Source organism: Neovison vison, chromosome 6, assembly GCF_020171115.1.
Source record: "Neovison vison isolate M4711 chromosome 6, ASM_NN_V1, whole genome shotgun sequence".
Lineage (NCBI taxonomy): Eukaryota > Metazoa > Chordata > Mammalia > Carnivora > Mustelidae > Neogale > Neogale vison.
The window spans coordinates 184258347-184383993 of record NC_058096.1 but is presented as its reverse complement, the minus strand read 5'-3'; the positions used below and the strand labels follow the sequence as shown (position 1 = coordinate 184383993).

Genomic DNA, 125647 nt, shown 5'->3' with positions numbered 1-125647 from the left:
CGTTCTGAGTCCACGCCATCCTGCTTTAGACCTTACTGAACCTAACAAATAATAGCCGCTCAATATTGAAAATGAATTGGTGCAAACTTGAAATTAGCGGAGCTCTCAAGAAGTCCCTTGAGATAGGCCTTTGGCTGGATCATTTCAAATTAGCTAGTCTAAAAAGAATCTTTACTTCTATGAGGAGACCTTATTCCTGTAGGTCACAAGCATTAATATTTTAAAATTATTAATACCAAAGAAATAACTGAGACTGGATCTATGCCATCCATGAGGAGACTATAAGTGAAAGCAATTTAAAAGTAGAGCTGTGTACTTCCTAGGTATTTTATTCTGTATTTGACCAAATGCACACACACAGGATTGCATACGGATAAACAGACTATAGGGTTCAATACTGCTGTTATTTGTAAAAAACATATATTGCATCTGCTATTATCACAAAATATTGACTGTTGCAACTGTATAACAGGGCTCTGTTGTTTTACTTCTAGGTGATAGTTCATTTTATTTTTGTTTTCTAATTAGTGGTAAATTACACAAGTTAAATACATTCTCTTTTAAAAAAAACAGAATGTTACAAAAAAGTTTCCCTCTTCTGCAGTCTGACTTTTGTCCCCTCTTCTACTTCCCCAAAGTTAATCCCTCTAGATACACTTGCATACATTTTTATTTAACATATTAATAATAGCTATTGTATCTTTATTTAAATCCAATTAATTATCATATAAGGTATTATTGGTTTCAGCAGAATGTTTTCTCTTTCTTTGTACATTTCTAGGTACCCTGTTACTTTACATCTGTCTGTGCATGGGCACATTATCACACCCTATATGTAAATCTACATTGTTTTATTTTTTTACTTTGATCATTTTTTAGACCTATGTATATTGCCTCAGGGATCATGTTGAGTTGGGTCAGTTGAGTTTCACGTCTAGATAGAGACATTGCTTGAAAATACATTATTTCAACATTTCATATTAACTGTTGTAGGGGGAATTGAACAGGAATTAATTTTTTCATCATTTTTTTATCCATTCAAAGGCTGCCGTATTTGTTTTCATTTTTCTTTTTCCTTCAGGCTTACTTCTGGATCCCCTTTCAGTGTTTTAAAAATAGTTTTTTCCTTGGTCACCTTTATTGAGGACATGTATATAATATGCCATCTCTGATTATATTAAATTAACCTGTCCTCTAACAAACTTGATTGTAATCTGCTAGGTTCAAAATTAAGTATTAAATTTAAAAATATATTTTCAATAAACAGTTCCAATTTCAGCCTTATGACAAAATTCTATTGTTACAGCATTCTTTTAGTGGTGAAATGCTCCTTGTTTCCAGAAGGTGGCATTCATATAGGCTATTAAGACAGTGTTATCACAAAGAACAGTTTTAACTTACATTGGAAATAACTTCCTTAAAAGACTACTTATGGTTTTAGTTCATTATCTGAGCCATTTTGGGGAAGTGGTGGGATCTTACACAGAACTTGCTCCTTAACCCCTGTTAGTATTTTGGTATACCTACTTTCAGAGACTTACCTACCGAGAAAAGTATAGAAAGATTTTTAAACAAAAAATGTATTATACTCTATATTTTTACTTTTTTTCACCTTACATAGCATTACAATATTTCCATTTGGCTACTCTTTTGGTCAAGAATATTGTACCATATTAAACTAACACTCAAAAATATGAACAAAGGGATGATTGGTTTTGAGAAAGGAAAAAAGAGATGAAACCAATAGTAAAATCATAAACATAGATCACAATCCTAGAATAAAAAATGCAAAAGTTGAAATACAAACTAGATAAAACATTTCAAAGTTTGAAAATATATTGTCCTTTTATATAATAGCAGTAAATACAATAAGACTAGACATCCTAAGTTTTGTGATTCCCAGTTATAAACTGCTCCATGAGGGCTTGGACGAGTACTTGGATAATCTACAGATGAATACTGGATTGTAAAAGAGGCTTAAGGGATCGTCCCAACAGGATACAGACAGAGCAGACCATGACCCCTTTAGAGTTAAGCATGACTCTTTCTGGTCCTTGCCCCAATCCTTCAGCCCATTCAAGTTACATTGTTTAAAAGAGCACAGCACTGGCAATAACCTAGCACAGTAATGGTTATTTCAGGTAGGATTTAGTCCAATCCCAATTTCTTACAAGCTCGGTAAAGCTCTGAAGAAAATCTAAAATGGCTGCAGCTGACACCAGTAAACTTCTTGCAACATTTTTGTGCAGTGTGTAGCTAAGGGCTTAGCAACATATATTTCAAGATGCTAGTCCCATCCCATTAGATGAAATGCAGATCACATAGCAATGCTCACCAAACAGCAGTTCAAGCTTCCTTCATTGTTTAACATATATATATAAAAGACATCTACAGAAGGTGTTGTTTTGATGCCCTGCCCAGTTGCCCTTTATGGAAACGGGGCACCCATCTCTCACTAGCAGGCAAGTGTTATTAATGGCTCGCCCTTGACCCCTTCTTCAAAGAATTGCCCTAGTCCAGTGTTTCTCCACCTCAGGTATTTCTGGGAGATAATTCTTTGTTGTGGGGAGCTGTCCTGAGCACTGTAAGATGTTTAGCAGCATCCTGGCCTCCAGCTTTCCAAAGCCAGTACCAGCCCTGCTGTTGTGACAACCACAAATATCTCCCCAGACTTTGCCAAATGTTTCTTCGGGGACAAAATTGCCCACAGTTGAAAATAACTGCCCTCAGTTGATTGGAGGCTCCAGGAAGTCATTACCACCACCATCACCACCCTGCCATCCAGGGCCACAAATGTAAAAACTGATCTGGGGTGCAGAGACTGCCTTAAAGGAGCCGATGGCTACAGCATGTTTATGCTCTAGATTTCCTTATGGGATCAGGTCAAGAGTGCCTTTCCCCAAGCCCACATCTTTGCTCAGCTCTTTCCCTTTCCTTGTCCTTCTTCACTTCCTCCCTTATAGGTTTCTCCTATAAATGCCCCCGGATAAATCATATGCATTCACTTCCTTGTTTCAGGCTCTGCTTCAGGAAATAAATCTAGGGCACCTAACCCATGAACGCATCTTTTTTTTTTTTGGAAGATTTTATTTATTTACTTGACAGACAGAGATCACAAGTAGGCAGAGAGGCAGGCAGAGAGAGAGAGAGAAGGAAGCAGGCTCCCTGCTGAGCACAGAGCCCGATGCGGGGCTCGATCCCAGGACCCTGAGATCATAACCTGAGCTGAAGGCAGAGGCTTTAACCCACTGAGCCACCCAGGCGACCCCACCCCCACCCCATGAACTCATCTTGAGAAACTCCTTCTTTAACATTCTTTACACTTCTGCAGAACTGCTGGAGAAATGTACCTACAGTATCTACCAAAAATACATGACAACTTTTTATGTTATTTTTTTTATTTTTATTTTTTTTTAAAGATTTTATTTATTTATTTGACAGAGAGAGATCACAAGTAAGCAGAGAAGTAGGCAGAGAGAGAGAGAGGAAAGCAGGCTCTCCACCCAGCGGAGAGCCCGATGTGGGACTCGATCCCAGGACCCTGGGATCATGACCTGAGCCGAAGGCAGCGGCTTAACCCACTGAGCCACCCAGGCGCCCCTTTATGTTATTTTTTTCAAGTTCTCATAATCTAGTTATGATTAATCTAATTAATCTTTACTTTGATTCAGAGTGAATGTGTTTTTAGTCCTTTGTGCAGAAATGACCTAAATGTACCTCTTTTGGCATCAGAGGCTGTGGTGAGATTGTATGTAGGCACAACCACCTTTAAAAATTGTTCGGCAATATACTCTGATAAAGTTAAACTTGGGTATGTCTTAACATCGTGCAATTCCTCTCTGATGCATAACAGAAACAAGTGGTAATCACCCATCAATAGACATGTACTGGAATGTTCATAAATGCATTATTCATAATAGCCCAAACTGCATACAATTCAAGTGCCCATCAAGGGTACAATAGACAGACTGTAGTATATTCACTCAGTACTGCTGCACAGCAAAAAGAAAGAATGAACTCCTGCTATACAAAATATGCATGAGTCACACAAGCACATTAAGTCAAAAAGGCCAGATCCAAAAGAGTTCTTAGAATATGTTCACATTTATATGAAGTTCAAAAGGGGAAAAACTACTGTATGGCCATAGATGTGAAAATAGTGATTACCTTGTGAAGGTGGTTATTGACTGGGAGAAGGTATAAGAAAAACATGGGTGATGATATACAAACATAGTTTGTATCTTGACTTGGATGGGAATTACATGAACATACACATATGCAAAAATTCATAGAGCCATATATTTGAGATTTGTGTGCCTTATTGTATGTGATATTTCAATTAAAAGTAGGAAACAATCAGAAGATTTGGATTACCTGTGGATACTGGGAATCTAGGCTTACCACTGTGTCCCTCACAGGGTACTGCCCTTGACTGCAGAGAAGTACCTTGTACAAAATTACCCCTTTCCAGAAGGGTAATACCTGATACAAAGGCCTGTCATCCTGCCTTATATGGGACAAATTTGAAAGCCATCCCCACTACAGGAACTTCCTGTAGAATTGACAGAGTCCTTGGTTATAATTGCATTGTTGGCCTCTGTCCAGTCCCACCTTCTCCTGCCTACAGGTATAGCTCCCAAGACCATTCCCCCAAAACCATCTGCACTCAGCTGTCCTTCTGAAAACTCTGTTTCCTAGAGCCCCAATCTAAGATGTCATCTAAGCTACAGTTCTATCCTTCCAAATAGATTGGAATGGCCACTTTCCTCTCAAAACCGAAATCCCCAACGTGAACTCAATGACCTCTTTCTTGATTTTTCTTCATGGTTGTTTCCAGGCATTTCTTAACCGAGGGGTCTTATGCCTTGATTTTGCTTGTATTTTTTTTGAAAAATGGTTGCTGGGGCTCTCTGTCTTCCTGAATGCCTTTTGATTATTGCAGCTACTCAAAAGAAAACCTGTCTTGTGAAGAAAATGGTCAATAAAACTATGAGCTTTAACCAAGAGAAAAATAGTTTCCCCTGCAACTTGAAACAATTTCTGTTGATTATATGTATTGTAAACTCATTACAAACACTTCTCTATAAAGCTAAAATAGCATAAATGGATTGTTTTATATTGTTTTCCCAGAAGAGTTCACATTAGTCACTTTTTTTTCCTGAATAAGGATAAATCTTTCAGTAAGATGCCCTAGTGTTTAAAATTCCCATAGTAATTATGTTATTGCTATTGTACATAATCAAGACATACCCTTGGATCCTTCTTCCAATCTTCTTTGGCTTTCCCCCATTCTGCTCTCTGATTATATATACTCTCTGTTACGTGTTCCTTCACCCTCAATTATTACACTTCTTTTCCTACATTGACATTTTTTCTGTTTCACATCATTTTTCCCTTTATGGGTTATGTTTATTTATACTTGTTTTTCTTGATCATTTCAATATTTGACGACCATTTATTGTGATTTTTAAAATCATAACTCATAGCCAACTAGATCTATTCTCTCTTTAGATAAGACATAAAGAAACAAAAAGAAAAAAGAAAACTTCAACTTAGGTCTTCATGGCATCAGAAGTCTCCAGCCAATGGTAAGGAATCTGAAGAGACATCATAGAGCCAATTGCCTCCATTATCATAGTTAATGTAATTTTTTTTCATTCTGGAAAATAATGCTTGAGTTCTTATCTGGACAGCACTGTTCCCAATTACCATAAGTGTGTGGTCTACATTTAGTCAACAATAATAGCTGGCACTTATTGATTGCTTATTATATACTCACCATTTTTCCAAGTGATTTCATTCCCTTTATCAATTCTGTGAGGAAGAAAGCTTTTCTGTCACCAACAATATTTTATAAATGAGGAAACTTGGACTTGGAGAGTTGAGTGATTGCCGGAGTCCCATGACGTTGCCCTGCCTCCAGCCCGCTGTCTATAAAACATGTGTTTCTGTTCTTGATGCTCTGAGAAGAGGGAAGAAGTGAGTGGAGATAATAAAAGGTAAAAGATGTGATTTCTAACTTCAATTTAGATTTTAGTAAAGAAAATAAAACACTGAAGATTTAGCAATTGTGGTAGCCAGTTTCCAAAGATGCCTCCTCCCATGATGAGCCACCACTCCTAAGAATCACACCCTCGTTTGGTCCTTTCCAACAGTGAATCATAGTTGGCCCTGGGTAGCCAAGAAAATGCAGCAGAAGTGACACTGCGTGCCTTCTTAAGGCCTTGCCCCTTCTACCATGTGCTCTTGCAGCACATGCTCTGTGGGAAGCTAGCCGCAGTGTATGGATTCCAACTAACCTGAGACCACTAAGCTGCAGGGAATCCCAGCCTAGCCACATGCAAAGGCTGTGTGGCCAGCCCCAGCTGCCTCCTCCATCCCCGCCTAGGCACCATTCACAGGAGTGAAGATGCCATTTTGGACATTGGAGCCCCAGCAGACTTCCACATGGAAGCCAGGGGAATCTTAGCCATGTGCCAGAAACAAGGCACCAGCGTTGTAGCCCCACCCCAGCCATCTCCAATCCTTTGAACAACTCCCGCTGAAGCTCTGGCCCTGTGAGAGAAAAGGTAAGCCATCCCCAGCGTGCCTATCCTCATTTGTAATTCACACAACGGTTAGCATAATAAAATGCATTGCTATTTTAAGTCACTAGGTTTTGGGGAGGTTTGCAACGCAGCGACTGATACATGGAGCAACAGTGAAAGACAACAAAGAGTAAACAGAATAAGACAGGGAGATCCAGAGATAGAGAAATGCTTGGGGTTGGAACAATTAGAAACATCTCATTTCTGATAACAAAGTCTGGGTCCCGAGCAAAGGCTCCAGCAAAAGTGCAGATAAATTCACCGTATCTGATGTGAAGGCTGCAAGAATTGAAGCACTAAGCAGTGGGCTTGGAAAGGAGTCTAGGGCCGATTGGGGAGTGTGCTGATTGCCAAGGAAAATAACTTCCCAGCTGAACAGGGCTACGAAAACCATCTAGTACAACCCAATTCTTTTTTTTTTTTTTTTTTTTTCTTTCTTACAAATCAGGAAACTTAAACCTAGAGAAAGAAGAGATTTCGGGAGGTCACGTAGCTGGTTGGCACAGGAGTTAATACCAAGGCTAGGGTGTGGGCTCTTTCCTCCAGGAACCCACAGTTGGTTAGGGAAATGCGAGCCCTGCTTTGCGGCTGAATCTAGATAAGCTTTCTCCCCTGGCATCAGATATACCACAGGATATCCATCCTAAAGATCCTGAGAGCCAGGGTAGCATTTAAAGCCAGCTGCTTTAATTTGTAGTTGTAAAACATCTAACATTCTTACCTCATTTCCTTCCTTCACATAAGAAACGAACTGGACAGACTCTACACCTTTCCGTCTCTGAGCTCTCACCAAATTCTTCTCAAGGTTTTTTGTTGTTGCTTTTTTTAAAAAAAAAACTTCATAGGGATGTAGTTTACATTTCATAAAATCTTCTCCATTTTAGGTGTACCCTAAAGTACTTTTTAACATAGAGTTTTGCATCCCTCACCATTGTCCAGTGGTGGAATATTTTCATGGTCCCAGTAAAATCTCTCTGCACATTCACAGTTAATCCTTGTTCACACTGGGAGTTGCAAACAAATAATTTGCTTTGTCTTACAAGATTTGCCTTTTGTATACATTTCAGATAAATGGGACCAGGCAATAAGTGGCCTTTCGTGGCCTGTTTTTTTGTGTGGCCTGTCTTTGAGGTTCCTCCATGCTATAACATGCATCAGTCCTCATTCCCTTTTACTGATAAACAGTACCCCGCTGTATGGATGTATTTTGTTCATCCATTTTCCAGTTAGATGACATTTGAGTTGTTTCCACTCTTTGGCTATGATGAATAAGGTTGCTTCTATTAAGTTTTAAAAGAAGCGAGGATTGCTTACTATAGAGATATCACTTATAAGAGTTTTGGGGTTTTGAGGGGATTGCTTATTAAAATAAGAAGACACAGGAAAACATGAAGATGAAAATAAATTCATCATTCAGATACACTCACACTATTAATATTCCACACTTTTTTGTTAAACATGTACATGATTTTTTTCTTTATAATACTAAATCCTACATTTTTTTATAAAATTATTTTCTTTTGGGGGTACCTGGGTAGCTCAGTTCAGCTCAGGTCATGATCCCAGGGTCGTGGGATCTAGACCTGCATTGGGCTCCCTGCTCCCAGTGCTTAAACCACTGAGCCACCCAGATACCTCACAGCAGGGTTAGTCTTTTGTGAACATCATCTTGTTTCATAGTGTCCTGGGAAGTTCAATTTTGTTAATGTCTATGGCCTGGAAATTTTGAAACAATTTCTACATTTTAATAGAGAAATCATCTGGGTTCATCCAGAGAACTCCTGGGTTGAAGGCGCCCTTTGGGTGAGCTATTTGTAATAAAATCACGGTCCTGTCTTTCCCTCCCTCTCTCTCCATCTACCTCCTGGCCCACCTTCCATTTAGACCAGAGCTCTGAACCTCCTTCCCTGTCCCAGTGATGAGATGAACATGCACTGTGAGTCAAGGTATTCTAAAAAGTAGATGATCTTGAAACCATAATGTCTCTAAGTAGCACTATTATGATCTATATTAGGTATGAATTTTCAAAGCACAAGATTCAGGTGTGCAAAAAAAAAAAAAAGTAACTTTGACTTTTTTTTTTAAGATTTTATTTATTTATTTGACAGAGAGAGATCACAAGTAGGCAGAGAGGCAGGCAGAGAGAGAGAGGAGGAAGCAGGCTCCCTGCTGAGCAGAGAGCCCGATGCAGGACTCGATCCCAGAACCCTGAGATCATGACCTGAGCCGAAGGCAGCAGCTTAACCCACTGAGCCACCCAGGCACCCCTAACTTTGACTTTCTATACCAGAACTTAATTTCTCTCTCCAGCTGTGGTTTGCCAATCAGTAAACCTGGTCACTTCAGAGTTTTTCCTCAGTCTCTTTGGGATAAATTAAAGGGGTCAATGTTCTACTTTAGGTTGTATTAGGAAAAATATAAACAATATTTCTATCTTCTTTCTAAACAGAGCAAGGATCTTTTTTTTTTTAAGATTTTATTTATTTATTTGACAGAGAGAAATCACAAATAGATGGAGAGGCAGGCAGAGAGAGAGGGAAGCAGGCTCCCTGCTGAGCAGAGAGCCTGATGCGGGACTCAATCCCAAGATCTTGGGATCATGACCTGAGCCGAAGGCAGCAGCTTAACCCACTGAGCCACCCAGGCGCCCCAGAGCAAGGATCTTAACATTTTAACTTGTCTCTGAACTGTCTGCCTTGATCTTTCATGTTTTTATTTACAAATGTTAGTCACACCCAGATTATAAAACTCCTCCAAAGTACTGTTTTTCTTAAGACTTGTCCATATGTTTTACCTATTTTTTAACTCACTACTGCTTCTTGCATCCCATTCCTTCTTGAATTCAGTTTCCTTTTTCTCAAAATATATGTTTGTCATTCATGCACTGAGAGTCTCCGGGCAGTACACTTTTAGACTTCATGTGCTATATTTTACCCTCTGGATTAAATTCATTTTGCTGCTATAACAAATTACCACAGAGTTATTGGCTTAAAACAACAGAAATTTACTCACAGTTTTGGAAGCCAGGAGTCTAAAATTTGTTTCAGCGGACAAAGGCCAAAATGTCAGAAGAGCTGGTCCCTTCTGGAGGTTCTGGTGGGGGGGGAATCCGTTTCCTTGACTTCTCTAGTGTCTTGAGATTGGCTAAATTCCCCAGTTTATGACCCCTTTCCTGAGTCACTCTAATCTCTTGCTTCATCATTAGAAATCCAACTTCCTCCTTAGATCTTTTTGACTTTCTCTAGTAAGGACTTCTATGATTACATTTAGGGTCCACCTAGATAATTCAGAATAATCTCCCCATTTCAAGATCTGAATCTTAATCATGTCTTCAAGTTCGTCTTACTATGTAAGGCAACAGTGACATGTTCCAAGGACTAGAGCATGTGGACCTCAAGGATCCACTATCGTTCCACATGTAAAATATATCCATTCCATCCCAACACCCATCAAATTCTGAACTCATTACAACTCAAGTCCAAAATCTCATCTAAATATTATCAGCTCAGAAGTTCCAAATCTTAAAATCTAAATAAGGTATGGGTGAGAATCTGGGTATGATTCAGCCTCCAGCAAAATGTCTCTCTATTTAGGTATGTATACAACTAGGAAGCAAGTTATCTATTCCCAAAATACAATGGTAGGATGAGCATAGGACAACAATCATGAACATTCACATTTCAAAAGGGGAAAAATTTCTTTAAAAATTTTTAAAAAAGAAGAAAAGAAAGGCATCATTGGTCCCAAGCAATTTTGAAATCCAACTAGGCAAACTCCATTAGCTGCTTGCAGTGCCCAAGAACAGCCCTGTGTGGCTCTCGACTCTGCCTTCTGGGCCAATAGTTGTGCACTCTGAGTTATCCTTTTCTTTTTCTTAAATAAGACCATGTGTTTGCAGTTGAGTTTTTTTTTTTTATCAGCCTGTTTACTGTGTAGAATTTTTGGGGTCCAACAGCCTTCCTTCATTTAGTCCCATCTGTTCCTTTCTGTCCAAGCTGGCTGTGTTTCTATTGCAATTGTCAAAAACTTTGTTGATCTCTTGTGTGGCCTGAGGATTCACTCTATTAAACCAAATGCTCTCCCATGGGTCTTAACTGGACAATATCATTTCCATTCCCGGCCTCTGCTGAGATAACTAAGGAGATCCATACGTCATATATCTAATCTCTTCAAAGAGCCCTCTCTGGAATTGAATACTCCAAATTTATGATCCTTTCCAGATCCTGGCAACAAGTTGTCCAGACACATCCATGATTTTCTCTCCAGACCATAGTTTCCTTACAGTGAATCCTCTAAATTTTTACATCTTTTACCTTGTGGATAGACTGAGAATTTTTCAAATCATCAAGTCCTTTTTCCCTTCTACCTTTTTTAAAAATAGTTCTTCCTTAAATTTATTTCTTACCTCTCATATTTTACTAAATACTGTAAGAATAAGCCAGTTTGTAACTTCGACACTCTCTGCTAAGTATCTGAGTTCATCCTGTACAAATTCTGCTTTGCACATAACTATAGGAGACAGTTCACCTAAGCTTCTAAGGATCTTTTTTCCTCTAGTTTTCCATAACATGTATCTCATCTCCCTCACCAGCAGCTCCTTTAGCATTTTTATTTCTATCAACATTATGTTTATGATTATTTAAGTCTTCTCTAAGATAGTATATACCTTCTCTACCATGCTCCTCACTTCCTTGTGAACCGTTACCAACAGCATCTTTAACATCTATATTTCTACCAACAGTCTCTTTGAAGAAATCTAGAATCATGTGTCTCAAAATTCTTCCAGCCTCAGTCCATTGCCAAATCCCCCAACCAAGTGAATGCTTTTAGTATTTCTTATTTTTATACCCTCTAAGTTGGATGACAATTTCTCAGGCTACAGAAGTCTAGTCTTTCTTAAGCGCATTGACAATATTATTCCATTGCATTTCATCTATGTTGTGGCTGATGAGAAATCTCATTTTTTTAAAAGATTTTATTTATTTATTTGACACACAGAGATCATAAGTAGGCAGAGAAGCAGGCAGAGAGAGAGGGGGAAGCAGGCTCCCCGCCGAGCAGAGAGCCCGATGCAGGGCTTGATCCCAGGACCCCGAGATCATGACCTGAGCCGAAAGCAGAGGCTCAACTCACTGAGCCACCCAGGCACCCCGAGAAATCTCATTTTTATTTCCTTGCATGTACACAGATTTTTCTTTGTGAATTGAAGGTTTCCTCTTTTTCCTTTATGTTCTGTATATTTGTTTGCATATATCTAGGCCTGTATTTCTTTTCATTTATCCTACTTGCAACTCATTCTTTTTCAGTGTAAGGATTTGTACTTTTTTACAGCTCTTTGAAATTCTCAGCCATTATCATTTTTAATATTGCATCCTCTAGCCCCATTTTTTCCTTCTTGGAAGTCTAATTGGAAGTATATTAAACCATGGGGCTCCTGGGTGGCTCTGTCAGTTGAACATCTGACTCTTGGTTTCTGCTCAGGTCATGATCTTAGGGTTGTAAGATTGAGCCCCACTTCCTGGCTCTGCACTGAGCATGGAGCCTGCTTAAGATTCTCTTTCCCTCCTTCTCCACCCCTCCCCCTCCAAAGATGTATATTAAATACCAAAGGAAACAATCAACAAAACTAAAAGGCAGCCAAAGGAATGGGAGAAGATATTACAAATGATGTATCAGATAAAGGACTAGTATCCAAAATCTGCACATAACTTATCAAACTCAACACCCCCCAAAATAAAAAATCCAGTTAAAAAAATGGACAAAGGACATGAACAGACATTTCTTTACAGAAAACATACAAATGCCTAACACATGAAAAAATGCTCATCATTCATCATCAGGGAAATACAAATCAAAACCATGATAAGATACCAGCTCACACGGGTCAGAATGGCTAAAATTAACAACTCAGGAAACAACAGATGTTGGCAAGGGTGCAGAGAAAGAGGAACCCTCTTACAGTGTTGGTGGGAATGAAAACTGATGCAGGCACTCTGGAAAACAGTGTGGAGGTTCCTCAAAAAGTTGAAACTAGAGCTACGCTACCATGTAGCAGTTGCACTACTGGGTATTTATCCAAAATACAAAAATAGTGATTCGAAGGGGCATGTATACCCCAATGTTTAAAGCAGCAATGTCCACAGTCAGCAAACTATGGGAAGAGCCCAGACATCCATCGATGGATGAATAGATAAAGAAGATGTGGTGTATATGTGCAATGGAATATTATTCAGAGGTCAAAAAGAATGAAATCCAGGGGCGCCTGGGTGGCTCAGTGGGTTAAAGCCTCTGCCTTCGGCTCAGGTCATGATCCCAGGGTTCTGGGATTGAGCCCCACATCGGGCTCTCTGCTCGGCAGGGAGCCTGCTTCCTCCTCTCTCTGACTGCCTCTCTGCCAACTTGTAATCTCTGTCTGTCAAATAAATAAATAAAATCTTTAAAAAAAAAAGAATGAAATCTTTCCACTTGCAATGATGTGGCTAGAAGTAGAGTGTATTATGCTGAGCAAAATAAGTCAGTCAGAGAAAGACAAATACCATATGATTTTACTTATATGTGGAATTTTTTATTTTTACTTTATTTTTTAAGATTTTATTTAGGGGCACTGGGGTGGCACAGTCATTAAGTATCTGCCTTTGGCTCGAGTCATGATCCCAGGGTCCTGGGATGGAGACCCACATCCAGCTCCCTGCTCAGTGAGAGGTGTGCTTCTCCCTCTCCCTCTCCCGCTGCTTGTGTTCCCTCACGTGCTGTCTCGCTCTCTGTCAAATAAATAAGTCAAATATTTTTTTTAAAAGATTTTATTTATTTGTTTGACAGAGAGAAAGAGCATGAGCAAGCAGTGGCGGAGGAGCAGAGGAAGAGGAAAACAAAGGGAGAGGGAGAAGCAGAATCCCAGCTAGCAGAGAGCCCAAAGTGGGGGTCAGTCTCAGGATCCTGAGATCATGACCTGAGCCGAAGGCAGATGCTTAATCAACTGAGCTGCCCAGGCGCCCCTAGAAGTTTTTTTTTTTTTAAGACTGATTGATTGATTTTTAGAGAAAAAGCATGCGCAGGTCAGAGGAGGGACAGAGGGAGAGCAAAACCCAAGCGGATTCCACACGGAGTGCAGAGCCAGACAGAGGGTTTAATCCCAGGGCGTGGCCCCTAGATCATTACCAAGAGTCAGATATTCAACCAACTATGCCACCCAGGTGCCTCCCGTAAGTAAAATTTAAGAAACAAAATAGATGAACATAGGGGAAGGGAAGGAAAAATAAAATAAGATTAAAAAAGAGAGAGGGAGACAAACCATAAGAGACTCTTAACTACAGGGAATGAACAGGGTTGCTGGAGGGGAGAGGGTGGGGATGGGGCAATTGGGGGATGGGCATTAAGGAGGGCACTTATAATGAACACTGGGAGCTATATGCAATGACGAATCACTAAATTCTACCCCTGAAACTAATACTACACTATATGTTAACAAACTTGAAGTTAAATAAAATTTTGAAAGGAAAATAAATACAGTAAAATAAAATTAAAATCCTATAACCAAAAAAGTATATTAAATCCTCTTGTTTTATCCCTTTTTCTTTTAACCTCTTAATTTATTATATTTCTTTATCTCTTTGTGCTACATTTTCATTAACTTCCTTAGCTCTAGCTTCTTTTTGTATTTTTTCTTGAGTTATCTCTTCTGCTAGATTTTATATGCTATTTAACTTTTAAGTTGAGTTTCTAATTTGAATAATTACATATTTTGTATTATTAGAAGTTATGCTTTTTTAATTTTCAAATCTGCCCTATCCCTTTTGGTAGTTCCTTGTGCCTTTTTTTTTTCCTACCATGGTTTATTCTTGTGTGTGTTTTATAGTTTGGAATGATGAAATCAAATTCCTTGGAATTTTTTAAAAAGATTTTATTTATTTATTTGACAGATCACAAGTAGGCAGAGAGACAGGCAGAGAAAGAAGGGGAAGCAGGATCCTTGCTGAGCAGAGAGCCCGATGCTGATGCCAGGGGCTCAATTCCAGGACCCTGGGATCATGACCTGAGCTGAAGGCAGAGGGCAGAGGCTTTAACCCACTGAGCCACCCAGGCGCCCATTTCCTTAGAATTTTATCTGTGTGAATTTCTTGAAACCTAGTGTGTTAGTTTCTTACGGCTGCCACAGCAAATTACCACAAACTGGGCAGCATATACAACAGAAATTTATTCTCTCAGGGTTCAGGATGTCAGGAGTCTGAATTCAAAATGTCCACAGGGCAATGCTTTCGCTGAAGCTCAGGGGAGAATCTTTCCTAGCCTCTTCAAGTTTCTTGTGGCTCATGGCATCTCTTAGCTGTGGCAGTGTGACTTCAGTCTTTGCCTCCATATTCACATGGCTTCTTCTTTTACCTGTGTGCGTTTCCCGGTGTTGTTTCTTCTCCCAAGGATAAGGATACCAGTCATTGGATTGAGGGCCCACTCTGCGTTCAAGATGATTCATCTTGGGATCCTTAATAATATCCACAAAGATCCTATTTCCAAGGAAGTCACATTCTGAGGTTACAAGAGGACATAAATTTTAAGGACTCACTCTTCAACCACCACACCTAAGATTAAATTAATTATGTTCTGTCAATCAAAATTTGCTTTTGCTTTCAGAACCCCAAAGTTCTACCGATTTGGGATCATTTTATCCTAAATTTTGTATTTTTTTTCTTTTTTCTTTTCTTTTTAATTTTGATTGATTGATTGATTGATTGCCCCAGAGAGGCCTATGTGAAAATGGGCCATTAGGAATTCTCAATCAGATCCTTTTCATCCTCTGGGGACCACTGTCCACACAGGCAACATCTCTCCTATCTTTTGTGAGATAGGTTGTTTTCTAGGTTTCTGTTCAGAGTTCCACTCAGGATCTGGTTCATTTTTATGGTATTCTATTTTTTTATTTTACTTTTTAATTGTAGTATAATTGACACATAATATTATATTAGTTTCAAGTGTGTAACAGTGATTTGACAATTCTTTACATTATATAATGCTCACTACAATAAGTGTAGTTACCATCTGTCACCATACAAAGTTATTACAATATTATTAACTATATTCCGTATGCTGTACTTTCATCTCCATCACTTATTTGTTTTATAACTGGAATTTTTTATCTCCCAATCACTTTCACCTATTTCACCCGTCTTCCTCACCCTCTCCCCTCTGGCAACCGCTAGTTTATTCTCTGTTTTTAATGAGTCTATATTTTTTTGTTTGTGTGTTTCTTATTTGTCTGTTTGCTCATTTGTTTTGTATTTTAGGTTCTGTATGTAAGTGAAACCATATGATATTTCTCTTTTTCAGTCTGACTTATTTTTGATTAATAGAATACCTTCTAGATCCGATGAGGGGACCGGGTTTTATTTCAGTGTTCCTGTTCTGACCTCACACCTTGCTTTGGCTCTAAGCTTCATTTCCTAGCCAAAGAAAAGTTTGACTATAATGCTGAATAACCACTCTAGTCTCTTACTTTCTTATAGTTTTGTAGCCTCAGAGATTGTCTTCCCTTTCCCACCAGCTCGGCTGTGCATATCAAAAATTTATGTATCACTGAAGGATACCAAATAAGATGTGAACAAATAAGAGATATGTAATTATGTTAGATTGGAAAAGCAAAATGAGGAACATGTTAATTCTTCTTCAGTTAACTCACAAATTTATTTCAATGCCAGTAATTTTTTTTTAATTTTGAAATGAGACAAACAGTTCTGAGTTCATATGGAAAATAAAAAAGAATAGCCTGGAAAGCTCTAAAACAATAGGGCCCTATAGTAGATATTTAAACACATTATACTGCTAGTAGTTAAAAGTGTATTCTCCCATGGAAGACAGACAAACTGAATAGAAAGCCCAGAAATATTCCAAAATACACAAGGAAATTTAGTACGTGACAAAGGTACTGTCTCCAATTGATATGGGAAAGATGGCCTGTGTAGTATTAGTGTTGAGACAACTGATCCGAAAAAAATAAAGTTGTACTTGTACCTTAATCAGAATAAACTCCAAGTAAAACTAAGTTTTAAATTATAAAATGAAACTATTTTTATTTGTAAGGGTTCTTTATGCATATTCTGGATAATCTTACAAATCAATAAAAGACAAATCGATAAAAAATGATTGAAAGACTTGAGCAGATGCCTCATAAAATAAGATGTCTAATTGGCTAATGAATACATGGAAAAATGCTGACTTTCATTAGTTCTAAGGGAAAGGAAAATTATACCCACAATGAAACACCACTACAAGTCCACTGGAATGGTTCAAATGAAAAAGACCAATAGCACCAACAGTTGGAGATGATGTGTAGCGACCAGGATTGCCATTCTCTGCTGGTGGATGTGTGGGTTGACACCAGCACATGGTAAAACTGTTGGATGGCACCCACTAAAGCTGAACTTTTATCTACTTCGTGACGTAGTAATGTCCCTCTTACATATATACTCAACACACACGAATTTGTGTGCTCACCAAAGACAAATGTAAGAATGTCCACAGTAGGTATAAAGTTAAAAGATTTCCTTCCACTTTGTCCATATGTTCTGGGCTTCTTAAGATATAAGATAAATTTATCTTTATTATTCAATCCTTGCTACTCAGAGTATTGTACTTCCACCAGCAGCAAAAGCAACATCTAAGAACTTATTAGAAAAACAGAATCTCTTGGGGTGCATGGGTAGCTCCGTGGGTTAAACCTCTGCCTTCGGCTCCAGTCATGATCTCAGGGTCCTGGGATCGAGCCCCACATCAGGCTCTCTGCTAAGCAGGGAATTTGAAAAGCCATAGTTTAAGCCATGGTTAGTCAGATATTCTCTTCTGTGTAGCTAAAATCATTCCAACAGATACAGACATAACCCCAAACCTCCTCCCCTTGCTGAATTTTTTATTGGCTGCCATGTTATATATGTCAGTTTGCACACTTCTCTTTGCTCCAGCAAACATCTATACATATATATTTGCAGTACTATCTCATTGTTTTCATTTGCATTACCCTGATTACATTTGTTGTGAAGTATCTTCTCACAATTAACTTCTCATATGTTTATTTGCCATCTTTGGTGAGGTGTCTCTTAAGGTCTTTGGCACATTTTTTAATAGGATTGTTTTTTTTTTTATTGTTGAGTGTTAAATGTTCTTTGTATATTTGGGCTAAGAGTCCACGATATAGTTTGCCTATTCCAAGTATTTTCTTCCAGTCTATAGCTTGTCTTCTAATTCTCTTGAGATTGTCTTTCACAGAGCATAAGTTTTTCATTATAACAATAAAGTCCATTATTTCTTTCACAGATTGTGCCTTTGGTTTTATATCCAAAAAGTCATTGCCATATGCAAGGTCATCAAGGTTTTCTTCTACGTTATCTTCTAGGAGTTTCATTATATTCGGGTCTATGAACCATTTTGAGTTAGCTTTTGTGAAGGTTGTAAGGTTTAGGTATTGTTTTGGGGGAGGTTTTTTGTGGTTTTTTTTTTGGTTTTTGTTTTTTTTTCTTTTTGTTTTTGCCTGTGGATATCCCATTGTTTCAGCACTGTTTGTTGAAGAGATTATTTTTGCTCCATTGTATTGCCTTTTCTCCCTCGACAAATATCAGCTGACTATACTTATCAAGGTCTATTCCTGGAATCTCTGTGCTTTTCCACTGATCTGTTGCCTATTCTTTTACCAACCCCACAATGTCTTGATTACCATAGCTTTAGAGTAAATCTCGAAGCCAGGTAGCATCACTCTTTGCTCCAATTCTGTTCTTTCCCTTCAAAGTTATACCGGCTATTCTGAACCTTTTGCCACTCCATATAAACTATAGAATCAGTTTGCCAATATCTGCAAAATAACTCGCTGATATTCTGATTGGGATTGCATTTAATTTATAAGTAAAATTGGGAAGAACTGACACCTTGACAATATTGAGTGTTCCTAGACATGAACATGGAATCTCTCCATATTTTTAGTTCTCTTTTCCTCTAATTCTGTAGTTTTCCTTATATAGATCTTGCACATATTTTGTCAGATTTATTCTTATATATTCTCAACTATTTCAGTCTGTGGGGTTCTATTATGAACAGTATTGTGTTTATAGATTTCAAATTCCAGTTGTTCAATGCTGGCATATAGGAAAATGATTGACTTTTGTAGTTTAACCTTGTATCTTGCAACCTTGCTCTAATCGCTTTTTAGTTCCAGAAGTTTTTTTTTCCATTCTTTTGAATTTTCTACATAGACAATTTTGTTATCTGTAAACAAATCAGTTTCATTTCTTCCTTCCAAATCTGTATACCTGTATTTCCTTTCCTTGTTTTATTAAAATAGCTAGGACTTCCAGTATGATGTTGCAAGGAATGTTAAGAGGGAACATCTTTGCCTTGTTACTGATCTTAGTAGGAAAACTTCTCATCATTAAGTATGATGTCACCTATAATGACTGTTGATGTTCTTTATTAAGCCGAAGAAGTTCCCTTTATTTCTAGTTTTCTGAGAGTTTTTCTCATGAGTGGGTGTTGAATTTTGTCACGTGCTTTTTCTACATCTCTCAATAAGCTCAAGTGAGCTTTCTTTTACATCCTGTCGAAGTGCTGGATTACATTGGTTGATTTTTGAATGTTGAACCAGCCATGCACACATAGAATAAATCTCACTTTTTATAGTGTATGAATTTTCCTATACATAGTTGGATTTGATTTGCTAATTTTTTGAGGATTTTTATCTATATGTGTCTATGTTCATGAGAGATACTAGATTGTTGTTCTCTTGTATGTCTTTGTCTGAGTCTGGTATTAGGGTAATGCTAACCTCATAGAATAAGGAAACATTCCTCCTGTTTCTGTTTTCTGAAAGAATTTTTAGACAACTGGTGTAATTTATTCCTTCAGTGTTTGTTAGTGTTCACCCATGAACCTATCTGGGCCCAATGTTTTCTATTTTATAAGTTAATTGATGGGTTTTAAACCTATCTCTTTTCTAATATGTACACTAAATGGCATAAATTTGTCTCTAAGCACTGATTTCCCTGAATCCCACAAATTCTGATAAGTTGAATTTCTACTTTCATTTAGTTCAAATGTTTTAGACATTTTCTTGTGGTTTCTTCTTTTACCCAAGTGCTTTGTAAAAGGGTATTGTTTAATTTCTAAGTATTTTAGAGTTTTTCACCTATATTTTATTATTGATTTTAGCTGTGCTCTGAGAACATGCATTGAATAATTTAGATTCTTTTAATTTTGTGGAGGTGTGTTTTATAGCTCAGACTGTGATATCTTGGTGAATGTTCCATGTGAGTCTGAGAAGAACATGTGTTCTGTTTTTATTGGATGAAGTAGTCTGTGGATGTCATTTATATTTGGTAGATCAAAAGTGCTATGTTTTTAATGATATCTTTGTTTGATGAAGCTCTCCATTTCTGATAGACTGCCAATAAAGTCTCCAGCTATAACAATTAATTCACTTATTTCTTGTGGCAGTGCTAGAAGTTTTTGCCTCATGTATTTTGACATTCTTTTGTTAGATGCATACACTTTAAGGATTGTTATGACTTCTTGGAAAATTGACCTCTTTATCAATATGTAATTCCTTACTTTACCCCTGATAATTTTCTTCTTCTGAAGTCTGCTCCTTTGGAAATTAAAGTAGCTACCACAGCTCTCTTTTGATTAACGTTAGTATGGTATAACTTTCTTTACCCCCTTTGCTTTCCCATTCTTTTACTTTTAATCTATATATGTATTTATACTTAAAGTGGGTTTCTTACATATGACATATAGTTGGGTCTTATTTTTAGATTCACACTGAAAATCTCTTATTTGGTGTATTTAAACAATTGATAGAGCAGTTATTGATATAGTTGGATTAAAATTTATTCCATTACTTATTTTGATTTGTTGCCTTTTTCTTTTTTTTTAAAGATTTTATTTATTTATTTGACAGACAGAGATTGCAAGCAGGCAGAGAGGCAGGCAGAGAGAGAGGAAGGGAAGCAGGCTCCCCAACGAGCAGAGAGCCCGATGCGGGGCTCGATCCCAGGACCCTGGGATCATGACCCAAGCCGAAGGCAGAGGCTTTAACCCACTGAGCCATCCAGGCATCCCTATTGCCTTTTTCTTTATTCCAGTTTTTTCTCTTCTACTCTTTTGCTTTTTGTGATTCTAGTTAAGCATATTACATAATTCACTTGTTTCTCTTTTCTTAGCATATGAATTATACTCCTTTTTAAAAATATTTTTAGTGCTTGCCCTACAATTTGCCCTACACATTTACCACTAATCCAGGTCCACTTTTAAATAACCCTATATTGCTTCATAGGTAGTGCAAGTACTTTATAATAATAAACTATTCCTAATGTCGTCCTCCCATTCCTTGTATGATGGCTATCATTTATTTCATTTATACATACCTCTAAGCATCTGATACATTATTCCTATTACTTTATTTATTTATTTTTAAAGATTTTATTTATTTATTTATTTATCTATTTGACAGGGAAAGACACAGTGAGAGAGGGAACACAAGCAGGGGGAGTGGAAGAGGGAGAAGCAGGCTTCCCACTGAGGAGGGTCCCCAGTGTACGCCTCCAGGGCTCTATCCCAGGACTCTGGGATCATGAGGAGCAGAAGGCAGAGATTTAATAACTGAGCACCCCAGGGGCCCCTATTGCTATTATTTTAAACAAACAACTGTTTTTTTTTAGGTCAGTTGAGAATAAGAGAAGTGAAGTTTTTATTTTACCTTATACTTTCTCTGATGCTCCTCCTTTCTTTACGTAGATCTGATTTTTTTCTTACTTGTGTCATTTTCTTTCTCCCTAAAGAAATTCTTTTAACATTTCTTATAGGTCAGATCTACTGGCAACAAATTCTCCAAATTTTTGTTTTTCTGAAAAGGTCTATTTCTTTTCTTTTCTTTTTTTAAAATGATTTTATTTATTGGGGCACCTGTGTGGCTCAGTCATTAAGTGTCTGCCTTCTTCTCAGTCATGATCCCAGAGTCCTGGGATAGAGCCCTGTGTCAGGAAAACTGGTCAGCAGGAAGCTTGCTTCTCCCTCTCCCACTCCCCCTGCTTGTGTTCCCTCTCTCACTGTCTCTCTCTGTCAAATAAATAAATAAAATCTTTTTTTTTTTTTAAGATTTTGTTTATTTGACAGAGAAAGAGAGAGATAGTGAGAGAGGGAACACAACAGAGAATGTGGGAGAGGGAGAAGGAGGCTTCCCACTGAGTAGGGAGCCCTACGTGGGGTATGATCCCAGGACCCTAGGATCATGACCTGAGCCAAAGGCAGACACTTAATGACTGAGCCACCCAGGTGCCCCTCCCCTTCACCTTTGAAAGACAATTTATGGGGTTACAAAATTCTAGATTGGTAAATTTGTTCTCTAAAATCTTGAAGTATCTCCAGAGCCTAGAATCAGCAAAAGGAAACACAAATGCAAAGACACAGAAGCAAGTAAGACCCAGCAGTGGTAGAGGCCCTGATGGAAAGCCAGTAGGGCTGGAGCAAGCCCCAGGATGAATGCAGTTAGACCTGCGGTCAGGGACCACATCATCCTAGAGTTAGATACTATGTATGGTAAGGGGTTCAGACTTACTTAAAGAACCATGAAAAAGGAGCACTTGTGTGGCTCAGTCAGTTAAGCCTCCAACTTTTTTTTTTTAATATTTATTTATTTGACAGAGATCACAAGTAGACAGAGAGGCAGGCTGAAAGAGAGAGAGGAAGAAGCAGGCTCCCTGCCGAGCAGAGAGCCCGATGTGGGACTCGATCCCAGGACCCTGGGATCATGACCCAAGCGGAGGGCAGAGGCTTAACCCACTGAGCCACATAGGTACCCCAAGCCTCCAACTTTTGACCTCAGCTCAGGTCTTGAGCTTGGGCCCCACATTGGGCTCCATGCTGGGTGTGGAGTCTCCTAAACAACCACCACCACAAACACCACCACAACAACAACCACACTAATAAAAACCATGATGACTCACTGAAGAATTTGAAGCAGGGGAGAAATAAGATTCAATTTATGTTTTGTTTTGTTTTGTTTTAAGTTATCCTGCCTTAAAAATTGGAAGAAGGCCTGAGAAGAAATAAGAAGATTAACTAGAAGGTAATTACTATTGCACGTAAGCCGTAGAACAGTCACATCATATAATGGGGGTGGGTGGTGGGTGGTGAGGTTGGCAGAAATTATAGGGAATACAATAGGAATGAGGCTCTGAAGAATTTAGCAAGGTTTGGCCTTGTCAAGCAATCATGACTGGCAATTCAGAAGGAGAGAACTGGACAGATGCCAATCATTTTTGGGAAGCAGCTTTGACAGAATTTGCTAATTCTTTGGAAGCAGCTTTGACAGAATTTGCTAATTCTTTGGATACAGGAGATGAAAAAGACAGCCTACTAAAATGGCTGCCAATAATCCTGGCCTCCTGGTATTCCAGCCCTTATATAATCCTCTTCTCTTGAATATGAATAAGATGTAATGACTTGCTTCTAAGAAGAAGAACAAGATAAACTGACAGAACATCACTTCTGAAATTAGGTTGTAAAAGACTGACTTCCGTATTGCTGTGTCCTCTCTGACTCTTCTTATAGTCTTGTGCTGATAGAGAGGGCCACCTGGCAAGGAACTGGGTATCCTCTGACCAACAAGCAGCAAGGTGACCTGAAAGAAACTGCATTCTTCCAGCAGCCATGTAAGTGAGATTGCAAGAGGATCCTTCCCCAGTTGAGTCTTCAGATGAGATCGCTGCACTGAACCAACAATTCATGGGAGCCCTGTGAAAGCCAACAATTCAGAGGATCCAGCTAAGCTGTTCTGGATTCATGACCCACATAAATGATGAGCTTGTATGTGCATTATCTTATGCTACCGAATTTTGGAATTGTTTGTTGTACACAACAGATAAAAATGGAAAACAGATTAACTCATGTAGGAGGTGAGGGAAATAGGGACATCAAGGATGATTCCCACCTAATTTCTGTCTTGAACAAGTGAGAGACTAGAGCCAGAACTCCAAGACGAGAAAATTATTTCCGGGGTAAAGGGAGCATATAAATAAGCATTTTGGATATTAAACATCCAAGTGAGGAATTGGGTAATGCATAGATATAATATCTGGAACCCATTTTCCATGATGTCAGAAGTTGTACTTTTCCACCAATCAGAGCAGTGAAATCCAAAACTTGGTTTTGGACTCAGGGGAAGGAGGTAAGTCAGTGGAGTTTAAGAAAATGAAGTCCTCTGTTTGGTCAAGCCTAACTGTCCCAAATTCCATTTGGGTGTTTGAGGCTAAAACCCTCAGGTACTACTTCAGTGTTACTTTGCCTTATTTTACCTTTGTTGCATGTATCCTCCTTGAGGAAGAGGAGAGGTGGCCAGAGATAGTTTGGAAATTTCTATTTCACTGGGCCACAAAGCAACACGATTGTGGCCATTTCTAAACCTGAAAGCCTAAGCCCCAAGCCTTAGCATAGCTCAGTGCTTCTCAATGGGCCCCCCGTGTTGGCACTAGGCCCAGGACAATTCTTGTCATGCTAGAATGTCCTGAGGATTGTAAGAGGGTTAGTGCATGTCAGTAGAACCCACCAGTCATTGTGACAACCCAAAACATCCTTCTCACAATTCCAGATGCCTCCTACTGGGATGATACCTTGTCGTTGTTGAGAACCAATGGACTATTGGTGCTCGCTCGACTGCAACATCTCAGCCCACACTTCGACCTTGCACCCTGTTGTTTCTATGTGCCTGCTTGGCAAGAAGTTCCAGGATATTAAACATTCTCATTTCTAGAATTTTAAATACAATAGGTTCCCAAATAATTAAAATGTAATGTTAATATAAGAATGATTTGGAATATAATTGAATTTTAGATGATTTATATGTCAGCATGAAATCTGGTAGAAACTCAGAGACATTGCTATATCTGGTCTTCTTTGTGCTGTGGCCATGCCAAAAAGCAAGTTAATAAAATGCTGGCTGTCGGTTCATAGTGAATAATAACAGCATGTGTCCTAATGCTTCAGATTTGTGACTAGAGATGCCCTGAAAGAATACTTTGAAAATTCAGAACCTTGATCTGGTGATTGTAGCTGCTAGGGTCTCAGAAGACTCTATTCCTACACTGGGTGGTAAAGTTGTTACTCTGTCAAATCCACATCAGAAAGAAAAAAGAAACAACATTTGCATTTATGTATTTGTGATATGCTGCGTTTTATTGTACTGATTATCACAGAGCTTTTATTGGACACCTATTGTGAGCCAGGCACTGTGCTAGTTTCTTTGAATGCATTTTTTAATTTAATGCCTAGAAAAATGCCTCTGTGGAGAGCAGTATCATCATTCCCATTTTGCATGTAAGGACATGAAGGCTCAAATTGTGCAACTTGCTCAGGATCACTAAGCCAGTAGGGGACAGAGTCACATTTGAAACCCAGACTTTGAAATTTATTCTATAACTTCTTTAACCTACATGGATCTGGCGTGATTTTGTCCAACATATATCCACCAAGTGTCAGAGCCTGCATTGGGAAAACAGAACAGAGATGCTCTTGCCTGCTTGGATGTCTAGATGGATGCACGGGTGTGTGGAAAGATGGATAAAAATAAATCATGGGGCCAATGCATAGAAAAATGAGATGAAGAGATGGGTGGAATGGGAGAGTAAGTGAATGAGTGACTGAATGAAGAAGTAACCGAGAAAATGGAGTGGTATGGGAGGGAATGAATGGATGGATGAACAGGTGGGTGGAAGGATGAATGCATGAATGAGGAAGAGGATTTGAAGCTGAGCTCTCTAAAGCCTACGCACCAGTCTCCGGGCGGCTAGCGGGTGGGCGGACGGGCGGCTACTCCACACAGTACGGTAGGCGCGGGCTGCTCCTCCTCGGGCCGGGCTTGCGCCTCCTCCCCTCCCGCCCCCTCCTCCTTCTTCTCCTCCTCCATCGGCCGCCCGCCCGCCGACTGCCGGGACCCCAGTCCCCGGCGGGCGGGCGGAGAAGGCGGCCGTTCGCACTACTGCGCTCGCCCCGCCGCCGCCCGGCGAGCCGCGATGCGCAGAGGGGCCGCGCCGCCCCGGGGCCGCCGCCGCCGCCGCCGCCGCCGCCGCGCCGCACCATGAAGCTCCGCAGCAAGGCGGCGGCGCTGCTCCTGCTCGCGCTGGCAGCGTTGCTGCTCGCGCTGCTGTCCCTGCGCGCCGGCCGCGCCGAGCCCCCCGCGCCCCCCGCGCGCCCCGCGTCCGCCCCGCAGCGCCACCCCGCGCCGGCCCCCGAGCGCCTCCCGGACCCGGGCGCCCTCCCGGGGGCCCGCCCGCGCGCTCGGCGGCGCCGGCCCCCGCGTCCGCGCCCCCGAGCCGGCCGCCGGGGCGCCGCGAGCCTGGAGAAGTTGGCGAGGTGAGTCGTGGCAGCCCCAGAATCCCTGCTGGGGACCCGTGTCTCGCTCCCTCCGCCCGTGTCAAGTCCAGGGGAGGCTTTGGGCTGGAGGGACAGACTCCAGGCTCTCCCGCGGGCCGCCCGGTAGTATTTTTTGCCCCGCCAGAGCTGAAGAACCACCTTTGTGGAGTCCTGTCGACAGCGCAGTGCTGATAATCACGTACATTTTTGAAAGAGAAGTGCCAAGGAGGGTGGTTTCTATATTACATTTTTTTTAACAGAGCAAGACGTGTGTTTGCGTTCTCGCAAACATGAGCCCTTTGTTTAATTTTTCCAAAGCCATCACGGTTCAAGAATGCTTTATCTAATTCTCATGTTTCACAGGAAAATTTTTACCAAAAACTTAGATGTGATTGAGTTGGCAAAGTTAGATGTTTACCAAACACTAGCCGCCTCTCCTGGAACCTTGAATCGCACTGTGCTTAGAACAGAAGGGGCACTCGACCTAGGTTTATTAAAAAAAAGAAGTTTTCTTCCTGGAAGAAGCGATGCGTGGCACGGGAGAGTGACGGTTTCCCTATTTCACGTTGTTTCAGACTCAAGTACGGTCGAAGCGTATTGTACATAGAAACATCTTAACCTTTGACATGGTGTTTGATATTCTCTTTTCTCTGCACGGAGCTTAACCCGCCACAGCTTTTCATCAGAGCGTTTTATCTTTGTCCTCAGGGTTGCTGGACCGCCCCCAGGTTAGGGATTTGCGTTCAATTCCTTTGTTGTGGAGAGCTTTTTAACAATCCCCTTTTCTTGCCGCGGGTCTGTTTCCTCTGCCCTTTGGAAGCTGGTGATGTTTGTAACTGCCCTTGCTGTCTCTGCTGTGCTGGGCTCCTTCATTATTGAAATGAGTTGAAGAATTCCTTTTGGCCCTAATGACTAAATCTGTTTTGGCACTTTTACTGTAACTAAGAGAAAAGACACAAAACCTCAAGAAGTAGTTGTGTCAGCTTTTGGTTCTCTTCTGCCTCATCATAAATGTACAGATGGGTACTGACAAGTTTGAGAGGGAGAAAGAAACCCAGTGATCATCTATAGAGTTACTTTTAAGTATTTAGAACTATTTACAAGCTCTTATGAATGTATACATACTTTAAACTCAGGATATTTCTGTTAGGAGCTGGGGTTTCTTACAATGTGTTGCCCTAAGGTGGAACTGCAAGTTTCCTAGGGTTTCTAAGTAGAAGGGACAACGCCTAAGACAGTGACAACTGACATCATTTAACTTAGCTAACCTTTCGCCAGGCATCCTTCTAACAGCAGTCCACAAAAGTAGTCCTTGTTAACACTTACTGTACACACATTAACCATGTCATCTGCATCATGGCCCTATGATGGGGGTTCCTGAAGTGTAGTCTTTGAAAGAGCTAACGGCAACAGTGTCACCTGAGGCCTTGGTAGAAATGCAGATTCTCGGGCCCCACCCTGGCCCCAGGAAATTAGAAGCCGTGGGGGGTGAGGTCAGTAATCTGTGTCTTAGCAAGCCCTCCCATTGTTTACACACCAGCGTTTGAGAGCCTGTTCTATGAAGTAAGCACTAATTATTATTGTTCCATTTCACAGTTGAGTTAAGTAATGCCTGAGGTTTAGCCATTTGACCAAGGTTCATAGGTCACTTGTGGTCGATAAGGGTAAAGATTCAGGTGGTCTGGGCCCGGTTGACTCTTACCTGCTATGCTGATGTCATAACACTAACTAGTCTTGCATGCTTTTCGTGGTTTTCCTGAGATTTCTCTAAAGAAACATCATAGATTTTTACAACGGTCTCATTCTTCAAGGTGTTGGGAACATAGGGCAGCATCTTCTTGTCTCTATCTGAACAAATTGGCTCTGACTAGGAAGAAATCATGAGCAGAATCCAAATGGATGTTTTAGGGAAGGACTATTCCATGAGCAACAGTACCTCCTGAAGCCATTTTTCTTTTGAACATATCTCTTATATTATCAATGAAGTCGTGGCCAACACCATAGGAATATAGAACAAAATTTTTAAAACTCGGGAAAGAGCGAATAACAAAAAAGCCACAGGAAGTCTGAAGCTTAGATGCAGAAAGATGAAAGTCTAGTGTCCTCTGGAGAAGTTGACATATCCGGAGACTTAATAATGTTGTTTTTTTGCTTTTGTTTGTTTGTTTGTTTTTATACTACCTGGACAGAAATGGTGGCAGAAGATACCGAGACATTGAGGGAACGGGAGGGAAGATCTCTGCATGGACTCCTTTATTGCTCTTCTAACCCTGCTTGGGTTAAATTTTTGTGGTTTAGGAGGCATTTCATTTTAGGGAGGGAAAAGAAAGCCTCGTGTTTTCAGAAACCGGGTGCTTTAATCTCGTTACGTGGCTAGACTCCAGAAAAGATGAAGGTTACGTGATCTCATTTCTCGGCCTGGGGAGTAGTCAGCAGCAAGCGTGGAGTTGGATGGGATACAGTCCACCACCTGCTAACCATCCGGGGCCTGGGCTGCCTTACCTCCCCCGGGGTACTGCTGTTAAGTCAAGTCTTGCCACGTCAGCGCAGGAAACATAGCCCTCTCCTTCCACATCTTGTTTTCATTTTAGAGAAGTTTCCAGGGACTTGCCTAGTTAGCAGACAGACCCTACAATTTTATAACTAGTCATTTGTATGCAATCTGTCCTGTGGTGGCCTCTCCTCTCTATAAATATAAAGCCCAGAGGTAAGGTCGGAGCTTTTAGGTCAAGGGTGGGATCTGGAAATGGACACCACAATCTAAGTAGCCGGTCCAAGTGCACAAGAGAAATGAAATCTTCCTTTATTTTGGTTTATTGGTGATTTACACCTGGCTGACTTCCAGAGAGAATATGAGACGACTTTTAGTAAAAAACATATATAATAAGGCCATTGAAATTATCCTAAAAAATGAGAAGTCATAAAGGAGAGGAGGAAATAAGCACTGTTTGTCAAAAACTGAGCCACTATTGTTATGAGAGTTAAGTATTAAATTTAGCTCCAAGCTTCCTGGCAGCCATGTCAAAAAGGGAATCATGATAGGCTGCCTTATTTTCACTGAATGTTTAGAGGAAAAGCTGATCAGGAAGAGATGATTTGGTTTTCATGGAAATGAATTCTAAAAAGGATTTTACCGGAGAGTAAATTTAAATAGGCTGTATCTCCAAGTTGCTTCTGAAAACCCCTCTTTGAGCCTCTGTATGGAAAGACAGTTGAATATAACTGCTAATCAGTGCAGTGTAGAAAATAATTTGGCATCTGGAGGCCAGAAAATTGGGTTCCAATCCCAAGCCATTTCACCTTAATTTCCTCATCTGTAAACTGAGCAAATCAATCCAAAAGTTTTCCAAGATCTCTTCCAGCTCTGACATTTGATGATCCTGTGTGTGATGAGATCATCCAGTTTAGCTGTAAAATCCCAACAATGAGTATTGCTTAGCCCTTTGTGCTGTCTCTTGCAAAATCAGTTTCTCATTTATTGGCTCTGTCCTAGAACTCCTACTGATTACTCAATCTCAACCCTCTCCTGAACTTTATTCTTTTTCTTTTTGCATTGGCCTGGGTATTGCTGTTTTCTCTTAAAATATGGTTTCTAAGGGAAACTTAGGATACCTCTGAGCTCTGTGGAGGTCCTCTGCTATTTTATTCCACAATCATTCAACAGATGTTTATTGCACATATATTCTGGACCAGGCACTCACTGTACAGTGGTGAAAGGAGTTGTTGCCCTCCCAGAATTTGGGAGAGGTGGGGTTGAAGAGACAATAGAGAAACACGTTTACACTTGGCAGCCTCCCCAGCTGTTCCAGTGAGAGGAAGCGTGTTTACTCGCTCATCAAGAGACATCATTTCCTGCAGTTCCCTTTGGTATCTGAGATAAGTCTGCTCAGACAGTTCAAGCCTGAATAAAGGTCTCCCTTAAGAGGGATGGTGTTATATAGCAAAATGCCAACCCTGCAGTGATCCTATAATTAGCTGGTAGCCCCAGAGCATATTAAAGCTCTCCAGAACTTAGGTACCACCTCTGATATTATGTACTCTGGTTCTTGATTCTTTTCACATTCATTTTTGTTCATTGGTCCATGATTTCATCTTTTATTGATCAGCAAGTCATATTGGTTCTATGTCAACATATATCCCTAGGTACCTGGGAGGCACAGTCAGTTAAGTGTCCGACTCTTGGTTGCAGCTCAGGTCATAATCTCAGGGTCTTCAGATCAAGCCTCACATGAGGCTCCCTGCTCAGCAAGGAATCTGCTTGAGAGTCTCTCTCCCTCTTTCTCTAAAATAAATAAGTAAATCTTAAAAAAAAAAAAATAGGTGTGTGTGTATGTATTTGCATATGTATGTATGCATCCCCATTTCCATGCTTACCCCTGTCTTCTAAACACCACCTTTTAAACGTGGACTCCCTGCAGTAGCCCTAGATCTGGTTTGTATGCCTCCACTCTAGCGCCCTCTACAGTCCATTCCCCATACAGCTGCTGGAGTGATGTAAACTACTTAGACCACACCAGGTCTTTGCTGGTGAAAGCCTCCAATGACCAACATCCTGTCACAGCAAGAAAATTCAGTTTCTTAGTCCAGCCTTCAAGCCTTGTCTGATCGCAACCCCATTTAGGTCTCTGACCTTGTCTCCTACCACTGTGCTTCAGCTACACTAGCCTTTTGGTGTGCTGAATTCATTCCCTCCTCAGCACTTTTTACTTATTCCCTGTGCTAGAATGTTCTTTGCTCATAGCCCTGTGTGGCTAGTTCCCTTCCTTCTTTCAGGACTATGCTTTTAGGTTTTCTTCTCAGAAGGGTCCTCCCAGCTGCTCTAGAAAAAAGGACCCTCCCCATCACACTCTACTCCCTTACCCTGGATAGTGCTTTTTAAAAAATTATTATTATATGAACATTGTATTTTATTTGCTTCTCTCCTCCTGTGTATATTTCAAGTCTTATTCATCACTGTGCACCCAGAACAGAGATGATCTCATAGTAGGTACTCAATGTATATTTGTCAAATCACCTAATGAATGAACACAGCACCCACCTTGTGCCAGCCCTAGGTAAAAATTTTACTTATATGATTAAGTTACATACTATTTAATAATGTTCAAAATAATCTCATAGTGAAGAACAATGAGAAGAATGGTGAGGATCTTTAATTGTAGCATCCTTAATAGAGAGGGCATCTTTTTCTTTATAATAAATGTTACTTTTTAGAATAATTTGGGATTTTAGAAAAAGTGAGAAAGTAGTACAGAGTTTCCCTATACCCAGCACCAAGTTTCCTCCATTATTAAAATCTTGTTAGCTTGATACATTTGTTACAGTTAATGAACTAATAGTATAGTTACTAATTTTTAGTTTATTTATATTTCCTTAGTTTTTACAGAATGTCTCTTTACTATTCCAGGATCCTGGCCAGGATAGCACATGATATTTATTTCCTTTTTTTTTTTTTTTTTTTTAAAGATTTTATTTATTTGAGAGAGAAAGAGCAGGATCGGGGTGAAGGGCAGAGGGAGAAGCAGGCTTTCCGCTGAGCAGGGAGCACAACACGGGGCTTGATTCCGGGACCCTGTGATCATGACCTGAGACAAAGGCAGATTCTTAACTGACTGAGCCACCTAGGCGCCCCACATGTGACATTTAAATGCCACATTTCCTTAGTCTCTTCTTGGCTGTGGCGGTTTCTCAAACCTTCCTTGTTTCTGATGATCTTGGGAGTTTTGAAGAGCCCTGGTCAGATATTTTATAGGATGCCCTACCCCTGGAATGTGTCTCATGCCTCATTCATGATAGTACTGAGTTATGAGTTATTGGGAGGAAAGCCAGTGAGGTGAAGTGCCATTTTCATCATATCATATGGAATCTATATGCTACTGACGTGACTGCTTTGGTCACCTGGAAGAGGTAATGTTTGTTCGGGTTTACTGGCAACTACTCTCCCCTACCCCCCTTCCATGCTATATACCTTATTATTTTTTTAAAGGTTTATTTACTTATTTTGGAGAGGAGCGAGCCGGGGGCAGGGTGGAGAAAGAGAGAGTCTCAAGCAGACTCTCTCTCTCTCCCTGACTGAGAGCAGAACCTGACGCAGGGCTCGATCTCACAACCCTAAAATCACCCCTGAGTGGAAACCTAAGAGTTAGTCGCATAACCAACTGCGCCACCCAGGTGCCTCCATACCATAAACTTTAGAAGGAAGTCACTGCCCAGCCCATACCTGAGGAGTGAGCAGTGATGCTCTCCCTCCTTTGCGGTGGAGTATCTATACAAATTATTCAAAATTGATTGTCCTGCATGGGACAATTTGATTCTTCTCCTCTATTTATTAATGTATTCAGTCATTATATCACTATGGACCTACAGAGAGATATTTATTTTATACTTTGAGTTATAATCCTATACAACTATCATGTTGCTGGAATTGTTTCTTTATTGGCCATGAGGAGCTCTTAGAGTTGGCTTTTATTTTTGACGTACTCCGATCAATGTGTTTTTGGATTTTTTTGTTTTCATTTCTAGTTTTTCAAGCACTTCCTTACCTTCTTGCCCTACAGGATGCTCCAGGCTCACCTTGTATATTTTCTGATTTATTTTTTGAATCAGCCATTTCTTTAAAGAGCCCTGATTCCTCTCACTGGAGAATGGTATTAGAAACCAAGATTTGGGTACGAGATGTGCTTTTTGCTCCTGGGATATCATTTCTTTTAGACACTCACAGCTGACAGAACAAAATATATATGTGTTTATATTAACTTACATGTTTATATATATAATATTTCTGTATGTAACCATGTCTATCTATGTTAAGCTAAGCATTACTATATGGACTATTCTAGATTCCTTCCCTTACTAGGGAGAGAGAATGTTTTTGTCTTCCCAAACCCCAGTTTTCTCCCATTCTTTGGCTTTCATTGGTTTAAATGCCTGTAGTATGGAGAAGGAATTGGGAAGGAGCCGAGGGGTAGGATAGGATTGGCTAATTGACTCAAACCAAGCAAGGCCCAAGCTGTAGTTAGAGATGAGACCGTGACTGCTCATGCCACCTGGGGGAAGGTGATGTGGTACATGTTGTGATTGACTCCTAACCTCTATTCCTCCCACCCCGCTGCAGTTTGTGGGTGGACCAAACTTCTAGAAGATGGTGTAAGCCAGGCATGGTCATCCCACCCCTTTCATGGTGTCAGCTGTGTGCATGCAGGACTAAAACATTCAGTACACTCATCTCTCTGGCAACAGTAATTGGTCCACAGGTGTTACCTGACCCACATTGCTGAACCAGCCAGAAGGGAAGGACATATTTTTTATTTTGGGGCAAAAGACTCCATATGCTAGATATGGACAAGGAAATACAAGTCCCAGTTACTACCGTGATTCTTAGAGGACCAGTTTTAAGATGAGGCCATCACTCTGAGCAGTAGAATAGAGAAAGTAGGAGAATTTGGATCCTTGGTTACTGAACCCAAGAATCAGAACATCCTGATGCCTGCCCTGTCTTGGGCTCTCCGGTTACATGAATTGGAATTGGGATGTCTGATATTTTCCCCCAAAATTATCTTACCCAAACCAGATAGTTCTTTAAATCAGAATCTCACTGGTGTGAATGGAGAGAAAGGGGAAAGGTCATGGGAGGGAGGACCCTTAGGAAAGGCGCATCCACCACACCCTGGAAAGCCCTTATGTACCCTTAACCTTGTCCTAGGTGCCAGATGATTCAAGATAAGTTTTTGGGCCAAATTAGACCCTTTCTTAGGGATTTAAAAATTGGATCAGAAACAGTTTAAGGGCAAGTGGCTAAGATTCAGGTATGAAATTCAGGATTGACAGCCATGTTTCCCGCATATGGAGGAAGCTGGTTTGCATTGAGAGTATATGAATCCACGTGAGAAGCAACACAAAGCAACTGGCAGGGGTGGGAAGGGTAGGGGGTGAGGTGAGGGAGGCAAGTCCTGACGTTGTTCCCAAGGCCAGCGTCTGCCCTTTTCTGGCTGTGCTGCTTCATCCCTCTCGTAGAATCCATGAACTGAGTTTCTTTCACTTACCACCAAGGAGTTCTGACTGATTTGGGTATGTGGTACCTGCTTTTAACATCATCACTAAGTTCAGTAAATAGTAGCCATATTGACACAAATCCCCTGACCAACTCACAGGTGAGAGTCTTTGAAAACAGATTTGTTTTCCTTGGAAATACTTCTCTTCTTGTTATCTCACTGTGAGAAAATAAAAGATAAAATTGTATGAGATAGCCTGCCTTCCCCTCTCTTTCTGCCTATTTGTGATCTCTCTGTCAAGTAAATAAATTAAAAAATCGTTAAAAACAATTGTATGAGATATATGTATGTGTGTGTGTGTGTATAAAATCACTATTTAAAGTCTTTTTTTTTTAAAGGGATTCCTTATTCTTTTTTTAAAGATTTTATTTATTATTTATTTGACAGACAGAGATCACAAGCAGGCAGAGAGGCAGGCAGAGAGGGAGAGGAGGAAGCAGGCTCCCCGCTGAGCAGGGAGCCCGATGTGGGTCTCAATCCCAGGACCCTGAGATCACGACCTGAGCCGAAGGCAGAGGCTTTAACCCACTGAGCCACCCAGGCGCCCCACCATTTAAAGTCTTAAAAAAAAAAAAAGAAAGAAAAGAAAAGAAGAGAAGAGACTTTTGTGGAAGATGGAAATTATTTTGTGTTCTTTTCCAAATCTTCCCCAGCACTTGATTTACTTCAGATTCTAAAATTCTGAAAATTGCCGCTGGAAGGAGGAATCTCTTGACTTGATGCCTTTATTGGGCCTCTGTGATTTGGACCAGCAGGGAGTGACTTTGGTATATATGAAGGTGATGTTTTGATGTTTGCCCATGATCCCTCCCCTCGACGTCTTTTAACAACATGGTGAACTGAAATAGTCTAGGAAAAATTCATCATTTGTACAATTAGAATCCAAGCTTTATGTAAGGGTTAGTGGAGAACACATAATCCAAAATGTGACCCCTTTTCATGGGGGAGGAAACTGAGGTCCGAGGGGATAAGATAGTAATAATGTACTTAAAGCATCTAGCACAGGGATACCTCACGGGGGTTACTCAACAAATGATTCACCGTTCTGAGTACTCTGATCTTGTCCACTGTTGTTTATTAGTTAGGAACTGAATCGTAACTAGACCCAGCTAACGAGCTGAATCAGTCCTCCTCAGCAAATCATGACTTTCTCTTAAGCTCAATGATACAATGAAATAACAGGTAAGATGCTGGCATGGAAGCATGCCAGAAACTCAGCAAACGTGAGCTGGGGCTCAGATGCAGATTAGGGCAGGCTTTTCTTGGATTATGACTTGAGGAAATCAAAACTCAGCTTCCATATATGATAAATAATGCACCAGACCCAGTCTTCTGATCCTCAGTATAAGCTAAGTGAGTAGCTGAGGGAGGACCGTGTTGACTGCCTCTCGGGGACTTGGACTACGGCTCTGGAGAGTGTCAAGACTGGAGCTGTGGCTCTCTCGAGCTCTGATGTCTACTGGAGGGCAGAGAGCTATGGTTTCCCAGCTCTGGAAAGTAGAGAGTGGGCGAAGGGTTCACGGGAATAGGAAGTGTTCTCAGGGAACCCAAATGCAGAATTTTGTCCACAGACACTGCTATTCAGGGCTCTGCGTCTGTGGTTGGGCTTAAAGATGCCCTTTGTTTTCCTCTTCCCAGTTTTGTTAGAATTACAAGAACCTCAGTTGTCTGACCACCAGCCTTAAAGTAACAAGCTTTGATGTTCAGGTATCAGATTTTACCCTTGGGGAGAATGCATTGCTAGAAACTCCATTTTAAAAGAAACACAAGAGAAGTTGGAAACACATTGGCAATTGGCATTTAGAAGAAACTTTTAGTTTAAAAAGTGTACTAAAACTTCAAATCTAGTTTGCAACAAGGGAGAACACTGATACCTAAAGTACCATGTTTTTTGCCGCACTGCCTGTTTTTGTCATGGAATTAAATTTTTAGAGAAAAATGAAGGCTTCTTGTATATTTCAAGTTAGTATTTAATAATAATGGTGGTGGTATCAACTGATATTTAATGATGATTTAAAATGTGCGGTGATATGGTGCATCTTGGTGGCTCAGTTGGTTAAGTGTCTGCCCTCAGCTCAGGTCATGATCCCAGAGTCCTGGGATCTAGCCCAGTGTCAGGCTCCCTGCTCAGTGGGAGAATCTGTTTCTCCTTCTCCCTCTGCCCCCCCCCCAACTTGTACTCTCTCTCTCAAAAAATATAAATAAATAAAATCCTTTAAAAGAAGTTAAGCCACAATACTGTATGAAGCATTTCCGCATATTATCTCGCTTCTTCCCTAACAACCTAAGAGGTAGGTACTATTATTGGATAGGTCAGAACACTTTCAGTTGCAAGAGATAGAGTCTTAGCTCATCACCTTAACACCACTTAGTCATAAGAGGTGATTTACTGGCTCATAAAACTAGAAATTTCAAAAGAGATAAGGATTCCATCACAGGTGTTTCCCAGATTTCTAGCTATCATGCCTCTGCCTTCCATTTCTGCTGCCTTCTGTGTGAGCCACACCCTTGCGTGGGTGTTCTCCACCTGAGAGTCCCAATAGGTCTGGGCTTGCCTTCTCCTCCTTCAGTCACTGCTAAGTGAAAAACTTCATCCAGCAAGAGTGCCAGGGCTACCTCTGTTGACCTGACATGGATCACATCCGTATCCGATCGCTGATGGCCACGCGTGGGGAGAGGATGATTCAGCCCTTCCAAACCTCATGGACTGACAACAGAACAGGAATGGTTTCCCCAAAAGAAAATTGAGGTGTTCTTACCAGAAACTCTTGGAAATGCTGGTAAGAAACACCAAAACCAAAAGCAAATGTCCACTGTAATCAGTACACCCATTTTACAGATGGGGAAATTGAGGGTCAGAAGTGGTTAAAGCATTTGCCCAAGATGGGACAGGTAAGAGGCAGACCTAGAATTTGAAGCCTGGGCCATGTGCTTCGAGAGCCAAATCACTTACCACCACACTGTATTGGGGAACAAATCTCGAAGTTTGAAATATTTGATTGCTTTCTAGAATCCCTTTGAAGAAGATCCTTTGATTAAATCTCTCTTTTATGTGAGAAATTTTTCATATTTATAAGGGAAAAATAGGATATGAATATTACCCCTTTAAAAAAGCTTTTATATATTTACATATTTATAGATACACATCCACATATATTGAGTGTGACTCTGGAAGATTATACCATTATACAAAATGTTAACAGTGGTTATGGAATTGGAATTATGGTACTTGCCTTTGACTTGTCTGTATTTTAAATTTTTTTCTATGAGGAATATATGCATTACCTGTATAATTTTAAGTTAAAGTATATAAATTATCATAAAAATTAAAAATCTCTGTTTGCCTGAGGCCTTGGAGGATGGAAATTAGTTGGAGAGACCATTTTTCCTCCCCTTCATTTGGTCTTTCATGCTCATTTTTGGGCAGTGAGCTAGAAGTGTCCATTTGCAGAATATGTAATCCTCATTCTTTTCCCTCATATGTCACCAGCCGTTTATTTCAAACTAACACTGCTGGTTCATATTTTACAATCTTAGTAACATCTTAATTTGAGAAGAAGAGGGAGATGGAGAAATAGAATCTCCTGTGTGTCAGAAACAATCATGAGGGGAACACATGAAAAGAGAATTAGTCCAGGCAGCAGCACAGAGTTAGAGGGAGAGGAGTATAGATCAATATACTTGTGCATGATGTCAGCTGGTGAATGCATGGATTATGAAGGTGCAGTTGGTAAAGGTACACGCTGAGATTCATGCCTAGGGAAGGGGGTGGGGTAAAATCCCATCCAGGCTCAGATCACTGAGCTGCGAGCCCTGAGTACAGATAAAAGGTTTATCTACCCAGAGCAGACTCCTTTTCTGAATCACTTGTGTGTGGCCCCAAATAGGATTAAAAATACGGGCCCTTAAGTCCAGCTCCCTGAGTTTAAGTCCATGCATTGCCATTTACTAATCATAAAGCAGGTGTGTATGTCCAATAATGTCTCAAAGCAGACACACATACAGATAGACCCATAGACAAAGATTGACAGCTTCAGGTTTGGAACACCTACTATGTATTAGACCTAGACTTTGTTTAGGAACACAGCCATGTTTTAAATATCATGATCCAAACTAAAAATATGCTATTTATAATTGAATGCACTTATCATATAATTGTGTTATGCACTGCCCCCCCAGAGATTTTTGGCACTGTGTTGACACCATTCATATAATACCATGGCTTTAAGGCAAACGTCAGCTTCTCGGCCTATCTTGGAAGATTAATGGTACTTGATTGAACTCCAAACCATGGGTCATTAAAAGTGATTTAACTGTTAGCACAGTCCTGAGCGTCATGTCTGGGTTTCTAAAGCGAAGGCTCTACTCCCAGCTCCTGCAGGGAAATTTTTTTTCAGGGGACGAATGTATTCCCAGACCCGTGGTTCACAGGGAAGTTTTTAGCACCCCTTGCTGCCAGCCCGTAGCATGGATCTAATTACCCATTACCAGACTCGCCTTCTAGAGGCTGAAGCAAGGTGTTTCCATTTCTAAACCGCCACCCTGGCCTCATCTCCTGGCCTTCGGCACGTTCCAGTAGCTATGGTTTCATCTGGTAGGATTCCACGCAGGAGGGAATCTCTTCTTCCCCCGGATGATAGTATTCGATTTCTCGGAATTCATCTTCTACCAACCCCCCCCCCCATTTATGTTTCCTTCCCTATGAAAATGAGTTACCAACAACACTGTTTTAGACTCTATTTTAAAAAACTAGGGTTTTCTCTTCAGCCTCCACTGCCTGCCTGTATCCCAGCATCAGGTTTACCTGCATTAATTCAGCTTGTCAGTTAAGGAGAAGCCCTAGTAAGAGGTAGCAGGAGACGGCTGGAAAGAGGGTCTGAGGAGAACCAATTACTCACTTTAATAATTCAGTGTGTTTTGCAGTAATAGGCTACAGAGTAAATAGCACTACACATAAGTGCCGTATTTCATTATTTATACACTCCAGAAATTGAAGTTTAATTAAGTCGCACTCTTGAGACTTTTAAGCGATTAAGGAGACGCCTCATCTCGGACAGAGTTGGGAGAGCCGCTTCCCTCTGTGAGCCTCCTCTGAATCTCATCTTGTATTTGCACAGGGAAGGGCTTGAGCAGGGATGAATGAGACATACATTTTCCAAACGGCAGTCAATGGCACATCAGAGCCATCATTCTTATGATATGGCCATACTACCAGTGTCTTGAAATGTTAAAAAAAAGTCTTGGTTAAACATATGTGCATTTACTTATTTAATCATAGCTTGGTTGCAATATAATCCAAACACCCTTTCAAGGTGTACAATACAGTGGTTTTTAGTTTATTCACCGAGTTGGACAACCATTACCACACCAAATTTCAGAATGTTTTCACCACCAGAAAGGAAGAAACCCTGTGCCCATCAAGCTGTCACTCCACATTTGCCCCTGGATTCTTCCTATATATGCAATCAGAACTGGATTCTTCCTATATATGGAATCAGAAATAGGTGGTCTTCTATATTTTCACAAGGTTCACAGTTCACTGTTTAAGGTTCATACAGGTTGTGACATACATCAGCACTCCTTTCCTTTAATGGCCAGCTGATTTTTCATTTTATGAGTATGTCACTTTTTATTTATCTATTCACCAGTTGGGGGACATTTGGGTTGGAGTCTGGCTATTTGAATAATTCTGCTCTGAGTGTTTGTGTGTAAATTTATGTGCAGACATATGTTTTCATTTCTCCTGGGCAGATATGTAGGAGCGGAATTGCCAGGTCATATCGTAGTTCTGTGTTTAACCAGATTTTTGGAACTGTTTTCCAAAGTGGCTGCACCATTTTGCCACCCCACCAGCAATAGGTGAGGGTTCTAATTTCTCCACATTCTAAGTATATTTATTTTAAGGGAAACTTTCTATCACCGACACAAATTCTCGGTGGCAACATAAATAGAAGGTAATTACTGAATAAGACACTAAGAAAATGAAACAGTGTTGGTCATTTCTGACTTGGCTGTTGAAGGTTCTGTATCTGAGATCTGCTGTCTTTTTGGTTGAAAGGGAAGATTAGGTAACATTAGAAAGGTGTTTGAAACATGTTAACGCCAAACCAAGACTTTCTTACTGACATTATTGAAAAAAAACTGGAAATGGAATGGCTTTCTCACTCAGAGGCTCAAAGTGATTTGATGCGGTGTCTTAATGATAATTGCAGCTGAGACATCGCCCTTTGGAAAACGCAGAATTTGGGAGGCACAGATGCTGTATGCAAGCCCATCTCATCGTGTTCCAGCAGTCAGCTTCATGGTTATGTCATGCAAGTAACTCGGAGGTGGCAGGGGTCATGTTTGTTGTTTTTTGGGTTTTATTTTTTCTCACAGTATGTGTTTTCTAACAACTCTTGGTAAATTTGCGAAACTGTCAAGGTTACTATATTTTTGGTAGGATAATAGCTATTTCACCCAGTAATGTCATTTCTGGGAATGTAGTTGAAGGCCATAATGAAAAGAAGGGAAAAAAATTCTGTTGGCTCAAAATATTTAGTACCAGACTTTTTTTTTTTAATATGACAGAATAGTTAGTTGGAAACAACCAACAAAAGGGCAATGCTAATAAGCTCTGCTGTTTTTATTGGATGGACTAGTAGATAGCCAGTTACAATGATACGGTTATGAAGACTTAAGAAGTAACAAGAAAAATAAAAGAATCAGATGAAAAATGTGAAATATAAAGTTGTAGGTACACTGTTAGTACAGCTATAAAAATAAGTATTCAGTGGAATTTAGACCAGGACATAACATGCAAAGAAAGTTTTAGAGGACACAACTTTTTTCCACTTACCAATATATATATATTTCAATATATATTATATATACGTATTTGTTTTGAGAGGAAGAGAGAGCACACGTGTGCATGCAGGGGCTAGAGGGAGAGAGAGAGAGAGAATCTCAAGCAGGCTCCATGCCCAGCTTGGAGCCCAAGACAGGGCTCAGTCTCATGACCATGAGATTATGACCTGAGCCAAAATCAAGTCAGACACAAATAACTGAGGCCCCCAGACACCCATGTTTTATTTTTTTAATTGGAAACTTACATTGTGTATTTTATTCTGATCTTATTCTAAAGATAGAGATTTTGCTTATTTACATTGCCTTAGATTGATGGCATATAATGTGTCCTTGATATAAATTACATTGAAAGAATTTATAAACACCAGCTGAGGTAAGTTTTTGGAAGGAAGTAAGCAAAGACCATGACAATAAAAGGGAGGGTGCTCCTTTGATGAGGTGGTCAAGGAAGCTCATTTTGCTGTTTAAAAGAGAAGGAGGTATCTATGCAAAGGGGAGGATATTCCAGGCAGAGGACACAGTAAAAGTCCAGGATGTGAGCACAGGTGTCTCAAGTAGAAAGAAGGAAAGGTGGTGGGTGCAGAAATCCCTAAACTTAAGGGTCAGGGAGTGTCTTCTAAACAGTGGTTGAATGGGACTGGCGCTCAGGGCCCTAGCAGGGAGCAACAGGGAAGAAAGGGATTCAGTGAGCATTTCAAAGGCTGACTAAAGGTGAGAATATTAGGCAGAGCAAGGCAAAGGTGATTGAAAATATTTTTAAGCCCTACATTAGGACTCTTTTGATTGCTAAGCTGTAAGTTTGTTTCCATGTAGCTTCAGTGAAAGGAAATGCACTGGCTTAAAATCTGAACTGTCTTGGGCGCCTGGGTGGCTCATTCACTTAAGTGTCCAACTCTTGATCTCGGCACAGGTCATGATCTCAGGGTTGTGAGCTCAAGCCCCACGCTGCATAAGATTTTCTTTCTCCATCTCCCTCTGCCCCCCTCCTACTTGTGCTCGCTCTCTTTCTCTCTTAAAAAACAAAAAACAAAAACAAAAAACCGTCCTCAGTTATGGTCACGTGCACCTGGATGCAGGTAGGGCCAGCAAAGATGTGACCCACCACCTTTTGGCTCTGCTTTCTCCTGTGTTGACTCCCATTCAGGCTCTACCAGTGTGGTGACCAAGATGGTTACCATCAGTTCCAGCCTTACCTGGAAGCTTCTCAAAATTCTGGAGAGCAAGTGTCCTCCCCAGTCCCCTCTTATAAAGTATAAATAAGAATATAGTTAACCATCAGTCTGAACGATGCTACTACAATTCCCCACTGCCCATTCCCTGCCCAAACTGTGTAATTCAAGGGGTTAAGGAGTTTTAGTTTCATAGACTGGACTTCCCTTGATCTTCGAAGGTTCTCAAGTGACATTTGAGCAGTGCTGGATGACAGGCACACCATTTCAGTGCCCTTAAACTTGATTATTCATTGTGATCACAACATAAATGCTTACTGCCTAAAGCCTGAGGTTTTGAATGTAATGTGAGAGGTAACAGAGGGGGAGCAGCAAAGGTCTCATTAAATCCTAACCACTGATACTTGAACTGCCATCAGGAGAGGCCTTTATTTTTCTTTTTTAATACCTGTCACCAGACACCAAGAAAGACTGCAGTCCCCAGCCCCTGCTTTTTGTACTGTGCAGTCCCAAATCACGGAAGCCTGCAGACAAGTAGCTTGTTAGGCTGCAGAGGAATGCAAGCTTTTTTTAATTAAAAAAAAAAAAAAAGTTGTTGGGGAGCCTGAGTGGCTCAGCCAGTTCAGTGTCTGACTCTTGGTTTTGGCTCAAGTCATGATCTCAGGGTCATGAGATTGAGTCCTGCATCAGCTCTGCTCAGCATAGAGTTTACTTGAGAGTCTCTCTCTCCCTCCCTCCCCATCTGCCTCTCTCCTTGCTTGCTAATGCACACATGTGCACACAACACACTCTCTCTCTCGTATAAAATCTTTTTGAAAAGGGTGTTGTTGGGGCACTTGGGTGCCTCCATCAGTTAAACGTCTGCCTTCAGCTCAGGTCATGATCCCAGTGTCCTGGGATCGAGTCCTGTGTCAGGCTTCTTGCTCAGCGGGAAGCCTGCTTCTCCCTCTCCCTCTGTCTGCTGTACCCCTGCTTATACTTTCTCTCTCTCTATCAAATAAATAAATTTTTTTAAAAAAATCTTAAAAAGAAAGAAAAGTAATTCAAATAGTCTGGGCATACAAAAAATACAGATAACAACATAATGAATTTCTGTGTACCTGGCACTCATCTTAAGAAATAAAAATTTAAATCCCAGAAATAACCATTATCCTGTATTTGATTTTTTTTCATCCTCCTGTATGTTTATTTTTACTATATAAGTCTATGAACAACATACAGTGCTATTTTGCTTGTTTTTAAGCTTTATCTAAGTGGTATCATTCTATGGGGCATCTGGGTGGCTCAGTCGGCTAAGCGTCTGCCTTCATCTCTGGTCATGATCATGATCCCAGGGTACTGTGATCTATCCCTGCATCAGGCTCCCTGTTTAAAATTAGTATTATCCTTAGGTGCCTGGGTGGCTCAGTTGGATAAGCTACTGCTTTCGGCTTAGTTCATGATCCTGGAGTCCAGAATCAAGTCCTTCCTCAGGCTCCCTGCTCAATGCAGAGTCTGCTTCTCCCTCTGACTCTCCCCACTCTCGTGTTCTCATTCTTTCTCTCTCAAATAAATAAATAAATAAGTCTTATTAATAAATAAATAAAATTAGTATTTTCCTGATTGCCAAGGTTAAAGTTTTTTGTTCATGTAGAAGCCCAATAGGTAAAGCTAAACGGGGCCAAGTTATTTGCGATGGGGCAGTGGTTCCTATTTAAGACAGCCGTGCTATTGAGTAGATTGTTTGAGTACCTTTGGATGAGACCAGTGTTCCTAAATATTGAGCATAATTTTAAGCAAACAAGTTTGCATGAAATCTCTTTTGTATCATGTTTTGGCCAGATTTTTGCCCTTTTTTAAAATTGACTGTGATTTTTAGCATTATCTGTGACACATCCTTCCTATCGTTTTACATAAGTTAATTGGGAGCTGGCTTTCATAGTGGGTCTGAAAACTCGCCCACAGAGCTGAGGAAGAGAAGACATCTGAGTCCATTCAGCAGGGGTCCCTGAATTTACCAGGCATGATCCTGATTTAGTACCTTTGCTCTGACTGTCTCCTCTGCCTGGAATGCTCCTCCCGCAGAAATGCTTATGACTCACTTCCTCACCTCCTTCAAGTTGTCATCGGATTTCTCCATCTCCGTGAGGACTTTCCCAACTCTGCACTGTATAAAAATATCTACCAGCCTGTCAGCCACTGCCACATCCCTCTCTGCTCAAGGCTATATTTCCTTCATAGCCCTTATTGCTGGATAAATTTCTATCTAAGTTACTTAGTTACTGCTACTCCCTTCTTTGTCTTTCCCCTGCCACCCTTAGAATATAATTTCTGCAAGGGCAGGCATCTTGTTCTGTTTCCTTCACTGCTGTCCTCGGGTAACTAGAACAGTACCTGGCACATAATCCTCAGTATAGATTTATTGATTAATACATGGTCTGAAGTTAGCAGGAAAAAGAGAGCAGAGGAGAGCATTTCTGAGAAAGAGAGGGAAAGAGAGGGAGAGACAAACAGAATGCGTGTGCCAATACCTGGAGACAACCCACCAGTCTGCTAACCAGAAACTAAGATGGATGGAGAGGATGAGTATGTGTGACTATGACTACCATTATGAATGGCTGTCCCCCCAAAGCTGGGGGTGCTGGAGGCAGTTGCAAGAGATGTATATAGGAGCTATGATCATCAGTTTGGACTCAATCTCAAGGACATCTAGGAGCCCTTACATTTATTTTAATCAAAAGAATAACACATTCTGATTTGCATTTTAGAAGAACATCACTCTGACAGATGCTGGCGAGGATGCAGAGAAAGGGGAACCCTCCTATACTGTTGGTGGGAATGCAAGCTGGTGCAACCACTCTGGAAAACAGCATGGAGGTTCCTCAAAAAGTTGAAAATAGAGCTACCCTATGACCCAGAAATCACACTACTGGGTATTTACCCTAAAGATACAAATGTAGTGATCCAAAGGGGCATGTTCACCCAAATGTTTATAGCAGCAATGTCTACAATAGCCAAACTATGGAAAGAACCTAGATGTCCATCAACAGATGAATGAATAAAGAAGATGTGGTATATATATATTTATACACACACACACACACACACACAATGGAATACTGTGCAGCCATCAAAAGAAATGAAATCTTGCCATTTGTGATGACGTGGATGGAACGAGAGGGTATTATGCTTAGCGAAATAAGTCAATCAGAGAAAGACAATTATCATATGATCTCCCTGATATGAGGAAGTTGAGAGGCCACATGGGGGGGGTTTGGGGGGTAGGAAAAGAATAAATGAAACAAGATGGGATCGGGAGGGAGACAAAACATAAGAGACTCTTAATCTCACAAAACAAACTGAGGGTTTCTGGGGGGAGGGGGGTAGGGAGAGGCTCGTGGGGTGGTGGACATTGGGGAGGGTATGTGCTATGGTGAGTGCTGTGAAGTGTGTAGACCTGGCGATTCACAGACCTGTACCCCTGGGGCTAATAATACATTATATGTTAATTAAAAAAATAAAAAATTAAAAGAAAAAATGAAGAACATCACTCTGGTGCCAATAAGAAGAAATCAGAGGGTGAGAGTTAAAGAATAAGACCGGAGGCAGGTGGCCCATCTAGGGAGCCATCACAGTGGTTGAGGCGAGAGAAGCTGGTGGCCTCATTGGGTAGCAGCAGGGGGATGGAGAGAGTCGGACAACTTCAGGAGATACTTAGGACACCTCTAAGTGTTATTCTGTGATCTGTGAAATCAGCGGAAACCACATACCTCTCGGTGTCTAAGCTTAGCTGAGCTTCCACTAAGCGCGCTCGGAAGTGATCAAATCAGAAAGCTGTCCGACGTGCTCCACCCACCTCTTCACCTACCTCCTGGTGAAAGCACTCGGGAGCAAGACTGCCATTATTCAACAGAGCAGCGGATAATGGAGCAGTGCACTGATTGGACTGGAAAGTTTTGGAAGGAAGGTAACATTCCATGTCCAAGTTTCCCTGGCCTCCAAGTCTTTTGTGCAAGTAAATTAGTTTCATTCGTCTCAGGGCACCTTTTCCAGGCCAACTCCTTCCAACTTGCCTGCAAATGTCTCTCAGTGGTGTGTTTGAGGCTTGGCTGTGTCTCCTTGTCTGGAACAAATCTTTTATTACGAGGAAATAGCTGGATGATGATTCTGGACTCTTGGACCCTATTCCCCTCTCAGCTGTTGACTCAGTATTTGATACCTTGGTCATTTTCAGCTTAACCTGCCTCCTTTCCTGCCTGTTTCTCCTTAACACAACTTACATACTGGAAGCCGAATTTCAAACCTACCACCTCAGCAATTTTGAGTGAGACAGTTAGGATTAACACCTGTTTCTCGAGACTCTCCCAAGATATGATGGAGGCACACATGTTATTTTCTCTGCTCACCTCCCAGACTCGCATGATTTTCCTTTGGTGCAGTGGTCATGCATTCCACCGCAAACTAAAACCATCCAGATGATGGGAATATCATGTTGCTCGTTTCACATGGGAAAGCCACAACCCACCCTCGTCCTGTTCATGTAGCATTCAAATCTAATTTGCGTGGCCCAAGTGAGCGTGAGCAGCACAGCCCCTTTGTCAGCTGTTGGAAGTTTAGCAATACTATTTCCAAACACGGGCCATTCAGCAGCCAGCAGGCGCTGACAGCTGAGTGGGGCAGAAAAAGTCTCAGACACCTATGGCCATCCAAACAGTGACTCATCCTGCTATTGCCAGGATAAATATGGGAATAAATGGTATTTTTCTCCAAGCAGGAAGAATTGTCAAAATGCTTATCACTTTATAAAATATAACAGATTGTGCCTGTTCATGTTTTGAAATGTTCCAACTATTCACTAGCTGGGTGTTTTATTTTGTTTTGTTTTTAATTTTATGAGTTTATTAATAGCTTTAACTGTTTTTGCTTCTTCCTAGGAGGCCTGGAGAACTCAGGAGTTTTCAGGCTGTACTGCCTCCGGAGCTCTGGATCCACTTGGCCGTGGTGGCCTGTGGCAATCGTCTGGAGGAGACCCTGGTCATGCTCAAATCTGCTGTACTCTTTAGCCACAGGAAGATCCAGTTTCACATCTTCACGGAAGACTCTCTGAAGCCCGAGTTTGATAAGCAGGTAAATTTGTGGAAATGGCAGTGCCGTAGTTACTGAGTGCAGTCAGACTGCATTGTGGGAAATGCATATCTCCCTTCGCTAATGGGATTCACTGACCTTCGAGTTGTACTCCGCTGTGTGGCCATACACTCGACACTGAGCCTTACTGTTCTCATGGATCCTTTAGGGATACTTACGCCTACCTTGCAGAGATATTGTAAGGGTTCTTGAGATGACGCACTCGAAGCACTTGACCCAGGGCTTGAGCCCTCTGGTGTAATTAACATGGCTCTCGTGTAGGGGACAGGTAGCCATCTACAAATCCCCTTTATACAGGTTTTTTGAATGAGAAGTGATAAACGTTCATTAAAATAAATTCAAATGATACATATGCTATACATTAAAAGGTAGGTGTCTTTGTCCCACACAAGAAACTATCTGAGTTAGCTATTTTGAGTTATTCTTCCATATTTTTTTATTTGCAGATGTGTGTTTGTGTGTGTAATTATCTGTATGGATGCATGTATATGTGTATTTGTTTGTATAAACATATACCTGTATAACACACAGGTATATATGCCCAGACTAAAATGTATTTCTTTTATTTTTTTTAAAGATTTTTAAAATTTATTTGAGACAGAGAAAGAGAGAGAACATGCATGCGCAGGGGGGAGGAGCAGAGGGAGAGGGAGAAGCAGGCCCCCTCCTGAGTAGGGAGCCCTATGTGGGGCTCGATCCCAGGACCCCAGGATCATGACCCGAGCTGAAGGCAGACGCTTAACTAGCTGAGCCACCCAGGTGCCCCTGTATTTCTTTTATAAAATCAAGCTTGTTCTCTATGTGTCCACCTAAACTTGGTTTTCCTACCTTAAAACCGTATTGTCAGGATTGTTCCAGGTCAGGTCTCAGATGTCCTCACCTCATCTTTTCTGGTGACTGTATAGTATTTTATTATGGGTTGGATGCCTGTTCAGTTGACTATTCCTCTACTGAGGAACAAGGACTGATTTTCTTTTTTTTTTTACCAGTTCCCAAGGAGAGCTTTGGAAATACCTCTTCTCCCCAGTCTCGGGACTGGGGAGTTTGCAGAGTTTTGAGTTTTGAGTTTGTAAACCAAACTTTGCTTTATCTTGGATGTTTGCCCTTGTGGTAAGGCCTGAGTGCTGGCAGAGTGAGACGTGGTTCGTTTCATATCCACTGACTTGTGTCAGCAGGGCCCCCTCCTGTCCCCAGGCTGGCTACACTAATGAGAAAGGCCAAAAGAAGCCTGTTGGGCAGAGAAAGGCTACTAACAGAAAGCTAGAGAATGGGTTGCGTTTTCTGAAGAAAACGGTCCCCTTGACATCTTCACCAGGCGAAGCCAAATAGTCTCAAAGCTTTGAAATTGATTGGAAAATGCCTTGAAAAAGATCTGAGTCAAAGGAAAGGGAAGAGGTTGGCACACACATGATTTGCTTCTCTGCAGCTGTGGTTGAAAGGAGATGGCAATGATAATTACCATTTATCAAGGGCTTCTGATTTATAATTTACCCCTCCTTAACTCTCGCCAGAAGGTAGCAATCATGTCCCTCTTTTGCAGAGTTTTAGTGATTTGTTCATCAGGTGTCAGCTCAAGGTCACAGCGTCAGACCTCCACCTGCTTAACCAATGTGCCATTCTACCTCTGCAGCTAGCAGATAGAAGACTCATCTGAGAAACTCAGCTCCCCTATATGCTTGCTGCTGGATCTCAGGCAAGCCTTGTGGCCTTTCAGAGCTTCGGCTTCCCTGCTGTAACTTGAAGCGAGCAACACTGATAGAAGAGCTAAGGTATCTGGAATCAGGATAGGCTAGGTCAGGCTACCTTAACACCTCCCGAAAACCTCAGACCCTTCCCACGTGCCTGCTGCTTGTCTCACACAAGCTCTTAGATCTGGGACTGAAAATGACAAAGATTATTCATGCTTTTTTTTTTTAAGTGTTTTTGGTAATCTCTACACCCAGCGTGGGGTTTGATCTCACAACCCTGAAGTCAAGAGTGGCATGCCCTCTCAGCTACGCCAGCCATGTGCCCCAAGACTGTTCATGCTTTGAGTTGCACCTGCTGGAACACTTGGCTTCTGAAGTTCTTGGGATGCCATGCAGGAAAGAGAGAGACAAGTGGCTCACGACTGCGCATTTCATTCCCTCAGCTTGACAGTGACACGAGTCTTTTCCATTCGCGTGGAACTGCCCGGAAGCAGTCACAAGGCTCACCCAATGGCAAGAGGCTGAGAAGTGCTCAGTGTGCAGAAAGGGAGGAAACCGGCTGTGGACGAACCTTAGCAATGTGTTGCCCAATAACCATCTAATAAAATTAATTGAGTACCCACTGGGTGCTAGAGGCTGGGACAGGAGGATGGAGCCAAACAAAACAGATCTGAACTTAAAGAAGGTGAGGGGAAGGAAGATGTGTGTGTGTAACTATGTGTATGAGGCAGAATGTATTTTCCAAAGAAGCTCTCAGTGGCCCCACCTGTTATTCACACGCTGGCAAGCTTCCCTCCTTCCGCTGTCTCAAGGGTTGGCCTGTGTGACCAGCAGCATGGGGAAAACGCAATGCTATGTCAGTTCTGTGATTAACGTTTAAAAGGGCACCAAGATTGCTATCTTGCCTGCACTCACTTTCTCTCCTGGATCACCTGCTGTGGGATAAGCCACTTTCATGTCAGAGCGCCCCTTGGAGAGGCCTTCCTGGTAAGGAATCAGGGCTTCTTGTGACACTCATGGAAATTAGCTTGGAGACAGAACCTCCCACCACGCCCAGCCTTCAGAGGACTGTGACCCCAGCCAGTAGTTGGACAACACCCTCGTGAAAGCCACTGAGCCAGAGCAACCCAGCTTACAGATTTTTGACCCTAAGAAAGTACATGAAAGAATACATTTCTGTGGTTTCGAGCCACTACGTTTTGGGGATAATTTGTTAAAAGGTAATAGCCAATACATATGCCTCTATATACATCATCTGTATGTATATATAAAATAGAGTATGCTATATAGACTGTTCATGTGACATTTGAGGCTAGAGAATGGAAAGAACATAGCTTCTACTGGCTTTCATGGAATGCCTGCCCCAGGAACCTGGCCAGGATGAGGTGAGTGAGCCCACACTAGCCCATTTGGAGAGATCGTACGGAGAGACCCACTCAGAGAAGACCTGAGGTCCCTAGACCCTAGCTGGCCTCAATTGACAGACATGTGAACGGACTAGCATTCAGATGATTCCAGCCTTTAGGCTTCAAAGCTTCTAGCCGAGGCCCAGACATCATGCAGCAGTGTAATCCGTCCCCCACCCCGCCGCCTTCTGTGCCTTGTCCGAATTCCTGATCCATGGCACCTGTGAGCTTAATAGATGGTCGTTTTATACTGCTAAGTTTGGGGGTAATTTGCTATAAGCCATGGTAATTGGCACATTATAAATTGGGAACTAAATTGTATGGGAGAATCATTGAATTTGAAAAATCATTTGAATCGCTCTGGTGACTTTATCCCTGTGATGGCTCCTTTCCTCAGGTCTTTGTTAGATCAGTGGAGCTCAACCAACAAAGGAAATTGTAACAGAGTGTTAAAAGACAGGCAGGGCATCTGGCCTCGTCTTTTCCCATGCAGGGATTATAGATAAAAAGTTCAGATACAAAACCTTGTCTCTTATGGAAGTCACAGAACTTTCCTTAGTCTTGGTTGTTTCATCAGTATGGAAGGACAAAATGATCCTTGCTCTGTTACTGCAGAACATACTTGTGAGGCTGAATCCCATGATCTGTTTATTCTTTCATTCCACAGAGATTCTTTGGAACATCTCCTGTACCTTGTTAGTTTGAAAATAGAAGGGCAGGACCAGTTGGTTTTTGTGTAGTCGCAGGAGGTGCTGGTATGGAGAGGCAGGGTCTGCCACCCTTCCCAAGGGTCTTACTTCCAATCCTGAGGCATTGTGGGAATATCAAGTTTCTTTTGACAACTTCCTGCGAAGCTCAAGGCCACGTATCTTTGTTTTGTAAAAACAAAACAAAGTGCCAGCTGACCTCATGATTCCTCTGGAAACTGTTTTGTGGGTGAATTGTACTCTTTTTAAGGAGAATTTTAAAATTTTTAAGCCGTGTAAATACAATATGTCTGGAGCTATTTACCAAGTATAATGTAGATACTTAATATTTTGGAGTCTCATTTATTTTTGTCATCTCTGAATATAGGAGCTGCAAATGCCAGCTGGTTGATTTCCTAGCTGCTCCTGGCAGCTCGGGAATCAGACATGTGCTTGAGGTTTGGCACATCTGTCAGGAAAAAGTGGGACACCAAAGGGGGGTGACCACCAATCCATTCTGGTGATGGGTGGGGCCAGTGGGATGGCAACATCCTGTGTGTGTGTGTGTGTGTGTGTGTGTCCCCTCTGCCATAGGAAGAGGTGTCAAGGAGAACTTGTGGCTGGAGCTGGTATACTATTCAAACACGAGCACTGAAACAAATGTAAATGGACTGAACATTCCAGTTAAAAGACACAGATTGGCAAAGGCAGATAAACCCTTCTGGGAGATCAAAGAGTCAGGGAAACCAGTAGACCTCCGGGACCTTCCCATTCTCCTTCGAGGGCTGATTTTGGGCTGCTGTGGCAAGGCACATTTGGACTGAGTATCTGTCCCTGGTGTCCATTCTGATAGGTCAGTGTAGTCGCTCTCAGTGTGTACAGCCAGTGTCGGTTCTGATGAGTCAGTGCAGGTGTGCCAGTATTGGTGCCTGATGTGGGTTCTGATCGGTCAGTGGGCCTTCATATATTAGTTATCAAATACTTTGTCACTCCTCCTCTTTCTCCTTCTGAGATTGCTCTCTCATATATCCATCTCAAAGTTGCAAATTTTTTTAAAAGATTTTATTTATTTATTTGACAGAGAGAGATCACAAGTAGGCAGAGAGGCAGGCAGAGAGATAGGAAGGGAAGCAGGCTTCCTGCTGAGCAGAGAGCCCGATGAAGGGCACGATCCCAAGACCCTAAGATCATGACCCGAGCCAAAGGCAGAGGCCTAACCCACTGAGCCACCCAGGCGCCCTCAAAGTTGCAAATTTAAAGCATGATTAATGGTATGTTTCTTCAAACATTTTTATGTGACTGTATAAGCAATATATGTACAGTGCAAAAAAATTCATAAATTATAAATTTAAAAAATCAACATCCTAATGGTCAGGGAGAGTAATATTGGTATATTTACTAATATTCCTTTTCTTTTTCACATGAATATCAGAAATAACATCATCTTCTATATTCCCTTTTATATCACTAAGTCTTGTATTACTAAATTTCTTCTAAAACTAGGGTTGTCCAGCTTTTTCTGTAAAAGACCAAATAATAGCTTTGTAGGCTGTGTGGTGTTGTAGCTACCCAATTCTGACATTGAGTGTGAAAGCAGCCGTAGAAATATGTACACAATTAGGTGTGACAGTGTTCCAATAAAACTTTTATGTATGGACACTGAAATTCAAATCTCATGTGACTTATAAATGTCACAAAATATTACCCTTGTTTTTACTTTTTTCAGCTATTTAAAAGTATCTAATCATTCTTGGCTTGTGTGCTTTTCATAGCAGGCTGGATTTAGTTCTTGTCCTACCAACAGTTAGCAAACCCTTCCTGTACGATGTCACATTCTGTTATGTAGACATTCCTTGGAGCTTATTAACCAAATTGCTGTTTAGGTTGTTTCTAACTTTGCTCTGTTACAGACAACATTATGATAAACAACCCTGCCATAAATGTGAGTTGACTTTGGGAATTTTTTTCTTACAAGTAGGACTTTTGTGTCCATGGGGAAACATTAATTCAAAAACATAAGAAGATACACAGATGGCAGATAAGTGTACAGAAGGAGACTCCACATCACACGTTATTGGGGAACTGCAGAGGAAAACCATGAGATACCACTATACACCTATTAGAATGGCTAAAATCCACAACACCGACAACACAACATGCTGCCGAGGGTGGGTGGCAAGAAAAAATCTCACTCATCGCTGGTGGGAATGCAAGATGCTACAGCTACTTTGGAGAGCAGCTTGACACATTTGTAAAAACCTAACTGTAGACCAGCCATACGGTCCAGCTATCTCACTCTTTGGTATTTACCTAGAGGAGCTGAAAAGTTGTCCGCACAAAAACTACACATCAGTGCTTATGCAGCTTTATTTGTCATCACCCCAAACTGAAAGCAACCACAATACCCTTCTATGGGTAAATGTATAAACAAACCATTGTATATCCATACAAGGGAATATTATTCGGTGATAAAAAATAAATGAGGTACACATCCACCAAAATACATGGAGGAGACTTCAGTGCATGTTGCTTGTATAAGAAGCCAATCTGAATAGGCTTTATACTCTCTGATTCCCACTATATGACATTCTGGAAAGGGCAAACTAAGAGACAGTAAAATAATTAGTGGTTGTAAGAATTCAGTGGGAGGGAAGGAGGAAGGGGTGAATAGGTGGAACAGAGGAGATTTCTGGGGTGCTGAAACTACTCTGTAATGGTAGATACCTGACATTATACATCTGTCAAAGTCCCTAGAATGTACAACTCCAAGAATGAAACCTAAGGTAAGCTATGGATTTTACTCACTAATATATTGATATTGGTTCATCAATTTTAACAAACATACCACACTAATGCAAGACATAGGTAATAGGGGAAAGTGCGGGGCTGGGGAGGGTGGATGGGAACCCTGTACTTCCTGCTCAGTTTTCCTGTAAGCATAAACCTGCTCTAAAAAATAAAACTCATTAATTAACATTGTTATTGATATTAACATATGCAAAGTAAATATACTCACTGGAAAATTTTAAAAGAACACAGAAATATAAACTTAGAAAATGACACCACCACCACTTCCACAGGTGCCTACTTTTAATACTTTAGCATCAGGGATGCGTGGATGGCTTAATTGGTTAAGTATCTGCCTTTGGCTTAGGTCATGGTCCTGGGGTCCTGGGAACAAGCCCCACATTGGGCTGCCTGCTCAGTGGGGAGTCTACTTCTTTCCCTCCCTCTGCCTGCCGCTCCCCGTGCTTGTGCTCTCTCTCTTTCAAGCACAAGCTTGAGCTTCTGCTCAAATAAAGTCTTACTTCTCCAATCAAGACATACAAATGGCTATCAGACACATGAAAAAATGTTCATCATCATTAGCCCTCAGGGAGATTCAAATTAAAACCACATTGAGATATCACCTTACACCAGTTAGAATGGCCAAAATTAACAAAACAGGAAACAACATGTGTTGGAGAGGATGTGGAGAAAGGGGAACCCTCTTCCACTGTTGGTGGGAATGCAAGTTGGTGCAGCCTCTTTGGAGAACAGTGTGGAGATTCCTCAAGAAATTAAAAATAGAGCTTCCCTATGACCCTGCAATTGCACTCCTGGGTATTTACCCCAAAGATACAGATGTCGTGAAAAGAAGGGCCATCTGTACCCCAATGTTTATAGCAGCAATGGCCACAGTCACCAAACTATGGAAAGAACCAAGATGCCCTTCAACGGATGAATGGATAAGGAAGATGTGGTCCATATACACTATGGAGTATTATGCCTCCATCAGAAAGGATGAATACCCAACTTTTGTAGCAACATGGACGGGACTGGAAGAGATTATGCTGAGTGAAATAAGTCAAGCAGAGAGAGTCAATTATCATATGGTTTCACTTATTTGTGGAACATAACAAATAGCATGGAGGACAAGGGGTGTTAGAGAGGAGAAGGGAGTTGGGGTAAATTGGAAGGGGAGGTGAACCACGAGAGACTGTGGACTCTGAAAAACAATCTGAGTGGTTTGAAGTGGCGGGGGGGAGGGAGGTTGGGGTACCAGGTGGTGGGTATTATAGAGGGCACGGATTGCATGGAGCACTGGGTGTGGTGAAAAAATAATGAATACTGTCTTTCTGAAAATAAAAATTAAATAAAAATAAATAAATAAAGTCTTTTAAAAAACCCACAAAAATTAGTTTAGTGTCTATCTGTCAAGATTTTTCTCTCCATATAAAATATATGTGCATATATGTTTCCTTTAAGACAGAAACATTATACAATTTTTTGCATTTTATTTTTTATTTTTAATAAGCATCTTTATAACAAATTTTATAACAAAATTCTTAATAAACTTACTTATTTAAACATATAATTTTATAATAAAAGGTTTTTTATAATAAACATTTTTCCTTGTCAGCACATATAGATCTACTTTATTTTAACTATTACAATAGTCTATTATATAGTTCCATCATAATTAATTTTCCCAGTTCCTAACTATAGAGCATTTAGTTTGTTCACAAAGGTGTTTTTTCTTAATTACAAATGAGACTTTGTTGAAAAGCTTGTGCCATTATCTTTTGGGGTTGGTTGTTCCCAATTTCAAATTTCCCTCTTGGAAGTTTATTCTAATTTATACTCCCCTTGTGCTGTTTATGTTCCAGTCTCCCAACATCCTTGACAACTCTGGATGTTATTTTTTTTTAAATTCTAGCCATAGTCTTTCATTCATTGAGCATTAATCATGGTGGTGAAGTTAGACATTCTGTGTAAGGTGCGGGAATAATTTGCACTTGAACATCCAGAAGCTTCAGGTGTTTTCCATATCTCTGGGGCCTAATCACCCTCCCCTTGTCTTCCTTATTTTTTAGTTACGACAGTGGCCTGACACGTATACAAAGAAGTTTGAGCACAGAATCTACCCCATCACGTTTTCTGTTGGAAACCCTCAGGAATGGAAGAAATTATTCAAACCCTGTGCTGCTCAGAGACTCTTCCTTCCGGTAGGAACACGAGCTTTTACTAAGATGCTGCTCGGGAGAGGATTGTTCTTGGAAACATGGTGAAATTAACTGGTGTGTGTCTAAAAACATTTTACTTAGAGCTGAAAATGTGTTTCTCTTGGATTCTGCAGTTGATTCTCTTAGTGTTCTGGTATAGGGGATTCTTGTGTTCAAGAAGTTGTCTGTCCCAAAGATTGAGGGACTGAGAGCATCCAAAGCATGTCTTAGATTATGGGTCTTTGTGACTTTGGTTCCACCTTTATGAGCTGTCTGAACCTTAGTAAACCCCCCACCTTCACTAGTCCTCATGTTCCTCCAGAGGTCTGGCACATAGTTGACCCTCAATAAATGGTAGCTTTGATAATTATTCTCTGGTAACAATAACTATTAACAGATGTAGCCATGTTAGGGGATAATTCAAAAACACTCCAGAGTTCTGGTTCAGACTCTCAGTTTTGAATTTTTTAATTAAACATTTTTGTTACCTTTTAAAAAATCCTAAGTAGAAAAATCACTGAAGATAGATTCTAGGTTCTAGAATAGGTTCTAGGCCCTGGGTTAATGATACCAATATGGCAGCAAACAAGTCAGTCACAGTCTTGCTCCCTTGGAGTTTGAGCCTAGCATTGAATAGGTGATTGGAAGTATGATCTTGTTGAAGTCTCGTGGGCATATGTAATTTGGGGGTCCACGCTGGTGAGTGAGAGGTCATAGAAGGTTCTTTGGGGACATGGCATTTATGCTGAGGCATGAATGTGCCAGTCTTCCAACATCCTTGACAAGAAGGATCCTTCAGAAGAAGCAGGGATCACTTGAGTGATAAGGGCCTGGTTAGTAATGAGAGAGAAGAGAATACCAAGCAGATGGAATAATATGTTCAAAGGCCCTGAGTTGGAAAGGAACATCCTTAAGAAAATAAAAAAAGGTAGAGTAATCAGAAGATAGGGTGATGTGGGATTAAAGAGGTCTTCAGGGGTTGGATTGTCTGGTCTTTGTGTTAAGGGCACTGAGAAGCCATTGACTGATTTCTAACATGCAAGTGGGATGATCTGGCTTGTTTTTAAAGAGGACACCCTATTCATTGCAGTGTGGACAGTGGAATCACTAGGCCAATTACTGATTATATGGGCTATGTTGAGGGCCTTAAAGATGGATTCAGAACCTGCCTGAGAAAGAGAATTTACCAGTCCTCATGACTAGCTTGCTGTAAGAGTTGAAGTAGAGTGAGGTGAGAAGGATTTCCCCCAGGTCTCTGACCTGAACAACTAGTAAGGCTGTTCTGTTTAAAATTGCCAATATTCAGCTATTTATGAGCTATGGAAAAAGGCAGTTTGTTAGGGTTCATCCTACTCAATGGATGGTGATCTTTGGAGAGAAAAAGACTGTTTTCATGGAATGAGATGAGTTTAACTTGGGTCCTATTTTTATTTTGAGGTGCCTGGGAGATGGCCATGTAGAGAAATCTTACCATCTGTTGGTTTCAAACCCTAAATGGCAAATGGCCATTTTATCATTTCCTACCCAGAACCTGTGAGAAGACCTCTGCACAGGCTTACTCACTCATTAAGTGACCTGTCTGTCACACACCACAGACCATCATGTGAGATGGGAGTCATTTCATAAAAGTGTGGCTAAGGACAGACTACCTCAAACTGGAACTAAAAATCTGTAGGTGGAAGATATAAAACTTAATTACCATTTCAGAAGATGAGAAAAAATGTCAGGTTTCTTCTTGTCTCTGTTTTAGAGGGACAAATGTATTCAAAAACCAAAGCTACTATTGCAGAATTTTCTTTCCAGCCTATCCAAAAAATATAAGCAACCCAGTAGAACCACATTTGAATGTTCCCTGACCTTGGGTTGTGACTTTATCACCACTATTAAAAAAACAAACACACCACATGATGGTTTTCATTCATTCACAACTAAGTAAGTGTTCCATTTTGAATGACAAATGATTGCTGGCATTCCTTATCTGCTTTTGATAATGGAAACTAGCCCTCCCTAAAAATAACAAAGAGAGATTGAAGTTGACAGGACATTTACCTTCTCTGAGTCATATATCATAACAGCAGATTATGAACATAGCATTTTTGGGCTTCAGTAGAATATATTGTTCCTCAAGGTAATTTGAAATAAAGTCTAGGTGATGTTTTCCTTGAAATTCATCTCTGTAGAACCAACTCAAATATACTGCTGAGGCAGCAGAGTGAAGATGGAGATCCAAAATGCAAACATTCTAGCAAGTAATAGGTCAGTCGAATGCAGGCCACAATCTCACCCATATTCTCATCTACGCGAAGCCTGTAGGAAAAAAAGAAAAAAGAAAAACCCTTCTCACATAAGATTTTACTATAAGAATAAAATCAGAGTACAAGTCTGCATCTCAAGCATATTAGATTCTCAAGTACAATTAGTGGAACTCAGATCCTACCAATTCATGATTTATGAAGTCCTAGAAACCAGTGGACATTTAATTTTCTATTTCTGTGAATAATGGTCCAAAGAGCAGGACCATTATTAGTGCAAAGTAAACTGCAGATGGCTTGTAAGCTCTCTAAGATGCATACTGCTCTCGGGTAACTCAGAAGCTTAAAGTATTTAAAACAATCTGCTGATTACAAATAGATCAAATCTGTTCATTAAAATTTATTTGGGGACGGGGGTGGGGGGGTGGGGCGCCTGAGTGTCTCAGTGGGTTAAGCCACTGCCATTGGCTCAGGTCATGATCTCAGGGCCCTGGGATCAAGCCCGGCATCAGCTTTCTGCTCAGCAGGGAATCTGCTTCCCTGTCTCTCTCTGCCTGCCTCTCTGCCTGCTTGTGATCTCTGTCAAATAAAAAATAAAATCTTAAAAAAAATTTATTCTGGGGTACTTTTCCCCTTTTCTTTAGTAACAGCCATAAAGCTTTCACTATTGTAAAAATAATTGAGTGTCATGAATTCACCTCACCTCTCTCCCATTTAATTGGAAGTAATGAGATTTTTTTGATGGATCTATACATTTTGTTACACACTTGCCACCTTGATTCCAAAAACCACTAATTGTGGTTTCCTGGAATCCTAGAGATATCCCAAACATGACAGAGATCATGGAATTGGAGAATCTTCAGAGACTTTACTGGCAAGCAGCACCCAGTATAGAAATATACATTAGTTTAAGGTGCTTTGTAAGTCTTACCCAGGAAGAAAGGCCTTTTTATTTTTTTAAAGATTTTATTTATTTATTTGACAGAGAGATCACAAGTAGGCAGAGAGGCAGGCAGACAGAGAGAGAGGAGGAAGCAGGCTCCCTGCTGAGCAGAGACCACTCCCCCCCACCCATGTGGGGCTCAATCCTAGGACTCTGGGATCATGACCTGAGCCAGAGGCAGAGACTTTAACCCACTGAGCCACCCAGGTGCCCTGAGAAAGGCCTTTTTAAACCAAGTTTTGATAAATGCCAATATTATAATAATGTCTGATGTTTTTCCTGTTTCCAACACTTGCCATAAGCATCTATCTCAAAGGAAGGAGTTAGGAAAGAATATTGACCTGAGAGGTAGGATAAAATTGCTTACAGCCTTGACCCATAAATTCTCCCAGACTTCTCTGGATATTTCTGTATTTCTAACAAACTCGACCCATCCTTTACTATTTCAAAGGAATATCCTACCAAGTAAATAAAAATCTTAGATTACCTAGATTTTCTTCATCACATCAAGAATAATAATATATAGGGGTGAGTGGGTGGCGCAGTCAGTTAAGTGCTAACTCTTGGTTTCAGCTCAGGGGGTAATCTCAGGGTCATGAGATTGAGCCCCACATTGGGCTCTGCACTCAGTGTGGGACTATCTCTCCCTCTATTTCTGGCCTCCTTACTTTCCCCCAACCTCAAATAAATAAAATATTTTTTTTAAAAAGAGTAACAAGGGTGCCTGGGTGGCTCAGTCGGTTAAGCCACTGCCTTCGGCTCAGGTCATGATCCCAGGGTCCTGGGATTTTGTCCCACATCGGGCTCCTTGCTCGTCTGGGAGCCTGCTTCTCTCTCTGCCTCTGCCTGCTGTTCTGCCTGCTTGTGCGCTTGCACACTCTTGCTCTCTGAGAAATAAATAAAATCTTTAAAAAAAAATACTTTCTGCAGAGAAGAATGAACACATAGCTCTTTCTTTTAAAAAAAAAAAAAGAGTAACAATATATAATCTTCCCTTTTTCCACTTATAGTTTGTTTAGAGGTTTGTAACTAGCTCCAATATTTGGAAAACGATATGCTTACAAGAGATATTCTAATGAATCAGCTACAGGCTAATGGAAAAGAGAGATTACCTGACTTATAAGAACTTTCTATAATTAAGGTCAGGCCTCTGTACTATTCTTAATATTATAACTCAGCATTAGCAGTCAACATTGAGTCTTCCTTGGAACCAACCCTTTGGATGTCAACAAATATTGACAGATTATAGGAACATATTAAAAATCCTTATTAAGAAGAACATCTACTAGAATCATCATAAATGATGTCTCTATATTTCATTAAGCATCAAGAGGCCATAAATTATTGGGACAAGGTGAGCTATCAAAAAGGTCATATAAAAATGACCCTAGGTACCAATTTTGTTGAACAAGCTTTCCAAAGTCCTTATCATTTACTCACCCATTATTAAAGGTTTGACATTCAGGATATTAGTTACAACTCTTAGTTACATGTAAGAAACTCAATTTCAACTAGCTAAGGAAAGAAGGAAACTGTTTGGCTTATCTGACTCTGAAGTCCAGATGATCCCAAGTGTAGGGCTGATCCAGGGGCTCCCATGATGTCACCCAGGCTCTCTGTGTCTCTCCCTCTGTTCCTTGCAAGGCTCACTCTAGGAAAATAATGATTGCTTGAAGCAGCCTGAGATCCAAATTCTAGAAGCTTAGTTTAGCAGCAAAAATACCAGGAAAGATGGCTACTTACAAATTGGTGGCAGAAGAGCTCTGTGGAAATGCTCCCCAGCAAGACAGGTATAACTTGTGAAAATCATTTTTTTTAAGGATTTTATTTACTCATTCATTCATTCATTCATTTAAGAGAGAGAGAACATGAGTGGAAGGAAGAAGTGGGGGAGGGTGTGGGAGGGAGAAAGAATCTCAAGCAGACTCCACACTGGGCGTGTACCTGACATGTGGCTCAATCTCATGGTCCTGAGATCTTGAGCTGAGCTGAAACCAAGAGTCAAACACTTAACCAACTGAGCCACCCAGGCAACCCTGGTGAAAATTATTTTTAAAACAATTATCTAGACTCTTTGGACATTGTGCTAACGGCCTAAGCAAATGAGGAAACAGATTATTCAAGAAAATGTAATGTAGCCAAGTCTAAGCTTGTTCTACTCAACTGCATGACAAGTCTAGAGGCAAGATGTTGGGGTAAGGAAAGTGACTTTTTCTGGAAATGCAGCATACCAAGGAGATACAGACTATTATCCTAAACAACCTTCTCCCCTTAGCATGAAATTCAACTTTCTTTTGTGTTAGCAAAGCAGGGGAAGCAAAAGGGAGTTGGAGTCAGAAAGTAACTGATGCCTGGTCATAAAACTTGTTTGTCCTTGGTCAGTTGATCTTTGTGTACAGGAATCTGATCATGTCATTCCTATAAACATTAAGCATAGTCAATTCTATATGTGCTTCCTTATCTCCTTGGGTGAGGTAGGTTTTCGGTAGAAAGCAGTTTTTGCAAATATTAGCTGTAATATGAAATACTAGCGGATCATGACCTAAGCAAAATCTCTCTGATGATTAACATGCCTACGTACATGTAGGGCTAAAGCAGAAGTTTCTAAGCTGTAGGTCACAGCTACGTGGAGTCAGACATGCTGGGTTTTTTCCCCTGATACACTAAAACTTGGTAAGAAAGAGGGAGAATCGATTATGTGCTAATAAAATAATTTGAAAAATAAATAAATAAAAAGAGGGAAAATCTGTGACATTTGAACCACATCTTAGTAAGTAACTTAGTAAGTTGTGGCCCTCCTTCTCCCCTTGCAACTCAGCATGATGGAAAGTCAGCTCCAGACAATTCAGTCAAGAATACAGGGATCATTTTCCCCCCAACTCCCAGTTGAGGGATATGGTACTGCCTTAGGAGGGCCAGGTCATCAGCAGTTGTTTTTTTTTTTTTTAAAGATTTTATTTATTTATTTGACAGAGAGAGATCACAAGTAGACGGAGAGAGAGGCAGTCAGAGAGAGAGAGAGAGAGAGAAGGAAGCAGGCTCCCTGCTGAGCAGAGAGCCTGATGCGGGACTCGATCCCAGGACCCTGAGATCATGACCCGAGCCGAAGGCAGCGGCTCAACCCACTGAGCCACCCAGGCACCCCTCATCAGCAGTTTTCATCTCTGCATCACAGAGTTGAAGTTCCAGGCAAATGTGGCCAATGTTCTGCAGGTTCCATAATTAAGAGGAAGATGGTAGCTTCAGGAGAGCAAGAAACTAAAACAGGGTCACCTGGGTGGCTCAGTGGGTTAAAGCCTCTGCCTTCGGCTCAGGTCATGATCTCAGGGTCGTGGGATTGAGCCCTGCATCGGGCTCTCTGCTCGGCCGGGAGCCTGCTTCCTCCTCTCTTTCTGCCTGCCTCTCTGCCTACTTGTGATCTCTCTCTCTCTCTCTGTCAAATAAATAAAATCTTTAAAAAAAAAAAAAAAAAGAGAAACTAAAACAGAGGCTGGCTCATTTATAAAGGAGAACCGGGGAAAGAGACAGATCAAAAAGCACCTTCGTGGTGGCAGAACAATGTTCAAAGACTGGCCTTTAATTTCCTTAAAGTTTAATCCTGCAAATGAGCCTAAATTTAATTGTAGCAGGTGCAGAAGCAATTTGTGCCTCAAAAACAATAAAGCAATCAGCTGGCAATTCATGGAGGCTAATAGCTGGGTGTAATACCAACAGCGACAGACAGTTTAACAGAAAAATTGGAGAAAGTGTCAGTGAAAGATAGGTGATAAAACCACTGTCATTTCAGGGTGACTGTATGCCTGCCCAAAGCTGCACCCACTGAGGAACAACATCAGAGGCTGCATGCAGTGGGTGAAATGGACCTCACTAAAATAGTCCAGACAAGATACTGAACAAATACTTGAGCAAACAACATCAATAAGCCCTATAGGCTGGAGTTGCTTAAATATATGACCTAACATATCCTAGGCTATATTGTCATGCTATCATTTATTAACATGCTAAATATATTATCCAGATTTTTTCATCAAAAAAGTATGAGGTGTTCAAAGAAACAGGAAAGTGTGACTCATTCATGGGGAAAAAATGCAAGCAATAGAAGATGCCTGTGATAGGACCCAGATGTCAGATTTAGTGAAAAATATTTCATCCTTTGCTGGAGTCTTATCCCTGGAGGACAGAGTACAACACTGGGGTCTGCTGGCATGGGCTCAGGACCTGTGGGCACTGGCCTGGTTCCTGAAGGTCTGACGAGGGGGGTAGTGACACCACCACTGCACAGGCCCCACCCCTCCCCAGCTGTCAGTAATTAAAAGTAATCTAACACACATAAACACACACACACATACACACACACACACACACACACAAATAGAAAAAGACTTCAAAGTAGCCACCATAAATACATTCAAGCAACAAGAGGAAACCGTGGTTGAAGAAGTAAATTAATTAAGGAGGCCTCATTATGTGCTGAGCAATAGGTGTTATATGCAACTGATGAATTATTGAACACTACATCTGAAACTAATGATGTACTATATATTGACTAATTGAATTTAAATTTAAAAAAAGTAAAGTAAGATATGATGACAGTGTTCCATGAGATCAAGAATGTCAACAAAGAGTTGAAAATTATTTTTAAAAGGAGCTAATTGGAAATTCTGGAATTAGAAGGTACAATGATTGAAGTGAAAAATCATTAAAGGACCTCACAGCTGATTTGAAATTAAAGTAGAAAGAATTGGTAAGTTTGAAGATAATCAATAAAGTTCACTCAATCCAAGGAATAGGGAAAAATAATGAATAAAGTTGAACAGAGACTGAGAGAAATATGCAACAACATCAGGCACACAGCATATGCACGATGAGAGTGCCAGAAGGAGAACAGGAAGAGAAAGGAATAGGAAAAAGCTATTTGAAGAAATAATGGTTGAAAACTTGCAAATTTGATGAAAAATAATGTATACATCAAAGTTCAAAGAATTCTAAGATAAACTCAAAGAGATCCACATGGAGATAAATCATAATAAAAAATCCTGAAAGACAGAGATAAAGTCTTAAAAGCAGAAATAGAAAAACAACTTGTTACATACAAAGGAACTTCTTTAAGATTAACAGCAAATTTCTCATCAGATACTTGTTGAGGGCAGAAGGCCATGGGATGACATAGTTGAAGTGCCAAAAGGTGGGGGGGGACTGTCTACCCAAAATCTTACATCTAGCAAAATTATTTTTTTTAAGATTTTATTTATTTGAAAAAAAAAGATTTTATTTATTTATCTGTTTGACAGAGAGAAAAAGAACACAAGTAGGCAGAGCGATAGGCAGGAGAGAAGCAGGTTCCCCACTGAGCCTGACACAGGACTTGATCCCAGGACTCTGACATCGTGACCTGAGTCAAAGGCAGACGCTTAAGTGACTGAGCCACCCAGGTGCCTTGTAGCCAAACTATTTTAAAAATGAAGGTGGAATAAAAGGAGTGTACCCAGTGGTTCTGCAGATCTGTGTCTTCCTTCAATGTTTGGATAGAACAGACCCAGGTTGTCACCCTCCAACCTTTTTTCTGGTCTTTCTCTAGAGTCATCTTTTCTGCCACCCTTTGCCCCGGGACCAGCCAATACCCTATTTTGAGCTTCTCTCCTTATTACCAATGAACCGTGAGCTCCCAGGTTTTTCAGAATTATTCTGCAGAGGTGGAGGCTGCTGTCAGCTGCTTGGTCAGCTTGCATCTGCTGGCCTCCTACACTGGTCTCTCTCTGGGCCTCTATTTCTACTGTGAAGACGTGGCTCTGGAGGACATGGGCCCCTTCTTCCACAAGTTAGCTAAGGAGAGGTGAGGGCACTGAGCATCTCTTGAAAATGAAAAACCAGTGTGGCAGCTGTGCCCTCTTCCCAGGCATGCAGAAACCATCCAAAGATGGCTTCTGGTTCTAGAGAAGAACCTGAACCAGGCCCTTTCGGATCTTCATGCCCTGGATTCTGTCCAGGCAGAGCCCCCACCTCTGTGACTTCCTGGAGAACCACTTCCTAGCTGAGGAGGTGAAACTTACCAAGAAGATGGATAATCACCTGCCTAATGTCCGTAGGCTGGTTGGCCCCCACACTGTGCTGGCAATGCATTCTATTTAAAAGGCTCTCCATCAAGCATGACTAAGCCCTCTGAAATCCAGCAGCCTTTGAGGGGCCCCTCTGGCATCGCCTTGGTGCTGGGCTTGTGCCTGGGCCTCTTACTATAATGACTAGGCAGCTTTTTAGCCACCCAGGATCCCTCTCCGAAGCCATGGATGAAATGGAACCAATAAAGCTTTTTTGCAGGAGGAAAAAAAAAAGGTGAAATCAAGTCATTCCTGGTAAAGAAAACTGAGATAATTTGTTGCTAGCACAAATGGTTTACAAGCAATACTAAGGAATTCTTTAGGCTGAAAGGAAATGACTCCAGACAGTAATTCAAAATCATATTTTTAAAAAGAGCATAAGGGGCACCTGGGTGGCTCAGTGGGTTAAGCCTCTGCCTTCAGCTTAGGTCATGATCCCAGGGTCCTGAGATCAAGCCCCACATCAGGCTCTCTGCTCAGCAGGGAGCCTGCTTTCCCCTTTCTCTCTGCCTGCCTCTCTGACTGTTACTCTTTCTGTCTGATCACTCTCTCTCTCAAATAAGTAAATAAAATCTTTTTTAAAAATTTAAAAAAGAGCATAAGTAAAGGCAATTATATACAAAACATTATAATGAATATTTCTTTTTTAAATTTTATTTTATTTTTTAAGACTTTATTTACCTATTTATTATTTATTTATTTAGAGAGCACAAGCAGGGGGAGGGGCAGAGAGAGAGAGGAACAGAGAGTATCTCAAGCATACTCAGCGCTGAGCACAGAGCCTAACATGGGGCTTGATCTCATGACCCTGAGATCATAACCTGAGCCAAAATCAAGAGTCAGACACTCAACTGACTGAGCTACTCAGGCACCCCTTCGGGTTTTATTTTTTAGTAACCTCTACACCCAGTGTGGGGCTTGAACTCTCAACCCTGAGATCAAGAGTCGCATACCCTACCAACTAAGCCAGCCAGGTACCCCTATGGTGAATATTTCTTATCCTTTATTCTCTCAGTTGATTTTAAAAACAATTGTATAAGACAATATTTATATAACTGTATTGTTGGGACTGTAACATAGAAATGTAATATATTTAAGATATATATAATAGCACAAAGGAAGTTGGAGTAGAAGAAAGTTGTGTGAGATAAGACAATGATACCAGATAGTAACTCAAATCCACAGGAACAAATAAAAAAAATAAAAAATGATGTTAATATAACAAACTCCATAAATATATCCTTGCTCTCCTTCCTCTTTCATCTTCTTTAAAACACATAGTTACATGAAGCAGCATTTATAACAATAAATTTTGGGATTTATAGCATGTATAGCTGTAATATGTTCAACAATGACATCAAAAAATGGAGACAAGAGAATAGAGATAAATAGAACGAACATTTGTATAACTCATGGAATTAAGTTAATATAAATCTGAAGGGTTTTTTTGATAAGACATCTATGGTAAGTCCAGGAGCAACCACTGAGGAAAAATATGGTAAAAACAAGTCACTGAATTAAAATGCTATGTTATAAAATATCCACTCAGTGCAAAAGTGAAGGAAGAACAGAAAAACAAAAAAGACATGAGACATAAGGAAAATGACAGACGTAAATTCAACTACATCAGTAACATTGAATAAGAATGGATAAAACAATCAAAAGGCAGAAATTGCCAGAAATAGTTGATAGAAAAATAAAATCCCAAATATGTGCTATCTATGGGAGACATTCCTTAGGTTCCTAATATACAAACAGGTTGGAAGCAAAAAGATGGAAAAAGATGTCAACCAAACAGCAACCACAAGAAAACTGGAGTGGTTATACTAATATCAGACAAAATAGAACAAAAAAAATTATTAGAGGAAAAACAAGCACATTAAATGCTAAAAATGTTAATCCACAAAGGAGATAAAACAGTTATAAATATATATGCACCTAACAAACAGAGCCCCCAAGTACATGAAGCCCAAATTGACAGAATTAGAGGGAGAAATAGGCAATCCACCAATATTAATGGGAGAGTTTAATGTCCCACATATTAGTTAAACAATAGATAGATCATCAACAAGGAAATAGACTTGAACAACAGTTTAAACCAACTGGACCAACAGACATCCATAGAACACTCCACCCCACACCAGTGGAACACACATTCTTTTGAGTGCATATGGAACATTCCTGGGATAGACCATATGTTAGGCCATAAAACAAGCCTCAATGAATTTGAAAGGACTGAAGTCATGCAAAATATGTTCTCTGACCACAGTGGAATGAAATTAGAAGTCAATAACAGAAAGAAATTTGGGCAGCTCACAGAGAAGTGGAAATTAAACAACACACTCCTAGATAACCAGTAGGTCAAAGAAGAAATTACAGAAGACATTAGAAAATATTTTGAGGGCGCCTGGGTGGCTCAGTGGGTTAAGCTGCTGCCTTCGGCTCGGGTCATGATCTCAGGGTCCTGGGATCGAGTCCCGCATCGGGCTCTCTGCTCAGCCGGGAGCCTGCTTCCTTCTCTCTCTCTCTGCCTGCCTCTCTGCCTACTTGTGATCTCTCTCTCTCTCTGTCAAATAAATAAATAAATAAATAAATAAATAAATCCTTTAAAAAAAAATATTTTGAAATATGGGGTGCCTGGCTGGCTCAGTTGGTTGAGTGTCTGACTCTTGATTTCAGTTGTATATATATCCTCAACTATATATATCCTCTATTAGATAGAATCCAGCAACTCAAAATAAGATTTTATACCATTACCAGCTCAGGTCTTGATCTCAGGGTCATGAGTTCAAGCCCTATGTTGGGCTGCATGCAAAAAATCTTTTTAAAGATTTTATTTATTTATTAGAGAGAGAGAGAGAGAGAACACAAGCAGGGGGAAACAGGAGAGGGAGAAGCAGGGTCCCTGCTAAGCAGGGAACCCAGTGCAGGACTCGATCCCAGGACCCTGGGATCATGACCTGAGCAGAAGGCAGACTCTTAACGATTGAGCCACCAGGTGTCCCTGGAGTAGACCTACTTAAAAACAAACAAACAAAACCAGGAACATACTTGGAGATAAGTGAAAATGAAAATATTTATACCAAAACTTACGAGATCAGCTAAAGCAGTACTTACATTGAAATTTATAGTTGTAAACTGCTACCTTACAAATGAGGAAAGATTCTAAATCAGTAACTTAACTTTCTACCTGAGATACTTTAAAAAGAAGACCAAACAAAATCCAAGAAAGAACAAGAAAGGAAATAGTAAAGATTAGAGTAAAAAAATAAGGAAGTAGATAATAGAAAAAGAATAGAGGATAATTACAGACTTGTAAGTTGATTATTTGAAAATATCAACAAAATTGACAGGGACACCTAGGTGACTCAGTTGGTTAAGCATCTGCCATCAGCTCAGGTCATGATCTCAGAGTTCTGGGATAGAGCCTGGAGTTGGGCTCCCTGCTCAATGGGAAGCCTGCTTCTCCCTCTCCCTCTGCCTGCGTCCGCCCCCCACTCTTACTCTCTCTTGCAAATAAATAAATAAAATCTTTTTTTAAAAAAAATTGACAAACCTCTAGCTCGACTGAGCACGAGAGAAAAGACTCAAATTACTGGAGTCAGAAATGAAAGAGGAAGACAAATACTAACATTAGTGATATAAAAAATAATTGTAAAGCAATACTGTAAATAACTGAATGATAATTAGAGGAAATGGACAACTTCGAATTAGTAGTTTTCTTTAAACCCATGAAAAAAAGTTCAGGACTAGATGGCTTCATTGGTGAGTTTTACCAAACATTTAAAGAATTAGTACCGGGGCACCTGGGTGGCTCAGTGGGTTAAAGACTCTGCCTTTGGCTCAGGTCGTGATCCCAGGGTCCTGGGATCGAGCCCTGCATCGGGCTCTCCGCTCATCGGGGAGCCTGCTTCCTCCTCTCTCTCTCTCTCTGCCTGCCTCTCTGCTACTTGTGATGTCTGTCAAATAAATAAATAAAATCTTAAAAAAGAAAAATTAGTGCCAGTTTTTTCCAATCTCTTAAAAACAAACAAACAAACAAGCAGAGGGGTGCCTGGGTGGCTTATTCATCAAGCGTCTGATCCTTAATTTCAGCCCAGGTCATGATCTCAGGGTCATGAGATGAGGTGCTCTGTCAGCCTCTGTATTAGGCGTGGAGTCTGCTTAAGATTCTCTCTTTCCCCCTCCCTTTGCCCATCCCCCCGACTCTCCCTCCCTCTCTTAAAAAGTAATTAATTAATTAATAAAACAGAAAAGAAGTGAATATTTACGAATTATTATATTAGGCCACATGTTAACCTGTTAACAAAACCATATAGTGACATCACAAGAAAAGAAAACTACAGAGCAATTACTCATGAATGTAGATGGAAAAAATCCTCAACAAATATATATATATCCTCAACTATATATCTATCCTCTACTATATAGTATCCAGCAACTCAAAATAAGATTTTACACCATTACCAAGTAGAATTTTTCCCAGGAACACAAAGTTGGTTTAACCTGTTAAAATCAGTTAATGTAATGTAACATGTAAACAGATTAAAGATGTCATGAACATCTCAATAGATTCAGAATCAAATTTGACAAAATCGAATATACTTTTGTGATAAAAACTTTCAACCCTAGGAATAGAAGAGCACTCTCTCAACCTGATGAAGGGCATCTACAAAAACCTTACAATTAGCATTGTATTTAACCGTAAAAGACTGAATACTTTACCTCTAAGATCAGAAAAATAGTTATATCTTGGGACATCTGAGTGGCTCAGTTGGTTAAGCAGCTGCCTTCAGCTCAGGTCATGATCCCAGTGTCCTGGGATCGAGTCCCACATCGGGCTCCTTGCTTGGTGGGGAACCTGTTTCTCCCTCTGCCTCTGCCTGCCACTCTGTCTGCCTGTGCTCGCTCTCTCTCTCTCTCTCTCTCTCTCTGACAAATAAATAAAATCTTAAAAAAAAAAGTTATATGCTCTCAAAATTTCTGTTCATCATTGCATTGGAAGTTTTAGTCAGGGCGTTCAAGCAAGAAAACAGAATAGACTGAACTGTGATTTGAAAGAAAGAAGTAAAACTATCTCTATTTTCAAATGGCATCGTATCATACATAGAAAATCTTAGGGAATCCATTCTAAAAATGAGGAAAACTAATAAAATTTAGTAAGGTTGCCAGATACAAGACCAAGACACAAAAGCAATTTTATTTCTAAATACTTGCAACAAGCAATCCAGAAATAAAATTTTAAAAACAATTTATTATTTATAATAATAAAAATAATAAAATAATAAATTTAACAAATTGAATACAAAAGTTGTACTCTGAAAATTATAAGAGTTGTTGAAAGAAATTAGAGTCCAGTCAGTGGAAAGAAGGCTCATATTAATAGGTCAAAAGACTCAATATTGTTAAGATGGCTTTAGTCCTCACCATTGTCTGTATATTTAGTACAGCCTTTAGCAAAATCCCAGTTGGCTTCCCTGCAGAAAGCGCCCAGCTTATCATAAAATCCATACGGAAATCCAAGGGACTATAACATAAGTAAGCTTCTAGCCAGACTAACTAAATAAAAGCAGAGAGGACACAAATTAATATTAGAAATAAAAGTTATTATAGATTCCTTTTGATGGGCATTAAAAGTATAATTTTAAAAAGTACTAACATCTCCATGACCACAAATGGTAAGTTAAATGAAATGGATCGGTTCCTTGAAAGACACAAACTATCAAAAGTCTCACAAAAAAAATAGATGATCTGAACAGGCTTAAGTCTATTAAAGAAGCTGAATCAGGAATGCCTGGGTAACTCATTCAGTTGAGTGTCTAACTCTTGGTTTCATCTCAGGTCATGATCTCATGTGTTTTGGGATTGGGCCCTCACTGGGGAGTCTGCTTGAAGATTCTCTCCCTCTGCGTCTCTTCCATGTGCATGCATTCTCTCTCTCTCTCTGAAATAAATAAATCTTTAAAAAAGAAATTTTAAAAATTAAATTAATAATTAATGACCTTACAAACAAAGACAGGCTGGTGAATTCTGTCAGACATTTAAGGATGAAGTTATACCAATTCTCTATAATCTCTTCAAAAGGATAGAAGAAGAGGGAATACCTTCTAACCCATTCTGTGAGGCCACCATTCCTCTAATGCAAAACCAGACAGACATATTATGAAAAGAAAGCTACAGACTAGTAGCTCTTACATAGATGTAAAAATACTCAACAAGATATTAGCAAATCAAATTTTTAAAAAGCATACAAAGAATTATACACCATGACCAAGTGGGATTTATCCTAGGTATGCAAGGCTGGTTTGGCATTAAAAAGTCAATTAATGAAGTTCACCACACCATCAGGCTAAGAGGAAAATCATGTCATCTTATCAATAGATGCAGAAAAAAAAATTGACAATATCCAAAATTTATTCACGATAAAAAAATTGTCCATAAACTAGGAATTAAAGGAAACATTACCAACTTGATAAAAACCACACACACACAAAAAAACTCTACAGCTAATATCATACTAAATGGATCTTTAAAAGTAAGCTTTAGGACCTTAATAGGATAGGATTATTCAATATTGTCAAGATATCACTCTTTCCCAAATTGATTTATAGATTCAACACAATCCCAATCAAAATCCCACCAAGTTATCATACGGATAACAACAAACTGATTTTGAATTTCATATGGGCAGTTAAAAGATTCAGAATAGCCCACATAATATTGAAGGAAAAGAACGAAGTTGGGTGGTTCATGCTTCCCAACTTCAAGACTTACTGTAAAGCTATAGTGATCAAAATGGAGTGGAATAGGCAAAAGAATAGACAAATAATCAGTGGAACAGAATAGAAAGCTTATAAATAGACCCCCATAAATATAGTCAACTGATCTTTGACAAAGGAATAATATGGTAGAACAAAGATAGTCTCTTCACCAAATGGTGCTAGAACAACTGGATATCCATAAACAAAATTATAAATATAGATACAAACCTTACACAGTTCACAAAAATAATGGATCATCATTGAAATATAAAGTGCAAAACTATAAAACTCCTGGAAGAGGTGCGCCTGGGTTGCTCAGTGGGTTAAAGCCTCTGCCTTCACCTCAGGTCATGATCTCAGGGTCCTGGGATCGAGCCCCGCATCAGGCTCTCTGCTCAGCAGGGAGCCTGCTTCTTCCTCTTTCTCTGCCTGCCTCTCTGCCTACTTGTGATCTCTGTCTGTCAAATAAATAAATAAAAATATTTTAAAACAAAACAAAACAAAATCCTGGAAGATAACATAGGAGAAAACCTAGATAGCCTTGGGTATGGTGATGGCTTTTTAGATGTAACACCAAAGACATGATCCATGAAAGAAATAATGGGTAAGCTGAACTTCATTAAATTTTAAAACTTCTGCTCTCTGAAAGACAATATCAAGAGAATGAGAAGGCAAGCTGTAAACTTGAAGAAAATATTTGCAAAAGACTTTTCTGATAAAGGACTGTTATCCAAAATATGCAAAGAATTCTTAAAACTCAACCATAAGAGATAAACAACCTGATTTAAAAATGGACCCAAACCCCCTAATCAAGGAATTATACAGTTGGCAAATAAGCACATGAAAAGAGGCTCCATATCATATATCATCAGTGCAAATTAAAACAATAATAAGATTCCACTACACTGACAACACCAAATGCTGATGAGGATGTGGACCAGCAGGAGCTCTCATGCTTTGCTGGTGGGAATGCAAAATGGTGCAGTCACTTTGGGAGATAGTTTGGTGGTTTCTTAAAAAATGAAACACACCCTTACCATGGGAACCAGATGTTGCACTTTTTGGTATTTACCCAAAGTAGCTGAAAAATTTTGTCCACACAGTAACCTCTGCTTGAATGTTTATAGCAGTTTTAGACAGTTGTGAAAACTTAGAAGCAACCAAGATGTCCCACAGCAGAGGAGTGGATAAAGAAACTGTGGCACATCTAGATAATGCGATGTTACTCAGTGCTGAAAAAGAATCAAGCTGTTAAGTTATGAAAAGTCATGGAGGAAACTTAAATGCATATTACTAAGCGAAAGAACCCAATATGAGAAAGCTAAACCTGTATGATTCCAATTATATGACATTCTGGAAAAGGCAAAGCTATGGAGCAATGAAAGTGTTTGCCTGGTGGAAGGATAGCCTGGGAAAGGATGAACAGGGGGTCCACCAAGGATTTTAAGGGTAGTGATAGTACTCTATATGATATTATGATGACTATATGTAACTGTACATTGGTCCAAACCCATAGAATGTACAACACAAAAAGTGAACCCTAATGTACAGTATGGACTCTGGGTGATTATGATGTGTTAATGTAGGTTCATCCTTGCTAAGAAATATAACATTCTGGTAAGTGAGGTTGATAATAGGGGAAACTATGCATGTGTAGAGACGGGGTATAGGAGAAATCTCTGTACCTTCTCTTAATTTTATTGTGTACCTAAAACTGCTTTTAAAAAATAATCTTTATAAGAAAGAAAGAAAGAAAGAAAGAAACAGAGAAAGGGAGAAAGAGAGGACAGGAGGGAGGGAGGGAGGAGGAGAGAGGGGGAAAGAAAAGAAAGGAAGGGATGGAAGGGAGGAAGAAAAAAGAAAAGGAGAGGGGAGGGAGATTGATTCAAGGGACCCAGAATATTCAAAACTATCTTGGGAGAGGTGGGCAAGGTTGGAAGGCTCTAATTTTCTGATTTCAAAATTTACTACAAAGGTACAGTAACCAAGCCAGTGCAGTACTGGCATAAGGATAGATATAGAGACCAATGGAAGAGAATTGAGTCCAGAAAAAAACTGTATGTTACAGAGTAATTCAATGGGGAAAGAGTAATTGTTTCAACAAAGAGTGCCAAAAAAAAAGTGGTTATCCACATGCAAAAGAATGTAGTTGTATTCCCTACCTCAAACCATATTCAAAAATTGATTGAAATGACCAAAGACCTAAATATTAGAGCTAAAAATATAAAAGTCTTAGAAGAAAACATGGGAGTAAATCTTCACGATCTTCTATTAGACAGTGTTTTTCTGTTTTGTTTTTGTTTTTGTTTTTTTAGATATGATACTAAAAACACAAGCAATAAAAGAAAAACTGGGTAATTTGGACTACATTTAAGTTGAAAACTTCTGTGCTTCAAATAATACCATCAGGAAAGTATCCACAGAATGGGAGAAAATATTTGCATATCACATATCCGTAAAGGGACTTGATCTAGAATGTATAAATAACTCTTACAACTCAATAGTTAAAAGATAAATAGCCCAATTAAAAAATGGGCAAAGGATTTGAATGGTCATGTCTCCAAAGAAGATATAAAAAGGAGAAATATACACATGAAAAGATGCTCAACATCATTAACCATCAGGGGAGTGAAATCAAAACCATGCTGAGATGCCACTTCACACCATGAGGATGGCTGAAATCAAAAAGACATTATAGCACATGTTGGCAAGGATGTGGACAAACTGGAAACCTTGTGCACTGCTGGTGAGAACATGAACTGGTACAGCTGCTTTGGAAAACGGTCTGCCATTCCCCCCAAAAGATTAAACCTAGAGTTGCTGGATAACTCAACGACTCCACTTCTAGCTAATGGAGAGAAATGAAAACACATGTACACAAATATTTATAAATAGACCCCCATAAAAGATGGATATAGCCCAAATATCCATCAACTGTTGACTGGATAAATAAAATGTAGTCTGTTCATGAAATGGATTGTACTTGGCAGTAAATAGAGAAGCACTGATACCCATTACAGGATGGGTGTGCTAAGTGAAAGGAGCCATTCACAAACATCACATACGATATGATTCCATTCATATGAAATGTCCTAAATAGGCAAAGCTATTTATAGAGATAAAAAGTAGATTAGTGCTTGCCTAGCTAGGGCTAATCAGGTTGGGGAAAATAGGGACTGACTGCTAATGTGTCCAGAATTTCTTTTTGAGGTGCTGAAAATGTTCTAAAATTAGTTTGTGATGATGTTGCCCAACTCTGTGATATACTAAAAACCATTGAATCATTCACTTTAAATGGATGAATTGATATGTAAATTAGATTTCAGTAAAGCTGCTATAAGAGAAAACAAAAGCATTGTACTTAATAACTGTCATAAAAATCTTGGAGTATATTGTGATTGGCCCTACACAGCTCATGTGCTCATCCCTGAACAATTGTTACAGCCAGAAAGATAAGATACTCTGGGTAGGGACGCCTGGGTGGCTCAGTTGGTTGGACGACTGCCTTCGGCTCAGGGCGTGATCCTGGAGTCCTGGGATCGAGTCCCACATCAGGCTCCCAGCTCCATGGGGAGTCTGCTTCGCTCTCTGACCTTCTCCTCGCTCATGCTCTCTCTCACTGTCTCTCTCTCTCAAATAAATAAATAAAATCTTAAAAAAAAAAAAAAAAGATACTCTGGGTAGCCCAAGTCAAATCACATTCTAATCCATGGGCAAGAGGGGTCCCCACCTTTTCAGAAACTCTGAGGTTTCTGAATGTTCTACCCTCAGAGATTGGGTTTTTTCATAGAAAGGAGTGTTGTTCTTGTCAGAAGATGAAAGAAGATATGCTAGAGAGGACAGACAGTAGATAACTATCTGACTTAAGAATGCATAGTTCTGGCACCTGTGTGGCTCAGTCATTTGAGCAGCTCTTGATTTGGGGTCCAGTTGTGATCTCAGGGTAATGGGATTGAGGCCCAGGCCATGCTCGGTAGTGGGTTCTGTACTCAGTGTGGAGTCCGTGTAGGCTTCTCTTCCTCCCCGCCCACCACCCATCCACCCACCCCGCTGCAACACTCTCTTTCTCAAATAAATAAATAAAATCTTAAAAAAAGTATAGCTAGTTTTGTAACACTTTTTTCTTCAGAAAGTTATTTTACTGTTAAGATGAGGAATACACACGCACACACACACACACACACACACGCACACACACACACACACACGCACACACAGAAATAACAGGGCCTTTAAGAAACTTAATAGCCATGGTACTAGGAAGCACTTAATGGAGATAGAAATTAATTTGAAACATACAGAGACAGTGTGATGTGGTTGTTAAGACCACAGACTGTGGGTGTGCCTGTTTGGCTTAGTCAGTTTAATGTCTGACTCTTGGTTTCAGCTCAGGTCATGATCTCAGAGTCATGAAATCAAGCCTCTCATTGCACTGAGTGTGCAGCCTGCTTAAGATTCTTTCTGTTTTCCTCTGCCCCTTCCCTCCCCTGCTCATGCTTGCTTGCTCTCTCAAAGAAACAAACAAACAAACAAACAAAACCCACAGACTCTAAAACAGCCCACATATGTTCAGATCTGAATTCATGCTTCTATCATTTACCACTTTGTAAACTTGGGAAATTTTATTTGCCTTAATTTATTCATCTGTAAAATGGGAATAAGAATATTACCAAGTGACACAATAGTGTTGTGAAAATTTAAATTAGCTAATATATTTAACACCCTTAAAGATTGTGTCTGGCACATAGTAAGTGTGAGTTGCTATTTTTATTATACTTGCTATTATTATGAGGACTGATATGTGGCATGAAACTACTGAGATTATTAACTTTTTTCCCAAAAGGACCTTATCTTGACTAATAGCAAGAAAATTTTTTTTTGGTCTAGTTAGCCAAGACATAACCAACACAGGACAATTATAACATGTGCCAGCAGAAAACACTACTATTAAAATATCAGACACATTGTAGTTAATTGTCTTTTTGTCCCCAACATGATTACCATCCTAGTAGTTCTGGAATCACCATGTTTGTTATGAAGCACAGTATAAAAATCAACATTAATATTTGTTGATTACCTATTGTAACATGATTCTTTGGTTTCAAGCAATCATAATTTACTCAGGGTGAGTTAATCAGAAGATTTGCTTGAAAGGATGTTAGGGGCTCTGAGAATGGGAGAGAAGTTTAGTCACCTCGGCTTGGGTTTGGTTAGAGATGGCAAGCAAAATATTTGCATTGAAATTCATTCTTTCCTAAAACTATACTTAAATTCATAATTCATTTTTTAAAGTGCATAAACATTCTAGTCAAAGACAAAAGAACAGGAGAGGATGCAATTAAGGCTCAAAATATATTTTGAATGGTCGCAACCAACTTAGCTACTTTGAGGCATCTGTATCTCTAACCAGCAGTGAGGGAAGCCTAGAAGTAATTGAGTTACATGACACAACCCACAAAAGACCAGTGATTTGGTGGCACCAGATATGTCAGAAGTGGCAGTAAAGATGAACCTAAAATCATGGGGTTTGGTTCAAGTGTCTTTAAGGAGCAGTTAGACTCCCAGATTGCATGTTTTATACCATGTAACTGGGAATCTGCTTCACTCCTACCCTGGGCAAAAGACTGGAGGTTTTGTTTCCAGAGAAGGTAAAACAGAATATCTCTGGACTAGGGAAATAAAGGCACAACTGAGGGCATTGTGTTGAAATGAGATTCAATCAAAAACTTAAATATGGGGCAGTGGGTTGGTTCAGTCGGTTGGATATCCGACTCTTGATTTCTACTCAGATCATGATCTTGGGGTTGTGTGATCGGGTCCCATTTCAGGCTCCATGCTCAGTGTGGCATCTGCTTGACATTCTCTCTACCTCTTCCTAAGCGCCTCCCCCAACTCACACGCATGCTCTCTCTCTCTCTAAGATGAATAAATAAATCTTAAAAAAAACCCAACAACTTACATATGAATGTTAAGACTCCAGACACTTTACTCATACATAGTTCCCAGAACCTTGCAAGGAAAATTATACCTTTTAGGCAGGGATTTGAAAGAAATATCTGTGGGAATTTAAGGACACTAATATCAGGGGATTCCCTGTCAGCGCGACACAGCCAGTACTTGCTACACTGAAGCACACAGCTGACAAGTCCCCTCTACATGCTTTCAAGTGACTCTTAAATACTAATGGAAATCCAGAAATCACTAGACATTTGAAGAAGCCCTCTAACAGGAAAGACAGAGGTCAAAACAAGCAAAGAGAAAACATCCACTTAGAGCAAATAATCTATGCAAGATAAATACAGCTTCTAAAGAAATTGTCATTAGTATCCTCAGAGAAATAAAAGAAGATATTACATGGAGAAGCATAGGATTCTAAAAAAAAAAAAGAAAGAAAAAGAAAAAGAAAGAAAGAAACATTTAAAGACTAAAACCAAAATGTTTATGATTCAAATGTGGTAGCAAAAATGAGCAACTCGGGGTGCCTGGGTGGCTCAGTGGGTTAAACCTCTGCCTTCAGCTCAGGTCATGATCTCAGGGTCCTGGGATCGAGCCCCGCATCGGGCTGTCTGCTTAGCGGGGAGCCCCCTTCTCCCTCTCTCTCTGCCTGCCTCTCTGCCTACTTGTGATTTCTCTCTCTGTCAAATAAATAAATAAAATCTTTAAAAAAGAAAGAAAGAAAGAAATGAGCAACTCAATTGAAAAACTGCAGAAAAAGTTGAAGAAATTATTTGGAGTAATAAACAATAAAAATCAATGAGACGGGGAATAGAGAAATGAATAGACAGAGGACAGATTCAACATCTGAACAACAGTAATTCTGGAAAGAGAGAACTGTACACAAAGGGTTGGAATCAGCCTTGAAATTAATTCAAGAAAATTTCTAAGAACAAGAAGATATAGATTTCCAGATTTAGGGAACCCATCAAAAGACTATCACATTAAAAAAAAAAAAAAAAAAAGACAGCATCAGGTAAATTGGCTTCAACTTTCAGGGTTCCAGGCCAAGATGGAAACATAGAAAACTCATGAACTCACCTCCTCTCATGGACACACTGAAGCTACCCCTACACCTGGAACAATTCCCTCTGAAAGAAATTTAGAAACTAACTGAGTGATTCCTACATATTTGGCAAGCAAGAAAATACCCATACCACCTACATTGAAATGGGTCTTAGCACACTGTCAACTACTGGGAACTCCTAACAAAGAAGGTGGCGTGAATCATCACAAAGCCTTGAGGGACAGCTTAGTTTGAGGTTGACTGAAAAGCTTCATCTCCTATACAAGATCACTTTGTCAAGACTGGGAGAGGTGACTGTTTTACCTAATGCACAAAAACCAACACAGAGAGTCAATGAAAATGAGGGAATAGAGGAATATGTTCCAAATTTAAAAAAACAGGATAAAACTCCAGAAACAGACCCTAATGAAATGGAGATAAGTGATTTACCTAATTAAAAAGGTAACAGCAATAAAGATGCTCACCAAAGTCAGAAAACCATGAATTAACGAAGTCAAAATTTTAACAAAAAGATAGAAGAAAGTACCAAACAGAAATCACAGAGCTGAAGAATGCAATAACTGCCTGAAAAATTCAAGGGATTCAACAGCACTCTAGATCAAATGGAAGAAGGGACTTGAACTTTGAGAGCAATAGGGAGAAAAGATCAAGTTAGGTGCCAGTGCGGGGGGGGAGGAGATTTCACATCCAAAGGATCAGAAATCAGAAGGGCTCCAGATTTCTCAACAGCATTATTGGAATTGGTAAAATATTGGATCAATGCCTTATACATCAGAGCATTACCATTTCCAACCTAGAATTCCACACCCAGATAAAATACAAATCAATCATATGGATAAAATCAAGACATTTGCAGATGTGCACAATTTTAATATATTTACTTCCTCTGAGTCTTCTCTCAGGGAGCTACTGATACACTGCTCCATGAATGAAGGAGGTCATCAAAAAAGAGGAAGATGTGGGACCCTGGAAGGCAGGAATCCCACAAAAGAGACATAAAAGAGGTTTCAGGGCAAAGAAGGTGACAGCTGCACTGCAATCTGATGGAAGCCTTTTAGGGAGCTGTGGAATAAACTTTGCTACATATGTATAAAACCAAGCTAAATGTTAACCATAAAAAAGACAAGTCTTAATTCCAGGGAAAATAGAATTGTACGGAGAGGTCAAGGATTGTGGTTCACTCCATGGCTTGATTATAAATAGTGTTTAAATGGCCATGATAAGATAACATTGTATATTGATCCAATCGGTATTTTGATATGCTCTATTGGGGAATGAAATATATGTATTGAGAAGCATGGTGGGGTTGGGAGTTTGTGTTAAAGGGAACCAAATTATTTTCTAGAGTATATAGTCACCAGACAAGGCATGTGTGACGTGGTAAGAAATACATGTTTGGGCTCTGCCTCTGGTTATTGATACACAGCTCCTAAAACTCTTATGATTTTTCTGAGTGATAAGGATGCTAGGAATATATTTCATTCTAGTATTGGGTCTTTGACCTTCTTTCTGATACAGCTCCTAAAAGTCTGTAATTTTCTCAGTAATTGGGGTTTAGGAGCACCTTATACAAAGCTTCTAAATCCCTTGGAATTCCCTGGGTGAGAGGAATGGTTTTTGTTCCAGTGAAGTAATTCTTGGTGGGCTCCTGGATGGGGGCTGGTCATCAGAAAGACCAAGGCATGATTAGAAGCTTGGAAATTTCCACCCTATTCCCCAAACTCTGGGAAGGGGAGGTGGAGATTAGAGATTGAGTTAATAAACTATCATATCCATGTGATGAAGCCTCCATAAAAATCTGTAAAGTATGGGGCTTGAGGAGATTCCAGATTGGCAAACACATATGTGTGCTGGGATGGTGGCATAGCCCATGCTCTGTGAGAATGGAACTCATGCTCTGTGAGAATGGAACTCCTGTTCTCAGGACCCCTCTGGACCTTACCCTTGTACCTCTTCAGCTATATCCTTTATTATATCCTTTATAATAAATCCATAAAAGTGAGTGTTTTTTAAGCTATTCTAGCAAATCATCCAGCCTGAGGAGCAGATCATGGGAACTCTCATGTACTTGTAGCCAAATTAGGCAGAAGTGTGGGTGAGAACCAAGTACTATGATTGGCATCTGAAGTGAGGGGCAGTTTTGGCAGACTGAGTCCTTCCCCTATGAGGTCTGCACCAACCAGTAGTTAGTGTCATAATTGAATCAAAGGACATAAGGCCGTTGCACAGATTGGAGAATTGACACATTTGGTGTCAGAAGTGCTATAGATTAAGAGAAAAAGCTGTTACTAAAGCATATTATTTAGCAACATGAAGGTACAAAGCCAAAAAAAAAAAAAAGCAAGTTAAAGAATTAGAATTGGTGGTTAGTTAGAAAGTAGGAAATGCGGTGGGAGACATGGAAATTTGTCCTCCTGTCTGTCTCTCTGTTTACCTACCTACATTTAGTTATTTACCAAGCCTTTGTTAACTTCAATCCTTGTATTTCTCAAATTGTGGAAAATTACTTACTGGTAACTCTTCAAATTAATTCAGTGGATTATGATCAGATTTTGAAAAAAATTAAAGTAGAAGAGTATAATGAGCATGCGTTGCCTATAGTAAGGGCAAATGCCATTTTTGAAATTTTTGTTTCTGTTTTATATATTTACGTATGCTTGTGCTAGAGTCGTGATGTAAATGCATTTCTTTCTTTGAGGTGCCAGTTGAAAATAGTTTGAGAAAGGGGCTTAAGATACATCTTCAGACCATAGCCCTGAAAGAAGAATGTATGATAGGTGGCCAGAGATCATGCAGTGTCTCCTGCACTTGACACATGCTTTGAGGCTCTTGAGGGTTAGGATTCCATTGACTCTTCACAACTCTGAGAAATGTACTGATTTGTATCCTTTCTGCAAATGAGGTGGTTGAAGTTAGCCCAAGTTTCTTCTATAGTATAATTATTCCACTCTACTTCTTGCTTGAGTTTTCTCCTGTCCATTACCAAAACATGACCCAAGTGTTCCAAAATGCCTCCTCCCCTGAACCTTCCATTCTTCCACTGTTAATGGGGACAACAAAAGTACACATGTCTTTGCTTTGTTGTTTAATATGGCTGTTGTATTTAAAATTGCTCCACCACCCCCCCCCCTTTGCTTTTCCCCTATCTTGTCTTCGAACTGAGAATACTACCTGATGTACTTCTTTGTTCCATTTCTTTACTTCTCCCACTAGCATGTACCTTCAATCAGGAAAAAGATCTTTGGTCTCCAGCACCTGGAGTAGCACACAGTACAGGTTCACAAAAGGCACTCTGTGGCAATTCACAGACCTGTACCCCTGGTTCTAATAATAAGGGAGTTGGGGGAAATTGGAAGGGGAGGTGAACCATGAGAGACTATGGACTCTGAAAAACAATCTGAGGGGTTTGAAGTGGCGGGGGTGTGGGAGGTTGGGGTACCAGGTGGTGGGTATTATAGAGGGCACGGATTGCATGGAGTACTGGGTGTGGTGCAAAAATAATGAATACTGTTATGCTGCAAATAAATAAAAAATAAATTTAAAAATTTTTTAATTAATTAAAAAAATAAATTAAAAAAATTTTAAGGCACTCTGTAAAACTATTTATATGGGTGGACAAAGGGAAGGAAGGAATGAACAAATGAACGAAGGCAGGAAGGAAAGAAGCACATACTTACAACCCGGGCTTGAGCAAGTGCCTTCATAGGCAACATAGAAGATTGAAGCTACCGCACTTCTAAGAGTGTCTAGCCTTGCACCCAGTAAATACTCAGTAAATGTCGGTTAGATTTGATCCTCAAATATAAGGAAAGGGAAAACATTCTTAGAAAACTTCCAATTCTTGTGAAGAGCCACAGTTCCTGGTAACCCAATGATCCTGTTTCCAGCAACTCCCTAGCAGAGGACGAATCCTCTAGGGAGGCACTGTCTGACTAAAAAACTAGCCTGTTCTAAATGACAGTTGCCATGGCCAACAGGATGTCTACAGTCAACAGGGAAAGATAGTGTGTACTTGCTGGCTGGGATTGCAACATCTGATAACAGGAGGAAGAAAGCCAAAAGGGATGGAAGCAGATGGAAGATCTGAGAGAGCCATTATCTCAGAATGCACCAGAGAAAGCAGATACCTTCAGTAACTTCAGTAACGCAAGGCCCGTGGAAAACGTCCTGCATGCTGATACAACAGTTGGCCACACAGCTGAGATGATGAAATCAAAGACCGAATACAAGTTTGATGAGCCAGAATTCTAGGAGAGTCATTCTAAACAAAGCCATCATTGATTTGCCCGGCTCAGAGGCAGGCTGACTTCTGTCTGCATGGAGATCAAAGATTAAACCGATCAGAGGAATCTAGGTTGTTAATGGGGACCACGTGTGGATGTAGTCATGACGTTGGTTACGTTCTGCTCTTTTTTAAAAAAAACTTCACAAAAATGAGCCTGTCAGTTACATGTAATTCCACAAGAGGGCACAATAGTAGCAAAAATAAAAATTGATAGCCGGTCTCCTGTGCCACTGTTTTAAGCTGGTAATTTAAGGACCAATTTTAAATCTCAAAACTGTTAAAATGATAGATCACTACTCAATTAAAAAAAAAACTGGATATTTATTTTTGTTCAAATTCCCAATATAATTTTTAAAAAACAGGGAAAAAACACTACATAGGAACAACACTTTCTAAGTGTTCATGATTCTCCCCCCAACTTAAACTATTTTAACATTATCAAATAGGATATTTGAGAATTCAGCATTGAATAGGAAGTCCTTTGTTCTCTGTGCGTCCAAAATGAGAGGGAAGTACCTCAAAGCAGACGAATAGCAAGTATGTGTAGCAGGATTCCACTGCTGTTAAAAAGAATCCGAAAGCACCTATGTTTATGCATATGTATATGAGCACACAAACATTGATACACACAGCCATTCATTCAATGGTGTTTACGGAGCCCCATCTATGTGGCTGTCCCTCGAAATATGATTGGGGGCAAGACAAATTTCCTGTGCTTACAGAGCTTATATCTCAAACCAACAGAGAAGAACCAAAAAAAAAAAAAAAAAGTTAATTATACATTAACTTCGGGTAGTAATAAGAATTAGGGGAAAAAATTTTATGAGTTTAAAGAGTGATGGGGAGAGGGACCTCTGAGGAGGTAAGAACTGAGTTGAGATCTGAATGCCTAGCCATATTACAGTCGCATATACGAAGAGATAAATGTGTAGAAAGCACCAGGGTGATGTTCACCGAAGTGTTATCATTAGTTCATTCTAATGAAAGGAGAGAGGGTGTCGGGCGTGGGGTAGTGGTGTACATAGGACAGGCAAGAAAAGAGCAACTTAAATTTCTGACACCACAGATTGCTGCCTTATCTGTGTTTTTATAACACACAAGCCTGCATTCATGTATTGTGTAATTTGGAGAATTTTTTTTCCAATTTATTTATTTTCAGAAAAACAGTATTCATTATTTTTTCACCACACCCAGTGCTCCATGCAAGCCGTGCCCTCTATAATACCCACCACCTGGTACCCCAACCTCCTACCCCCCCCGCCACTTCAAACCCCTCAGATTGTTTTTCAGAGTCCATAGTCTCTCATGGTTCACCTCCCCTTCCAATTTACCCAAAAGTACATACCCTCCCCAATGTCCATAACCTTACCCCCCTTCTCCCAACCCCCCTCCCCCCAGCAACCCACAGTTTGTTTCGTGAGATTAATTTGGAGAATTTTTGAAAACGGCGAACCAGTCAGAAAGAGAAGAAAACAAGAACATCAAAGCTTTTCATAGGGTCCCGAAGCTCTCCACTCACATTTGCAAGGACACAGAGACACACCGTGAAAGTACGGGCTTCTTTCTGACCAGGTGTTCTGGGTCTGGCTGTATGTACATTCATACAAAAATAAACACGGCAGTGATAATAGAGAGCAGGATGATTGAATCGCCCTGCTTACTCGTCTCCCTGCCACCTGTGTCCCTTTCCTCCTGCATGCCACTCCTGGGGTTTCGGGTTTTGAATGATACTCTCAGCATGTGAATTCTGAGCTCAGAATGTTCCTGGAGTCCCTGTTCCCATGTAGGATCAAGTCCAAACCCTCAGCCTTTTGTTCAGGGCTCTCCACATTCCAACGGAGTTCCCCTGTTCGTTCTTCAGCATCATTCCAGATCAGGGCTTGCCACTGCAGATGGGCTGCCCTGCTACTGTCCTGAGAGCATATTATCCTCCTCCAAACTATCGCCTGGGGACGATACCCTGGCCACTTCACTCCCCAACATCTAGCCTCACTTATTAAAACCATACCCAATTCTTTAAATCTCAGCCCAACACCCCAATAATCAAAGCTCAAAATTCTCTTTACCTTTAATAAATTATTTCTCCGAGTCACAATCATGCACACAGGCTCTTGAGATCAGGGATCCACGTGGACTCATTTTTTTAAGCGGATAAAGAGACAGATGGACAGATGGATAGATAGATAATTATCGATTTATGTGTATGCAGTGGTTAGTATACATACATGCATTTCCTAGCTCTATCCACTGAAAGAAGCTAGAAGCAGAGTGTATTATGAGGCTGGCAGTTAATGTGCTAAAATAAAAAAATGGAAGGAAGGGAGGGAGGAAGGGGAGGGAAAGGAGAAGGAAGGGGAAGGGAAGGGAATGAAAGGAAAGGAAAGGAAATGGGAGGAGAGGAAAGAAGAGGAGGGGAAGGAGAAAGGAAGGAAGGAATGAAGGGGAAAGAAAAGGAAAAAAGAAAGGAAGGAGGGGGGTCAAATCAAAAGGGCATGGGAACCAATCTGACAGCCCCTTATGACCAGATTTGGAACAGTTTGGGCAGCAAAATAAATAATGACAGTATTGAATTATAACCCCCCAAATAAAATAATTTTCCATAAGCCCAAACATATAAATAAATAATAGAAAAATTGAACGAGTGGGAAGAAATGGCAGCTCTTTCCTATGGAAGATTTCCAATGAATACTTGTAGAAAGTATGAGGAAAATTGAAAATGACACTTAGAACACCATCATACTAATGACTGCAGGTAAGATCTACCAGTGAATGCTAAAAGTACGGGGTAAATGTTTAACCAGAAACAGGACATTTGGCAACTATGACAGGGAAAATAATATGTTTATTGTGGGGAATGTTGGCAGACAGCCCCAGAGCCAAGTGACCCAGGTTCACATCACTACGTATCAGCACCATATATGCCCAGATATGATACACTGAGAAGGGTACCTCACCTCTGCTGTATTCTTCCTGACCATGCATAACCTCGGTCTAATCATGAGAAAACACCAGACATCAAATTGAGTGACTGAGTAACTGACTGTTTAACTGACCTGTACTCTTGGAAGGTGCCAAGATTGTGAAAAGACAAGGAAAGACTGAAGAACTGTCACCTAGTGGAGGAGACAAGGAAGACGTAACAACTCATTGCAATGTGGCATCCTTAATTGGATTTTGGACCAGAAAAGGAGATTAGTGAAAAAGCTGCTAAAATCAGAAGCAAATGTATAGTTTAGTTAATAGTGTTGTACAAGGTTAATTTCTTAGTTCTGACAAAGGCTCAGTGGTTATGTCAGATGATAACACAGGGGAAAGCTCAGAATACTGAGAGCTCTCTGGACTCTTTCTGTAAGTCTTCTGAACGTCTAAAATGGTCTCAAAATAAAACATTTAAAAACACATGCATATGTACCTACAATATGCAGGTTCTAGGGGCCTATGCCAGACCTAATAATTCAGAATTTGGGGTAAGGTCTGGGAATGCTCCCTCTGTTCCTAGATGACTGTCAGGTACATACACAGAAGTTTACGAAACAACTACTCTCGGACCGACCACATCCATTATTCACGTTGTGAACATGTCCAGTGAGCATTAGATGAACATCAGCGTGAGCCCTGGTGTCACAGAGCCTTGGGTTCACCCTGGTGCTGCCATTTTTCTCGTGGTGATGCCATTTCAGCTCATCTGTTAAATGGGGGTACTATTTCCACCCTAGCGAGGTTGTTGAGGCACTAGCAACAATGTATATGAAATGCCCAGAATGAGGTTTAACATACAAAAGGCACTGAGTAAATGAAGGGATTATTATTCCTGTACATTTCTAAATTATTGACAAAAATATCTGCTGATTGAATATTTCGTATAGTTCTGTGACCTTGGGCAAATAACTGAACCTCTCCGTGTCTCGGTTTCCTCATCTATAAAATGGGGATATAGTACTGGCTCATTGGGTTGTTGAAAGGATTAAATGATTTAACATAAGTGTTATATGAGTGGTTTAACTATTATAATTATTTTAGTCAGAACAGCATCTTATCTACCTAATTATTTTACAGGATTATTGTTTGGGTCTTGGGCCATAACCTCTTCTGATCAGTTTTACATTTTTCAGATTCCCACCTCTGTTTACTAGAGGACATCTCAGATTACCCAGACATCCGTAGAAAAGTTGATTTGTATTCAGCTTTCTCTCTTTTCTTAGTAATTATTGTGCCTATAATAACCTGTTTCAATATGGTTCCAGTGTGCATTTTTTCAAAAGAAAAATGAAGAAATGGTGTGGGGAAAGGGTACTTATTTTTACCAGATTGCAGATTTATTTTGATATGTAGAATTTCCTTTCCTTTCTGTTTTTGGTTTGGAGACTGTGGAATTTTGGTCCCAGAGCAGAAAGACCAGATAACCTTAGATGCTCTAGTCCATCCACTTGAATTTTCTGTAGAATGAGAAGGGGCAGGGGTCATTAAATGTTTTCCCAGAGTCTGCCCTCTGAGAGAGGGATCTCTGTTAGAGAAGGAGGCAGGTAGCAGAGGGGAGACTCTCCCTGCTCCTTTCTTGGCCAACTTTGAGAGACATCTTGCCTGGACAAGAGTGTGCTGTAGGACTGATATTTCAAAACAAGAAAAGAAATGAAAAAGGATAGGGACCTGATAGAACTGAGGAAATGAAAGAATGAAAGATGATTTTGGAAAAACTGAAAATTTAGGGAAGGGTTTAGGAAGTAAAAATTCACAAAGGCAGAAATAGGTTAAACAAGAGCACGAAGCACATTGTGTAAAGCAGGTTTTAATTGAAAAAATATAATAACGGTGCCTGTCCTTCATTTTCCCCCATTTTTATTATAAACTGCATACAGTATAAAATGGTTTCCACCATTTGAACCATGTTTCAGTGTATGGTGCTGTGGCACCAAGTACATTCACACTCTTGTGCAACCATCACCACCATCCATCTCCAGAGCCCTTCATCGCGCCACACTGAAACAGTGTGTATTTCTTGTGCCTTTCCATGGGAGCACCATTTCCTTACCCATTTCCATTACACCATTTCCAGTCCCATTTAGTACAGATGGACACTGTGCCTCGCTGATTCTGTGTAGATGGATTGTGGCTATCTTAGTTCTAAGCAGGTCTCTTTATGTGACGTATTCACCTGAAAAAAAAAAGTGTTTCTTCTTCTCTTCTTCTTGAAACCCTGTCTTTTCCTCCTCTCTGTTTCCACCTCCTGCTTTGACCCTCTTTAAATATTTTTTCCTTCTGATAAGCATTGGTGTCATTTTCCAAAGGGTCCCTCTCTCTGGTTCCGTTCTACTTGGATCTGAATGGCTTCTTTGTCTTTGCTTCTGTTCTGCCTTTCCTCCTCTGGTTCCTTTTCTTTTCCTTCAGTTGTCAGGGCCTTTTAGAATTGTTTGAGAAGTAAGGAAATAGAATTATATACTTAACACCTAGTTGTCTTATCAACAGAGGAGGGAGGCGTATTAGACACACAAACAAAAGGACATTCATTGGTGTGGGAGGTGTTATGTTGATCTTGTCTTCAGGAACGGGAATCTTCTGTAATTCATTTGTTCACAGACCTCTCATTCCTTAGGACCTGTCCTCATCTACCATTAGCCTTGAATTTAATGTTTTATAGTGGTTCTGAGACAGCTCAGCAGTTGAATTCCTTAGTTTATGTGAGCATTTACTGGATGCCTAATCTCTATGCCAGGCATTGTGATAGACACATGGACTTCAAAAGTTAACTAGACGCACAGCATCTCTGCCCTATTTCCAGGGGCAGAGTTCAGAAAGGGGCTCAGGCTGGGCATCAGGCTCTGTGTTGGTGGCCTGGGGAGCACCAAAAGTGGGGGTGGCTTCAGGGGAGCATGCAGGTTTCTCCCCCTTGAGGGTTTTGCACAGCTGCAAAGGGCACAGTTTCCTCCTGGATGGTAGGCAGAGTCCTGGGGTTTGACTCAGGAGTCCACAGTCTGGAGGGTTTCAGGCCAGTCCTCTTTGGATGGAAGCCTGAAAACCCAACCTAGAGTTAGTCAAGGGTTGTCACTCATGGGTCCTTAATCTGGGGTGCTTGGGAGCCAGGTCTCTTGGGATGGAAGCCTGAAAACCCAACCTGTTAGAGTTAGGGCCTCGGGACATGGCAGGCCCAATCTGCCAGTGCTGAGGCAGGATCCCCCAGTGTCTGAGTTGAGGACAGGGGTCATGTGGTGCTACAGGCTCCAGGTTGGTGACAAGGGGGGGCCGCCGAATTTGGGTGTGGCCTCAGGGAGGCATTTGGGTTTCTCCCCATCTGAGGATTCCTGTGCAGCTCCAAGTGGCACAGTTTCCATCTGGGTGGCAGGCAGACTCCTGGGGTGTGGCTCCAGGGTCCCCAATCTGGAGGGCTTGGGGGACAGGCCCCTGGGACAGAAGCCTGAAAACCCAGCCTAGGGTAAGGGTTAGGGCCTAGGGGCATGGCAGGCGGGATCTGCCTGCGCTGAGACTGGCTCCCCAGAGGGCTGAGTAGAGGGAGGGTTTGGCCATGTGTGCACCTAGCTTTTAGAGCGCTTTCTTGCAGAGTTTGGGCCGAGACCCACTTGGGATCTCGGGCCAGGCCCAGGAGGCTCTCCTGAAGGCCCGCACAGCTGGAAGGGAGTTTGCCGGGGGGTTGCGGCCAATTTTCATGAGCTTTCTGCCCAAGTCGATATCGATTTGGGCACAAATCTTGTGAGAATTGGCTGGCGTTGTGCGGCGACTCGGGCCATATTAGAGCGATTTCTGACTGGGTGCATTTGTGACCACCTGGGAACTCGGGCTGGGGCACGCAGCAACCATAGGGCCTCAGCTGAGGGCAGCTTTCCAGGTTGAGGGAAACGCTTAGGTTGAGCTTCAGGCTCCATGTTGGTGGCCTGGTGGGGCACTGAAGGTGGGGGTGGCCTCAGGGAGCCATGCAGGTTTCTCCCGCTCTGAGGGTCTTGAGCGGCTCCAAAGGGCACGGTTTCCTCCTGGGTGGCAGGCGAAGTCCTGGTGTGTGGCTCAGGGGTCCCCAATCTGGAGGGCTTGGAGGATAGGCCCTGGGGACGGAAGCATGAAAACCCAACCTAGGGTTCGGATTAGGGCGTAGGGGCAGGGCAGGCTGAACTGCTGGCCTTGAGACCAGCACCCCAGACAGCTGAGTAGAGGGAGGGTTTGACCACGCGTGCACCTGGCTTTTAGAGTGCTTTCTCACAAAGTTTGGACCACAACCACTCGGAACCCCAGGCCAGGCCCAGGCAGCTCCCCTGAAGGCCTGCACAGCTAGAAGGGGGTCACTGGGGATTTCCCGCCAATTCTCACGAGCTTTCTGCCCAGATTGATATGGATTGGGGCAGAAAGCTCATGAGAATTGCCCGGTGTTGTGCAGTGATTCAGGCCACACTCATTCCCTTTGTTCAGAGCGCTTTCTGGCTAGGTGTGTGTTGCGACCACCCGGGAACTTGGGCCAGGGACACATGGCTCCTGTGAGGGCCTCCGCTGAGGGGAGCTTTCTGGGGACAGAGTTGAGGGAGAGGCTCAGGCTGAGCGTCAGGCTCCGTGTTGGTGGCCTGGTGGGGCACTGAAGGTGGGGGGTGGCCTCATGGGGGAATGCAGGTTTCTCCTGCTCTGAGGGTTTTGAGCAGGTCCCAAGGACACGGTTTACTCCTGGGTGGCAGGTGGACTCCTGGGGTGTGGCTCCGGGGTCCCAATCTGGAGGGCTTAGGGGACAGTCCCCTGGGGACAAAAGCCTGAAAATACAACCTAGAGTTAGTGTTAGGGCTTAGGGACATGGCAGGCCCTATCTGCCGGTACTGACGCAGGATACCCGGTGGTCTGAGTTAGGACAGGGGTCACGTGGTGCGTCAGGCTCCAGGTTGGTTGCTTCTAGTCTAATCAAGGAAGCAAGCAATAAATGAGAAAATCCTGCTGCAAAAGCCACTTGTGTAAGAAGAGTGGTGCAAAGAAAGCCGTAGGGTTTTGCAATGACGGGACTGGGAAGGTGGAGGTGATGGGTCTCTCCAGGAAACCTTACTGAGGAGGTAACATCTGAGCTTAGATCTAGAGGATAAGTCAGAGCTGGGTGTTCCAGAAACAGTGAGTATGGGGAAAAGATTTTGGAAGCACTTCACTAACAGGACAAGGAAGGTGCTTTCTATAAATTACAGAAGCTTCATGGAGCTTAATGGACAGACTCACAAAGAGGGGACAAACATCAAATTACTGCCAAGTCATTCACATCAGCAGGTACGACTTGGGAACATCCATTTACACACTAATCACAGCTTTGATTCTTTAGGCAATTATCTAAAACAGTAGCTTACAGGGTCACCTGGGTGGCTCAGTCAGTTAAGCATCTGACTCTTGATTTTGGCTCAGGTCATGATCCCTGATCCCGGGACCAGGCCCAGAATCGGGCTCTGCTCTCCGCAAGGAGTCTACTTGAGGATCTCGATCTCTCTCTCCTTCCCCCTTTGTCCCTCCCCCTCTACAGCAAATAAACAAACAAACAAATAAATAAATATATCTTTTAAAAAAATAAAAATGAAACAATAGCTTGCAACCTTGAAACTGACTAAAGCATCAGAGGCTGTGCATGTATTTCAGAGTCAATAAAGATGTTCTTTTTTTTTTTTAAAGATCTTATTTATTTGAGAGAGAGAGAGCACAAGCAAGAAGAAGGGTCAGAGTGAGAAGCAGACTCCCTGCTGAGCGGGGAACCTGACATGGGTTCAGGATCCCAGGACCCTGGGATCATGACCTGAGCCAAAGGCAGATGCTTAACCGACTGAGCCACCCAGGCGCCCCAATAAAGATGTTCTTTTTAAGCACATTTGGAGACCTTATCTCCTTCACCTCAGATATCATGAACTTAGGGAATGAAATGAGGGAACATTTCAAAAAGCGATTCCTTGGTAAATACATAATTTCAATTTTTATTCCTTTTGAAAGAGGAGATTTATATGTTAGTGTCTGTCTCAGCAGAGACTTAAGAGCATCTCCCAACATAGAAGACCCTGGCCATATGTACAAACAGAATCAAGAGCTTATTGGCTCCATAGTATGTTGTTATTTTGCTCCCCAACCTCTGCTGACTTTGACAGTAACAGAGTGATAAGAAAAAATTTAAGGCCCTGAAGCCAGAAAAATCTTAGATTAGGCTAGGAGGTGAAAAAAAATACCACTGATAGAAGATGAGGTTGGAGAGGTGGGCAGAGCATGTCCATCCTGCAGGGCCTTTTATGGGCCATGGTATGTATGTGAATATTTCAAGTGTAGTGATAAGTCTTGAAGGGGTTTAAGAATGAAAGTGGCATCTTCTAATGTAGGTTTTTTTAAAAAGTCTCCTGAATATTTCATAACCATATAAGGATCAAGCTGTCAAGAAGTTGTAACCAACCTAAATAAGTATGCATCTAATAACGAGCTTCCAGATCAATAAGGCAAAAAACATACTCAGACAAATAGACAAATCCACAATCTGACTTGGAGACTTCAACACTCCCCTTTTGATAATTGACTGTAATCAAAGTGTGAATATGAATGATGGGCACCAAAGCACATCTAGGGTTTTCTTTGTTTTAGTTTTTATTTAAATTACAGTCCATTAATGGTGCAATTTAGTGTCAGGTATACAATATAGTGACTCAACACTTCCATACGTCATCCAGTGTTCATCACACCAAGTGTACTGCTTAATCCCCATCGCCTATTTCACCCATTCCCCCCCCACCTCTCCTCTGATAACCATCAGTTTGTTCTCTATAGTTAAGAGTCTGTTTCTTGGCTTCCCTCTCTCTCTTTTTTTTCCCCTATGATCATTTGTTTTGTTTCTTAAGCCCCACATATGAGTGAAATCACATGGTATTTGTATTTCTCTAACTTATTTCGCTTAGCATTATACTCTCTAGCTCCATTCATGTTGCAAGATTTCATTCACTTTTATGGCTGCATAATATTCCATAGTGTATATATACCATTTTCTCTTTATCCATTCATCAGTCAATGGACATTTGGGCTGTTTCCATAATTTGGCTATTGTAAATAACACTTCTATAAACATCAGTTTGCCTGTATCCCTTTATATTAGTTTTTTTTTTTAATTTTTCAGTAAATACCTAGTAGTGCATTTTCTGGATGTAGGGTGAAACTGGACCACTTTCTTTGACCATACACGAAAATTCATTCAAAATGAGTTAAAGACCTGAATGTGAGACCTGAAGCCATAAAAATCCTAGAGAAGAATACAGGCAGTAACCTGTTTGATATTGGCCATAGCTCCTCCTTACTAAGTATATCTCCTGACGCAAGGGAACCAAAAGCAAAAATAAACCATTGGATCTTAATTATATCTGTTGATATACGTGAATTTGCAGTAATTTCACAATTCCCCCCCCCCATCTTTAGTGTCTGGAGAAAAAACTCCACAGAGCTATAATAAACAAATGGAAAATCAGTGTGGACATGGAAGTCCTTGACAACATTATCAACTGAGTGACCTAATTGACAGCTAGAGAATTGGTAGACTACTCCACCCAATAACTGCAGAATAAACGTTCTTTTCCTATGTTTGGGGAACATTCCCCAAGATGGACCATATGCTGGACCATAAATTTGAGAGGATTGAAATCATGTAGAGTGTGCTCGCGCACTACAGGGGGATTCAATTAGAAATGAAAAACAAGAAGAAATCTGGAAAATCCCAAATATTTGGAAATCAAACCGCACACTTGTAAATACCCCATGGGTCAAAGATTAAACATCCCTCTGGCTGGTCTGGGAGGAATGTGTTGAAGGGAAGTCAGTAGGGACAGAGTGAGACTAGCAAACAGAGAGCTGTCCAGACTTCCAGGGGAGCTGTAATCATGCCTTGAACTCAGAAAAGGTGATGGAAAGGGAGAGAAAAGGGCAGATTCACATGTATTTGGAAGAGAAACTGACGGGACTCTTTATGGTTGGATGTGGGCAGTGTGAGTAAGAGAGGATGTGTCTGACCTTGGGGTTTCTGGTTTACATCCTTTGATATCTCCCCTTTGCTCTCAGGATCCAGTCCAAATGTATGGGCATAGCTCTTGTTGGGCCCTCCCCACTCTGCCAGCCTAATTGCTCTCTGGCTCTCCCACTCTCTGCTCAAGCCGCACCCCCCTCCTCCCGCCCTGACCCCGGGCACCTAGCCATCTCATCCTGTGCCACATTCTCTGTCAGGTATGGACCTTTCTACATGGTGTTCCATTGATCTGCAGGACTCTTTGCCTTGATGTTCACATATGGCTCAGCTGAGATATTGCTTCTTCTGGGAAGTCTTCCCTGCTTTTGCTTTAGGCTGGTTTAGGCACCCTGCTGTGTGCTTCTGTCCTACCCCCATCATCCTGCACACCTCACTTAGCTTTGCCTCTTATCTGCCTCCCCCATTAGACTTCCTGGAGACCAGACAATGTGCCTCATTCTGTCATTACTACTACTACAACTGCCTCTACTGCTATAGCCAAGTGCTTGTTCCCCCAGGTGTGAATCAAGGATCGTAGCCCTGGTGAGATGGGATGATAATGAGACTATGGCATGTCCACTGAGTGTCTGCTGGGTGATTGCCAGGGGCTTCGATCGCCCAGTCTCATTTTATCGGCCCGGCAGCGCCCCGAAGTGGGTGGCCAACGCCACTTACAGGATGAACACAAGTCGCTTGCCCATGACCACACAGTTCATGGGGGAATTGGAATTTGAACACAGATACAGTGGTCGCCCCACTTATCCGCATTTCACTTTGCACCATGTCAGTTCCCCCCATCAAGCACAGCCCAGAAGCAGAGGATCCTCTCCTTCCCACATCCGGTCAGAAGGTCACTGGTAGCCTGACGCCATGTCACAGTGCCCATGTCACTCACCTCACTCCGTGCAGTCACCTAAGCATTTTATCACCTGACGTCATCACAAGGAGAAGGCTGAGGATGGTGCACTAAGGTATTTTTGAAAGAGGCAATAGTCACATAACTTTCATTACAGTACGTTGTAGTAATTCATCCATTTTATTGTTGTTGTTAATCTCTTACTGATTTGTAAATTAGACTTCATCCCAGGCGTATATGTATAAGAGAAAACACAGTATGTGTAGGGGGTTTGTCCCTTTGCATGGTCTCAGGCATCCACTAGGCGTCTGGGAACGTAACCCTCATAGATTGCGGGGAGCTACTGAAATTAGATTTCAAACCCTGAGCTTTTAATCACTAAGTTACACTGTCAAATAACTGAGTTGGGGCAAAACAAACTTGAAGGTAAGCCTGTGAGTCCCCGATCATCTTGCTGCCTGTGGCCAACCTCTGGTCCTCACCAAGCACAAAGAGCCAGCAGATTTCCCTGGGGACAGCCACCCAGGTTAGGGCAGTGAATGGAGCAGGGACAGCAACGCCCATTACAGCCAGCAGGATGAGGTACAAATAGCTATTGTGTGCCCTTTCTGCCCCCCCCTTTCCTAAGAAAACAAAGGCCTCATTTCTGGTGCTGACTGATTTCCATAAGGGAATTAGAATGGCTAATTTTATATCCTTTCAGTAAATATTCCTCTTTCCATTATCACATGGCCAAATGATCCTCTTCAAATTAATACCAGCAATAATTGCTGCAGAATTAGCCTCCAGAGATATCATGTTATAGAAAGAGTGGGTTTTCCCCCCTCCCATCCTGGTCTTTTGTTTTTTCAAATAAAGAGTAAAAAAGCCTTATGTACTAGCTTTCAGTAAAGGTAATAAGCAGATTATGATGATATCAGAAGGTTCAAAAACTTCTCTGCTTGACTTTGACTGTATTAAAGGCTTTTTGTGGTTTAATTATTTTGAAGTGCTGTGGGCATTGATGGCAATGGTAACTAATTACACTTGATACTTTCCAAGGGAAAACACAGAGACTTCTTACAATAACACCATGTGACAGTACAGAAACACAGTACTGACTGTGTAGCAGCCACTATACCAAGTACCTTGTGTGTGTTATTTCACTGGATCATTTGGACAACCTGGGGAGAAGGTGGTGACGATGATGATGCTTTCCACCTTTTACAAATGGGGAACAGAGACCTGGAAAGACGGAGTGACTCATCCAAAGTAACAGGGCCGGGGTCATCCTGCCTGGAATTGAATTCGATTTTTTTCTTGTTTAAGATATTATTTATTTAGGGGCGCCTGGGTGGCTCAGTGGGTTAAGCCGCTGCCTTCGGCTCAGGTCATGATCTCAGGGTCCTGGGATCGAGTCCCGCATCGGGCTCTCTGCTCAGCAGGGAGTCTGCTTCCCTCTCTCTCTTTCTGCCTGCCTCTCCGTCTACTTGTGATTTCTCTCTGTCAAATAAATAAATAAAATCTTTAAAAAAAAAAAAGATATTATTTATTTATTTGACAGAGACATGGCGAGAGAGGGAGCACAAGCAGGGGGAGTGGGAGAGGGAGAAGAAAGCTTCCTACCAAGCATGGGCCCAATTCAGGGTTCGATCCCAAGACCCTGGGATCATGACCCGAGCCAAAGGCAGCCACTTAACGACTGAGCCACGATGCCAGTATGTACCCACGAGGGCCAGACAAGTAACTTGGGAATGACAGATCAGGTGCCGTCTTCTGTAGAGGTAACTCTGTTGTACCTTTCGTTCAGGTTAAAATCCCTCGGGTTGCTCTTGATTTTTGTCTTTGTCTTATGTGGTTCCTACAGCCCATCAGGAAATGCTGTTGGTCCTGTCTTTAAACTCTGTTTAGTATTTAACCATTTCTCACTCGCTGGGTCACTACCCCCTGGGCCAAGCCACCAACACAGCTCACCTGAGTTACCAAGATGCTGTTCTCTCTGGGCTCCCTGCTTCCTCTGTGCACCTTAATCATCTGTCCTCAAGTATAGCATTCACAGTGACCATTTCTCTAAGTCAGATCCTGCGTCAGCCCTGTCAAAGCTCCCCAGTGGCTCTCCTTTCACTCAGAGGAAAAACCAGAGTTCTTCCAAGGGCAAGCAAAGCCCTAAGTGGCCCACATACCCTCTATCCTGGTCCCCAACTCGTCTTCCTTTGTTGGCCCTGGTCCAGCCACAGTGGTCCCGTGCTGTTCTGGAAAAGCACCAGCCTGCTCTGTTCTCATTTGCTCACCTCTTTCAGAGTGACACTTCTCTCCATAGCCCTATTTGAAATTGCAGACTCCTCTCTACCTGGGATCCCTGGTTGTCCTTCCTGCTTTATTCTTCACCTGCTTATGGATTCTATAATCAACATATTTGTCTTATTTATTATCTGACTCCCACAGGAGAGCAGAGGTTTTTTTCTTTCTCGGTCACTGATGGTCACACGTGGCACCTAGTGGACCCTCCATAAATCGTTGTATGAATGTACTGAGGATGTCGGGAGTGCCTGTCCACAAGGACCAGCAGATTTGTCCCTTAGAGGATACAGGCTGTTCTTGCCAGAGCTGTCGGAGTTTTTTTGGTTTTTGTTTGTTTGTTTTGTTTCAAGACAGACATGTAGGGATTTCTGAGAAATCTTCAGTTTTCACAAAATATTGGTAACTAATTCAATTTTTTAAAAAAGATTATGTATTAAAAATTTTTTTAAATTCCGTCATTGGTTGAATTTGACCCACAGGCCCTGATTTGCCTCTGTTGGGTACGTTGAACTGGCTTTGCCATCTTCACTGAAGACATGCAAGTTTTCCAAAAATAGTAGCCATAAAATTTACTCCTGAGTTTTTCTTCCTTGTCCATTGGTCCTAGTCCAGAAAGCTCATTTCTAAAATCAAAGCAGCAGAGGAGGGATTAGATATAGCTCTGGAGAAGGATGGTGTGGAGAGGGCTTCCCATGCATGGGTTCTCAGATCTGGGGCCTATGTGGGTGCTATCTGGTGGGGGCTAGTACTGGTATTTAAGTGCCCTTACATGGTTGTCACTGGTCTTCCAGACATGCATCATCTCTTGCCACAGTGCTGGATCCCGAGCAGTCGACCAGGGCAAGACTTGTAGGAAAACACAAACTGAAATGAACTGATAGGCTAAGTCCCTCTGTGTGTGCTCCTTGTAGAACAAAGCCTGAAAGCATGACCAAACAGGACGCTGGCAAAGGTAAGGGGTAAGAGGCAGCCTCTTACATTGCTGGCCGAAGGCTAAGTCAGTCCATTTGTAGAGAAGTGGTTTGGCCACACGTATCAAATTTACACATGCGTGTACTCTTTGACAAAAGAATTATGTTTTTTTTAAAAGATTTTATTTATTTATTTGACAGAGATCACAAGTAGGCAGAGAGGCAGACAGAGAGAGGAAAGGAAGCAGGCTCTCTGCTGGGCAGAGAGCCCTATGTGGGGCTCGATCTCAGGACCCTGGGATCATGACCTGAGCTGAAGGCAGAGGCTTTAACCCACTGAGCCACCCAGGTGCCCCGAAAATGTATGTTTTATGAACATCTTCTTAGAATAAGAATCCCAGGATTTTTTTTTTTTGAAGTTTGTGTGTTCAATTTGAAGAACTTATCCTAATTCTAAAATTTTGTTAAAATAGATGTCAAGATAATTTCTCTTATAAAATTGCAGGTGATCAATATTCTTAACTTCATTTTACCAGTTGGTAAAATCTGTTCCTCTAGTAGATGAGGAACGAAAGCTAGATCCTGGAGCTGATCACATAAGCTCTGAAATCATTCAAGTCTGAAATTTCCATGATACCTGTATCATACAGTATGCATTTTCATCAATTTTAAATATTGGGGATCCCAATGGAATATTGCCATAATAAAATTCCAGAGATTGTGTGCCTTAAAACACAGAAATGTATCTCCTCACCTTTCTGGAGGCTGAAAGTCTGAGATCGGGGTGCCAGCATGGTTGGGTTCTGGTGAAGGACCTCTTCCTGCCTTGAGATAACTGCTTCTCATTGTTTTCTCACATGGTGGAGAAAGACGGCAAGTTCTCTGGCATCTCTTTTTTAAGATTTTTAAAAAATTTTTATTTTTGTTTATTTGACAGAGGGAGATCACAAGTAGGCAGAGAAGCAGGCAGAGAGAGAGGAGGAAGCATGCTCCCTGCTGAGCAGAGAACCCGATGCGGGGCTCGATCCCACGACCCTGAGATCATGACCTGAGCCGAAGGCAGAGGCTTTAGCCCACTGCGCCACCCAAGTGCCCCTCTGGCATCTCTTTTTATAAGGGTACCCATCTCTTCATGAAGACTTAATTGAACCTTAATTACCTCCCACAGACCCCACCTACGAATACCCATCACACTGGGGGTTAGGACTTCAAATTATGAATTTTGAAAGGACACAGGCATTCAGCCCATTGCAAGTGTTGTTATGTAATTAGGACGATGTTAGGTTAGGGACCCAGAAAAATTAAAATCCTTCCTTAATTAAGTGACCACTAAATTTTGGGAACAATGGTAAAACAAGGCAAATAACACTATCACTAACAGACTTTGAAGTCTCAAACCCCAGGGCAAAACTCGGCTAAGCTAAACAGTTAAGACAGGAGAACTCAATCGCTTTAAGTGGCTGGCTTCAATGAACTGCAACAGAGGTTGGAAATCACAGCCCATGAATGAAGAATGGCTTTTGCATTTTAAACAGTCAAAAAAAATCAAAAGATTTTGTAGCATCTGAAAATTAAATGAAATGCAGATTTTAGTCTCCATAAATAAAGTTTTATTGAAACACAGCCATACATTGTTCTAAGTTTTGTACTATAATGGCAGACTTGTATTGTGGCAACAGAGCCTGAAAGATTTACTCTCTGACCCTTTAGAGAAAAAGTTTGCCAATTCTGATCTGCAAACAAAGCTGACTGATGATTCGTTTTACTAATTCCCAAGACTAAATTTTAGCTGAAAATGTCATTGCACAAGGATGCAGTCATACCCATCAACACTAGAAGAAATGGACCCAGAGACAGAGTATTTACCTCAAAGCCTGGCGTGAGCTGGTCTAGAGATTGTCCACTTCAATTTGTCTAATGCCAGACCCTCCTGTTCCAAGAGAAAACTAAGAGAGAAAGACAGATGGCTTCACTGGAGAATAAAAGAAGAGAGAATCTCAGTCCATGAGCTGATGTGGTCACTCCTTTGAAATTTCAACCCTTACCAAATATACCGTAGGGTCTTGGAATTGAACCATCCTGAATTAAGAATTATTTTCCTTTGAGTCTCTACCCATCACTTAATATTATCCCTGAAGTCAAGGGAGATGGGAGGAATGGAAGCTAAGAGCTTGGTACCCTTTCTAGAATTCGACATTGACCCCTGAAGTCGGTGGCGCTGTTGCCACATCACGCCACTTCATTTGTTTCTGATTTGTTTTCATTTTGTTTTCTCCCTCCTTCCCGCAAACACACAAAGGTGATTCTAAAGGATGTGGATTCACTCCTCTACGTGGACACGGATGTTCTCTTCCTGAGACCTGTTGATGACATCTGGAAGCTTTTGAGGCAATTTAATGCCACACAGCTTGCAGCCATGGCCCCCGAGCACGAAATCCCCAAGATTGGCTGGTACAGTCGCTTTGCTCGGCACCCTTTCTATGGCTCTGCAGGAGTTAATTCAGGAGTCATGCTGATGAATTTAACTCGCATAAGAAGTACCCAGTTTAAGGTAAGGAAATACTTTATATTTCATGTTTAAAAATTGCGATTTTTAGTCATTTCAACAGTGATGTTCCCAGGTTGTCAGTGTATTGATTTTGGAAGTAGGTGGCTTGTCAGTGAGAATGGAAGGAGCCAGGGAAGAGGAAAATATTTGGAACGTTATGAAATATTTGTTCAGGAAAAGTCCAGGTGGTTATGGAATTTAAAGCTTCACCAGAGTTGCTCTTCAGGAATGCTATGTTGCATTTCTGAATTCTATAATGTTGGAACTCTATGTATACCCAAAGCTTCAAAAACCATGGGAAATTTTGTGGAATTTTCCTCAGGATATATTTATATAAGTATACAGAGATATTTGTACAAGGCTGCTCATGGCCTCATCTTTTATCCTAGTAAAGAACTGGAAAGAGCCTAAATGAACATCAGTAGAGAACCTCCAAAAACTTTTTTTGAAAAAACTCGTCCTCCTATTAAGAATTAGATCAATGTATGAGTAAGAGAAATAAGATCTCTAAACAATATTGAGGGGGAAAAGTGAAAATGCAACAAAGCATGGTACCATGAAGTGTGATCTCTTTCATGGCTTAGAAATTTCCGGAAAAATACCTAAGAGAATACCTAATTGTTAACTGTGGCTATTTCTGGGGAAAGTGGGGGTGGAGATGGAAGGAAGATGGAGGAACAATATTTTTACTTTTTAATTTTCTCTTTGTGTGCTGTTTGAATTATTTAGTCTATGAATGTGTTGCTTTTATTTTAAAAGCAAATTATATTAAGACAAGGAAAAGGTGTTTTTCCTTAGATACATTAAATCTGCTATCTGTACTTTGTTCCTTCACTTCTGAGGCAAGAATTAAGCATGAGAAGAGGAGGTTCAATTTGGGCACAGTTTTCTTAGTAGAAATGATAGCCCCAGCTACTGGTTCCTGGTCCCTCTTGTATCCATGTGTTAACCATCCTGCAAAACTCTATGGTTTCCAGCTCTAATTTTGCTTTGAACTATGTCTTGAGGCTAGCAGGACCCCTACTGTATTTGCTTCATTCCTGGAGGGTTTGGGGGAACCAGTTCCTCTCCATCATTTCTCAGGGGATAGGATGTATTTGCTTTGCCTCAGCCCCTCTGATGGTTTTCTCTTTTGCAGAACAGCATGATTCCAACAGGCTTGGCTTGGGAGGACATGTTGTACCCTCTGTACCAGAAGTACAAGAATGCCATCACGTGGGGAGACCAGGATTTATTAAATATTATTTTTTATTTCAATCCAGGTAGGCTCTCTTGTGAGAATGCTGTTTGTGTAGGAGTCCGCCCACCGCACCGCCCAAAGCACATTCCAGCCGGGTCTGCAACTGACTGAGCTCGAATTGCGCCTGGGTTCCCCTGTGAAGTGTGCCCTTTCATTCACACACACCACCACCCGCCCCCAACAGGCTCCCCCCACCCCGCCCCACCCCCGGGAGTGGCCCTCCTGCTGCTGACACAAAAGGCCAAATGTTGCAACCTCCAACACTAGACTCCATTTTTGGAGAATATCTCTTCGAGTTTGGCCACACCATTCTTCTAAGAAGTGTGGTCAGAATTAATGGCAGGGTGCAGAACTGAATGCCAGCTTTGTAAGCTAGACAGGAGGCCTTCCATGGCTAAACAATTGCTAGACTGAAGGGAATTGATTCCTGGAATCCCTATGGTTAAGTGACTTGTTCAGGGTTTGTTCAGGGTTCAATGAGCCTAGAATAAGGACTTAGATTCCCCAATTCCTTTTTCTTTTTAGGTGAGGCAAAAAAAAAAAAAAAAAATCCTTATATTGTATCAGTGATTTGGTGGAGTTGGGGGAGGAAGGGAGATGAAAATTTCTGATCTGTATTTGTTGTTGTTGACGCCTAAAACTAATAAAATTTCCTCTTTTCTTTCTTCTTTGCTAAAACCTTATTTAATGTTGCTAAAATGTCTTCTCGAGGAAGATCTTTGGCGGGGGGTGGGGGGAGCACTCATTACCCAGACCTATTGAGTTCATTTCTTTGTCTTTACAAAATCTTAAAATAGAAACTCCTATCTGTAAAGGCTTCCACCTATGATAACCTGTCACTCGGGAAGCACCTACTATGTACTTGAATTTTTTTTTTTAAATAAAACTCTGAAATAAAACCTAATCCCATAGGTCTTTGGATCTAGGAGGAGCAAATCCTGGGAAAGAAAAAAAAAAAAGCAGATTGAAAGAGTTCCTGGGGAAATTCCCACTACGAATTCATTAGATTCAAAGTCTTGGCTATTTGCTGGTGGCATGTTTTAATCCGGTTTCCCTCTGACAGTAACAGGAACTTTAAGGTTCCTGGTAATGAACTGTTAAGGTGCCTCCTCCTTATCTTCCTATGCAGATTTCATCTTTTTTCTAGGTGTAGATGGATTGGTTAGGACTCTTGGCTGCATGTAAAAGACCCCCGGAGTTAGTCCAAGTACAAAGCATCCTTTTTTTTTTTAAAGATTTATTTATTTATTTGACAGACAGACACCACAAATAGCCAGAGAGGCACGCAGAGAGAGGGGGGGAAGTCTGGTGTCTGCTAGAAACTGAGGCAGGAAGGCCAGCAGGTTGGGCCCAGGACCTAAGGCAGGAGAGGGAGAATGAGGGGGAGGCCAGCGTGGGCTTGCTTTCTCTAACTGACATTGCTTATTCTCCTCTTTGTGGACCTCTTTCTCTGCTCCTCAAAGTACCACACGTTTCATACTCCTGGTTACGCATGTGCAAAGATGTACTCCAGCCACTTTCCAAATTCCCCTGGGGGAGAAACCAGATGGTTCCAGTGTGGGTCAGCTAGGTCAGGAGCGGGCTGCTAAGAAATAATGGCTGACGCTTATTATTTACTCAGTGCCAGGTGCTGGTCTAAGCATTATCTTCTTTAATCCTCACAACCACCCTGAGAATATAATCCCCATTTTACCAACAAACATACCAAGGGAAAGAGAGTTCGGTAATTTGCAGCACTGCTAACAAGTGACGGAGCAGGGATACAAACCCAGACAGCTCTGACATCCGCCTTCTGGGTTTGGGGGAGAGGGGAAGTTCTAAGAGAGGGGCAGTCCTAGAAAGCTGGCGGGGACATCCCAAAATGTATCTCTGCACTGAATTATTTGTCCTTTACATATTGCATTTTCCTCTCTCTTATGTGGCTGAAACTATCTTTTAGAAGCCCATCTGGACATATTCCCAAGCAGGAATTCTAAAGATGCGCACAGTTTCCTCCCCACAAATCCTCTTAGCTTGTTGCAGATTATTTGAGGACGTGATCAGTGAGTAAATAATACTTGAAGGCAGTTGTAAGCAGCTTTGCAATTAGACAGGAGCCCTTGTCTTTAATTGGAGCTGAAAACCAGCTGAGTTTGTTGGCTTCTGTACGCCCCATCTTAAATCCGTTGAGTACTCGAATCTCATCGAATACTTTGAAGTTGTTCTAAACCCTGGTTCTGAAGAGTACCAATAACCAAGTTTTCTGGCTTTCAATCGGCGAGTTCTTAGGTGACTCCTTGATGGTTCTTTGTGTGACCTGCATTCGGTTGTCCTTTCTCATACTTCATTAAATATGAGATCTTTGAACTGAAACCCATCGAAGCCCTTCACATGATAAGCTCTTTCTTTGTTTATATTGTGATCACTTTCTGTTAGCCAAAAAACTATTTAGAAAAAAGATTGGTCATTTTTATCCCTAGAAAGGATGGAGGGAGAGGCAGGAGAGGAGATTGGCCTGGAGAAGGGAGATGAACATGCTTATTGTTATGGTCCTTTGGGTTGCCATGGACAAAGAAGCAATGCACAAGGGGTGCCTAGGTGGCTCAGTAGGTTAAGCATCTGCCTTTGATGCTTAACCTAGTGATCCCAGCATCCTGGGATCAAGCCCCACATTGAGCCTCTTCTCCCTCTGCCTGCTGCTCCCCTCCTGCTTATTCCCCCTCTCCATCTCTCTTTCTCTCTCTCTCTCTGACTAATAAATAAAATCTTAAAAAAAAAAAAAAAGGAATGCACAAAAAACCTGAGCACATGTCTGGAGTGATATTATTATTATTATAGCCTTCTGTAGCCAATAATCAACTTTTAAAAATAAAAGTCATCCGTTTAAAAATATTTTAAAACTTTTGCCATAATTAGATAGTAAATTCCTGTGGGTATGTAACTGTAGAGCTGGGTACTAGACAGGAGGAGAGAGCTAAAGCTCAGGAGGGACATGCAGGTCCCTCAGCCCACAGGACATTTCCTGGCAGGTGAGCCAAGATAGCTCCTTGAAGGGGTGGAAGACAGAGCTCAGAGCTCTGCGTGTAAATTCAAGTTGAGAGCAGAGTTCTCTAAAAAGGGTAGATTTGACCGAAGCCAGAAGAGCACGCTACACAGAAAGATATGCTTTGATTAATATATTTAGGTTTCAGGGAACAAAACTCAGGCCAGCTAAGGAAGGGACCAAGGGGTGGCCCTGGGAACACACAGTTCACTTCATCCTAGGCCTCTTGGGAACTAGCTTTGAGAAACTGTTAAGGACCAAAGCTGACCTCTCCCTCCCTCAGAGGCCCCATGGCCTCTGCTATCCTTGTCCCTCTCCATGCCTACCTGACTCTGTTCTGTTTCTCAGCATTCTGTTTCACATGGCCCAACCCTGAGCCTACACCGCCTTACAAACCCACAGCCAATGATGAAGCATGTTTGGTAACAGCCCCCTTTGCTTCCTAATTCATATTTTTGAAGAGAGAGAGAGAGAGAGGGAGGGAGAGAGATGTGCCTAGCCCAACCTAGAAAATGATTCCAGGCCCAGCTAAAAATGATTTCTCTTTGGATGGGAGACTACCCATGATCTGGTCATCCAGAGCCAGAAAAGCAAGGCCACTCTTTCTCTCTCTCTCTCCCCCTCCCCTTCTCTCCACCCCTACCCCTACCCCCGCCCCCCCACATGCTTTTGCATGCAGTCCTAGAGCTCCTTCTGCTCCTGACTCCCACTCACCCGGTCAGACCATATCCTGTGAACCTGAGTCTGGGAATCCAGGAGCAGAAAGGAGCCCAGGCGGTGTGATGTTGGCGGTGTTGGCAGCAGTGCTGAAAAGCTGACGTTAATTAGTGCCCACCTGTCAGAGTCCAGGAGCTGCCCCACTTCCTGATTGGGTTCAGCATTACCTCTGATTTTTATGAGCTAGTCCCTCTCTTTCGAAAGGGAAAATTCTTTTCCTTCTTCTTTTTTTTTTTTTTTCTTCAAGCTGGAATCGAAGTTAGTTACTTGCAATCCAACATAGATACATATTTCTTGAATATTTTAGGTCAAAGCAGTCTATTTATATGACAGCTTTGCTGCTGTTATCTTACCCCTTTCAAGAGACAGAATTTATCCCAGCAAAATTAAATAGCTTATCTTTCGTAAAGCACATGCTGATTTCCAAACTCTTCACCAGGATCAGGCCATTTTCTCCTCCTTGAATCCTCCTCCAGTCCTCCATTTTTGACTGTCAAAATCCCATCCTTAGTCTATAAGTCTGAGTTTAGATGAAACTTTACTGAAATATCCTTTCTATGAACCCTGATTTAAAAAAAAAAAAAAAAAAAACATGTTTCCCTTACAAGAGTATAAATTCCCCAAGGGCAGGAGCAGAGCCTTATCATCCAGCAACACCAATGTCTTACATTGTGTGAATGAATTCTTCTTTCAATTACATGCTCAATGTATTTTGTGTTTCTTCCTCTGAAAAATCCTGAAGGGGATTGTAAAGATGTGAATTGAATTCTGTCTGGAATCTAGTTTCATATTTGAGATTCAACAGCTGGGTTTAAGCTGGTCTTTAGGAAATCAATAAACCTCTAAACTTATGAGCAAACGTTTTTAGATATGCCCAGTTGTACCTTTCCAATGATAAGGTCTAAGGCTTTCATTAGATTCTCAGAGAGATCTGTGATCCATAAAAGGTTAAGAATGTCTGGCCACCTGCTTGTCTGGAAACAACTGGAGTAAAACATTTATTACCAAGGTACTGTGTGTCAAGAACTATGCTGAGCTCATTCCCTTTATTTTGTTTTATTCTTCCAGTGACCTAATGCAATAGTTCTTATAACAATTACAATGCTCACAGTCATGATTACAGCTTACGGTTATTACATGCTTCCTATGTGTCATGTGGTGTTCCAAATACTTGTATTTATAAGTTCACTTAGTACTGCCCAGAATCCTACTGGACGAGATATTTACAGTCCTCCCCCATTCACAGATGATGAAACTCAGACTCAGAAATATTATGTAATAATTTGGCTGAGTTCATGCAAGAAGTGGCAGTTTTATCATTCAAAGCCACTGGGTTACTCCAAGGGTACCTGGGTGGCTCAGTCAAAGCCAGTGGGTTGACTCCAGAGCTGGCTCCCTCAGCCGTTTCACTATTAGCATAATAAAGCTGGAGTTCAACCCCAGATAATTTGGCATGTTTTTACTGATTCTAAATTGAGGTCCTGGTAACTCATCAAGGTTATGGAGCTAGGAGGTGGTGGGAGCCAACTTTGAACATAGATCTGTCTGATTTCAAAGCCTTTCTATTTCATCATCAGCCTTGGAGGGCCCTCACTGGGCGTGGTCCTCTAAAGAGGCTTCAAAGAAGGGGAAGGTTTCCTTTGTCCCAGGGTCCTGCACTCTCTGTGAAGAGGCGCAAACCTCCATCACCAAACTCAGATGCCACAAAGGCAGGAACCAGATTTTCTTTGTCCACTGCATACTTAGCCCGCACTCAATAAATATTTGTTGATTCAATCAGCATATTTACAAAAACAGAGATGGATTCTAGGGCAATTCACTCAGCAGGGAACATTAGCAGGTGCTTAAACAGGGATTCAATTGCAAATACCCAGGCAGGTATCATAACTGAGCGAAGTGATTCAAAAGGTTATGAAAGGCCATCCCTGGTATGAGGTCAGACGCAGCTTAAAAGCACACAAGCACTTTTAGATATCTTCCCTCATAAAATCCTCATGCCCACCCCCTGCACCGGAGTGCAGAAAAATCACCCGAATCCAAGAGGAGTTTAATTGTAGATAATGTGACTTCAGAATGAGCACTGCTCTCTCCAGCTACGGGAGATTATATTTGTGCAAGTGTGGAAGCGAAGGCAGGTTAAGAGCAGCATCGCGGTGGGAAGGGGTTTTCCTGAGAAAAGGAAGAGGACAATCTCTCAGGATGTCATGAATGATTAGGAATTGGAGGATGCCTGGGTTTCACCATGGCCCGTTAAGACTGATTGGTAGAATTACTACCCGCAGGCCACCAGAAGGGATGTGTGATGATCTCTCCCTTGTTTGCTTTCCATCTCAAAGCTTTCTGGAAGCTGTCTCTAAGTAGTGATCCTTTCCATGAAGAGGGATAGCCATCAACGCAACCCATAAACACATCTCCGTGTTCCTTTTTTGACAGTGGTCATCGATTTGTTCTAATGCTTCTGTGTTCTCACAGGGAGCCTTTCTCCGGAACCAGTGACACACACTCAGAGAGCTCTGATCCCTGCTGCCCTTGCCCCAGCCCCTAAAGGCCTCAAGCTGAGGAGCCAGGAAGCTCAGGGGTCATGAATTTGTTGCTAATTTTGTAATCCTAGCCGTCCAACAGGATCAGAGCCAAGTTTCTCAACCTTGGCACTACGACTCTTGCGGAGGCTGCCCTGTCCATTGTGGAATGTGTAGGCTATCTCCGGTCTCCACCCACGAGAGTCCAGTAGCGGCCTCCTCCATGTATGACAACAGTGTCTCCCTCCAGACATTGTGGAATGGCCCCCCCGGGGAGTCTCCCAACGAAGAACCGCCAGATTAGAGATACAAGTACAAGAACACAAGTGTGCGCATGCTCACCCACAATGTGTGTAGTCCCCTTGACACAGACACTTCTTTCCCTCTTTGCTCTTTGCGGGGGTGGAGGGGCTCCCTTTCACTGTTGTAGGGTTTTTTTTGTTTGTTTTTTGTTTTCCTTCATTTTTATTTTATTGGTTGGTTTTTAATCCAAAGATGAACCTTTGCTTCAATCTTGATTGCAATTTTTCAAGTCTCTCTGTTTCATAAAACCTTCCCCAGGAGTTGATTATAAGTGCTAACACTGCTGACTGACCACCACTGTGTGTTTGGCCTTCGGCCGAGCATTTTTACCTGTGTTTTTAAAATCTAATCATCACGATTCGAGGGAGTTCCTGTCCTATCCATATTACAGATGAGGAAAGTGAAGCATGGGGAGGATGAATGGCTGGGCCTAAGTTGTGGCGTTTTTGAGTGAGAGAGTGGGGTTTGGACCCAGGCTGTCTGCTGCCTTGTTGGCCTCCTTGTCCCTGATGCTTTGCCCTCCTTTTGGGGGGTAAAACCTACGCATCACGAGTATGTGCCCCTTCAGTTCCTGATCTCAGAATATGGACGAAATACGGTGAAGGTTGGGCCGTGAGTCCCAGTCACACTCACAAGCACTGAAATCACATGTGGTGTGCAGTTTTGGGAACGCGGATTTAAGCCCCAGGCACACAGAGGAGAGCGGGCACTGACTGCAGACACGTCTTTCTCTTGTCCCCACCAGAGTGTCTGTATGTGTTCCCCTGCCAGTGGAACTACCGCCCTGATCACTGCATGTACGGAAGTAACTGCAAAGAAGCTGAGCGGGAAGGCGTGTCCGTCCTGCACGGGAACCGAGGCGTCTACCATGACGATAAGCAACCCACTTTCAAAGCGCTCTATGAAGCAATACGGGATGTAAGTGTGCTCCTCCCCCCACCCCATGGAGCAGACGCATGCGTACTCCACATGGAGCAGGACAGGTGCATTTGTCCGTAGCACAAGAATTCCCGCAAAGCACTGAGTTCCACCCCTGTCCCCAGTCTCAGGCACCACTTCACTGTGTCCACTTGCCCTCTCATATTATGGCCACTCTTAATCTTTACAAGTAAGTCATTCATTTTGAGGGGGGTGGGGGGGCATTAAGTAAGTTCATTTAAGGAGGATGTGAAAGACCCAGAAAGAAATCTGGTGTTGTTTGCCATAGCAGAGGGGAATGTGTTAGGGTAAAGGTCAAAAAATAAGAACAAAATGATACTATTCAACTCAAGCTGAGTGGGTTGCCTGGTTGCCAGCCTCCTGTTGAGCAATCCAGTGTGGAGGTGGTCAATTAGGACCAGGGATCAAACTAAAAGTAAAAATCAAGTCTTTATTATACATACTGCAGCGATGCCAGCAAGAGGCAAAAAGAGGCACCCGCTCCCCTGTGTTGCATCCATACCCACCAAAGAGTACTGGTCAACAGACAGAGATCGTCTCAAGGCTCCTGCATCCTTGTGGACCTGTAGGCCAGGGAAGGGGGAAGGAGGGAGGAGTAGAAAGGTATCCCTCCTTTCCCAGGAAACCTCCAAATGGAGGTGTCTGGGATAGGAACGCAGATATGCATTTGAACGTGGCTGGCCAGGGGCAGGGGCCTGAGTTCTTGACCCTGTACCTGTACCCTGACAAATCTGGTGTCAGGAGGGCAGCTCCCCATCCCTCCAGAGGACTGCCAGCAGCCTTGTCATTACCCATAGTTGAGTCTGAAAGACCACACATAGGATTTTGGCCTGGAGCTAGACTTCTCACAGCCTTGGGTCCCCAGTTACTGCCTTGGAGAAATTGATTAGCAAAGTGTTGAGACATTAAAGATGCCTGGGAACTACCTTCTTGCAGTAAATGGGAAGGTTGAAAGAAACTTACTTTGGGGCTTATTGCCTAAAATGCCAGATATTGCCAGCTCTTGCCTCTCATCCCACACTTGGGGAAACGCTACTTTCCACATTGCTTTTTACCTTTTACCTTGATATCACTAGGGGGAACCAGCAACAGAGATTCAAGGATGTCCTTTTTGAAACAGTAATTCCAAGACCTAGAGTAGGGGTCAGCAAACTTGGCCAGATCTACCTTGCTGCCTGTGTTTGTAAGACATGTGGGCTGGGAACAGGTTTGTAAATCATTGGGGGGAAAAAGATATTTCATGACATGAAAAAATTATAAGCAAATTCAAATTTCGGCGTTCATAAATAAAGTCATGTCAGGACGCAGTGACACCCATTCATTTGTGTGTTGGTCTGTGGCTGCTTTCAAGCCACAATGGCAGAGATGAGTATTTAAAACAAACTGTGTGGCCCACAGTGTCTAACATATTTACAGTCTAGCCCTTTATAGAACAGATTTGCTGACCCCAGACATAAAGTATGTAGACTTTGTTAGAAGTATTTTTCTTAAAAATCCACAAAGCCTCGGAGTTTCACAAATGGGCTTTGGTGGAAGCGAATCCCGAGACACAGGAACACATTTTTTTCTGTGTGAAAAATGTGCAGCTTCCTAAGGAGAGTCTCTGGAATTCCCAGAATTTTCTCTGCATGTAAGCTAACACCGTTTTCTTCTCCTACATTTCCTGCTGTTGGTTTTCAAAGACTAGGTGATTTAATTACACAGAAAATTTGTTCTGTACTTAGTGATAGCATCACTTCAGATATTCAAACCCTGACTCTGGGGCAGAAGCATTGAGGAGTACAAACAGAAGTAGATGAGTCTGCTGCAGTCCATCAGAGGCACGTTGGGTTTCTCCTGAGATCTGTCAGCCCTAGTCTGGAATTGAGCAACTGTGGTTCTTGAGTTACCCTGAGTCTTGTTTGCTTTCTGGAGGAGCAGTGAGAAAGCCAAATAATTGGGTCATAAATGATCCTGCCAAATACACCCAGTGACAATCCTCACGTGGGCCTACAAGGACCATTTTCTTTCAGGAGTTTCAATCAGGAATATGACCAACCCCATCCTGAAATGTGAAAAACATAGGCTCCCTCTTGGAAGATATGTTTCCACACTCTCCACTGGGCCATGCACTGTGGGGTCAGGGCTTGGCTGGGGGTGGACAGACCTCAATGCAAGGCCCAATTTTTGTCCCTTTCCCATGATTAGTCATTTACTCTGTGTTCCTATCTTACTGGGCCTCAGTTTCCTCATCTGTGAAATGGAATGATACTATTATCTACCTCATAAAATTGTGAGGATGCAACAAAATGATGGTTTTTAATTTTATTTATTTATTTATTTGTGAGAGAGAGCCTGAGAATTGGGGAGGAACAGAGGGGAAGGGCAAGGGAGGGGAAACAATCTTCAGCAGACTCCACACTGAATGTGGAGCCCCCATGCGGGGCTTGATCTCATGACCCTGAGATTGCAACCCTGAGATCATGACCCTGAGGTCGTGACCTGAGCAGAAACCAAGAGTCAGATGCTCAACCGACTGCGCCACCCAGGTGCCCCAAAATGATGGTTTTTTAGGCTCATAGTGCAGTACCTGACATACCGTTGCACTCAATAATTAGAAGCTGTTTCAAGAATAGAGGTTTCACACTTACCTCCTTTTCTACCTTGTCCACATTGTCTCACTCACTCTCTCTTCCTCGGTCTATAAGTATGTTTCCTCTCTCTCTCATACTATTATTTCTTTCTCCCTTCATCTGTCTCTGAAAGTATTCTTCCTGCCCCTTCCCTTTCCCCCTCCATCTCTTCCCTTCTTCTCTCTCTCTCTCTCGCTTGCACACACAAACATTAAACCTATGTATCCGCATTTGTGTGAAGGGGAAATGCAGTCTCCTCCCATTGTGATCCAAGGAAGTCATCTATCAGATAGACATTCTGTCAGTAAACCTTGCAGCCATCATCTATGAAGAGCCTATTTTATGCAGGAACAATTCTAGGTTCTAGGCACTCGAAATTAACAAGACTGACAAAGCAGTCATCATGAAGCATATACTGTGGGTGGAGGAAAACAGTTAATACTCACATGGACAGAGAAAGAAATAAAAATCATACCAGGTTGTGAAAGGTGTTAAAAGGGAACCAGAACAGGGTGATGGCCTGAGAGTCATGGGCAGGGAAGAGTGTTCAGGAGCTGGGGTCCTCAGGGGTGATAGGTGATAGGTGTTCGATCAGTGGAGGCAGCCACGGGACAGTCTTGGGGAGATTCTGCTAAATAGAAGGAATAACCCAGGGAAATCCCTGGAGGCAGGAATGAGTTTGGTGTGCCCAAACGGCAGGGAGGTGACCAGAAGGTGACCAGAAGGACTGAACACCAAGGAGCGTTCAAGGTCTCATGGAGCCTTGGGAATAAGAGAGGAGTTGAAATCTTATTTTAATAGCAGTGGGAAGCCCCTGCCGAAAAATGATATGGTCTGATTTAGACTTTAAAAATATCACCTTGGTAACTCGGTGCAAGGAGGCAAGAGTGAGAACACTAGGGCTATTTATGAAGAGTTACTGTAGCCTTTGAGGTGAGACATGGGGGCAACAGGAAGGTGGGCAGCGGTGGTCACATGCAGGCATCATGGTGAAGACAGATTTTACAGTGCCTGCTGATACACTAGATGAGGGATGTGGGGGAAAGAGAAAATCAAGGTTGCTTCCAAGGCTCTGACCTATTCTCTTCCTGTCACTAGGGACACCATGACCAAAAAGGAGTTTATCAATGGTCTAAATTGTGCTGAGAAAGAAAACTGTTGTCCCAAACATGGTCCTTTTTGTGTTACATAATGCATAATCTCCTTCCAGGAAGAAATTCACATTTCTGATAAACATGCTTAAGCAATATTTCCGATGAACTTTAAAGGGATTAAAACTTGTTCTAGGAAACTAGACACCCACCCACTCTGCTGCCACGCAAGCGTGTACTGACCTTTCACCTTTTTTCGTTCCTTTTTTTTTTTTTCCTGGTCTTTCTGTATAAAATTTCCTTGCCAACAATGAATCTTTGACTTGACCTATTGAAAGCCTTTTCCATTTCAACCAGATTGTAATAAAAATTTGAACATGCTCATGAGTAAGTGGTCAGAAAGATTTATTTTGGGAAATTCTTCTCATAAACACCTTCCATGGGAAAATAAGAGAATTAAAAATCAAATCAAATCAAAAGCCCAACATTAAGTGGGAAAAAAGCCAACAACCAATATTTGGTAACTGAATTATTAACATGAAGTTCAGTGATGATAGATTTTATTTAATGGCTAAACTCTGGACTTCATGAGATTACTATGGACATACCTTAAAGTTTCTTCATTAAGATTGCAACAACTGTGGGGTGCCTGGGTGGCTCAGTGGGTTAAGCCTCTGCCTTCCCCTCAGGTCATGATCCCAGGATCCTGGGATCGAGCCCTGCATCAGGCTCTCTGCTCAGCAGGGAGCCTGCTTCCTCCTCTCTCTCTGCCTCCCTCTCTGCCTATTTGTGATCTCTCACTCTGTCAAATAAATAAAATCTTAAAAAAAAAAAAAAAAAAGATTGCAACAAACAGGTGCTTGATAGCTCAGTCTGTTAAGAGTCCGGCTCTTGGTTTCAGCTCAGGTTATGATCTCAGGGTCATGAAGCCTAGCCCCATGTCTGGCTCTGCACTAACGAAAGAGTTGGCTTAAGATTCTCTTGTTCCCTCTCCTTTTGCCCCCCTCCCCGCCACGGGCATGCATGCATGTGCACACTCGTGCTCACTCTCTCTCTCTCAAATAAATAAATCTTAAAATAAGTTGCAACAAATACAAAAAAATATGGAGAATTCAATGTTTTAATGCAGTAGATTTCAAGTCTCTAGTTACACCTTGCTTTTCTTCAGCAAGAGCCTACTATATAGAAAATATGTTGTTCTTGAAGACACATTTTGATCTTAGATTTTAAGAGCTTTAAGGACCCAAATAAATCATTTTTTTATTTTTAAGAGGGAAAGAAACTGAGGCCCAGGGAAGGTAAGTAATTGCCTGGGATTGCACAGGATTGAATCAGGTGTTGAATCTCCATCCAATGTCTAACCCATGCCGGCTTAATTCCCTGTTTCATTCTTTAGTAAATGTTGTTTGCATTGTAAATGGCATTTCAGTCACTAAACATTTTCTATCATTTAAAAAATCCTTTTTCAGTTTCCCTTTCAAGACAATCTCTTTCAATCCATGTATTACCCGCTCCAGCTGAAGTTTTTGGAGACTGTGCACACTTTATGTGGACGAATCCCACAAGTGTTTTTGAAGCAAATCGAGAAAACAATGAAAAGGGCTTATGAGAAACACGTCATCATCCATGTGGGCCCCAACCAGATGCACTGAATATTTTTCATGTTGTCACAAATGGATTAGGCCTCTCGGGAACAAGGCAACATTCATCTTTAAGCCGCCTGGATCTCTTTCGTGTGACTATTTAATGGTGCTCTGTGATGGTTGAGTTTAAAAGGCCTCATTACATGTTGCTCATTTCGTTGCCCCTAAAAGGAAATATGCTTTAATTTTTTTTAAATTGCTATTTATCTCTTTGGGGTTTTTTTTTAGTTGTATTATTACTCAATTCATATTGTTCAAGCAGGTGGAGCTAGCCATGAAAAGGAATTTTGTGAGCCTTCCAATGCCTGTTAAACATCTGAGACCACGTCAGTGCCATCTCCTGTTGTATATTAATCTAGTATTCTTGAGACTCTTCCTATGCAATAGACACCCCCATATTCTTGTTATAACAGGAATCTATGCTTGTTGTACAACAGAGAATGTTAAACATTTGTAGGGGTGGGTGCCTGGGTGGCTCAGTGAGTTAAGCCTCTGCCTTCGGCTCGGGTCATGATCTCAAGGTCCTGGGATCGAATCCCACGTTGGCTCTCTGCTCAGCAGGGAACCTGCTGGCCCCTCTCTTTCTGCCTGCCTCTCTGCCTACTTGTGATCTCTCTCTGTGTGTCAAATAAATAAATAAAATCTTTAAAGAAATTTATAGGGGATACAGGTCCATGGACCAAAATCAAAATTAGATTAGCCATAATCCTACCAACTGGTGGAAAGATTGTTATTTCAATGGGGGGTTGCTTCCAGCCTTTTTTCCCTACTTCTATATTTACTCGCTGGTTGTCTTTTCCATTGTAATACATATGTGAAACAGTAGTTGAGTGAAAGCTGGCACCTGCTCTGAGATTTTTCTGTAGAGATGAAAATTTAGAGAAAATGATTATGTTTACAGTGCTTTATTTAAAATACGTCTGGCAGAAGTATTCAGATTTCTGCTGATTGGCAGTGTTAAAGGATGAAGCATATCTAGGGGTTTTTTTTTTTAAGAAAAGTTGTTTAGATTAGCAGAAGATTAAATCATAAGAAATATTTATGCAACGATACCTTCTGAAAGGAAATTCAATAATTACGCTAAACCCAAGGGGTCACCTTAACAGAGATGTGATTTTGTGTTTACCTACAGACAAAAACATTTTATCTCTTACCCTAGTAAGGGTGACCTTCTCTCTTCTTTAAACTCTTGGGCAACAGGTGGAAATTAAAGGCCAACTTCAAACTCATGTGTACAGAATAGATAGTTCAGCTGATTCCACTGACAAAAAAATTCACCTTAGAAAGGGCCCTTTAAATAATTTTCCTTCTCTAGGGTTACCCGGCTGTTAGCCAAGGAACCAGGCAGGTCTTATCACCTAGCTACAGTAGAGGAAATTCTATATTCCCCCAAGGGAGCTGACTTAATCCCTAGCTGCACCTGTAGCTGGTATCAGGGTAAGAGCATTTTGCATAAGGCTTTATTTATCTCAGAAAACTTGTGCAGAAATGATCTTGATGTTCACAACAGCCTAATGGTCTTAGGTCTTCTTCTTACAAAGAAACAAGGACACCCAATATAATTGCTGTTCTGTAAGATATACAGTTAACATAACATACAGGGTAACACAAATCCTGTATTGCAGACAAATTTTTGGAAATAAAAATATTAAATACTTTCCATCATATATAGACAGTGATAAAGACAAGTACAAATAGATAAAGATAGACAAAGATAAAAAGATAAAGAAAAGTATAAAGTGAAAAATAATATTCTGTTAGTACAAATGTGGTATTCTATGTACAAGAACCCAGTTCGATGTCATAGATACTAACTATATCCATAGAAAAAGTCTTATGCTGAAAAAAAAATGAAAATCTCAGCACTCCAAAGAAATATATAGATATAATGAATATTGGTATACAGCACCATTATGGTAATAACAAATTGTGAAATGTTAGAGGCATGGCCCGTACTTTCATTTTGATCAGTTTGATGGCCTGTGATTTGTTATTTTTGTTAAGGAAATTACCAGTATGATGTAGAACTCTTCAGTGTTATATTTTCTGCTTCCTCATTTCACCATTAAAGGTGATGTCATTTATTATTTTATATCTAAAGGCCTTGGGGCAATTTTTGGATTGTCTTTTGGATGGGAGAGAAAACAAATGGGGTTTTAATGAAAGAGCCAGAATTCCCTGACTTCTGTTCCAGTCTTCCTACTTGTTCAGCATGGCCAGTAAACCCAACAAATGTCATTCAGATTTGTTGATGACTTACCGACCTAAAGAAGTTCCTTTCCTCCTTCGGTGAGTTCCACAAAAAATCTGCTGTAAAGGCTTTGAATTCTGAAACACCTTTTCTTTTATGAGTCTGGTTTACCCAATAGTCTTGACTATTGGTTCTGGTCTAAATACCCAGAATCGGATTTCTAACAAAGGTCCATGAGAGAATTCTAGAACATTCTAGAATGATGCAGTATGAGAATGTGAAACTTTAGAATTTGGTATGCTTTCCTGCCTTGGAATTTCTTCATGCTATCCTGAAATTTGAGGTGAGTATGGTGGAGAATTTGGAGAACATTTGCTGTTCCAATCTCTGCTGCCTGAAAGTGCTAATTATTTTCTATTTGGTATGTTACCATGAGGCAGTATTTTCTCTGCCTTTGATAATTTCCAGACAACTATGACATTGGCACCTTAGAAATCTGGGAACTGTACATTTTAATTCAGTGGACTCCTAAATCATGCAGTCTATGGTCTGAAGTTTGCCAAAGGTTGTGTTGCTCCATATGGCACGTTGTATCTGTATTGGGAAGAGTATGAGACTGGTTCTCTATCTCCTCTTCTTGTTTCCTTCAGAATTCTGGTCAATGCATATGACTACAGAGTTCCACTGAAGAATGAAAGAACACTTGCCAATAGAAAAATGTATTTTTGTATGCATTGAGAGTGAGACTTTCTATAGTAGGGTCACTATTCTTATAATATTTTTCTTGCTGAGCTTTACTCCAATACACATCTCAAAAATTGTGACTTACATTAAAAATTTCAACGTTTTAAAAAAATTAGCTGGCTAGAAAATCTGTGTAAGTTTTCCTTCAACTTCCTGAATGACAATTTAGCATTTAGAGGAGAACACTCCAGCTTCACTGTTTATTTGAAGTCTCTTTTACATAGTGCTTCCATTGTGACTTGTTGTGACTATGACTGGATTTATCATCAAAATGGATGTTTATATGGACTCATCAAGGTTTGAGAGTATTTATCTTATTACCCCTACAGTGTTCATAAAACAAGCCAGCCATACAAGACTTTACTGATGTCATGAAATAGTGATCCAGTAGTAGAATAATCCCTCCAACCACCCAGAAGAGAGGACAACATTCACAGAAATTTAGATTTATGTATAACTGTTGCCCAATATTTATACAAAAAAAAAGAGATAGATTGCACATGTTGGATGAACCACTGTGAACATGATTTCATGACTAAAAAATGTTGGATGTCATGGGGATACAAATTATTTTATCCTCACTGAATGGTATGGTAGGCAAGCTTTCTTAGGTTTTTCTGTTTCTTTTTTTTTTTTTTTAGATTTTATTTCTTGGGTCCTATTCTTTTATCTTCCTTTTTTTCATTTTTGCCTTTCCCTTCCTGTCTTTGATGTAAGCTACTGAGTAGTACCAAGAGGCTTGGCATTAATGACGGATGACAGAACTCGGGGATCCCTCCACAGGTTGAAGGAAGTTCTAATCCTTAGATGGAATCTTTATGATAAGAACTTCACAAAATTTTTTTTAAATCACACACCCATACATAGATAACACACACACACACACCCTACATGCCTTTTAAGGAAAGAGCCCTGGGAATCTGTCGTGCTCTGTGAATTGAAGAATTCTAGACGGTGACATCTTAGGTCAACTCATTTCACAGCTGCAGGGCTGGTGTTTGAAGCTGATGAGATTTCGCCGCCGAACAGAGAAAGTTATCCTAGTTTCTGTTCTTCACAGGTTAAAGCTGGAAATACTCTCTTGAGTCCTCAAGATTAAGCATGTATGTGTGCGTGTAACCATCTGAAGGAACATGTAAGAGTCAGTGCGGTTTCTGCATCATTAATTAGGTTCACACGTTTGTGTTGTCACTGAAAAGTGCACCATTGTTTATTGCTCCCAAGGAGACCCTGTGTGGATTTTTATATGTTGGAAAACTTATTTTTTAGGAATTTTTCTTTAGGAAGAAATGAGCATAAAAAAACAATACTTCAAAGAAAATGAATTGTTACAGCATTTAAAAGAAACAGAAATGTTATGATTTAATTACTTGTCTTTTTGAATGCCATCTCCTGTTTTACCCTTTTTTTAAATTAAAAGCTTTAAAAAAAGACATGTCTTTTGGTGTTATTTTGGAAGTGTGTTTCTTTTCTCATGAGATTGCAAGTTTGCAATTTTATAATATAAAATAGTAATATTTAAGTCCTTCCTCTTAAGAACTGATAAAGAAATACTTGGTTTAATAAGTAGCTTAGCCTATTTTTAAAAGTCTTTAAAACTTTGCTTTGTTTTTAAAAATGCCGTACTATAGCAGTACCTGGCTGGCTCAGTCAGTAGAGCACGAGACCACTGATCTCAGTGTTGTGAGTTCAAGCTGCATAAAATTCAAAACAAAAAAAATTTTTTTTTTAAGATTTTATTTATTTATTTGACAGAGAGAGATCACAAGCAGGCAGAGAGGCAGGCAGAGAGAGAGAGAGAGGGAAGCAGGCTCCCTGTTGAGCAGAGAGCCCGATGCGGAACTCGATCCCAGGACTCCGAGATCATGACCCGAGCCGAAGGCAGCGGCTTAACCCACTGAGCCACCCAGGCGCCCCTCAAAACAAAAATTTTTAATGCCCTACTATAAATCATACGTTGTTTGGTTTCAAGGATATTTATATGTTTGAGGTACAATGAGAATTTGGAGGATGTGAAAATCAGTTCTTCCCATTCCTACATGTTATTTGGCAGAATTAAAATGGAATTGTTAAGCTAATAACACATAGCAAAAATAACTGAAGAGTGCCAAGAGTTTTGTGTCTGTACAAAGGCTTTTCGCCCAATCCCTGGTCTCTTTTTAAGATCAGCACAAGATACTCCATGCCTCCACTAAGTTCCCTCCTTATATATTTTTTTAAAGATTTTATTTATTTGGCAAAGAAAGGCCATGAAAGAGGGAACACAGGCATGGGGAGTGGGAGAGGGAGAAGCAGGCTTCCCATCCAGCAGGGAGCCTGATGCAGGACTTGATTCCAGGCCCCTGGGATCATGACCCGAGCCGAACGCAGACGCTCAACGACTGAGCCACCCAGGCGCCCCTACTTATATTTTAAAACATTTTAAAATGCTAAGATACTTGGGTATGTTTTTCTGGAATAACTGGGAACCCACATCCAATTACTAAGACATATAAGCTTCGGGACCCTCATGTAGACAATATTGGATTTAAGTCCTAGCCGCCCATACCCCCCCAATCCTTACTGACCCGCTTTCCACTTCAGACTTCCCACCTACAATGGCAGAGCTGGGGAAGACCCTCCTCCTGGATTGTGGTAAGGAATAAACAGAAACATGGAATTTCAAATTTTTAAAAATTTCTTGTTGTGGTCCTCTAACTCCACTAAGTAAATGGCTAACTGGTTTTTTGTTTTGTTTTGTTTTGTTTAAAGATTTTATTTATTTATTTGACAGAGAGCAATCACAAGTAAGCAGAGAGGCAGGCAGAGAGAGGAGAAAGCAGGCTCCCCGCGGAGCAGAGAGGCCGATGCGGGACTTGATCCCAGGACCCTGAGATCATGACCTGAGCCGAAGGCAGTGGCTTAACCCACTGAGCCACCCAGGCACCCCAGACTAACTGGTTTTTAAAGAGTATCAGAATGAAGGAATGGCAACCAATTTGTCCTTCTCTTCCTTTGTTTTATAAGTTGGTAAATGTCACCAGCATCCACCTGCTGCCTCACCCCAGAAACCTGGTCATTACTCCTGTCTGCTTCCTCTCCATCCTTGCACACCACCCTCCTCCCGGAATCATCGCTTCCCCCACTAAAATAGCCCACTCCTGGTACCAGTTTCCGCAGCAGCAAAAACCCTTCAAATTGCGAGTGACCATATACAAATTAAATTAGTACCGGAAAGGCAGAGGGTGTAATTGCTTCTACCTCCAGAATATTAACTGAGTCAGCTTCCTGTGTTTTTCTTTACCGTTGCCTCCATTCAAACCATTACTGTCTGGGGTCTTGTGATCCCAAACCATTACTGTCTGGGGTCTTGTGCCTGGATTATTGTTCTAATGCTGGTTTTCTCTCCCTATTTACTCTGGCCCCCACCAAACCATAACCCACCCCACCTCTATGAAGCCATTCAGTGGTTCCCCTTTGCTTCTATGGTAATACCCACACTTCTTTCCAAACAGCTTAGGAAGTCCCTATGTGATCTACCTCCTTCCTAGCTGCCTGGCCTTGTTTGAGTTTTGCTCTCCCACTCCTCTAATTAATCACTTTCGCTGATTCGTTTTCTCTTCTTTTAATAAGCCAAGCTCTTACCCATAGAGGGGCTCTGCACGTGCTTGGAATCCTCCAACCTGCAAATTCACCTGGCAAATTTCTAGAATCCTTCAGATCTTGATTTAAATACCATTTTCTCATGGAAGCCTTCTTGGATGCCCCCATAAGGGCAGGTCTTCCTCTTACCCTCACTCATATCAACCTGTACTTTCTCTTTTCAGTATGTATTATAATAGTAATACTTAGAGGGGTAAAACATTTCATTTACTGACTGTCTTCCCCACTAGACACAGTGTTCCTTGAGAACAGTGTAGTCCTTAGTGACCTTTAGTGATCTTGCTCCTTGTTCTGTGACCATTGCCTAACTCAATGACTAAACCATTTCTAGTGCTCAAAATGTATTTATTGAGAATGAAGTGATTCTGCTGTATCATAAACTGACACCAGTTCCTATCCACAAAACTTCTTGACACACTGTATTGACTTTGAGTGTTGTTCTCAGAAACTGTGTGTCTTATAAATGTTCATTGTTCTGGATTATAATACCCTATCCTCTAAAGTCTCATTCATTGAAAGTTTATTGATTCATCGAGTTTCTTAGAGATTTACTTATTTGTCCAAAAAGTGACATAGTTGGGTTATATAATGTTTAACTTCCTTTCCTCCTTAATGCTCTGTGTTTCCATAATCTGTTTTTGATGGCTCTGTTGTGGACATTTGTGGGATTTTGGCTGCCTGGAAACCACACTATGCCTGTTACCAATTTCCACATTAGTTATAACTCTTTAAATTTCAAGGGACAGCAAATACAACTCAAATTAATACAGAGAAAGAGACATAGAGAGAGGGAGACAGAGAAAGAATGTATTGGCTCATGTAAGTGAAAAGTCCAAAAATAGCTCTGAATTCAAGGCTTAAACGATGCCAAGGGAAATGTATCATTTTAACAATGCTTTTTTTCATTAATATTTTATTGAAAACCACACATCCTTCTAGGACTCCAGCCATAAAATTTTCATGTCATTCCAACAGAATCATTCCATCTTTGGAAAAATACATTGTCTCCATGTCCAGCTGAAAAATGGTATTGTCAACCTGGGTCAAGACATCAAGAAAATTGTTCTCCTGGTGTATGTTTTAAAACAACTGTAATATATCTTTTCCCCCCTCACTGAAAACCACTATTAACCAAATAAAGCTCTCATACAAGAAGCAATTCACCAACTAATAGGAATGGATCATGGGGAGGGAGGATCATTCTCATAAACTGTTGAACAAGAGTGTTTTATCGCCATCCCTCTGCTCTACAGTCCACATAGACTCTCAGAGGTGACAGTCAAAATCATGATTATAGATGTATCTTACTTAGGCTTCTTAGTCTACAACTATAAAGAGACTCCTGGGAATATCTGTGCTTGTCTCTTTACTGAGCATTTAGATCTTATCAAAATAATAGCACTTCTTTTTTAGAATTGCTACCTTGGATCTAGCGACAAAGCAAGTCTAAATGTCATACTAGGAAGCTGAGTTCTCCGGCATCTAAATTATCATTATTAGAAATGATTGCAAGCATACAGAGTTAAAGGAAAAATCAAAGGGCTGATACCAGCTTTGCTATATTAAATGTTTAAGACTCGATAGTTGTTTGTAAAACTTTGCTAGTGTTTGCATGTGCATGGTGGTGCAGGAGAGAGTTAACATAAAACTAAGAGGCTGTGTTCAAGTGAGTGGAAATTTAAACTTCTCAAGGTTGCCATCTGTCTGTTCAGATCCCACAGTATCTGGCATGTAATGGATGACTAGTACAGGATGCACTCCCTATTCCCTTAACACACATTATTTCCACACATACCAGCAAGAAATCTAATTTCCAGCCCCTGTGACTCCATGGCTAAAGGCTCCTTTTCCACTGCAGTCTGCTCTGCTCACCTATGGGAAGGCTGGAAGTGTTGGAAAATGAACACATGAGAGTACCCTTCAACCACTGATTGATGGAAATTGGTGGGTACATACCCCGGTTCCCTCTCCTCTCAGGTTGGGTAACTCTTGGTTGTTTGTCCCAGAATTCTCTACCGAGGGGGAGAGAGAGAGAGAGAGAGGGAGGCAGCTCAAACCACTCACAGAATAGTGAGTTCCTTGATGATACATTTCTTCATTGGTTTCCCTATCCTGCCTCACTTTCCACTCTTGTACCAGCATTTCCTTGGATTTGGCCCCAAATAAACCACTTGTACTCAAATCTTTGTTTTATCGTCTGCAACTGATAAATTTTTTCATGTCAGTAAAAAATAAAAGTTAATATCTATGATCTTATTTTAGTTATTATGAAAATAATTCTTGGGTGGGGGATGGGTATTTGGGTGATGGGCATTAAGGAGGGCACGTGATGTGATGAGCACTGGTGATGATAAATCTGAGACTAATGACGTACTATATGTTGGCTAATGGAATTCAAACTAAAAAAAAGGAAGGAAAATAATTCTTTTCCTTCCCTCTCTCCCACCACCCCCTTTTTCCCTGTCCCTTCTTCTTTTCCTTCTTCTTCCCCTTTGTCCTCTTTGTCTTTGCTTCATTTGGGAAAATTTTAATTAGCCCCCAGGTCCTGGGGCACCTGGGTGGCTCAGTCCTTAAGCATCCGCCTTCTGCTAAGGTCATGATCCCAGGGTTCTGGGATCCAGCCCCACATCCGTCTCTCTGCTTTTCCCTCTCCCACTCCCGCGGCTTGTGTTCCCTCTCTCACTGTCTCTGTGTCAATAAATAAATAAAATCTTTAAGAAAAAAAAAACCAAGGGCCTGCACAAAATATTTGGAAATTAGCATTCTTATACATCCTCCTATTGACTTTTCTCCCATCACTAGATTTTATTAGTCATTATTATTTTATAATATATAATACATATTATATAATATATATGTATATTTTATATATTCAAGCTGTGTGACGTTTACAGTCTGGTCTATAGGCTATTATCTCAATTATAAATAAATTATATAATGTATTTATATAACAAATAAATATAATATATAATAAATAAAAATAAATATCATATAAATATAAGTAAATCACAGTTGGGTGATTTAATTTATTGATCTCCAAAGAGTCCCCAATACTTTGAATTCTATTATCCCTTATTTCCTTTTTCTAAGGTATGCATTTTAAATACACTATATTTTGGATTTAGATTTTTGTTTTGTTTGTTGCGTTTGTGACTTACATTTAGATAGTCACTACTATTTTTATACAACTTTGTTATGCTAATAACGGAAAAACCATAAACTTCTCATATTTAAAAGGTGCAATCTGATTGGTTGTAACTTATGTATGCTCACTTGAAACCAAGGTAACAAACATTTTTATAACCTCTAATAGTAGTCTCTTCATTCCCCCCTTTTGATCTGTCTTATTCTCCATCCCCATCCCTGGCTAACTATTGATCTCCTTCCTGTTACTTTATATGAGTTTACAAGTTCTTGGATTTTATATAAATCAAGTCATACCATAGGTATTCTTCTTGCTTGACTTCTTTCACTCAGCATAATTCATACTCACCCACTTTGTGAATGTCTCAATAGTTCATTCCTTTTTATTATTGAGTAATAGTTCTTTCTAGGGGCTAACCCTAATATGTTTGTTCATTCTCCTGCTGATGGATTTGCTTGTCTTCAGTTTTGGACTTTACAAATAAAGCTGTTATGGACATTCATAAGCAAGTTTTGGGGCGTTTTAAAAAATTTGTCTTGGGCAAAAATTAGGAATGATATAGGTGAGTAGTACAGCCTGTGTATGTTTAACCGTTTAAGGAATCGCTAAACTGTTTCCCAAATTGATTGTACCATTTATATTCCCACGAGCAGTTCTAGTTGCTCCACATCCTTGCCTAGATTGTGTGGACAATCCTTTTAATTTTAGCCAATCTAGTGATTATGAAGTGGCATCTTACTGTGATTTTAAATTGCATTTTCCTAGTAATTAATGAGTCATCCCATGTATTCAGTTGGCATTCATATGTCTCCGTGAGTAAAATGTTCAAACCTCTTGCCCATTTTTTTAAAAGAATGGGTTGTTAATGCCTTACTACTGAATTTGGGAAGTCTTTACATAGTCTGGGTATAAGTCCTTTGATATATGTGTTGCAAATATTTTTTCTTAGTCTATGGTTTGCTTTTTTGTTGTCTTTATGGTACTCCATTAATGCAT

General features: G+C 41.0%; 1 protein-coding gene across 1 annotated transcript; it reads left to right on the top strand.

The window, feature by feature from the left end:
• Positions 1 to 25688: 25688 nt before the first annotated feature.
• GXYLT2 (glucoside xylosyltransferase 2) lies at positions 25689 to 115460 on the top strand. Its single transcript, XM_044253153.1, has 7 exons — positions 25689 to 25964; positions 46941 to 47133; positions 55788 to 55919; positions 100595 to 100846; positions 101982 to 102105; positions 109390 to 109562; positions 114756 to 115460. The coding sequence occupies exons 1-7, from the start codon at positions 25690 to 25692 to the stop codon at positions 114936 to 114938; spliced, it is 1332 nt and encodes a 443-aa protein (XP_044109088.1). The 5' UTR covers position 25689; the 3' UTR covers positions 114939 to 115460.
• Positions 115461 to 125647: the final 10187 nt, after the last annotated feature.

Coding starts and splice junctions, on each gene's coding strand:
- GXYLT2 (XM_044253153.1), top strand. CDS start 25,690: ATGAAGCTCCGCAGCAAGGCGGCGGCGCTGCTCCTGCTCGCGCTGGCA. Junction 100,847..101,981: donor TAAGAAGTACCCAGTTTAAG/GTAAGGAAATAC, acceptor TCTCTTTTGCAG/AACAGCATGATTCCAACAGG. Junction 102,106..109,389: donor TATTTTTTATTTCAATCCAG/GTAGGCTCTCTT, acceptor TGTCCCCACCAG/AGTGTCTGTATGTGTTCCCC.